The sequence below is a fragment of the Lagenorhynchus albirostris genome, chromosome 18 (genome assembly GCF_949774975.1).
Source record: "Lagenorhynchus albirostris chromosome 18, mLagAlb1.1, whole genome shotgun sequence".
Lineage (NCBI taxonomy): Eukaryota > Metazoa > Chordata > Mammalia > Artiodactyla > Delphinidae > Lagenorhynchus > Lagenorhynchus albirostris.
In genome coordinates, this window is record NC_083112.1 from 7873420 (window position 1) to 8017598 (window position 144179).

At 42.4% G+C, this 144179-nt stretch overlaps 1 protein-coding gene across 6 annotated transcripts; it reads left to right on the forward strand.

The window, feature by feature from the left end:
• Positions 1-10447: 10447 nt before the first annotated feature.
• Positions 10448-121230, forward strand: B3GLCT (beta 3-glucosyltransferase). Of its 6 annotated transcripts, none has more exons than XR_009536694.1 (15): positions 10448-10593; positions 24562-24611; positions 30830-30869; positions 43856-43965; positions 55937-56013; positions 56816-56927; positions 70169-70305; positions 74399-74462; positions 79928-80047; positions 81612-81681; positions 91641-91754; positions 94478-94577; positions 100496-100584; positions 101162-101281; positions 109942-110079. XR_009536694.1 is itself a non-coding variant. In XM_060128897.1 (15 exons), exons 1-15 carry the CDS (start codon positions 10521-10523, stop codon positions 120765-120767), a joined length of 1359 nt encoding a protein of 452 aa, XP_059984880.1. In that variant the 5' UTR covers positions 10448-10520; the 3' UTR covers positions 120768-121230. The 6 variants fall into 6 exon arrangements, 3 of the variants coding, with proteins under 3 accessions (XP_059984880.1, XP_059984881.1, XP_059984879.1); XR_009536696.1 differs by lacking the exon at positions 109942-110079 and adding an exon at positions 98958-99019 and having other exon boundaries at positions 101162-101177; XM_060128897.1 differs by lacking the exon at positions 100496-100584 and adding an exon at positions 120741-121230 and having other exon boundaries at positions 109942-110086.
• Positions 121231-144179: the final 22949 nt, after the last annotated feature.

Sequence of the window (144179 nt, forward strand, 5' to 3'; positions counted from 1 at the left end):
CCAAATTCAGAATCACCCTTGATTCCTTGTGGCTAATCCGCAGTCTTTTCGATTTATCCTTCACGATGACTCCTACATTCCCTTTCTTTTCCTAATTCTGCCGCCACGGATCTAGTTCAGCTCCTGTCCACTTATGCCTGGACCATCACAACAGTCTTCAAACCACCTGACTGTCGTCTGTCTACACTCTGGTGCATCCAGATTCACCCTCCATAGACTTCTTTGGTGAGAGTCAGTCTCTCAGCAACACAAAGGGTCACGACTGACCATCAAAGAAAGCACAGCTTTGTAAGCTCGCCATTCAAGGCCTCAACCATCTTGCCTCAACTTCCTTCCTCTGTGCTAGCTTCATATACTCTGTGATTTAACCTCAAACATTTAAGCAGACTGAGGGATGCTACCTCGAAGGGATTATAGAAAGAATATGTTGATTGCAAACATTGAGATGTCCTTTAAATTCTGTGCCTGCCATGTTCTTTTCTCTTCCAACACCACTGCCCCACTTTAATTTCTCCCTATTCTCAACCAACCCCTGGGTGCTTCAGTGAGTCACGGCAGCTTCCCTGAGCAGAGGCATAAATGGATCTCAAGATTTGGGGTCTCCTTTCTTCTCCTTCCCTTCTGTCCCTCCCAAAGTAGATAGTGTACAAATCAGGGAAACACCAAACCAGGACTTGCCTCCTCTCAAAAGCCGAAGAACATGACAGTTTCATTTAAGCCAGAGATTCCAACATCCACTTGTAAAGCTAGTAAAATGCTATTTCTGAAAATTGTGTTTCAATTGTGGGAGACATTATCATGCCATAACTATTTTATTGTTATTGAAGTCAAGGAATTATAAAGGAAGTATATTTTTAGAAGAAAAGAGACATAAATCACATTTTGGTTCTAGCATTTTCAGTTAAATGATGTCCGTATCGCTAAGCCTAACATTTCTCTCGTGGACTAATGAGGTGTCCTCAGGGCCCCGTGGCCTCCTTCCCTGGGCCTGGTCAGGTGCCCCCTCCCCTCCCAGGGACTTGTGTCCTCACCAGGGCCAGTGCTCACTCCTGGGCTTGCTACTGTCCCCTGCAGACAGCTTTCCTGTCTCCTCACCCTGAAATCATCTGTGTGCTAGAAGATACTTCCTGATGTGATGAACTGTGGTCACACTGTGTATGTGCCTTCCTGCAAGTATTTCTCTTACTTCACTGACTTTATGTCTTTACATCATTTTCCCCCTTTTTCCATTTCTACCAGTTTGGGTCCTTCCCCCATTTCATGACCTCTATTCAAATCCCACCTTCTCCCTGAAACCATCCTTGATTATCCAAGGCAGAGTTTTCTTTCTTCCAAGAACACTCATAACTGCTCAGTTCGTCTAGATTTCTTCTCTAACGGCCTTGTGTGTGATTATTTGTATGGTTACCTGGTACATAGTGAGGAGCCGTACACAGGTAAGGTGACATACTTGTCGTCTCTTCTTTTCTTTCCAGATATTAAAACTGAACCTTTAGATTCCACATATAAGTGATGTCATATGATATTTGTCTTTCTCTGTCTGACTCACTTCATGTAGTATGATAATCTCTAGGTCCATCTATGTTGCTGCAAAGGGTATTATTTCATCCTTTTCTATGGCTGAATAATATATTTTATATATATATATATATATATATATATCTCACCAAGAAAAAGGGATACATAGAGTTCCCTGGTTGCCTAGTGGTTAGGATGCTGGGCTTTCACTGCCGTGGCCCAGGTTTGATTCCCTGGTTGGGGAACTGAGATCCTGCAAGTTGTGCAGTGCAGCCAAAAAAAAAAAAAAAAAAAACCGATACAAATGAACTTACTTAAAAACAGAAATAGACCCACAGACATAGAAAACAAACTATACATAAAATAGATAACCAAAAAGGACCTACTGTATAGCACAGGGAACTATACTCAATATTTCAATATTCTGCAATAGCCTATAAGGGAAAAGAACCTGAAAAAGAATATATATATTCAAATATATATATATATATATACACACACACATACACATATGAATCATTGTGCTGAACATCTAAAACTAACATGACATTGTAAATCAACTATTCGCCAATAAAATTAAAAAAAAGAAAAAGAAAAGAAAACCTTGAACCTTGTTGGTGCCCCCTCACACCACCTGGCATACCATCCTCGGAGCAGATGTTGGGATGTTACAGGACGGAGGTGCAGAGCAAGCCTAGGTGGTGTGTAGCACCGGGCTCAGCAGTACCCAGCTCTCCTCTCATCTGGCTATGAGGACTGCACCTTCCCCAGCCTGCAATGAAACCTGCACAGTGGTGACTGTTGCAGAAGCATTTGTCTGCTGGTGCTCGTGCTCCCGCTGCAATGATGGCCATGAAAGGGAACTTGAGCTGAGATGGCAGCTAGCCCGGAGGTCACCCACGATGCAGAACAGCTGGCCTGGAGGTGCATCAGGGCCAGCAGCAGACCTGGCAGGATCGAGAAAGCCTTGGTAGCTTTAAGCCACTGAAATTTTCAAGTTGTTTGTTACCATAGCATAATGTTGCCCATCTAACTGATATTTGTTATTTTAAGTCCTTAGTGATTAGGGGTATAAATAGGTAATTGAGAGGCTAAGTGGGATTCTGGGAAATTTGGCACCTTAAATGCAACAAATCTAAACCAAAACGGGGAGGAATTCAGGGTAAGAAGGAGCATTTTGGAGTCAGACTGACCAGAGATTGAGTCCTGGCTCCTACAGTTTACAAGTTACATGCCCTGAACTGGCAGTCTGCAAGCTTTTTGGTCTTAGGACCCCTTTATACTCTTAAAAATTATTGAGGACCCCAAAGAACTTTCGCTTATGCGGGTCATGTCTCAATATTTGTTGTACAATATTAGGTATAAGACCAAAGATTTTTAACAGTGATTCATTAAAAATAACTATACTTAAACTATCACGTTAATATATTTTTATGAGAAATAACTATATATTCCTCCCAAATTAGAAGACTGTCATTAATTTACATTCTTGTAAATTCTTTTTTTTTTTTAATTTTTAAAATATTTATTTATTTATTTTTGGCTGCATTGGGTTTTCATTGCTGCGGGCAGGCTTTCTCTAGTTGTGGCGAGCAGGGGCTACTCTTTGTTGTGGCACGCAGGCTTCTCATTGCCATGGCTTCTCGTTGCGGAGCACGGGCTCTAGGCACAGGCTTCAGTAGTTGTGGCATGCGGGCTCAGTAGTTGTGGCTTGCAGGCTCTAGAGCGCATGCTCAGTAGTTGTGGTGCACGGGCTTAGCTGCTCCGCGGCATGTGGGATCTTCCTGGACCAGGGCTCGAACCCGTGTCCCCTGCATTGGCAGGCGGATTCTTAACCACTGCACCACCAGGGAAGCCCCCATTCTTGTAAATTCATTAATATCTTGTTTAATAGAAGATGGATTCTTATATTTGTGTCTTCATTTTATCTGTTGGGATGTATTGTTTTGGATGAAGTAAATGAAGAAAATCCAGGTTCACAGATACACAATTGGAAAATGGAAGGGTTTTCAATAATCCGTCCATAAAATTGTGGGCATTCTTTGATATTACACCAAAATTCGAGACAATCAGGAGTTTATTAAAGGTTAGTTGTAACATGAATCTGAAGCCCTATCAGTGAACTTTTGTACGAGGTTACATTAAAACCCACTGGGGTTCCCCTGGTGGCGCAGTGGTTGAGAGTCCGCCTGCTGATGCAGAGGACACGGGTTCGTGCCCCAGTCCGGGAAGATCCCACATGCCGCGGAGCGGCTGGGCCCGTGAGCCATGGCCGCTGAGCCTGCGCGTCCGGAGCCTGTGCTCCGCAACGGGAGAGGCCACAGCAGTGAGAGGCCCGCGTACCACAAACAAACAAACAAAAAAACACATTGGTCTTTTACTTTGAATGGAACTTTTAAAAAGCCCATTCATGAGTTTGTAACATCTTACATAAGTTGTTTGGAAAATATTGTTTCCCAGAAGTTGCAGGACTTCCAAACGTTGACACATGTTGTTATACAGTATCAAAAAATCACATTTATTAACACTGTCATTGACACTGAAAAGTCTTCACGGATGGGGAGGCTATGAAGCTCACGGGAGCAGAAACAAGTCCAAAATTCAAGTCTCACGTCAAAGCTTGAATCTTATAGTTGTCACAAGTAACATCAGTTGTTCTCCTCGAACTGGCAGGCTCACTTTGTTTATTTTTGAGAACGTGTTTGCCCAGTCCCTAAGGCTGAATAACCATAGTTTACCTGTCAGTCTATCAACTAAAAACCATGTTCTGTGAAAAAAGCAACTAGTTTAGCTTGCAGATTGAGCAATCACACAGGTGCTTTTCCTTGAGACAACATCTTAGTTTGATATACAGCAGGAGTACTTTAATGTTACGCCTCAGCTTGCCCCACAAAATGTTAAAACGTTGTGTGCTCAAGGGTGTAGTTTAATAAAATTATTAATTTATTCCGCTTTAGCAAGCATCCTTTTAAGTGAACTCGGCTTTTTTTGTTGTTGTTGCCACTGCCTTGATTAGCGCTAAGGCAATAATACTTTTTCCCATGAATGCTTTTGCACCACTAGTGGGAATTCAACACAGAAAAAACCCCCAAGTAATGTTGTAATATTTAGTACTGTTATAAAAAGTTTTGACTTGTGAACCTGGGTACCTGAAGGAGTCTTAGGGGTCCCTGAGAGTATCGTCGACCACACGTGAGAATTGCTGTCCTCATGTAAGTCACCTGACCTCTCTAAAATAGAAATAAAGCTGTTTTGAGAACTAAATAAAATATTATTTAAGAAGAAATAATGCATGGAGAGCACTTAGTATCGTGCCTGGTATATAATAAGTGTTTGTTAAATGTTTGCTACTACTATTAGTCTATTGATACTGTGAGGGTATAGCTACCATTTACAATAGTAGTAGTGATCATACTGTATCATTTTTCTCCATAAACTCATTCCTTTGGCAGATCTCCGTTTTAGTTACTGGCTCCATCTGTCTCCCTTTGTGGTCCCTTTCTTCACTCCAGCCAATATCTACTCACTCACAAGTACTGTTGATGTGACCTCTGTCACACCTTCACGACGGTCCCTTTTCTCCCATTCCTGCTGCTACCACCCTGCTTACAGAGCATGATTTGGTGGAAAGAAACTTCCATTAAAGGCAGTTCTGGCTGTTGGTATTTGACCTGCCTGAGACTCAGTTTACTAATCCGTAAAGTGGGAAAACAGTAGTCCTTTTATATATATATATATATATATATATATATTTTTTTTTTTGCTGTATGCGGGCCTCTCACTGTTGTGGCCTCTCCCGTTGCGGAGCACAGGCTCTGGACGCACAGGCTCAGCGGCCATGGCTCATGGGCCCAGCCGCTCAGCAGCATGTGGGATCTTCCCGGACCGGGGCACGAACCCGTGTCCCCTGCATTGGCAGGCGGACTCTCAACCACTGCACCACCAGGGAAGCCCTATATATTTTTTAGTGAGGGTTAAATCAAATAATATATTTGAAAGTAACTGGCAGAGTATCTACCTATGGCAAGTGTTCAGTGCACGTTAGCACATTTTAACAATACAGTATAAATTCTTCCAATCCATGAGCATGGAATATCTTTCCATTTATTTGTCTTTTTCTTTCATTTAAGTCTTGCAGTTTTCAGTGTACAGGCTTTTCACCTCCTTGGTTAATTTATTCTTAGGTATTTTATTCTTTTTGATGCAATTGTAAACGGGATTGTTTTCTTAATTTCTTTCTTTTTTTTTTTAACATCTTTATTGGAGTATAATTGCTTTACAATGGTATGTTAGTTTCAGCTTCACAACAAAATGAATCAGTTATATATATACATATATTCCCATATCTCTTCCCGCTTGCGTCTCCCTCCCTCCTTAATTTCTTTCTGATGTTCATTATTAGTATACAGAAATGCAACAGATTTTTGTGTACTGATTTTTTATTTTTTACTGAATTCCTTTATTAGTTCTAACAGTTTTCTGATGAAATCTTTAGGGTTTTCTGTATATAATATCATGTTATCTGCAAATAGCACAGATCCCACTACTGTTGGTGGGAATGTAAATACGTAAAGCCACTATGGAAAGTAAGAAGGAGTTTCTTCAAAAACTTAAAAATAGAACTACCAGATCCAGCAATTTCAGTTCTGGGTATTTATCTGATGAAAACAAAAACACTAATTTGAAAAGATATGCACCCCATATTCATTGCAGAATTATTTACAATAGCCAAAAGATGGAAATGACCTAAGTGTCCACTGTTGGATGAATAGATAAAGAAATTGTGGTCTATATTTGGTGGGGTATTTTTGAGCCAAAAAAAAGAACAGAATCTTGCCATTTGTGACAACATGGATAAACCTCGAGAGCGTTATGCTAAGTGAACTCAGACAGAGGAAGACAGATGCTGTATGATCTCCCTTATACGTGGGAGTTAATATATACACACACCAAGCTCATTGGTGGTTACCAGAGGTAGGGGGTAGAGGATGAGAGAAATGGATGAATTTTTTTAAGTTTAAATAAATTGAATTTTTAAAATGGATCATAGAGGGGAAATAAAATATACTTAAATTGCAAAAAAAAAAAGTTAGATGCAGACACTTCCTAGTGCTCGTGTTGATAAGCCTATTAGGAGCGATTCCTGATCTTTACTGAGAACGGAGGCTGTGTGATTCTAGAAAGGAGAACAAAAGAGCCAAGTGGCTAATCTATTTCTGATCAGAAGTTTCTAGGAGATAGCCCTTTTTGGTAGAGAAGACTTTACACCTTTTTCTATCTTAAAAAGCCCCCCCAAAAACCAGAATGGCAACAGTGTCAGATTTCTGGGCTTGTCCTGGGGGCTTGTCCTGGGGGCCTGCCGAGATGGTAACTTCTGTTGTGCTTCCTGGATCTTGGCTCAGGGCTGATAGTCTGTAGGAACCCCATGGTTAAGCCTCTTACGGTAAAAATTGTGGTTTCGCTTATAATCTTGGAATAGCTTTGGAAGCTAAGGGAGACAAGCTCCTCCAGGGCGTGGGAGAGGCCCCCATATTAATTGTCATCAGAGTGTTCCTCCCGAGCGCCTGCTGCAGAAGAGGCTGTGGCCAGTGGGTCTACTCCAAGCCATGCAGGTTTTTGCTGTCTCTTCTCCCATAGGGGATAAAGATTCCCTTACTTCCCTAAAGGTTAAAGCCTCAGGTGAAGTGACTGGTTTCTCTCCCATGACCAGGTGTGCACCGACTCCGGGGGTATGAGGCATGGTTAGCCGATGGTTAAATCATGGGTCTGATTATCACAAAAGACCCAGTTTTAGACATTCTAGTCCACTGTCAGACGCCAGGCCGGATTTTAGGTTTGGAAAATAACCCCCAAGGCCACTCATAGTTCCTAAGGCCACTTTTCAGTGTGCAAAGAAGATGGCCTTCCCGACGCCGTGTAAGAGGGCCCTGAGAATGGAGAGTTGGAATCTGTCCCTTTGCTGATACAGGACAGGATGCCCAGTCATGGGACAGAGGCAGCCAGCTGGGCGGGGCTGGGCAAGACGCCTGCGCCCTTATTGCCACTCCCCAGCCCACCAGACAACTTTGAGTTTTGCTTTGCGCGTGTGTGCCTCTGCCTGGGATGCCCTTCCTCTTTTTCTCAGCCTGGGAACCTCCTATTTCCCCTTTAAGACCCTGCTCTAAAGTCACTTCTGCTTTTCTGACCAAATCCCAAGGCGCTGATAGATTCTGTTTTTGCCTCCGTATGTTCCAAAGTGTTTCCACCTGTGCTATAGCATAACGTTGCAGCAGGAACATTACTTCTGAACGTTTCTATCTCCCTCACTGGACTGTGAGTTCTTGTGCCCAGGGCCACGCTTTATGCTTCTTTGTATCTGCCCCAGAGCCTAGCAATGGGTGTACCAGCTAGAAGGCGTTCAGCGCCAGTTGAATGAATGAATGTAGTCCAGTCTTTTGGGCCTAGAGTTATTATGAGATCAGAAACCATCTGTTTGGAACTTATTAGATTATTTGGCTATCTATAGTTTTCTGCATATATCTTTATGTTCTCCTTTAGTATTTAGAAAATTCTTTTAAAAATTACCGGTCTGTTTTCTTTTTTTTGGCTGTGCTGCGAGGCATGTGGGATCTCAGTTCCCTGACCAGGCATCAAACCCGTGCCCCCCCAAAATTACCAGTCTGTTTTAATCATGATGCAATAGGGCTCCCCAAAAGAGGTGACACCCTGTTCTACCCCTGCACAGGGGAAGGGCATACTTTTGAGGGCCAGTGTGGGGATGGCATCTGGAATTCAGCTGAGTGAAACCCAGGAAGGCAGAGCTGTGACCTGCCCTTTTTTCGTATCACAGTCTTACGTGCATGAGATTAACTGTCCTCTATTGAAAGGTGTCCCCTTACAGTTGGTGTTTCAGGTGCCGAGGCAGGCCATGCATCACCAGGAATGTTAGTGTCCCCGCGCACGTTTGGTTCCAGGAAACTCCCAACCCGTGATCGGGAGGGAGTGCTCCCGGCAAGTCCATTTATCATGTGATTAGAGTAAGTGAAAGGTAATCCTTTTAAAATGTGAGTTATGGAGCTTTGTGATGTACCATTTATCTGTGTCTGCTGTGGGAAGGAAGAACACTGGGGCAAGCTTATGACTTAGACAGTGCTCTCGGCTGTATTTAGGGCTGTTTCCCACACCTTTACTCCACATGATGAATTTGGATGAAAATTTTGATTAAGCACCTGGAGTTGCTTGTTACCAAACACGGAGTAGGTATGTGAACACATACCCAGTAAGTAAGCTGCTTAATTTCTAGGCTTCTGTGTCTGTTTAAACACCTTGTTTTAGTGTTTAATATCTAATATACGTGAGGAATATCTTCTTGGAAGAAAGCTAAACAGCTTTGGAAATTGGAAAACTTCTAGAACTCTAAACCAGGCAGGTGGGTTTTAAAGAAGGATAGAAGGGATCCATGTAGTCAACCATAAATTTGCAAACCTTCACTAAAAAAGGCAAGGAAGCAGTCTTACATTTCTTTTCCCTCCCAGATCAATGGTGTTGACATGGAGCCACAAACCTTGGCTGACCGGAACAAATGGCACTATTTGCATTCACATAAAATGGAAAACACAAAATATTCAGTTCCCAGTTTTAAGATGGCAACATAAACCAGAGAGAGAAAACCCTGTCTCCAGACTTCCTTTTAAAATACTTGTAGCAGCTGTTGTAAGGATAGATAACCATACTGGCCTCGTGCGTTCAAGGTTAAACCTCCCAGTGAGCGTTGAAGTTTATTAGTCTCAAGACAGCAAACATTCATTCAGCACCTGCTTCTCTATATTCCCCACATTGTACTGGTATCCCTAGGGCCTGGGACTGGTCTTCATGCAATGTTTAGCAACTGGGTGAACGTTGCATGTCCATGTGGAAGATGCTGGTGTTCATGGGGTGCCTGGTACACTCCCGGGCACAGAGTGGGCATCCAAAAAATATGACGAAGTATGAATGAGAACATTGATGTGACCTTCAGGAGGTCACGGTCTAAACTCAGGTGAGCATTAGCACTTGGTCCCGCCTCCTTCCTGGGAGAAAGAAGTGTGTCAAGGCTTGGGGGAGGCAGAGCGGGTGCAGGACCCTCAGAGGGGGCTGCAGTTCTTCCTCTGTAATTGCTTCCTTTTAGGCCACCATCTTCCCGGCTGGGGAGGGACAGTCACCTGGGGACAAGAGGGACTTTCCAAAGGAGGTTTCTGTGGTCCCTCCACTCTTCTGCATTTTAATGTAATTTATTTTTTATCAGACTTTTGAATAAAAGTCCTTCCCTCTTCCATTATGGTGAACACTTAAAATCACATTTATACAGAATTACGTTTACACAAATTTCTATTAAAAGCCAAATTCCAGGCCTAAGCTATTGGCCAAATTCCATTAAAAAAATATGAAGTAAATTAGTTGAGCTGATTAAAAGCACCTTCATCAAAGTAGAACATTGGTGCCAACGATGTTGAGTTGAATTATTGATTTTTTTAATATAGCAGATGGTACATTAGCAGGGAAGAAAAGTGATTCTCCTTCCCCTCCTCTGCCGCCCATTCCCTCCCCCCGCCGCCCCCCCACAACCGCTTCACTCTGGGGATAAGAAGGGGCACTAGAGACTTACTGGCGACCACGGAAAGGGAGGTGATGGAGTAAGGTGGGAGCGCACGAAGGCAAAGGATGGGGCCTAGGTGAGGGAGAGGAAGGAAAAGGAGGGGTGGAGACCGCAGGGAGCAAAGGTCAGATGCCTGGAAGGAGGGCGCTGTCCCCGCAGAGGAGCGGCCACCTCGACCCGCACCCCGGCCGCGAGCCAGGCGGGCGCTCCCGATACTGGCCGCCAGAGGGCGCGTCCGGAGCCGGCGCGGAGCTGGGGGAGGGAAGAGGGGAGCCGGCGGAGGAGGGTCAGCCGCGGCGGCAGGGGCGGCGGCGGCAGCGGCGCAGCTCCGTTCTCCACGCGTCTCGCGTCCCCGCGTCCGGACAGGGCGCGCAGCCCCGCCGCCGGGATGCGGCCGCCTGCCCGCCGCGGCCGCCGTCTGGCGCTCCCGGCACTGCTCTCGCTGCTCACCTGCTCCCTGGGTAAGTAGCGGGCGGCCCGGGCGCGCACGGGAGAGGCGCGGGCTCCCCAGGAGCAGCCGCCCGCGCCCCGCGTCCGCGCCGAGGGAGACGCCGGGCGGCCCAGCCCTGCCCCGCGGGCGCCCGCGCCCCGCCGCGCCCACGGCAGCGCCCTCTCGCGGCGCCCCGGCCGGACTCGGCTGCCCCGGACCTTGGGACCCAAGGGCGCTCCTTCCCGGCCCCTTTCGGCTCGCGGGGTCCCGCCGCCGCCGCGGCCCGACTCGCGTCTTCCCGCTTCCTTCCGCTGCGAGCCGCCCGGCGGCCGGCCGGCCCGCGAGGGCGCGGCGCCCACCCCCACAGGAAGCGCGGAGTGAACGGAACTGCGAGAAACTTTGGATGGAGGGAAGCGGCGGCCGCGGGTCCGCCCCCTTGCCTTCCGCCCGCGCCCCACCGGCCCCCCCCGGCCCCCAGCGCGCCCGGCGCTGGCGGCAGAGGCTGGAGGCGGGCGAGCTCCGTGGCCCAGGTCCCCGCGCGCTCCGCTGAGCGCCCCGCCCGCCCGGCCCGCGAGGGCGACCGGCGGTGCCCCCGGGGCTTCCTGAGCGGTCTCGCGGACCTGCCCTGGCCCCCTCGGCTGGGATGCCCACCGGGCACCAGCCCCTTCTACGGATTCCTTGACCAGGAAGGGAGGACCGGGTGTCCGGCTGGGCCTCCGTGTATCGGTCGTGCCTCTGGGGAGGCCGTGGGGAAGCCTTCCCGAATCTTGCGTCTTCATGGGGGAAAATTAGAGAACACTTCTGCAAACGGTGCTTGTCTGCTGCTGCTGTAATGCCCCTTCCGTTTTTTTTTTCTTCCATGCTCCTCACAAGAGCGTGCTCCCCCCCTTTATCATAAAATAATGTGATGAAAGTTTTTTTAAAAAATCATTGCAATTGACTTTCACGATGAGATGTGTTCAAGTTTGGAGGAAAAATTATTCCTTTTCAGTGTTCTCAGGGTTGTTGTCTCTTTTATCCCAGACTTTTGTGTTTCCAGCCTGTTAAGAGGCAGTAATTTTCAGATTTTTAGATATGGCAGACTGGTGCAATTTAGAAAAAGACATAGCGTCATTGTACACTGCTGTTTTGGTAGCCCACCGGACAGCCGTTTTGATTTGGACTTAAATTCTCCGAATAAGGACTTTAACCTGTGTACCCCTGGCATGTCTATAGGAGCTCAGTACGTGTGGGAAAATCGAGATTAATTGGTAATTGTTCAGATGCGTGATTAAGTAACAATGTAATTAAAAATGTTTGGGCACCTTGGGCAGAGAAGGCTATAACTGACGGTGGGGAGCAACTGAACTTGGCGGGGATCTGCTTTAGTGGAAGAAAGAGTTGCATTGCTTGGGAGGGGGGCGGGCAGCCCTGGGAGAAGGGGAGGTTGGAGGGGTGGGACGGGGGCTAGGGGACTCCTGGCTGCATCAGTTGGCCTGCTGCCTAGACGTTTTGCAACTCACCAAATGGGGTGGGTGGTAACTGAAATTGGTATTCTATTTATAGCCCTGCACTTTGTAAGATGTACTGGGGATGTAATATACGTATATAATATATTCACTATACAGGCTGAAGTGCACACTTGTGTTGCTATGTGTATGTATTTTTCACTGCACGTAAGGGAATATCCGCACTGTCCACACTTGGTGTAAGGGAGTATCTGCACTTTCCACACTTGGTAACACATTAAAGGACGTAAAGAATGAACTAAAACGTCCACATATTTTTACAGATGTCTGTTAGCCTTGTGAAGTTGTCTTAGGATAAGCACAATAAGTAAAACATAAAAACCTATTAAGAGTTCCCCGGGAGACATTTGGCTTTGTGAGCTAGCTTTCATGGGTTGGTACAGAGAGGAAACTGTATTCTTCTAGGTCTGAAGTAAATCTTAAGTTCCTTTTATTGAGCTCTGCTTTGATGTAGTGGAGGGGCACCAAGAAATAAAAAGCTGTGGTACTCAGTCTTTTTATATCTTGAAATCAGGGTTCTTGGACTCTTGCTGAAATAGAGAACATGATGGGAGTTCCAAGGCATGTGAACAATACGGACAGAGTAAAGATACCTTAAATATTCCCTTATAAGGGCTGGGTGGGGGCTGACTGTATATAGTTTAGTTTTCCCACAAATTGTAGTATATTCATTTGAGCTTTTAGAGAAAAGTCAATATAGAACGTTTATCTTAAACCCATACAGTTATACAGACAAAATCCACTGCAACTTCAGTTCTGAAGTCCAAAGCTAGTACTAGCCTCAGAAGATTTATTCATGCCTCTAGGTCAGCCACTGTGGCTTCTCGTTGCCTTGAGTCTCAGTTTTCTCATATAAAACAGGAGGCATAGACTAGATAAAATACTAGAACTTTGCCATCTCTTACAGTTTTAACTGATTCTATTGTAGCAGAATCTGCTATCTGCCACTCCAAGACCCTTAGTTCCTTCTTTTCCTGGATGAAAAACCTCTTAGATAATCAGCACTGTTACAGACTGAGTTGTGTCCTTCAAATGCCTATGTTGAAGCCTTGATCCCCAATATGACTGTATTTGGAGAGGTGCCTTTAAGGAGGTAATTAAGGTTAAAAGAGGCCATAAGGGTGGGGCCCTAATGCAATAGGACTGGTGTCCTTATAAGAAGAGGAAGAGATGCCAGACAGGCTCAGAGAAAAAAGGCTGTATGAGGACACAGTGAGAAGACATCCATCTAAAAGCCAAGGAGAGAGGTCTCAGCAGAAACCAACCCACCTGGCACCTTGATCTTGGACTTCTAGCCTCTAGAACTGTGAGAAATAAATTTCTGTTGTTTAAGCCCCCCAGTCTATGGTTTCTATTATGGCAGCCCTAGCAAACTAATAATACAGGGTTAAGGGGAAGGGTGTAGGAGTGGTAGTGGTGGTGGTGGTGGCAGTGTGTCTAGTGGACAACATTTTTCATTGGCCCTTGCAAACAGCGGTAGCCAGTGAGCTATCTGTAGAGCTCTTTGGGTGCGTCTCTTGGTAAAGCTTATTAAAGGTGGCTGACCCAGCTGAGATGCAGGTCCTCTGCCATTGTTTCCTCCCCCTTCCCATGGCCTATTATGTGAATCTAATGGCTGGAGCTACAGTGGCCATCTTGTGACCACGAGGTGACCTTGAAGACAGAAGCCAGTAGTAAGGATGGTAGAGCAGAAAGGATGGTACCCCCTGGGTGCAAGGTGGATGTGGGGCACTGTGCTAGGCCAGCATTGCCTATTTCCACACTTGTATTGCATTAACGAAAAAATCTGCCTTGTTGAAGCCTCAGTTGTTGTTGGTGGTGGGGGGGTTATTACGTGCAGCCAAACCTAATTCTAATTGATGCATCTGTGAAGAAGCTTATTTGAACCAGTGGTCAAATAATAGATGTTAACGTTTGTCTTTCGTATCCCTGTTCTACTCTGAGTCAGGATTATATTTCTTAGCACCTGCCAAAATTAGGGATGATTTTTCATTCTGAGCCAGGTCTCGCTCTGATTCTTTTCATTGCAGTAAGCCAGACATTTTAGGACCCCAAGAGTCACACCTGGCTCCAGGTTGGTTTGTGTTTTTTATTTTGGATTTTTAAGCCCTCCGTTTATTTCCTCAGCAGTACTCAGATATTACTGGCACAGATTTTAACCGTCTGGATGGATTCTCTGTTGTCCAGGTAGTCCAGGCCCCCCAAGCTGGCATGGCCGGCTTGCTCATGGACTTGGCCCAAGGGAGTTGGCCGGTGGCCAATAGTCAGGCTCTGGGGGGGTGGGGGGTGGAAGGGGAGGGAGGAAGAGTAGCTGTTTCACGTGGGGGTGGGCGAGGGGAGGAGATGTCCAGACCCTCTTGTTAACTTCTTCTGAGGAAAACACTGTGCGCCCAGTACTTGAGCAGGTCATAATTACCGATCTCATTTGGCCCATTAAGGGCCAGGTGTTTTGCTTTTCATTAGAAACATTATAAAGCAAGCCTCATTTGCAACTGTTACCCGTTTTGCTTCCTTGTAGCATTACAGGTAGTCCATCTTGGTGTTGAGCAGATTCTTGCTGAAGAACAATATACAGGAGTGCTAATTCCATCTTTCCAAATATAAAGGAAAAATGATGGTGGGTATCAGGGGCTTATCAGACCTCTTATTGGTCGAGAGTCTCTCTTAATGTCACATTTCAACCGTCTGATCACTAAGCTCCTCCCAAAGAAAACAGATTCAGTGTAGGTGCTGATTTGAACTACTGGAACGTGTTAATAACTTAAATAGTATTAAAAGGAAGAGCTGTACTCACAGTTTCTTCATCCATTCCGAAAGTGTCGAGTACTGTCTACTATGAGTCAAGCCCTGGGGTTGACAGGGCAGGAAGGAGACCCATCTAGTCTGTCCCTACCCTCGTGGAGCTCGCAGTCTTGAAGGGGACCTTGAACACGAACTGCACCAGGAGTAGAATTGCAGCCTGCCCGGTGCTGCGGTGACGGTGTCCAGGGCTCTGTGCTAAGTGTTGCGGGGACGGTTGTGGCTTTTTACCTGGAGTCTGGAGCAGTGGTTCCCAACAGGGGGCCATCTTGCCCCCCAGGGAGCGCTTGTAGATGGCTTGTAGGGGCTGGTTTGGCAGGAGTGCTGGTGAGTGGCCTGCAGTGCACGGGACAGCTGGTGAGTGGCCTGCAGTGCACGGGACAGCTCCCACCGCAAAAGAGTCGATTATCTGGTCAAATCATCAATAGTGCTGGGCTGAGAAACCTTGGAGTTGCCTGTTTTCTTTCTTTTTTTTTTTTTTTTGCCACATCGTGCGGCTTGTGGGAACTGAGATCCCGGACCAGGGATGGAACCCAGAGGGCCCAACATTGAAAGCCCGGACTTGTAACCACTAGGCCACCAGGGAACTCGAGTTTCTCAGGGAAGGGCATCAGAGCTCAGACCCAAAGGGGAAGCAGAGATCAGGTACCTGGAGGGAGGGAGGAAGGAGGGGAGCACGCCCGCAGGGGCAGAGCTGTGCTGGAGGAAGCTGGTGGAGAAGGACAGGACTGGAGAGGGGAGGGGCTGGACGGTCAGTCGGGGCCGCTTATGCAGGGCTGTGAAGGCGAGGGGAGGAATTCTGGGCTTTGTCCTTAGAGTGGTAGTGGGTACTGCAGGGTTGTCTTAGGAGAGTGACAGTGATTTGACTTCCATTTTAAGAAGCTCACGCTCGTTAGAACAAGGATGGGAGGGGCCAGTGTGGACGTGAGGGACCAGTGAGGAGGCCACGTGAGAGCTGATTAAGAGTCTGAGGCGCGGTGGTTGACTGGTCCAGTGGGCTGAGAGGAGGGTCAAGGATGTCATAGGTTCTTGCTCTGAGCTGTAGGTGGAGAGTGCCTCTGTTTACTGATACAGGCACTGATGGGAGAGGGACCAGATTTAATCAAAAGAAGAAATTTTTTATTGTAGTTAAATATATACAACATAAAATGAATCATTTGAACCATTTTTAAATGTACAGTTCTGTGGCATTAAGTACCCAGATGGTTTTCTAAAATTTACTTTTAGTTTTAAGGGGAGCTGAGGATGATGAGTTCCATTTGGTCAAGTTGAGTTTGGGGGTGCATGTGAGATGCTTAGGTACCACGTCTGGTGGGCGGTTAGTTCTGCGGGTCCAGAACTCAGAGGAGAGGTCAGCTCAAGAGAGATTTGGGGGAAATTTGAGTTTTTTGTTTGTTCTTTTTCTTTTTTTTTTTTTGGCGGTACGCCAGCCTCTTACTGTTGTGGCCTCTCCCGTTGCGGAGCACAGGCTCCGGACGCACAGGCTCAGCGGCCATGGCTCATGGGCCCAGCCGCTCCGCGGCATGTGGGATCTTCCCGGACTGAGGGCACGAACCCGTGTCCCCTGCATCGGCAGGCGGACTCTCAACCACTGCACCACCAGGGAAGCCCTGTTAGTTTTCTTTCTTAAAGAAGAGAGCGTTGATTGACAACATAAATTTATTTAAACGTTTACTCAAAATGTATGTGTACTGAAGATTTGGAAGAAGTTGGGGAAGCAAACAGTCTATCTGTAAAGCTGATATGATGTAAAGCTGTAGGTTTAGACAAAACAAATGAGTTAAAGTATCATCAAATAAGATTTGAATGCATCTCAAGTATAGCAGTGCTGGTCTCTCCAAGGGATACGACTTGCTTCCACTCATAAAGGAATATTTTATGATCTGAAGAGGTGATGTGTTTTGGTTTACATCATTGCTTCCCATAAGAAGCTCAAGGCCCTTTGCACATCACGCTGAATTTATCTTCTCCGGATCCTCGAGGGTGGATATGCAGGAGTTTGCTTTTCATTTATGGAATGAAGGAAGTAAAGGAAGATAAATGGCTAAAGCCTGTCGGGAGAAAAGCCTTGTTCCGTCCCCTTGAGTGCCAGTCTCCCTGTCCATCCCAGTGCCTGTCAGACTCCAGCACATACGGGAACACCTCAGGGTCTTAAAGAGTCCCCTTTGTTAAGGTCTCCTTTGTTAAAATGCAGATTTCTGGGTCCCAGCCTGAGAATTTTCGGATTCAAGAGAGCCAAAATGAGGCCCCATGGTCTGCAGCTTTAATAAGAGGCCAGGTGAGTTGTGTGTGCTGGCAGGTGCAGAACCCTTCTCAGGCCCCCCTGGCCCAGGTGTAAGCTGGGACTGTTACTGGGCGATTTTCCTGCAAGTCTGTAGAATGTAAAGGTGATTGCTGGTTGCTTTGTCTTTAAGCTGAAGTCAGGAGCTGTTATGGAGAAAGCCAAGCGTGGAACTGAGGCCTGATATTCGGCAGTCAGGTGTTCTGTCTCTTTGGAAAGGGAACTAGAAACCCCAGAACTCGAACTCAGAAGTCTTCCTCTGGTTCCGGCCTCGTTTGGCAGATTTATAGATGCTGCTGGAGGGACTGTAGTGCGTGGAGCACGAGTCTCAAAAACAGGAGCAGTACGTTGTTGGAGCAGAGATTTTTGGGTAATAGGTGAGTTCCCAGAGGCGCTAGAACATCTCAGGCTGCGGATGCCGCGGATTCAGTGGCACCAGCAGGGGTGCTTTTTAGGACCGGCTTTTTACGTTATAAAATTAAGATACCAAAAGTCAGGCATAAATGATCCTGACAGTTAACTGCTGAGCGTCCTCTAGCAGTGTACAGGAACTGGACGGAGTGCCGACTCCCTTGGGTTTGTGTATTTGCTCTCCCGGAGCCCTTGTGTGTGTTCTGGAATGGGCCGTGTGATGCCCCTCACCCATGACTCCGCCTGTGGAACGTGCTATACGAATCTCTCCCCAAACTCTGAGTTAGAATTTTCTTGTTTTCAGATCCTGAGCGGCATATGGGTTTTCATATCATCTGTTTAAATGAGATACGAATCAAAGAAGCCAAAGATCTTTTCCTTCCTAAAATATATGGTTATTTCCTTTTTCTTTTTCTCCCTCCCATTTACTGTCCTTCCTGTGCATATGCTTACCCTCTGGCACGTAGAATATGTTGGTCCTGGCAAACGTCGTTTCCAAGTGAGGAAAAATCTGTATTCCAAGCTCCACTTTCCCACTGACTTCTATGAGGAAACGGGGGACGTGTTTCAGACGGAGCGAGCCCAAGCGCGGGCAGCCGTGGGCTGAGTGTCGGGGCTGTGTGCTCCCTGCCACGCCTCTCGTTACTTCTCCCAACTGGCTGCATCCTTTGTAAGTGAACCCATGGAACACCGCAGAGGGGTTCCCGACACGGAATGCCATCCACCTCTCCACCTGCTGTGGTGGCAGAATTGTGCTGGCGTTGTCCCCAGAGCGGCACATCTCTTTCCCTGAGAGTTTGCTGTTGGTACCTGGCACCTGAGCAGACGGCTCAGCTCCAGCTCTTCCCGTAGGCCAGGCATGGCCCTGGACGTGTGCAAGCATTGCCTTAGACCTCCCCGGTTTAAATTCCCCCTGTACAGGGAGGGAGGCAGAAGCTCCCAGAGGCCTCGTTGCTGAGCTGCTCAGCGGCAGGTTGGATGGCGCGTGGTGTGGGAGTTAAGACTCCATGTGTGAACAGGGTGCTGCGCTCGTCCTCGGGGTCACGCGGGACCCCCGCAATGCGGCGTCTTCCCTCGTTCTGTGGAGCTCTCACGAGAGGGCTCCTTCAAAGGACACCTTGAAAACGCCTTACACGCCTGCCTCCTCCTCTCTGCCTGGCCATGCCTTTTTGTCTCCTTTGCAGTTCTGCCCCTGAGATATCGGGGCTCCCCCGCCCCCGTCCTCCCCGTCCAGCCTTGCGCCCTCAGTTCCCTGGCTCGTGGACACACTGAGCGCGGAGGCTCCCCTCACGCCTCTGCGCCGCGCGGCCCCCTGGGGACCAGGCTGCCATGCGGCGTGTCCACTTGAGTGCCCGGCAGCACCTCGGGAGATTGGGAACCAGACTGAGTTTTCCCACAATCCGCTCACCGCTCGTTATACTCCAGCGTGTGACGGGCACCCCAGTCTGCCCGCCCCTCGGATCTGAAACCCGGAATTACCTACACTCGTCTCTCTGCCCGCTCCTTCCCTGCCCTCATCCACCTGTAGGGTCCGTCTCAAGGTCTGGAAATTCTGCCTCTCCAGTATCTCCAGCTCCACTCTCGCTCCCCACGCCGCTCTGTGCAGGCGCTGCCTCGTCTTAATTCAGTCCCTGACCTCTCATTGCCTGGCTCCGTTACCCTCCCAGCTGGCATGCGTGTGTGTCTTTCTTTGTCCCTCCACAGCCCACCCCACATGCTGCCTCTGGAAACTTGTCTAGGGCACATACTTCCACATGGCACTCCCCTCCTTAAAAGCGTCTCAAAGCTTTTAATGGCACTCAGAACAAAACCAGACTCCCTAGCGCTAACCCCTTTCCCGTTGGCCCTGTCATCCCCAGCCTCACCTCTGGCCCCAGTCACACCCTCCCCCCCAGCTGTCCACGCCCGGGTCGCTCCCCTCTCCCCTGCTGTCCACGCAGGGTCGCTCCCCTCCCCCCGGCTGTCCACGCCCGGGTCGCTCCCCTCTCCCCTGATGTCCACGCCCGGGTCGCTCCCCTCCCCCCGGCTGTCCACGCCCGGGTCGCTTCCCTCTCCCCGGCTGTCCATGGTCTGGGCACACTGGGCTGTGTAATGTGCTTGGTGTGCAGAAGCCTGTTTCCAGGCCTCCTCCTCTGTGCTGGAAGTCTCTGCTGTCTGGAGTTTACTTGCTCAAGCCCCGCGTTGAGCTTGCTGCCCTGCTTGGTCCTTTGCCCTCCCTCTTCAGGGGCTCCCTTGGCAGTGCCATTAGAACAGCTGCCATCAGAGGGTGCCCATCTGCACTTGGTCGTTGGTGGAGAGACTCGTCTGTCATGTGAGACCATCAGCTCCTTGGGGAGCTGCTCATTCATCTTCTCCCGGCTGCTGGCATGACACGTGGCTGTGACACATGCAGCCACTCTTTGATTTTCTGTTGAACAAACAATAGCATAGATGAATAATGATAGTGACAGTAGCTGCTAACACCCAGAGCCTCAGCGTGTGCCGGGCCCCGTTCTGGGCCCGCTGCATGGGCTTCACCACCGGATCCTCAGCTGCCGGCAGCTGGTTCTGCCCTCTGTCCTCGGCCCTGCGTAGGGATGGGCCCTCCATCCTGTGGTTGGGTGCCCCCTCCTCCCCCCGACATGTCCACAACCCTGGAGACAGTGGATTTGTCAGAGGAGGATGAGGAAAGCAGGCCCTGCCCCAGTTCCTGGACCAAGCGCGTTTGTTTCTGTTCCCTCTGCTGCCAGGGATTATCTTCGAAGCAGGTAGTTGGAGCAAAGTAAATTGGCTGCAGACCTTGCATCCTGGAGCTTCAGGCCCCTTCAGAGGAGCTGCGATTAAACCTGGAAGCCCTAGGGAGCCCGAGTCGCCAGGGGCAAGGCTGTGCCGCTGAAACCTGTTCAGTGAAGTAGGTCGCAGCGAAGAACGGACCGGGGGAGCGGGGGGGGGGGGGGGGGGGGGGCGCGGGCCTCCAGCCGTGGGCTCCCAGGGGTGTGGTGAGCTCCGATCTGTCCGGCCTGGCTCAGATCCCTCCCTCCCGGCTTGTGTGGAGGACCCACGACCACCCGGCCCCACCGCAGTTGATCGTTTGTTTCCTCTTACAGCAGGGCCACCGCCAGCACCTCCTGAGCCTTTAGTCTATACTGAGCCCTCGCTGGACACTTTCCGCCTCGTCTCACTTCATCCCGGCAGCTCTCCTCCGAGGGGGTCATTTAACGTCTTACTGCTTTCGTATTTTGGTGTTTAATTTGGTTTCTCTGATAAATGTTACCGGGAGAGCTTGGGAGGATAAGTCCGGCACAGGAAGGAAACGGGAGTTAGGAGGCGCAGTGGCCTTCCTGCCTGGGCTGGTCCTGCTCCCTCCCTTCTTCCCTCCCAGGAACAGAAGACCCCGTAGGTTAGTGTTGCTTAAGTCATTGCAATGAATTCCTCTCCCGTTTTCTCGCACTCGAGGGCTGGGCTGGCCTATGAATCCTAGGCCCAGGTGAGCTGTACAGTTTGATTTATCTCTCGGGATAGGTGTGCTAAGGCACATTAGCTGGCTTGAATCATTTAAAGTTCTCCTGAGAAAGGTCTTATTTCTGTTGCCTGCCCTGATTTGCACTTTAGATATAGTTCCCTGCAGCGACTCACAGGAATTCATGTTGAAAATAGAAAAGGGAAAATGACTTTTAAACAGCAGTTTGGCATAGAAGAGCTTGATTTACCTTCGAGTATTACTCCAACTGCGCATCAAGGCCAAGCTTTCAGGAGTAATTTTTTTCCCCACTGAACCTGGAAATTATGAAGCCAGACAGCAAACACGGAGCCTCAGGGCCCCCCCTCCCCGGCCCCCGCCACGCTCTGTGAGATACCTACTCTGTGCTCTTGTTAGCCTTGTTGAAGGTGACAGGTCTTTCTTACCTCACTTGCTAATTTTTCTTACTTTCCTCCTCTGTCAGCACCATTTCTCCTTCATTTCCACGAACTGCAAAAGCTGGCATTCTGTTGGTAGGAATTCTGTGAATGATTCATTATTTTCAATTTGGATTTGTTAATGGTGTAGCATATTCTGTGCCTTCAAAGTGCATTTGGTTCCTTGATGATCTTTTGTTTTATTTAGATTATGGAAATGCAAAGATAAAACCAGCTAGTATTTTTTTTTAATATTCATCTAATGGGGATTATCTTGCCATATTATGATTTGCTCTTCTGCCTGAAAGTAACGGTATTTCTTATGTTACTGCTTTAAATATTGTATAATTTATTTCCATCGTGGGAAAAAGGAGTTCTTAATTTCACAGCAGAGTGATAGGGAGAAATATGTTTTGTTTCCCTTTTTTTAGAAAGATATTTTACCATTAGGCCGGTATATTTTTGGAGAGAACTAAAATCTAGTTTACCCTTCCCTCAGTGCAGCCTTGTCTGAATAAATGTATGGTGTCTTTATTCCATAGAGACAGGGAGGATTTGTGGAATTCACTTGATTTCAGGGAAACATCTTTCCTCTCTGTAATTTCTACTTTAAACAGTAACACTGTCAACTAATATTAGTTGCTTATTTATGAAAGGTTATGTGTTAGTAATATTTAGAACCAACACCAACTAAAGACAGTTTTTCTTCAGTACGGAGTCTGTGTTCTGAAGGGCAGGGGCTTTTGTGTTGACATACTCTTCTTTTTCACATAGCTACCTGGCTTGGCAAACAAGTGAGGTAAGACTAACCCTGGTTATTAGCTGAGGGGTCACTGAACTTGTTAAATTGGGAAGGTTATTTTTCTTGATAAAAGAGGAAATTCTAACCCAGAGAGCTTTGACTGTCCATGTTTGGAATAAGGCATCGATGGGTTTGGGGAAGATGGATTTTTGAGTATCAGGTCCTACATTAGATTGACCTCAGTTTTTATATCCCGCAAGTTGCTACAGTGTTCTGTTTTCTGGAATTCTGTGATGCTGAGTGGTGTTGATGTGTTGCAACCTCCCTGTATGATGTTTATTAATAATTCTATTTTTGGGGCTTCTCTGGTGGCGCAGCGGTTGAGAGTCCGCCTGCCGATGCAGGGGATACGGGTTCATGCCCCGGTCTGGAAAGACCCCACATGCCGTGGAGCGGCTGGGCCCGTGAGCCATGGCCGTTGAGCCTGCATGTCTGGAGCCTGTGCTCCGCAACGGAAGGGGCCACAACAGTGAGAGGCCCGCGTACCGCAAAAAAAAAAAAAAAAAAAAAAATTCTATTTTTGAGACCTTCTTGAGGGTTTTAAATGTGCATGCTAGTTTAGAGATAAACAAAAACAGAATATTAAATACCCAGAAGCAGAATTTAAATGGTGTTTGAGGTTAAATCTCTCCTCTCTTCTTAGAACTTAATGAATGATTTGGGCTCTGCATTTGCCTTGGCGTGTGTGTGTGCGTGTGTGCATAAAAAGTGAGAAAGCAGATCATACCCTAGTGAACATAAATGGGGGCACTAAGCTCTTTTGTTCTGCTGGGTTGGCCATGTTCGCTGTAAGGAGGAGACAGCCCTGAAGTGACGGATTGGGAAGACTTGCATTCATTCGTTCAGTCACTCGTGGGTAAATATTTATTGACCTTCTTCTGTGTGCTGGCTGTGTTCTAGATTTGGGGGCAAACAGCACATAAAACCACATTCCTAAGGAAGAAAACCCCACATTCCTGCCTTCATGGGGCTTACATTAAACTAATATATAAGACAAGCAGTAAACAAATAAGTATATGTTATGTCAGTGGTGGTAAGGGCTCTGGAGGAGAATAAAGCAGAGGCAAGGGCGGAGGCAGTGGTGGGCTTTTCTCTCGGGAGCCACATACAACACCTGCTGGCATCTCAGCTCCCACAGAGAGGTTCATTTGTATTTCACCCTGCCTTCTGAAATGTCATCCTGGAGGTGGGAATGATTAAACCACGTGAGTCGTTTGCCTCTTAGCGTGAATATGTGTTAGATTATCTCCTTTGAGCAAATGTTAGTTGAGAGAGAATTTGAGGTAGTGGATGTCTGGGGATAGGGTGGGAGGGATCAGAGGTATCGGGATGGGTGGCGTTGTCTCCTGCTTCTGAGTAGGACCTCCTGCTACTCAGGGACTACCCCCAACCCCCATGGGGCTTGCACTGCGTTACTGCTCCTTGGAATTGCCTGGCCAGCCCTTCAGTACCTTCCTGCTCCATGGCATTGCTCGTTTTTTTCCTGGGAATGCTAATTGGAGAAAGCAAACTCTACGAAATGCTTTCCTCTTAGCTTTTCAGGAGAAGTGCACTGTAAAATTAAGGCATTATTCTTTGTCTGGTTAACCTTCCTGACCGTTTGGTTTATCATTTTGCTTTCTATTTTCCACATGTTACTGTCAGGTTACTATTATTATGATTTTTAATGTGGAGCCTGGATGTGTCTCTAGGGATATCTTTGTCTATTTACATGCTCCGACTCGAAACATTAAATCATTCTAAATGGGGAATGATTCTAATTCCTCTCGCTCCCCTGGCCCCATGGCTTCAGCAGGGTTCTGGTAATGCTCCCCTGCGTGCCTGGAGCAGTATATGCAGCGCGCTGCTGACCCGAAACCGCTGAGACGGAAAGCTTGCCCCAGATTTAGCTCTGCGGCCCGCCAGGCTCCGGCGGGGATGTGAGAGTAGGAATTTGTACTTCTTCCTGCTCGATTCTCAGCAATTCCCCTTTGCTTCAGAAGGCACCAGAATCCAGGTTTCTAAGAAGTTGTATTCCATATGCATCTATCTTGTGGTTTATAGCTACAGACACGAATGGTATACTCAGATCCTATCTCCTTTGATGTAGTATTTCCTTAGCGGGTAGCCTAAGCATGTTGCCTTCACACCGATGGATAATCTTAAGTCTGGAGAAAGGCAGCCTGCGGTACTAGTTTGTAGCAATTGCAGGTGCTTTTAAAAATGAGCAAAATTGATCATGTTGAACTATGATTTTTTTCCCCATTTGAAGTAAAACTGTTGACTATGAGAATGAACCCTTATTGCTGGTTTTAATGTAAAAATGTTTCTCTCTTTTTCCAGCTTTTGCTTTGGTTTCTAAAGATGTGAAGAAGGAGGTCAAACAGTCTAAGGTACGAATTGTAAAGTCAAATCTATTCCTCCTGAGATTTGTCTGTATTTTCTTTAATAGGAGCTGTAATGATTCATCTTTCAATGAATTAATGAAATGTTGGTTAACACAGATTTTTGAACCCAAGCAGCAACTTACAGATAGGTTTGCTTTAAAAAAAAAAATCCTTTATCGTTAAGGCAGATCCACTTCGTTTTAAATTTCATTTTAAGAAAAAAGGTGCTTGGTTACGAAGCTAGACATTTTAGAAGTCTTGCTTGGATACCATAGTTTTCTCCAGTCTTACTGCGTCTTAACCTTGGCCTTAATTTTCCCAGCCTGTGAAAGGATTCTGCTGTGTCAGGGTCACAAGAGCCTGAGTATCCCTCACCTTGAAGGTGGCACCGTCTGAGAGGGCATCCTGGGGACTGGTCAAGAGACCCCAAAGGTGACTGGCAGGCTCCTTGCACAGTCAGAACCCGAAACCAAGACGTGGGGGACCCATGGAGAGGGGATAGCACGTTTCCAAATCTCAGAGCTGCTCCTTTGCCATCATTGGTCGCATTCAAGAACTGCATCTGAATTTTACCATTTGGGGTTGCGTTAGATCAGTTTAGCATATGAGAGAGAGAATATTTTAAAAATATGAGCTTTTTTTTTTTTTTTTTTTTTTTTTTTTGCGGTACGCGGGCCTCTCACTGTTGTGGCCTCTCTCGTTGTGGAGCACAGGCTCCGGACGCGCAGGCCCAGCGGCCATGGCCCACGGGCCCAGCCGCCACGCGGCCTGTGGGTTCTTCCCGGACCGGGGCATGAACCCACGTCCCCTGCATCAGCAGGCGGACTCTCAACCATTGCGCCACCAGGGAAGCCCATGAGTTGTTTTTGTCACATTAATTAAGGCTCAGTTGACTCTATTTTTTTACCTCGCAATTTAGTATAAAAGCATTTATAAATAGAATGTTTCTTTTACCATCAGAGTATGATTGTGCTACCTATGCCATGGGATCCCTGAATGCGAATAATAATTCCTTACGGTTTTAAGATTCTTTGTGATTAATAAAGCATTTTCAGGCATTTCATTTAATTTGATTTTCTCAGTGATCACGTTATTGCTAAGCAAAGCGGACATTCCCATGGAGAGCAGAGAAAATTTGCCCTTGGAGAAGTTTAGTGATTTGATCGAGGTCACATGACTGTTAAAAGGTGAAGTTAGAATCCAAATTTTCAGACTCCTTGAATTTTTCACACTGCAGTTTTGTATTACATTGTCACGTGCATTGCCACGTGTGTGTTTGGCAATGATGAGGCTCATTTATAATGAACTTAAGGGTTATTAATAGGGAATTAAAATGTTGTGTAATAAATTTAGAAATTATAGCCCATTCTTTCAAATGGAGGTTTTTACTAATCTTTTCAAAAGAGGAAATATATATATATATTTGGCCTTAAATACATATATAAATAGAATAGAGATAAGGTGAGTCCTATATCTTAGTGTCATGTTTCATGCAAAAGTAGTAAAGCCCTTGAAAAAGGCCATCAACCCCATCTGTGCTTAGGCCGCAGAGCCGAAAAGCCATTAATCCCATGAGGAGCGGCAGTGATAAAATGTCCACTGTAGCCCATACCCAAGGCTGGGAGATGGAGGAGAATCAATTTGTCCAAGGTCATCTGTAGATGAACCTGAGATAGGAGTTAAGGCTCTTTCCAATAACCGCAGGAATCCGGGATTATCATTCGTTATCACTCTCAGCAGAGCTGACCGGGATCTGACACTGCTGCCCAGAAGGCCGCCTTCCGTCCTGCTCACCGCACTGCTCGCCTTGGTCAAGGGCTCTGGTTCCCTAGAACTAGGCCAGCCCTGCTCAGGGCTGGGGTCCTTCCCCAGGCGGATCAGATTCGCTGGTTGGCATCTGGTGGCTTCGTACCAGAATCCCGAGGCCGCCAGTGCCCTGTCATCCTGCCCGGGGCTTGCCCTCTGGCCCAGGCTCCCCTCCTGGGCTCCTGGCCCCTGGCTCTTGTCAGATTCTGACCCAGCCCAGCTTTCCGTGGAGCCTGCCCTCCCAGGTTGGGGCTCAGGCTGCTACCTCAGCCAGGCCACCAGCCTGTCTTCCAGTTGCACTTCTGCCCGGCCTGACATTCTGTGCTGGCTTGTGATCCTGGACCCTGTGGGACGTAGGCTTAGAGCCGGGCTCTGGAGCCAAACTGCTGTGGTTCACGGCCCTCCTACAACCCTGAACCCCTGCGGGACTCACCAAACCTCACTGAGCTCAGCGTCCTCGTCTGTAAGACGGGGTAACAGGACTGCCCTCAAAAAGCTGTTTTGAAGATGAAGTGGGTGTGTGTGTCCGTGTGTGTCCACCACTTAGAGCAGTGCCAGTTCCTGTTTAAATGTTGACCTGCTATAACAGCAAGAAACGTCTTATGCAACCTTTCAAGAGGTACCCACACAGATCAAAGTAACGGAGGAGCCATAGGCCTTCCTGCTTTTATCAGTTAAATGTCTTTTATGGTGGTTGTTGACTTCATATGAAGCGGATGATGAGGATGATAAAAAGAGCAGGAGTTAATAATTACTGAGCATTTGCTTTGGGCAGACATTACGTCATCTAACGCAACCCTCACAACAACCCTGGCAAGTAGGTCTTGTAATTGTGATTCCTGTTTCACTGAAACCGAGCCCTGAACTAGTGCATGGTAGAGGCAGAATTAGAGCACGGGCCCAGCTTACAACTGAGTGTAATGATGACCACATCTGATTCATTCATTTTATTCGAGATCTAGGGGGTGGTGATTGTTTGCGACCGAGTAGAAGATGCCAGTTGACGTCTCTTTCTTCTTAAAAGATGTCGTAACAGATTCTTTGAGGTTGTTTTATCTCCTTTTAATGAAGGATTTATAAACTGAGCATCGCATATATGGATTGCAAGTGTTGAAATCTATCGTGCCTTAAAAATAAAACCTGCACGGAAGGGTGACTTGGATTTGTCTTTTCCCGGCCAGGGTAGGAGCTGTCTGGGGGGTAGATGCCCTGGTAGCAAATGTCTTTCCTGTCTGAGTAGCAATCCCGTTGACTTAGAAAACTTTGACAGTGAGCACATTTTGATGGGTATTGATAGTCAGTGTCAGAAACATGGATAATAAAACATGTTTCTTCTTGGGAAGAGCTAAGCCTTTTCACGAGGGAAGCTGGAGACAGAATTGTAAATGTTCTGTCAATTCGTTCATTTAGTCTCATTTTCTTTCTCAAAGGGGAAATTACTGAAGACCATTCTGGTTCCGTTTCAGTTCACCTCATTCAAGTATTTCTTGGATATTTTATTTTTACAGTTTACACGTCCTAGCTATTGTGTCAGGCAGTCGGAGCCGCAGTGCTTAATAACAGATAGAAAGCTGTGGAATTTTGGTTGATTTTCTTTGGTTTTAGCAGGGCATCTGGTAGAAAGTCCAGTTCCTGTTCTAGCTTGTTTAGTCTGGAATCGCTGAGTTCAGGATAGTTTTTGTGTTCTACTTGTGGATAAAGGTGACTTTTATTGTAGGTATTGCTCTTAGTGTACACTCAAAATATATTTCCATCTAATGACACGTATTTTCTGAAGAACGCCTCTGGACGAGGACCGGGCACGCGTTACCGGTGGGTGGAAGGAAAGAACGCCGGAAAGGAGACAGAGACCTGGATTTTAATCCTGGCTCTGTGGCTGGAATGGCTGTTGGAGGTTGGGCAAATCCTGTATCTTTCTGAGCCTCCCTGACTTGCAAAGGGGAGTGTTGGATTGGATCATCTCCCGTGCTATTTTTAAAAAATTGTGGTAAAATACACAACATAAAATTTACCATTTTAACCTTTTTTTTTTTTTTTTTTTTTTTTTTGCGGTACGAGGGCCTCTCACTGCTGTGGCTTCTCCCGTTGCGGAGCACAGGCTCCGGACACGCAGGCTCAGCGGCCATGGCTCACGGGCCCAGCCGCTCCGCGGCATGTGGGATCTTCCCAGACCGGGGCACGAACCTGTGTCCCCTGCATCGGCAGGCGGACTCCCAACCACTGCGCCACCAGGGAAGCCATTTTAACCATTTTTAAGTGTACAGTTCAGTAGTGTTAAGTATATTCGTACTGTTGCACAAGCAATCTCCAGAACGCTTTTCATCCTGCAGAACTGAACCTCTGCACCCAGTAAGCCACAATTCTCCATCCCCCTCCCCCAGCCCCCACCACCCTGCTTTCCATCTCTGTGAATTCAGTGGTCCTAGGTACCTCATGTAAATGGAGTCATACCGTCTCTGTCTCTTTATAACTGGCCTATTTCACTTAGCATAATGTCCTCGAGGTGCGTCCATATCGTAGCAGATGTCAGAATTCCCTTCCTTTCTAAGGCCGTTGTATGGAGGGACCACATTTTCTTCATCCATTCCAGTGCTATTTTTAAATCGAAAATCTCCAATTTTCCGTTATCCTCATCTGGCAGCCAAAGCTGTGGCCTGGCAAGGAGAAGGCAGCCTGGCCCCAGGGGAAGCCGAGGGTTCCCTCCCCGAGTGCAGGCCATGCTCCTGGCCAGAGGGGCAGTGAGTCCACACGCGCTAACCTAGGACAATAGCCTGGCTCTGCTTCAGCACATGTAGGGAAGTGGCTTGAGCTTTCCAGTCTTCTTTTTTTTGTGATACGAGGGCCTCTCACTGTTGTGGCCTCTCCCGTTGCGGAGCACAGGCTCCGGACACGCAGGCTCAGCGGCCATGGCTCACGGGACCAGCCGCTCCGCGGCATGTGGGATCCTCCAGGACCGGGGCACGAACCCGTGTCCCCTGCATCGGCGGGCGGACTCTCAACCACTGCGCCACCAGGGAAGCCCTCCAGTCTTCTTTAGTGGCTCTTCTGAAAAGAGTTTTATCAGGATTAGGTAAAGTGTCACTTGATCCCGAGGTGCAGCAAATCAGTACGTAACTCTGAGGTTCTTCTCGACTCGGTGGTATTTCTGTTCTTGAGACAAAGATAATTTCAGAAAATGCTACCGAAGGTGGCCGCTCCCCTGTGTTCCTCCCCCTGTCCTCATCTGCTGTCACGGTCCCTCCTGCATCCTAAGAGGACACGTCTCTGTGGCAGCGTCTTGGCTTTTAAGCTGTTCCGGTTTTGGTGGTAAAGGCTCACAACTGCACTTCTCGTTGCGGTCTGTGAAGAAGATGGAGGGCTATTTGCCACCGTCCATTTATCATAATTATAGCATGTACCGTTGCGAATGGAAAGGGGCAGTTAGAAAATTCCTTCTTCCAGAGAAGACAATGAAAGTGGCAGATTTAGCTGCTGACACTCTGTGCTTTGTCAGAGAAGTCTTTGAAGAGCTCCTCCCTGATTTAATCAGGATCAGGTACTTCTGTGCTTACGTGCCCACGTCCAGATTTCTGCGTCTGAAGCTCTGCAGCTCTGAGACGTCCCTTCTGTGCTCATGAAATGTCATGAGCCCGAGGCTGACCCCCTCCACGGTCCTACTCAGGCCCTCAGGGCTGCTTCTCAGGTAGGAGAGAACACGGTGGTGTCATTCTTTTTTCTTTTTTTTTAAGATGTACCACGCAAGCACAATATTTATTTATTTATTTTCTGGCTGCGCTGAATCTTCGTTGCGGCGCGTGGGGTTCTCTAGTTGTGACGCACGGGCTCAGTAGTTGAGGTGCGCAGGCTTAGTTGCCCCACGGCATGTGGGATCTTAGTTCCCCGACCAGGGATCGAACCCACGTCCCCTGCATTGGAAGGAGGATTCTTAACCACTGGACCACCAGGGAAGTCCTGGTGGTGTCATTCTTGACGGCAGTATGTCTGAGCCCCCAAAATGTTAAATATGAAAATTAGTAGAGCCCATTTACCTGAGGAACACACAACTAGAATCGGTACTGTCTCTGATATATTTGTAATGCTTAGCATTTACAAGTTTTTAAAATTAACCCTCCCAAGAGCATCATGAACCATCTTACTCGGGAAGAGCGAGCCTCACCTCAATTCAGTGACGTGCTCAGGGTCACATCAGAGAGGAACGGCCCCATAGGAATCTTCTGCTGTGATGCAGAAGTATTGATACTTTGTTGCTGCCCCCCCCCCCGCTTAATTTTGGTCTCTTTCTTTAGGGAAGCATTTCCAAGCTCTCATTTTCAATGTCTACCCCCAAATGTTAATATGTACCATACATATGTATTTGGTGTATTGCTAGTTTTGTTATGTGATGAGATTTATCTTTTTCTCTTTTATTTAAAATACAGAATTTGGAGAAAAGTGGTATATCAGAGAAAAATGACGTAGGTGAGTAATGATTTCTTTTTTAACTTAAGAGTATGTATTCAGGTGTACTTCTTGTAAATTATGTTTCAGTGAAGTGAATTTTCCTTTCTGATTTTATTTATGGGATAAATATTGTTGTCCAAATAGGCCGTCTTTGGCCCAGCCCAGTGTTTACCCTCATGAAGACACGGGGAGAACACTTTTCAGATTGACATACTGGAAGTAACAGCTAATATGTTGGATTGAATTCCCTCGGCCACAGTTTACTGAGTTGCCAATAAGGACAGATTCCCATGCCAGGGGGGCCGCTGTGAGGGTGCAGAGGCGAATGAGACAGAGGCTGTTCTGAGGGTGGCACACTTCGCGGGATGAAGGGTCAGCTGTGGCCTTTGCTCTCGTGCCCTCCTCTGGGAGCCAGGTCGCCACTGCTGACCTGCAGGCAGCATGCCCGTCCCCTTCGGGTCAGCTTGGCAGCGGCGTCTTCTGTTAAAACATGGGGCGAGGCCGCTCCTGGCTGCCTTGCAGACACACTACCCGCCTCACAGCCCATCGGCACTCATGTCTGCACTCCCTTTTACACACATCTTTCTCCCCATTATTGTGAACATCTTCAGGGGTGTGACCACGAGTTCGGATTCGGTTTCCGTGGGCAGCGGGCCCCAGGGTGTTGATGGGAGGGCAGGGCCGCGCCTCTGCGTGTTGGGTCTCTTCCTAGAGGGTGTGAACTTGATCATTGTCAGTCATCCCAGGGTGGGCCATGGAGACCTGGGAGGTGGGCCTTTGGACGGGGGAAAGGGACGCTTTCCTTCCTAGGCCCTCCTTGCCTGGGCCTGGGTTCTGAGGCGTCTAGAAGGCAGGAGAGGCCCCCCTCCGGGTGGCAGGGTAGGATGGACTGTGCTGGGCCTGGGTGTGCGGGGACCACAGGGGGTGGGCTGGAGTCTTTGGATCTGAGAGCAGCAGTGTTTAAGGAGCCACAGGGTTTCATTGCTCTGCCTTCCCTGCATTACAACACCCTGTGTGGCTGAGCCTCTACTCGCGGGAGGAGGCTTAAAATCCTCGGAGATTTTTCCTCTGTGGCCAGCCCTTGTGCATTTGGGCATTTGGCTGTGTGTTGATTTTGTGGGAGCTGGTGGGCCTCCTCGTAGTAAGTGGTTCTTAAATGAACAGTGGCCCTGATCTGGAATGTGGTCTTGAACGTACCTGGGGAGCTGCCTGAGCAAGTGAATCTACAGTCTCCAAGGTGCAAATGGCAAATCCAGTGATAACTGAACTTGGTATCAGTTCATCTGAAAAACGACTCAGGGAGCTTACTTGCTTCAGTCTTGATGTCAGTCTACAGGACCGGGATGGCGGTGGGGCTACTAAAGCAGCCATCCCAGCAGAATCAGTGCCTGGATCCTGGTCTCACGGTGCTCAGGGCTGGGTGACCGACTCCAAGCGTGGGGCAGTCTTTTTTCCTCTTTTGACTCATTGCCTAATCAGTACATTCACTGGGGACCATGGTTCTCACCGAGTACGACATCCCTCCAGTGGCTTTTCCTGTGTGTGTGTGTGTCCATCCCCCAGCCTGAAGTCCCAGGCACTTGTTATGCAGCTTTTGTCAGAAGACCATCACATTGATTTCACATCGGAAAAACACCAGCGTGAGATAATTTTTGACCGGGAGAGATTAGTACTTAGTGGAATGGTTGGTGCATGGTATATACTCAGAAACGGGAGAATTAGAGAACCTTTGATTGCTTTTTCTTTTTGTGAATTTTTGAATTGTATTTTATTTATTTTTTTGTACAGCAGGTTCTTATTAGTTATCCATTTTATACAAATCAGTGTATATATGTCAATCCCAATCTACCAGTTCATCCCACCACCCCCCCCAACTGCTTTCCCCCCTTGGTGTCCATACGTTTCTTCTCTACGTCTGTGTCTCAATTTCTGCCCTGCAAACCGGTTCATCTGTACCATTTTTCTAGGTTCCACATATACGTGTTAATATACGATATTTGTTTTCCTCTTTCTGACTTACTTCACTCTATGACAGTCTCTAGATCCATCTACGTCTCTACAAATGACTCAATTTCGTTCCTTTTTATGGCTGAGTAATATTCCATTGTATATATGTACCACATCTTTATCCATTCATCTGTCGATGGGCATTTAGGTTGCTTCCATGACCTGGCTATTGTAAATAGTGCTGCAATGAACATTGGGGTGCATGTGTCTTGTTTTTTGGTTTTTTTTTAGTGGTACGCGGGCCTCTGACTGCTGTGGCCTCTCCCGCTGCGGAGCACAGGCTCTGGACGGGCAGGCTCAGCGGCCATGGCTCACGGGCCCAGCCACTCTGCGGCATGCGGGATCCTTCCAGACCGGGGCACGAACCCGTGTCCCCTGCATCGGCAGGCGGACTCTCAACCACTGCGCCACCAGGGAAGCCCACACGTGTCATTTTGAATTATGGTTTTCGCAGGGTATATGCCCAGTAGTGAGATTGCTGGGTCATATGGTAGTTCTATTTTTAGTTTTCTAAGGAAGCTCCGTACTGTTCTCCATAGTGGCTGTATCAATTTACATTCCCACCAACAGTGCAAGAGGGTTCCCTTTTCTCCACCCTCTCCAGCATTTGTTGTTTGTAGATTTTCTGATGATGCCCATTCTAACTGGTGTGAGGTGATACCTCATTGTAGTTTTGATCTGCATTTCTCTAATAATTAGTGATGTTGAGCAGCTTGTCATGTGCTTCTAGGTCATCTGTATGTCTTCTTTGGAGAAATGTCTATTTAAGTCTTCTGCCCATTTTTGGATTGGATTATTAGTTTTTTTAATATTGAGCTGCATGAGCTGTTTATATATTTTGGAGATTAATCCTTTGTTGATTCGTTTGCAAATATTTTCTTCAATTCTGAGGGTTGTCTTTTTGTCTTGTTTGTAGTTTCCTTTGCTGTGCAAAAGCTTTTAAGTTTCATTAGGTCCCATTTGTTTATTTTTGTTTTTATTTCCATTACTCTAGGAGGTGGATCAAAAAAGATCTTGCTGTGATTTATGTCAAAGAATGTCTTCCTATGTTTTCCTCCTAAGAGTTTTATAGTATCGGTCTTACATTTAGGTCTCTAATTCATTTGGAGTTTATTTTTTGTATATGGTGTTAGGGAGTGTTCTAATTTCATTCTTCTACATGTAGCCCCGCACCACTTATTGAAGAGACTGTCTTTTCTCCATTGTATATCCTTGCCTCCTTTGTCATAGATTAGTTGACCATAGGTGTGTGAGTTTATCTCTGGGCTTTCTATCCTGTGCCATTGATCTATATTTCTGTTTTTGTGCCAGTACCATACTGTCTTGATTACTGTAGCTTTGTAGTATAGTCTGAAGTCAGGGAATCTGATTCCTCCAGCTCCGTTTTTTTCCCTCAAGATCACTTTGACTATTCGGGGTCTTTTGTGTCTCCATACAAATTTTAAGATTTTTTTTTCTAGTTCTGTAAAAATGCCATTGGTAATTTGATAGGTATTGCATTGAACCTGTAGATTGCATTGGGTAGTATAGTCATTTTCACAGTGTTTATTCTTCCAATCCAAGAACATGGTATATCTCTCTGTCTGTTTGTATCATCTTTAATTTCTTTCATCAGTGTCTTATAGTTTTCTGAGTACAGGTCTTTTGTCTCCCTAGGTAGGTTTAGTCCTAGGTATTTTATTCTTTTTGTTGCAGTGGTAAATGGGAGTGTTTCCTTAATTTCTCTTTCAGATTTTTCATCATTAGTGTATAGGAATGCAAGAGATTTCTGTGCATTAATGTTGTATCCTGCAACTTTACCAAATTCATTGATTAGCTCTAGTGGTTTTCTGGTGGCATCTTTAGAATTCTTTATGTATAGTATCATGTCATCTGCAAACACTGACAGCTTTACTTCCTCTTTTCCGATTTGTATTCCTTTTATTTCCTTTTCTTCTCTGATTGCCATGGCTAGGACTTCCAAAACTATGTTGAATAATAGTGGTGAGCGTGGACATCCTTGTCTTGTTCCAGATCTTAGAGGAAATGCTTTCAGTTTTTCACCATTGAGAATGATGTTTGCTGTGAGTTTGTCCTATATGGCCTTTATTATGTTGAGGTAGTTTCCCTCTGTGAGCACTTTATGGAGAGTTTTTATCATAAATACGTGTTGAATTTTGTCAAAAGCTTTTTCTGCATCTATTGTGATGATCATATGGTTTTTCTTCTTCAATTTGTTAATATGGTGTATCACATTGATTTGCATATATTGAAGAATCCTTGCATCCCTGGGATAAATCCCACTTGATCGTGGTGTATGATCCTTTTAATGTGTTGTTGGGTTCAGTTTGCTAGTATTTTGTTGAGGATTTTTGTATCTATATTCATCAGTGATAGTGGTCTGTAATTTTCTTTTTCTGTAGTATCTTTGTCTGGTTTTGGTATCAGGGTGATGGTGGCCTCATAGAATGAGTTTGGGGGTGTTCCTTCCTCTGCAGTTTTTTGGAAGACTTTGAGAAGGTTGGGTGTTAGCTCTTCTCTGAATGATTGATAGAATTCACCTGTGAAGCCCTCTGGTCCTGGACTTTTGTTTGTTGGAAGATTTTAAATCACAGTTTCAATTTCATTACTTGTGATTGGTCTGTTCATATTTTCTGTTTCTTCCTGGTTCAGTCTTGGAAGGTTATACCTTTCTAAGAATTTGTCCATTTCTTCCAGGTTGTCCATTTTATTGGCATAGAGTCACTTGTAGTAGTCTCTTAGGATGCTTTGTATTTCTGAGTGTCTGTTGTAACTTCTCCTTTTTCATTTCTAATTTTATTGATTTGTGTCCTCTCCCTCTTTTTCTTGATGAGTCTGGTTAATGGTTTATCAATTTTGTTTATCTTCTCAAAGAACCAGCTTTTAGTTTTATTGATCTTTGCTATTGTTTTCTTTGTTTCTGTTTCATTTATTTCTGCTCTGATCTTTATGATTTCTTTCCTTCTGCTAACTTTGGGTTTTGTTCTTCTTTCTCTAGTTCCTCTAGGTGTAAGGTTAGATTGTTTATCTGAGATGTTTGTTGTTTCTTGAAGTAGGATTGTATTGCTATAAACTTCCCTCTTAGAACTGCTTTTGCTGCATCCCGTAGGTTTTGGATCGTCGTGTTTTCATTGTCATTTGTCTCTAGGTATGTTTTGATTTCCTCTTTGATTTCTTCAGTGATCTCTTAGTTATTTAGTAACGTATTGTTTAGCCCCCATGTGTTTGTCTTTTTTACATTTTTTTCCCCGTAATTTATTTCTGATCTCATAGTGTTGCGGTCAGAAAAGATGCTTGATATGATTTCAATTTTCTTAAATTTACTGAGGTTTGATTTGTGTCCCCAGATGTGATCTATCCTAGAGAATGTTCCGTGCACCCTGAGAAGAAAGTATAATCTGCTGTTTTTGGATGGAATGTCCTATAAATATCAATTAAATCTATCTGGTCTGTTTTGTCATTTAAATCTTGTGTTTCCTTATTAATTTTCTGTTTGGATGATCTGTCCATTGGTGTGAGGTGTTAAATTCCCCCAGTATTATTGTGTTACTGTCGATTTCCTCTTTTATAGCTGTTAGCAGTTGCCTTATGTATTGAGGTGCTCCTATGTTGGGTGCATATATATTTATAATTGTTATATCTTCTTCTTGGATTGATCCCTTGGTCATTACGTAGTGTCCTTCCTTGTCTCTTGTAACATTCTTTATTTTAAAGTCTATTTTGTCTAATATGAGTATTGCTACTCCAGCTTTCTTTTGATTTCCATTTGCATGGAATATCTTTTTCCATCCCCTCACTTTCAGTCTGTATGTCTCCCTAGGTCTGAAGTGGGTCTCTTGTAGACAGAATATAGATGGATCTTTTTATTGTATCCATTCAGCCAGTCTGTGTCTTTTGGTTGGAGCATTTAATCCATTCACGTTTAAGGTAGTTATCAATATGTATGTTCGTATTTCCATTTTCTTAATTGTTTTGGGTTTGTTTTTGTAGGTCCTTTTCTTCTCTTGTGTTTCCCACTTAGAGAAGTTCCTTTACAATTTGTTGTAGAGCTGGTTTTGCGGTGCTGAATTCTCTTAGCTTTTGCTCATCTGTAAAGCTTTTGATTTCTCCATGGAATCTGAATGAGATCCTTGCTGGGTAGAGTTGGGTAGAGTAATCTTGGTTGGTTCTTCCCTTTCATCACCTTAAGTATATCATGCCACTCCCTTCTGGCTTGTAGAGTTTCTGCTAAGAAATCAGCTGTTAACCTTACTGGAGTTCCCTTGTATGTTATTTGTCATTTTCCCCTTGCTGCTTTCAATAATTTTTCTTTGTCTTTAATTTTTGCCAATTTGATTACCGTGTGTCTCGGTGTGTTTCTCCTTGGCTTTATCCTGCCTGGGATTCTCTTCACTTCCTGGACTTGGGTGGCTATTTCCTTTCCCATGTTAGGGAAGTTTTCAACTATAATCTCTTCAGATATTTTCTTGGGTTCTTTCTCTCTCTCTTCTCCTTCTGGGACACCTATAACCTGAAAGTTGTTGCATTTAATGTTTCCCAGAGGTCTCTTAGGCTGTCTTCATTTCTTTTCATTCTTTTTTCTTTATTCTGTTCTGCAGCAGTAAATTCCACCATTCTGTCTTCCACATCACTTATCTGTTCTTCTGCCTCAGTTATTCTGCTGTTGATTCCTTCTAGTGTAGTTTTCATTTCAGTTATTGTATTGTTCATCTCTGTTTGTTCATTCTTTAATTCTTTTAGGTCTTTGTTAAACATTTCTTGCATCTTCTCGATCTTTGCCTCCATTCATTTCCTGAGGTCCTGGATCATCTTCACTATCATTATTCTGAATTCTTTTTCTGGAAGGTTGCCTATCTCCACTTCATTTAGTTGTTTTTCTGGGGGTTCTTCTTGTTCCTTCATCTGGTACATAGCCCTCTGCCTTTTCATCTTGTCTGTCATCCTGTGAATGTGGTTTTTGTTCCACAGGCTGCAGGGTTGTCGTTCTTCTTGCTTCTGCTGCCTGCCCTCTGGTGGATGAGTCTGTCTAAGGGGCTTGATGGGAGGGACTGGTGGTGGATAGAGCTGGCTGTTGCTCTGGTGGGCAGAGCTCAGTAAAACTTTAATCTCATTGTCTGCTGATGGGTGGGGCTGGGTTCCCTCCCTATTGGTTGTTTGGCCTGAGGCGAACCAACACTGGAGCCTACCCAGGCTCTTTGGTGGGCTAATGGCGGACTCTGGGAGGGCTCATGCCAAGGAGTACTGCCCAGAACTTCTGCTGCCCGTGTCCTTGTCCTCACGGTGAGACACAGCCACCCCTCACCTCTGCAGGAGACCGTCCAACACTAGCAGGTAGGTCTGGTTCAATCTCCTATGGGGTCACTGCTCCTTCCCCTGAGTCCTGATGTGCACAGTACTTTGTGTGTGCCCTCCAAGAGTGGAGTCTCTGTTTCCCCCAGTCCTGTCGAAGTCCTGCAATCAAATCCCACTAGCCTTCAACGTCTCATTCTCTGGAAGTTCCTCCTCCTGTTGCCGGACCCCCAGGTTGAGAAGCCTGACATGGGGCTCAGAACCTTCACTCCAGTGGGTGGACTTCTGTGGTATAAGTGTTCTCCAGTTTGTGAGTCACCCACCCAGCCGTTATGGGATTTGATTTTACTGTGATAGCGCCCCTCCTACCATCTCATTGTGGCTTCTCCTTTGTCTTTGGATGTGGGGTATCTTTTCTGGTGAGTTCCAGTGTCTTCCTGTCGATGATTGTTCAGCAGTTAGTTGTGATTCCGGTGCTCTCACAAGAGGGAGTGAGAGCACGTCCTTCTACTCCAGCATCTTGAACCAATGACTGGTGGCGCAGTGGTTAAGAATCTGCCTGCCAATGCAGGGCACACGGGTTCGAGCCCTGGCCCTGGAAGATCCCACATGCCATGGAGCAACTAAGCCTGTGTGCCACAACTACTGAGCCCATGTGCCACAACTACTGAAGCCTGTGTGCCCAGAGCCCACGCTGCACAACAAAAGCCACCGCAATGAGAAGCCCGCACACGGCAATGAAGAGTAGCCCCCGCTCGCCGCTACCAGAGATAGCCTGTGCACAGCAATGAAGACCCAACACAGCTAAAAATAAATAATTTATAAAAAAGAAAAAAAAAGAAAAGGATAGCTTTATTGCTTTGCTAGCAAAGGGAGACACACTGGGCTTCTGCCTCAAAGAACTGTGTGTCCCCACCTTTGATTGCTTTCCTCTTCACAGAAGAGTTAATCCTCCTACAGGGCTCCTTCTGTAGCCATCTCTGGTCCTGTTTCCTGAAAGTTCTACAGCTACTGTCGGCTTTAACACCGAGTGGGTCCTCCCTGTATCCTTGACTATCTTCCCTTCTCGCCTGTCACACTCATCATTGTTGTCAGGCACTTAGTGTGTGACCCATTTATCACTCATTCCTGGAGGAGGTACAGTGACAGTCTGTCTTGAGTTGTGACTGTGTTTGCTCAAGGCACATTGCAGTGGGTTTAGGGAAGTATCAGCAAAGGGATGGGGAAATAGTGGAATCGTCTTATTTGGTTCCACTGACCAGGCAGTGAGAGCTTAAGAGTCACGTGGTTGAACGGCATGAACAGAGAAGACAGCCCGGAGATCTAGACTCGGCCAGAATGCAATGCAGTCCAGGAGGGCTTAGGGTGTATGTCAGGAAATATTTCCTGGTGCCGATATATAAAGAACAGCAGGAATTTAAGAACCAAACTGTACTATGCTGGTTCTTTTCTGGAATGGGGGTAGGGCTGAACGTGGTCATCGTTCATTGTGTCAGGGTTGTAGGACCTGGGTACACCTTTCCGCTTTTGCCTCATACAGGTAACTCCAGCACACGCATGCCGTTCCTTACCTCACCGTACAGCCTCCCCTAACTGTAATACTTTCAGGGCCCAACACTCCACTTGCTGTCCCGAACCTTCACTGCTCTCTCTGTTGGAAAAGTCGTCCCCGGGTGTCCCCAGGACTTGGTGTCCTCATCACATCCTCTGGGGAGGCTCTGCTATCTGGGGTCCCAGAGCGCTCTGGGGCCCTTCCCCAGTTTGAAAGCTGTTAATCTATAGACCCGGCCTCGTTGCATGGCACATAAATCCTTCCTGATCTGATCTGGCTGACGCAGCCTTCCTCTCTAACTTTATCACTGACTGTTCCCTTCATCCTTTTCTCAGAAATGCCCGATAAACTCCCTGGTCGCCTCTCAGGGCTGCTACCAAGATAAGGTGGCTGTGGGCTCTGCGATAACTCTCTTCTTCCTGCCACTGATCTGCTACCTTGTGCCTGAGTCTGTAGAAAACTGTGTCTTATTTTATTTTTACTTTTTAAATGTTTATTTCATTTTAATTTTTTATGTTAATTTTTAATATTTTATTTTTTTGGCCTCACTGTGCGCGTGTGGGATCTTAGTTCCCGACTAGGGATTGAACCCGTGCCCCCTGCAGTGGAAGTGCGGAGTCTTAACCACTGGACCACCAGGGAAGTCCCACTGCTGCCTTTTAGAGGAAACTCAGGAAGCACCCCTCCCCAGAAGCTCTCCCTGCACTGGCTCTCCTCCTCTGTGCCCCCAGGGTCCCCGCTTGGCTCTGCAGTGACACCCACGGCCTCGTGCTGTGATGGCGTCTTCTGAGCTAGACTCCTGTGCTGGGGTCACGCTTGCTCCTTTGTGTATCCTGGATCCTTGTGCTTAGAAGAGGCTTGGAGACGTTTGCTGAATGAGTGCACACAGCATGCGAGATCCAAGCACTTGATAAAGGAAGGGGATGATCTCTCAGGAGCAGAGGAAATAGCACAGGACCCAGATATGAAACGGGGAAGAATTCGCTTCTTTTCTTCTCCCCAAGCCTCTTCCCCACACCAAAGAGCTGCTTCTGTGCCAACAGTGGGAACTTTGCTGATCTGGTAGAGGAGGTGGTGGGAGTTGATTCCTGCAGGGTTAACCTTTTGACAGATGGAGCTGCTCTTTTTTTTTTCAACTTTAAAAATAATTTTTAAAATTTATTTAATTTATTTTTTGGCTGCACTGGGTCTTCATGACTGCGTGCGGGCTTTCTCTAGTTGTGGCGAGGCGGGGCTACTCTTTGCTGCGGTGCACGGGCTGTAGGTGCGCAGGCTTGAGTAGTTGTGGCTCTCAGGCTCTAGAGTGCAGGCTCAGTAGTTGTGGCACATGGGCTTAGTTGCTCCGTGGCATGTGGGATCTTCCCGGACCGGGGCTTGAACCTGTGTCCCCTGCATTGGCAGGAGGATTCTTAACCACTGCGCCACCAGGGAAGTCCGAGCTGCTCTTTTAAAAAAATTTATTATGAATTATTTTGAACATACAGGAAGCTACAAAGAGTAACATGGTGTATCTACCACTCAGATTAATAAATAAAATATTCCTAACACAGCTGTAGCATTTAAACCATTATCTTGATTTGGTGTCTATCATTCTCCTGTGGTCTTTTATACTTTCACACCATATTTGATATGTATACATGCATATATATGGTATATATCCATTTTTAATATATTTGTGTTTATATTTTTGTAAACCATTAATTTATACTGTATGGTTATTCCCTTGTGCCTTGCTTTTTTCAGCATTCTGTCTGTAGGGTTCATCTCCAGTATCCATCTGGCTTGATCCACGTAGCGTCAGTTAATGTTTATTGCTGTGTAGTAGTCCAATCTGTGTATCCTGTTAGGGGGTACCTGGTTTGCTTCCAATTGTTTCTTTTTACACAGTGCTGCTGTGAGCACTCTTGTTACGCTCCCTCGTACACGCATTGAGAGTTTCTCAAGGATGACTGGTAAGGCTGGAGTTTCTGGGTCATTGCACATGTGCGTCTTCAACTTTATTAAATTTTGCAAAAATTATTCTCTGAGGCTTAATGACTCCAGTCTTAAAAAAAATACTTTTCATTTTGATAAGTCAGTTACGTTAGTGTTTCAGATGTAGTGGATCGAAGGTTCCATTTCAGTTGAAGTAGAAGATGCCCGTTTGAGCCGTATCTGTGTGTCTGATTTATATGATTTAAAACAGAGATCGGTATGTAGAGGGTTCATATTTATATAAACTCCTACAAAGAAAGAATGACGTCATAGTCAGCAGGTTGTTCAGCATTTCCTTTTAAATTTTTTGTTGAGTTTTAACCAGAGAGCATTTTGGATTATTTTTAGGATCTGGACTGCTCACTGTGGAGCTATTTGTTGTATGAATATTTGAGTGAATAAATGAATGGAACTATAGAACTGAACGTGAGAACGATAAAATTTAATGGAATAAATTAAAACCAAGTTAGCGGCCCTGAGTCGAGGGGTTAAAGTGAAAAGCTCCTGGTGGGGGGAGGGTCCTCACATTCATCTACTGTCAGCCTGCTGGAGGCTACAGTTTTTTAAATTTTTAATTTTTAAAAAAATTTTATTTTATATTGGAGTATAGTTGATTAATAGTGTTGTGTTAGTTTCAGGTGTACAGCAAAGTGATTTAGTTTTACGTATACATATGTCTATTCTTTTTCAAATTCTTTTCCCGTTTAAGTTATTGCAGAGTACTGGAACAGAGTTCCCTGTGCTGTACAGTACTCCTTGTTGGGTATCCATTTTAAATATAGCAGCGTGTACATGTCAACCCCAAACTCCTAGTCTATCCCTCCCTCCAACCCTCCCCTCCCTGCCCCCCCACCCGGTAACCAGGGGTTCATTCTCTAAGTCTGCGTCTATTTCTGTTTTGTAAAAAAGTTCAGTTGTATTTTTTTTTTATTAGATTCCACATGTAAGTGATATCATGTATTTGTCTTTCTCTGTCTGACTTACTTCACTTAGTATGATCATCTCCAGGTCCATCCATGTTGCTTGGAGGCTAAAAGTCTGTGACACCTGCCTCCGGCCAGCACCCCTGTCTGGTGGCAGCGTCCTGACACAACGGCAGTTCCTTTTCTTTATCACGAGCTCCGAACCTGGGCAGGCCTGATGTGCTTCCCTGGTGCGGGGCCTGAGCAGCCCCCTCTGCGGCAAGGCGTCTGTGGTCTCCCCTGGTCTGGACCCTGTCAAGACACCGGCTGCCCCGAAGCCAGTCTTAGCTGGCGGCAGATATGGCCAGTGTTGCCGACAGGCTTTTATGCAGCCCTTCCCGCCACAGCCCTGCTGTGTGGAATCGTGGCTGTTTTCCTGGAGGTAACACTGCATCCTGGCCAGGTGCCTTGTGAGGTCATTGCTGAGCGTCACCTTGAAGGGCTGTCCAGAATGTGCTTGAGGTAGAGTGTTAGTTTGCTGGAGCTGCTGAAACTAAGTGCCACAAACCGCGTGGCTTCAGCAGACGTTTGTCTCCCGGTTCTGGAGGCTGGGTTGGTTTCCTCAGAGGCCCCCCTCCTTGGCTTGCAGGTAGCCGTCCTCTCCCTGTGTCTTCACAGCATCCTCCCTCTGTGTGTCTCTTGCCCGGATTTCCTCTTTTTATAAAGACGCCAAGTATATCTGTATATCGGATTAGGACCTATACTAATAACCTCACTTTAACTCGATCACCTCTGTAAAGACCCAATTCCAAATTAGGTCACATTGTGAGGTGCTGGGGGTGAGGACTTCAACACATGAAGTTTGGGGTACACAATGCAGCCCCTAACAGGTAGACACACTGTAGGGTTATGTGGGAATTGTTAAAAGGCTTCTTGCAGACATTGGATTTTCAGTGATGAGGGAAGTGACTGTTCTTTCCCACATTAACATTTGCGTACTTTCTGACAGATGCAGGAGCAACGTCACAGTTTGTTACCACAGACTTGGTTAGTACAGCGGGCTTATTTACTTACTAACTTCTAGGAAGGAAGTTGCAGAGATCAGTTTAAAAAGGGAGATTGTGTTATTAGAATTACATATAAATTGATTTTTTTTCCCCTAAGAGTTTATTGCCTGAAGGCTTGCCTTGTGGTTGTTTTTTTTTTGACTTGTTTTCAAGTTTATTTCAGTTGTTGTTAAAAAAAAATTACCTGAAAACTTTTTGTCGTTGTTGTTTTAGATTTAAAAGGAATTGCATTTGTCATCCAGAGTCAAAGTAATTCTTTTCATGCAAAGAAAGCAGAACAGTTAAAACAAAGCATCTTAAAGCAAGCTGCAGATCTTACCCAGGTATGTAGAGGTGACATGGAATGTCAGTACTTACTTATTTCTTGATGCATTTATGTTTTCCAAAGCTCTTGGTCCATAGATGATCAATTTTATTCAGATAAAATACCTTGTTTTTGTTTTGCTGGCTTAATATGGACTATATTGTTTAAAATGCTCTAGTTAATTTCTAATGCTCAAAGCATCGTATTCTAAATTATTATATATATATTTTTAAGAGAATTATATAAACGTATAGGACTATCACGGTTTCATCATAAAGTATGATAGAAAAAAGTGGAAGAAATAACTTTTTAAAGGCAGAGCTTAAAATAGCAAAGATAATTAATGTTCAAAATTTTGGTAACAAGTTCTATGGGAATTTCTATGTTGAAATAACACTTTCATTAACCTTAGTGCGGTGCTGCTTCTGTGAGTTTCTTAATCTGTTTTTAAATTGGATCTTATTAATTGAACTTTTGATTTGATTTATAATGTAATATCCAAGAAGGATTATGGAGAGAAAGACTGACACGTCCAAGTACACTTTAATGATGTTTGAAATAGGCGTGAGCTGAGTTTAAATCTGTTCTGAATGATGCTGGAGGTTTGGGGCAAACGAAGAGCTACCTTCTTGTGCTGCCATACAGGAGCTTTCTTTTTTAGCCAAGCAAAGAAATTCCTCCCAGCCCGCTCCACTATGTGGCTGTGGCCTTCAAGACAGAAGTGCTGTCTGCAGGTAAAAGCCGTCAAGAGCTCTCTGACAAGAGACCTGTGTGTTTGACAGACAGCTTCTTTCTGTTGGTGGGAGCTGGGAAATAAAGGGTTGGAGATATCAATGGAAAAATGAACAACTGTAAATGGTATTCAAGGTTAAGGCACTGCTGACAGTAAAGCTTACTGTGCTTAGTCTTTAAATGCTTTACGTATGAAATTCATCCACCCTCCCCACTTCCCCGCAAGGACAGACCCTCGGTTCCTCATACCTTCTCAAGGGAGAGGAAGGTGTTGCAGGCTATAGACAGGTGGTTGTTTTTTTTGTTTTTTTGGGGGGGGGTACTTGGAGATAGGAGCAGCTTGATGAGTTTTAAGTTCCCCCTTTGTCTGGAAACCCAACTTTGGAGATTTTCTTCTACTAAACCTTTTCAGATGCCATCAGAGAGGAAGTCCTGCAGCAACCTTGACAGGCTGGGGTTCCTCCGTGGGCTCTGGTAGAGGCCTGTGCGGGGGTCGGGGAGCAGGGCCCCACATAGTCCCTCAGTGGGGTTCAGGTGAGCATTCATGGAATTTAGCTCAGTTGGGCCTTGGGTGTTACCCCAAACTGTGAATCAGTGATGATGTCAGGACAGAGTTATGTATCGTTTGAATTCATATATGAATTAAGGGCACATATATCTCTGTACCTTGTTCCCAGAAGTACCTTCCCTTTTGTAGAGGCAGATTCATGTGTGTTTTATTTATTTTTTTTAAAATAAATTTATTTATTTATTTTTTGGCTGCGTTGGGTCTTCGTTGCTGTGCGCAGGCTTTCTCTAGTTGTGGCAAGAGGGGGCTACTCTTCGTTGCAGTGCGTGGGCTTCTCATCGCGGTGGCTTCTCTTGTTGCGGAGCACAGGCTCCAGGTGCGTGGGCTTCAGTAGTTGTGGCACGAGGGCTCAGTAGTTGTGGCTCGCGGGCTCTAGAGCGCAGGCTCAGTAGTTGTGGTGCGTGGGCTTCGTTGCTCCACGGCATGTGGGATCCTCTCAGACCAGGGCTCGAACCCATGTCCCCTGCATTGGCAGGCAGATTCTTAACCACTGTGCCACCACGGAAGCCCTTGTGTCTCTCTTTTCTAAAGTTCTCTGAGGTCAGTATAAAACATAAGAATGTAACATCCTGGTTACACGCTGTAATATGGTTCAACCATGATCAATGTTCCGCTTGTGGTAACCTTTCCTAGAAAGGTTAGAAAACATTTCTATTTCTCTAAAGTGTTGAACTTTTTCTAGCAGTTTATTCTGCGCTTCTGTTTAGTTTCAGTGTGCTTCTACTTAATTTGTATTGTCCTTTGCATTTACAGTTTGCCATTTAGACCACCTGTTTAGCTGGTGACTTAGATCGCCACTAGGTGGCAATATTGGTTTTACATTTAAAGACACCTAATAAAGCAGTATCACCAAGCAAACCCCTCCCCCAGCATCTAATTTCCGTGATAATAAATGGAGTCTAGACTAAAGCAATTGGAAACCTCCCTTTATTATCAGATAGTCTGTTTTTCTTATTCAGTTCTTTCCTAGCGTGGAAGCCAGCTATGAGTACTGAAGTAGTTATGACAGAATTTCATTTTAGCACTTGGATTTAATTTGCTCACAAGATCCAGGGTGTACTGTTACAACTCAGGTAATTTCATATTTGGGTTAACACGTCTTTTGGTAGTTGAAATGGCTGGAAAGATTTTACAGTTTGCATCTGTACATGATACTGGTTCATTTTTTTTCTCTTTGTAGAGTTCTTTATGTTACGTATGTGATTTAAAGTTGAATTTATTCCATAATAGCATCTTGGAGATCCACAGATTGTCAAAAGCTCGCACCGGGTCTGTAGACAATACCTGGGGCAATGATGAGCTACCCTGACCTAGAACTACGTGAAAACAGAGAAAGAAGATTAACTGCAGAGAATTAAGTGCTGACATGCACAGACTATAGGGCAGCAAAGTCACTTGGAGAGGCAGGTAATGGCTCCCTAGTTGCAACTTGACTGGAACTTGGTTTAAGAAACTGACATATTCTTGAAAAAGAACTGACAGCCTAGTCGTCAGCTGGGGAAGACAAGGTCAGCCGAATCCGGGGCAGAGTTGTCAGGGCATCACCAGGGCTGCAGCGGAAGCAGGCTGGCTCCTCTGAGGGGTCAGCCTCGTGGTTTGCCAGGTATGTGCTGTGCCTCTGACGGGACAGGATGTCACCTGCGACCTGAATCATGAAGTCTTCAGGTTGCAGTTTTGGTTTTCTCCATCGATTTGCCCACCATGAGCATTCACCACAGTTGCTTAGTGAGGGAGGAATCAGCCACAAGTTTTACCATCTGAATATTTATCTGATAGTCCAAAATATCTCCTCCACGCCACCAGATGTCTAGAATTGCTGTTTATTTATTCCTTACTCCTGTCGGGTTGCACTTGACTACGAAATCTGCCAAAGATTAAGGTGCAAAAATTTAATGGTTTCCGCAGTTAGGCATCTGCTTCTCGCTGTTCTCTTTTGCTTTGGCAAGTCATTGCCTACGCCTGTTTCGCCTCAAGGTGCTAAAATGTGGTCTTATTGAAAACACAAACGTTTTTCATTCTTCTCATTTGAGTATAAAAACAGGAGCCTAAGCGAGCTTTCTGTCTGAAACACGACACTGTACTCGGAGTTGTCACCAGAGTGGTGAAGCTGTCTCCCTTGTTTTCTGAAACAATCTGGGTCATTGGGAGTTGTCACTCCCACTTCCAGGTTTGATGCTTATAAGGCAGGTCGTAATGGTTTTGAAGTCTATAATGATATAGTTCTTCTAGTCAGGAAGCTAGCAGACTTCACCAAGTGCTTCCTATGTACAGAGAACCATTCTGGATTGTGGTGGAGCCGAGTTAGAGAGGATTTAGAAAAGATACTCTAGTTCTTTGAATTACTTATAAGGTAGATGGTAACGATCTCATAATAGAAATGACTGTATCATTAAGTAGAAATTAGAAATCTGAAATAAGTCTATTAAAATATCTATTCAGCAATATTCATTGCACATCTGTAGCTACATTAGGTACTTTTGAACGTAACAGGACATCTCTAGACAGTCCATGGGGCCCTTGAGAAAGACGGTGGTCATGAAGTTGTTTAGGAAGTAGAGCGATATGTAAACAGCACATGAAGGAAGACTTCTATCAGATCAGATAGGAGAGACAGGAAATTAGCTGGAGGGATGCTGGTTTGGAACAGGGAACCAGATCTGGAAGACGAAGACATGAGTCATCAGGAAGGTTTGCTTTTGGGATGCCAGGGGACCTAGGATTTGTTCGGGGGGATGAGTAAAGCATGTTTTAGCAGGAATAGTGATCTTTCTAGATCAAAATGGATGGAAAGTAGAGCTGGTAATGTGGTTGACCAGTACAGGGTTCCTAAATGTACATCTACAGATAGAAGAATGCAGATTTGGAAGAAGTGCTACCTTTTTTCCTGAGTGTTTTCTCCCTGCATTACAGATGGAAGGGTAATGTGAACTTATAAAGATTGACTATACAAAGAGGTGCATGAACAAAAGCCAGGTGGAGGTAAGGCTAACAGAAACCCATAAGGAGAGTTTGTGCAACAGTCTCTGAATTAATCAGGCCCTTGAGTGTATTTTGTTTTAAATACCTGTGATGTGCGTGGCATCTGTGTGTCAATTGTGATTTGACTTCTGCTTTTTGAACTTGGAAAAAATTCCTTCCTGAGTCAGTGTTTGTGTGAAAATTCTTGTTATTTCTGTTACGTGAAATGGGCGCAGTCAGCTTGGTCTCTGGCGAAGACTCTGTTGGAGAAGCTTGAGTTTATGTTGTGATGGAGAGGCTGTCAAATGAGAGTATTTTTTCCCTTCTGGGACCTGGGATCCGGTAACCAAGGCTGATCCTAGATTGACATAGTTTTTACTGCATCTTCAGAAATGTATCAACCCTTGCTTAAAATTATAGAAGCCATTAATGTTCGCCAAAGGAATTTCAAAATAAGATTAAATTGGAGGCAATAAAGGAGAGAGGAGAAAGCATCATTGTGCTTTTTTAAAACTAGGTTCTAGTAAAATAAAGACTCATGTACATTTTGAAGACTCTGAAGTATGATCTTAGCACAAGGCACAGGTCATGTGTGGTTGGGGAATCACTTTGAGTGGGAGACAGGGAATAAGCCCCTGTAGGAGTGACTCCTCAGAGAGAGGGGACAGTCTGAATTTGGAATGAATTGGACCTGAGGGAGGGGCAGAACCACGGATAAGTTATGGACCCTTTTTTTTTTTTCAACATCTTTATTGGAGTATAATTGCTTTACAATCGTGTGTTAGCTTCTTCTGTATAACAGAGTGAATCAGCTATACGTATACATTTATCCCCATATCCCTTCCCTCTTGCGTCTCCCTCCCACCCTCCCTATCCCACCCCTCTAGGTGGTCACAAAGCAGGAGCTGATCTCCTGGTGTTATGCGGCTGCTTCCCACTAGCTATCTGTTTTACATTTGGTAGTGTGTATATGTCCATGCCACTCTCTCACTTTGTCCCAGCTTACCCTTCCCCCTTCCTGTGTCCTCAAGTCCATTCTCTGCATCTACATATGGACGCATTTTTAAGGCATCCTCCAAATACAGAAAAGAAAATTCAGAAGTGGGTTAGGCTTATAAGGTTTTCTTTTTAGAGGGGTTATGGTGCCCCTGTAAATTTCATTTTATGGCAATAATGGATTACATTTTCTGTTTTAGGCCCAAAGGGGCCAGACTAGCTGCTTAGAAACCTCCATACTCTCCTTCCCACAGCTAAATAGCTTCTGAAGAGAGCAGACGGTTCCAATTTCGTTGCCTTCTTTTGTGGTACGAACTTTATTTAAAAGCTGGCAGAATCACAACCTTACAAATAAATGATTCTGCTTATTCACAGAAAGGTTTGGAAATCACTGTTTTCTCAAGAAGAGCTAGGTCTTGGCTCATTAGTTTAAAAAACCTCATTTCCATGCGATAAGGCAGGAAAGCTGGAAGCAAAGCCTTTCACAGAGGAGCGTGAAGAAGCTTGAGAAAGTGGCCTTGTGTTTTCTAGTTTTAGACGTTATCATATTGGCAAGGAGACAGCTTGAGGTGCTTCATTAAAAGGTTAGCTGTGAGAATCAAGTCGCTTTCACAACACTTTCCTTTTTAGGTGAGAGCAATCGGATGCTGAATTACTTAGTGAAAGTTTGTTTTCTGTCGTAATTGGTAGGTGTTAAGTAATCACACTGAGTTATTTATTAAAGTGGAGTTCTTACTGCGTTGCTGTTGAGTAAGAATTTATGCATCCGTTTACCAAATCTTTGTGGAGTATTTACTTAGGCAAGGGCCTGGGCGAGATGCTGCAGGAGAAAACAGAGCAGTGAGACCGAGTGCACTTCCTCTGGGGCTTGCTCAGCTGTAATGAATTCTTCACACCATGTCGTGAATGTGGGTCTCTGTCTGGCGCCCAGCATTTGGACACCTTCCCTTACTGGAGATTTCTACCTGGTGTGAATCTGGTGGGAGTGGGCTCGGCCCACTCAGGACCTCAGAGCCCAGACTCGGGGTCTCCCCAGCTCATGGAGGGTGGCCAGCTGGACGTTGCCACGCAGGATTCTGAGTCTGGAGCTAGGGACCCATACAAGTGGTTTATTTATTTATTTACTGACTTTATTTATTTACATTTGGTTGTGCTGGGTCTTAGTTGTGGCAGATGGGCTCCTTAGTTGCAGCTTGCCAGCTCCTTAGTTGTGGCATGCAAACTCTTAGTTGCGGCATGCATGTGGGATCTTAGTTCCGTGACCAGGGATCGAACCCGGGCCCCCTGCATGGGGGGGCGCAGAGTCTTAACCACTGTGCCACCAGGGAAGTCCCGAGTGGTCACTTTAGATCTCACCCTCTTGGTGGTGACATCGGTGCCCAGGGGACCAAGTGAGGTGGCAATGCATGCGTGCACGTGTTGGAGGAGGCCAGTGCTCTGGGGCGGGTGATGCCCTGCAGGGCGACCTTTTCCCGGTGAGTCACTGTGGAGGGGGGCCCTGCCTGTGCCACCCTCTGGGAGGCTCGTGATGGGGGGCGGGGCACTGCATGTCACTTCCTGCAGCCGCATCAGCAGCCACCATGAGAACACAGGCCAGGCAGCAGCCCGCCCGCCCTGCCGGGAGAGGTCAGCGGAGGCTTTGTCATGACATTTGAACTGAGCCTTGAAGAAACAGGAAGAGTTTGCCGGGGCGACTGCGAGGACCCCCACTGATGGAGAGAGGAAATCTTGGGTCTCGCGGGATGTTGGCAAAGGGCTCAGCTACTCTGTGAGCTACTACCATGAGTTCACATTTGGGGAGGTGGGCTTGGAGGGACTAGTGAGACACCTAACACGTGGCGCCGGCGTCTGCAGTAGAGACCCTGGAGGAGGGTTGGAAGCCATAGTAGTGCCCGCAGCGGACGTCCACTGAGTGCTCACCATGGCCGTTACTTTACCTCGCGCTCATGTCAGTACACTATGCCGCCTTCAAGCGTCAGCTCATCTAAGTCTATGAAGTGGGTTCTGTAATTCTCCCCATTTGCAGAGAGGAAGCGGGCTTAGAGGGATTGAGCGACTTGCCCAAGCTCACATCACTAACGAGCAGTGCGGCCAGGCTTGCGTCTCAGTTCTGATCTGCCTGCTGACACACAGGTGGGGCCTTAATCACGGGGCCAGGCGGCAGATCGCTGCCGCTGCTGTGTGCAAGGAATTCCACGCCAGTTCGTAAACAGTGGTCTGTGCCCTCTCTCACCTTACCTGGCTTTTTTTTTTTTTTAATACCATTTATCCTTGGCATTATATTCTAGATATATTTGCTTACTGCCTATATCCTGCATTAGAACCTGAGATCCAAGAGGTCAGATCCAAGACTCTGCCCGGTCTTTTCACAAATGTTTCCTATGTTCCTAGAACAGCGCCTGGCACATAGTAGTTGCTCAACAAATATTGTACAATCATAATAATATTAATAACCATCACATGCAAGCTTGTGCCAAGTGCTTGGCATGTATTAAGTCACTTGACCCCATGACTGTTGTGACCCCCATGTTGGAGATGAGATAACAGACCACAGGCAGGTCTGGGAACTTGCTCAAGGCTGAAGAGCTGGAGCGAGGATTCTGATGCAAGCACTTTGCCTCCAGAAATCAGGTCCCTACATGCTAAGCTTTATTGCCTTTCATGAAGGAGTGAATGATTCGTTAAAATAGAGTTATATGAGCTATAAAAATGTACATAGTAATGCATTTCAAAGTAAATATTTAATAAAGAGAAATTATATCAATGATGAGGTAATATTTTTCTCTTGTTAGGAAATGACAGGTTTCTGGGGAAAAAAATATATTTTAACATAGGCTCAGATTCCTGGAATGTTTGTCATTATAGCATCACTGTAATCTCCTGGTCCACATGTGAATCCTGGGTTTTTAAAGGCTAGTAAATCTGTCTGATGTATATTCCAAACAGGATATTATATCCTCATAAGATAGACCTACTTCTTATGGAAGAAATAACAATAAACAGATGTTAATTTTTGTCATGATTCATTTGTTGGTCTAAAAGTTCAGTGCCTAAGAACTATGTAATAGTTGGAATTTGGAAATACAGTTGAACTGGAATCAGTCTTAAAAGCAGGATTCAGTCCTTTAGAACTTTTGCCTGATACTGAACAAATATCTTGGTTTTTGCTTTCTAATTTAGTGCTTGGTCTGAATAATGAGACCGAATTAGACCATAAACTCATGTACTTAAATTAAGGTATGGACAAGTAACGACTATTGGGAAATAGTCTGTTGACAAGGGAAGAGGCCAGCATCATGGAGTTAAATTAGTTGAACTTTTTCCAGACAGAGGCAGAAAGACTAAAGTGGTTCAAAACCAAATTTGCCTGATAAAGTTATTTATGACATTTAAAATATTAATCTACTTTGATCCATGTTCCAATGTTGGCTTTTTCATTCATACTCATTCTAGATATAAATTTTTAATGATTTCTGCCTCCATATCAAGAATATGGGCTTTCTCCATTCTCAGAGCATTTTCAGAATGTGCAGCTATGCAATCCAAACCCTCTCCCAAATGAAGACGATGAATATGTATGAGAAACAGGTAATGAAGTAGAGTGTGGGTTCTGAATTTGTTGGTTCTCAGTAATTATTAATGGCATTAAATGTGAATATGCCATGATAAAAAATGTTTAAAGGAAGTACTGCCTGAAGGTCCAGTAGGCTTTCTGACTTCAAAATGCTTATTAGGATAGCAGTAGATGCCAGTGATGGAAATAAAGGTAGATTTTGGTTCAACAAGACAAATAGTGTTAACGTAAGATGTTTAAATTACTGTGATCAACTTTTTCTTTTTTCTTTTTTCCTTTTCTGTCATTTACCCATATTTGATTATTTGTATTTTTAGTCCCTTTATGATTGCCTCTGTTATGGTGTTACCTCATTTTTGATAGAATTTTACCTTCAACTTTTAGGTTTGAAATAGAATCATGGTTTGGTGAATAGGCATCATTTAGATTGCTGACAGGCATGACTGCCTTTGTTATAGCTTTTAGCTTTTATTCCAAAGGGCTCTGTTGATAGAACATTTTCTTACTTTTTCCTTGATTTTTCGTTTGAAAACTCTTCCTTATTCATCCCTGCAATTACATACTAAAAAACTCTATTTTCATCTAAAAGTGCTGTCAGGTGGTGATGTGGCATCTTTAAGGAGGTTTAATTCTTGTGGATAGAACAGACAGTAGATATAAAGAACATAAATTATTACAATCCCGAGTGGTAAGAACTGAGATAAGATCATTTGATGGAAAATTTTATTGTGACCTTTTAAATTATTTTATCTTAGAGGTGCTAATACATATGAGTATGTGTGTATCTAAGTCTGGGTCTGTGTGTGCATTCACACACAGAATATATACACACAGACAGACATACATGCATATATATATGCACACATATATATAAAACAAGAATAGAAGCTCTTGGTCCTTTTTGAGGATTAGTAGACGAAAGTTTATAAGTAGAATGGCTTTGGCTTAATCAAGAGTTAAGACCAGGTTTCTGAGTATCAAGGGAGGACCTATTTTATATTTTTAAGACAAAGGTATTCACACATATTTGGAGATAGTTATCAACATAGCATACTAGTTTTTGAAATGTTTCTATTTGGAGATACAGGGGTACAGAAAACTTGATTGCCATTTTTGTGTTCACCAACTGAAGCAAATACAAAATCCAGGCATGTGATTTAGTAAACAGAAAGTAATGGAGATAGGAAAGATTGTAACCCACTAGTAATCCAGAGCGTTTATTTTAGTCTAGAATATAACTCCTCCTTTGCGCTGACTGAACCTTTGCCTCCTGCAGATTGTCGTGACAGAAGGTATTCGTAGGCCTGCCTCTGCACCTCTGCCAGGAAAGCACCCTCACAGCCTTTCTGCAGAGGTTACCCGTCTGGGTGTAATACTTGTGGACATCACTTGTATAGTTCCTAAAACTCGGAAGGGTGGTTCTTGTTTGGTAACCACATTTTCGTATTTATTTTTGCTCAAAACAATGTTTTAGTTAAAATATATTTTAAAGCATATATGTAGTAATTTCATCCTTCTGATTCTGGCTCCTTTCCAGTCTCTATTCATCTGTGATTTTGTTTTACATGGTTGGAATTATGTGTTTTAACATTTGACAGAAAGACATTCCCATTGTCATAATGTCTTCATTATTATAATTTCAGTTGCTATATAATAGCTCATTTGCAACTTATTTTCTTGTAAGACTTCTTTAGTGTTTGCTGTGTTTCTTTTCTAGGTAGTTCATATTAGCATGCTCCCATAATTATTTGAAAGTTTTATGCAAATATTAATGTTACTAGTTTTCTTCACACATGATTTTTGCTCTTATGTAATCCTCATGAATATGTATGTGTGTGATATATATGTATGCCATATGTATGTATAAGCATATAGCTGTATATGCATGTATATGTATAGATATGGCATATATATGTATGTGTATGGCATATACATGTATACAGCATATAGCTAATATATGTGTATATGTATATACACATACATATAGCAGTTTTTGAAGACAATGAAAATTACTTCATTATTCAGAATCAACAGTAGGAAAGCCCAGATTACATTGGGGTGCTGCTAGTTCAACCTTTAGGAGTTTGGTTTTTCTCTCTGACGTGCCGTATTGTTAGTGTGATTTAACCTTTGATTACTGTTTTTACGTTTCATATTTGTCCACGGCAGTTAAAAAAATACTGCATGCGATGAAGAAATGAGGCTTATTTGATTGCCCGAAGAGTTATATTGGAAACCATTCTTTTCTTCTTAAACAATAAACGTATGTGAACTTAAAGAATGGTATGGCATCTACTTTAGTGTGGTAATATTTCATATAGTTAAACATGTATTCTTAAAGTCTTTTGTAACAATTACCGGGCTGCAGGCGCTACAAAACACAGAATATCCTACAGTTTGTTGGGGGGTGTCCAAGCATATTAGGTGTCTGGGTTTTGACTTGTCTCAACTTGAAATAGATTAAATAGTGCTTAACTTCAAAGCTCACATTGATAGCTTTAAAGATACGACTCTCTCTCTCTCTATAGTAGAGCAGGTATGTATATGTAACCGTAGTTGTGTCTACTTCTGGATCTTAGTTCCTCCTAAGTTTATAAATTTTGATATTCCATCATTACGCTATTACTGTTGTTGCCTGAATACTTGAGGATTCTATTTCTAGTGTTTAGACCCAAAGCTCTTCATTATGATGGTGTTTTAGTGTTTTTAGGGCACTCTAAAATTTTTTCTTCACTTGAGGTAAATTGGCTATTATATCCTCTTGTTTAGCCCGAAGTGTTTTATTTTCCACATGCTTCCTCTGTTGTGTACACAGAGAAAGCTGTCTTTATGCCTCTGAGTTTGCCCTGACTTCCCCTGGGCTCTTGCCTTCCAGTCGCCTTTGCACGCCTGCAAATTCCAGGTCTGCTCCGGGTGTCACTGGAGACCCTTCCTGGAGGGCCTCTGCGCCATGCGGAGCCTGGGGGCTGAGGAGGCTGTGTGGCTTCAGCGAAAATCCTTCACTTCTAGTAGCTCCAAAGGGAAGAGAAAAGAGACGAGTAGGAAGAGCAAAGCGTCAGATCTTTAAAAATACCTGGTTTTAAATTTGAGTCTTCTGAAGAAATTGCTGCGGTCATATTGTGTTTTTTATTTGTTTCTCTGCTTTGACGATTGTTTCTTCAGGAAGTCCCCAGAGTCCTCCTCCTTCACCAGCTGGCTCAGCAGGAAGGCGCATGGACCATACTTCCATTGTTACCGCAGTACGTTTCACGTGACACGTGCTCATTATTGGCATCTGTACCTGACGCTCGTAGGCTCCCTAGTTTTCTTACTCAGAGGGTGTTTTTTCCTCAGAGTCAGGAAGTAAAGTCCATTTGGACTCCATGACCACTACTGTAATCGGATTTCTTGATGATTGATTCTTTTTTTTTTCCTGTTTCACTAGGCAGTGGGTTTTATTTGAATTAATCTACAATGACCGTAATTCCCCAGCTCCTTACCGTTTGTCTCGTATCTAAAACAATTCTTCCCAAGCTATACATCATAAGTACTGCTTCAAACTAATTAGTTATTTCTTGGATTTTTTACAAAAATGATTCAGTTCTCTGAGTCTCCTGTTTTTATATCTAGTGTACCATGTGTCTTTAGAACTACTTTAACTTACTATTAGAGAAATTAGATATGTTTATAGTCAAACTGCATTATTCATACAGTTTAAGCATTGATGATTGATTCTTAATCATGAATAGCTTTTATTTTTAAATGTTTCTTTCTTAAAAGATATGATGTCAATATATTTGATATTTGAGAATTATGTCTCTTCTGAATTGGGGTTTGTCATAGAAAGAATTAACTTTAAGAAGTCTAGCTGTTTCATAAACCAATAGTATCTGGCTTTCCTATACGCTTAAACTATACACGGAAGAAAAATATTATGGGAAAAAAAATCCAGATTTCTTGCCATTTTGTATGTCCTTCATCCATTTCCTGTTGATCAGTTTTAAACCTTATTATAAACTCACTTTATAAAGGTGATTACTATAACCTATTTGTTTTTGTCAGCTTTTCTGTAACATATAGCAGAAATTCATCATGGATTTTCTTCTGTGAAGAAGAGACAAGAATACAAATTCCACAACTCTTACAAGCACTCAGAAGATATGACCCATCAAAGGTAAATACAATTTCAATACGAGTATTTTTATTTTGGAGAAAATGCTTAAAAGAAGTTTAATTTTGATTAAGAGGTTTTTCAGTCTAATAAAAACACTTAATTTAAGATTAAGAAGAATGAAATAGGCTGCTCTTGCCTTGTGAAACGGAGCACATTCTGTCTATGCAACGTGTATCTCTCTCAAAAAAACCTGCTTTCACTTGAAGAATGAAATAACAGTTGAATATCTGGAAGCAATGTTAAATACTTCTCTTTGACGTTTGGAGCTTTCAGAAGGATGGAACTTAAAATGAGCCATTTTTAAATGAAAAAAATACATGGGTTATCAATTTTGAAGAATTAAAAAACTATTGATATAACCTAGAGTTAAGAAATAAATTTAAATTGGTTATTTCTCTTTATCAACAATGACCACATTATTTTACACAAGAAATATTTTTTGAGTACCAACTGTGTATCAAGCATTATGATAGCAGAGGCTAGACAGACAGGGGTCCTGACTGCCTGGATGGTACAGAGTAGCAGGGAGAGGAGGGACCATTAAGAAAACAATTACCGAGGGAGAGGACTGGGGTTGGCTGCCTGAACACAGCCTGAAGCGGTTAGTGCACCACGGCTAGCCAGGCTGGGAGGGAGTCCCGGAAAAAGTCTGGAGCTGCCGAAGAGGCAAGAGACTTTTTCTTCCCTCTTTGTTTCCTGGTGCGCGAGGAGAGGGGATTCAGAGCGCTGCTTAAAGGAGCTCCAGAGACGGGCGCGAGCCGCGGCTAAAAGCGCGGACCCCAGAGACGGGCGGGAGACGCTAAGGCTGCTGCCGCCGCCACCAAGGGGCCTGTCTGCGAGCACAGGGCACTATCCACACCCCCTTCCGGGGAGCCTGTGCAGCCCGCCACTGCCAGGGTCCCGGGATCCAGGGACAACTTCCCCGGAAGGACGCACGGCGCGCCTCAGGCTGGTGCAACGTCACGCCGGCGCAACGTCACGCTGGCCTCTGCCGCCGCAGGCGCGCCCCGCCCTCCATGCCCCTCCCTCCCCGCGGCCTGAGTGAGCCAGAGCCCCCAATCAGCTGCTCCTTTAACCCCATCCTGTCTGAGCAAAGAACAGACGCCCTCCGGCGACCTACACGCAGAGGCGGAGCCAAATCCAAAGCTGAGCCCCTGAGAGCTGTGCGAACAAAGAAGAGAAAGGGAAATCTCTCCCAGCAGCTTTGGGAGCAGCGGATTAAAGCTCCACAATCAGCTTGATGTACCCTGCATCTGTGGAATACCTGAATAGACAACGAGTCATCCCAAATTGAGGAGGTGGACTTTGGGAGCAAGATATATTATTTTTTCCCCATTTCCTCTTTTTGTGAGTGTGTATGTGTATGCTTCTGTGTGAGATTTTGTCTGTATAGCTTTGCTTCCACCATTTGTCCTAGGGTTCTGTCTGTCCGTTTTTTTTCACTTAAAAAATTTTTTTTTCTTAATATATTTTATTTTAATAACTTTATTTTATTTTATCTTATTTTATTTTATTTTATCCTCTCCCTCCCTCCCTCCCTCCCTGCCTCCCTCCCTTCTTTCCTTCCTCTTTTTCTCCCTTTTATTCTGAGCCGTGTGGATGGAAAGCTCTTGGTGCTCCAGCCAGGCGTCAGGGCTGTACCTCTGAGGTGGGAGAGCCAAGCTCAGGACACTGGTCCACAAGAGACCTCCCAGCTCCACATAATATCAAATGGTGAAAATCTCCCAGAGATCTCCATCTCAACACCAGCACCCAGCTTCACTCAACGACCAGCAAGCTACAGTGCTGCACACCCTATGCCAAACAACTAGCAAGACAGGAACACAACCCCACCCATTAGCAGAGAGGCTGCCTAAAATCATAATAAGGCCACAGGCACCCCAAAACACACCACCAGACGTGGACCTGCCCACCAGAAAGACAAGATCCAGCCTCATCCACCAGAACACAGGCACTAGTCCCCTCCACCAGGAAACCTACACAACCCACTGAACCAACCTTAGCCACTGGGGACAGACACCAAAAACAAGGGGAACTACGAACCTGCAGCCTGCATAAAGGAGGCCCCAAACACAGTAAGATAAGCAAAATGAGAAGACAGAAAAACACACAGCAGATGAAGGAGCAAGGTAAAAACCCATCAGACCTAACAAATGAAGAGGAAATAGGCAGTCTACCTGAAAAAGAATTCAGAGTAATGATAGTAAAGATGATACAAAATCTTGGAAATAGAATAGAGAAAATGCAAGAAACATTTAACAAGGACCTAGAAGAACTAAAGAGGAAACAGGCAACAATGAACAGCACAATAAATGAAATTAAAAATACTCTAGAAGGGATCAATAGCAGAATAACTGAGGCAGAAGAATGGATAAGTGACCTGGAAGATAAAATAGTGGAAATAACTACTGCAGAGCAGAATAAAGAAAAAAGAATGAAAAGAACTGAGGACAGTCTCAGAGACCTCTGAGACAACATTAAACGCACCAACATTCGAATTATAGGGGTCCCAGAAGAAGAAGAGAAAAAGAAAGGGACTAAGAAAATACTTGAAGAGATTATAGTTGAAAACTTCCCTAATATGGGAAAAGAAATAGTTAATCAAGTCCAGGAAGCACAGAGAGTCCCATACAGGATAAATCCAAGGAGAAACACACCAAGACACATATTAATCACACTATCAAAAATTAAATACAGGGGCTTCCCTAGTGGCGCAGTGGTTGAGTCCGCCTGCTCATGCAGGGGACACGGGTTCGTGTCCCGGTCTGGAAAGATCCCACATATGCCGCGGAGCAGCTGGGCCTGTGAGCCATGGCCACTGAGCCTGCGCGTCGGGAGCCTGTGCTCTGCAACGGGAGAGGCCACAACAGTGAGAGGCCCCCGTACCGCAAAAAAAAAAAAAAAAAAATTAAATACAAAGAAAACATATTAAAAGCAGCAAGGGAAAAACAACAAATAATACACAAGGGAATGCCCATAAGGTTAACAGCTGCGCTTTCAGCAGAAACTCTGCAAGCCAGAAGGGAGTGGCAGGACATATTTAAAGTGATGAAGGAGAAAAACCTACAACCAAGATTACTCTACCCAGCAAGCATCTCATTCAGATTTGATGGAGAAATTAAAACCTTTACAGACAAGCAAAAGCTGAGAGAGTTCAGCACCACCAAACGAGCTTTACAACAAATGCTAAAGGAACTTCTCTAGGCAAGAAACACAAGAGAAGGAAAAGACCTACAGTAACGAACCCAAAACAATTAAGAAAATGGGAATAGGGAACATACATATCGATAATTAACTTAAATGTAAATGGATTAAATGCTCCCACTAAAAGACACAGACTGGCTGAATGGATCCAAAAACAAGACCCATCTATATGCTGTCTACTAGAGACCCACTTCACACCTAAGGACACATACAGACTGAAAGTGAGGGGATGGAAAAAGATATTCCATGCAAATGGAAATCAAAAGAAAGCTGGAGTACCAATTCTTACATCAGACAAAATAGACTTTAAAATAAAGACTATTAGAAAAGACAAAGAAGGCCACTACATAATGATCAAGGGATCAATCCAAGAAGAAGATATAACAATTGTAAATATTTATGCACCCAACATAGGATCACCTCAATACATAAGGCAAGCACTAACATCCATAAAAGGGGAAATTGACAGTAACAATAATAGTAGGGAACGTTAACACCACACTTTCACCAAAAGACATATCATCCAAAATGAAAATAAATAAGGAAACACAAGCTTTAAATGATACATTAAACAAGATGGACTTAATTGATATTTATAGGACATTCCATCCAAAAACAACAGAATACACATTTTTCTCAAGTGCTCATGGAACATTCTCCAGGATAGATCATATCTTGAGTCACAAATCAAGCTTTGGTAAATTTAAGAAAACTGAAATTGTATCAAGTATCTTTTCCAACCACAATGCTATGAGACTAGATATCAATTACAGGAAAAGACCTGTAAAAAATACAAACACATGGAGGCTAAACAATACACTACTTAATAATGAAGTGATCACTGAAGAAATCAAAGAGGAAATCAAAAACCTAGAAACAAATGACAATGGAGACACAAAGACCCAAAATCTATGGGATGCAGCAAAAGCAGTTCTAAGAGGGAAGTTTATAGCAATACAGTCCTACCTTAAGAAACAGGAAACATCACAAATAAACAACCTAACCTTGCACCTAAAGCAATCAGAGAAAGAAGAACAAAAAAACCCCAAAGTTAGTAGAAGGAAAGAAATCATAAAGATCAGATCAGAAATAAATGAAAAAGAAATGAAGGAAACAGTAGCAAAGATCAATAAAATTAAAAGCTGATTCTTTGAGAAGATAAACAAAATTGATAAACCATTAGCCAGACTCATCAACAGAAAAAGGGAGAAGACTCAAATCAATAGAATTTGAAATGAGAAAGGAGAAGTAACAACTGACACTGCAGAAATACAAAGGATCATGAGAGATTACTGCAAGCAACTCTATGCCAATAAAATGGAGAACCTGGAAGAAATGGAAAAATTCTTAGAAATGCACAACCTGCTGAGACTGAACCAGGAAGAAAAAGAAAATATGAACAGATCAGTCACAAGCACTGAAATTGAAACTGTGATTAAAAATCTTCCAACAAACAAAAGCCCAGGACCAGAGGGCTTCACAGGCGAATTCTATCAAACATTTATAGAAGAGCTAACACCTATCCTTCTCAAACTCTTCCAAACTATAGCAGAAGGAGGAACACTCCCAAATTCATTCTACGAGGCCACCATCACCCTGAAACCAAAACCAGACAGAGATGTCACAAAGAAAGAAAACTAGAGGCCAATATCACTGATGAACATAGATGCAAAAATCCTCAACAAAATACTAGCAAGCAGAATCCAACAGCACACTAAAAGGATCATACACCATGATCAAGTGGGGTTTATCCCAGGAATGCAGGATTCTTCAATATATGCAAATCAATCAATGTGATACACCATATTAACAAATTGAAGGAGAAAAACCATATGATCATCACAATAGATGCAGAAAAAGCTTTCGACAAAATTCAACACTCATTTATGATAAAACCCTGCAGAAAGTAGGCATAGAGGGAACTTTCCTTAACATAATAAAGGCCATATATGACAAACCCACAGCCAACGTCATCCTCAATGGTGAAAAACTGAAACCATTTCCAGTAAGATCAGGAAGAAGACAAGGTTGCCCACTCTCACCACAATTATTCAACATAATTTTGGAAATTTTAGCCACAGCAATCAGAGAAGAAAAAGAAATAAAAGGAATCCAAATTGGAAAAGAAGAAGTAAAGCTGTCACTGTTTGCAGATGACATGATACTATACATAGAGAATCCTAAAGATGCTACCAAAAAAGTGCTAGAGCTAATCAATGAATTTGGTAAGGTAGCAGGATACAAAAGTAATTCACAGAAATCTCTGGCATTCCTATACACTAGTGATGAAAAATCTGAAAGTGAAATTAAGGAAACACTCCCATTTACCGTTCCAACAAAAAGAGTAAAATATCTAGGAATAAACTTACCTAAGTAGACAGACCTGTACTCAGAAAACTATAAGACACTGATGAAAGAAATTAAAGATTATACAAATAGATGGAGAGATATACCATGTTCTTGGATTGGAAGAATCAACATTGTGAAAATGACTATACTACCCAAAGCAATCTACAGATTCAATGCAATCCCTATCAAACTACCTCTGGCATTTTTCAGAGAACTAGAAGAAAAAATTTCACAAATTTTATGGAAACACAGAAGACCCCAAATAGCCATAGCAACCTTGAGAACGAAAAACGGAGCTGGAGGAATCAGACTGCTTGACTTCAGACTATACTACAAAGCTACAGTAATCAAGACAGTATGGTACTGGCACAAAAACAGGAATCTAGATCAATGGAACAGGATAGAAAGCCCAGAGATAAACCCACGCACATATGGTCACCTTATCTTTGATAAAGGAGGCAAGAATATACAGTGGAGAAAAGACAGCCTCTTCAATAAGTGGTGCTGGGAAAACTGGACAGGTACATGTAAAAGTATGAGATTAGAACACTCCCTAACATCATACACAAAAGTAAGCTCACAATGGATTAAAGACCTAAATGTAAGGCCAGAAACTATCAAACTCTTAGAGGAAAACATAGGAGAACACTCTATGACATAAATCACAGCAAGATCCTTTTTGACCCACCTCCTAGAGAAATGGAAAATAAAATAAACAAAAATAAACAAATGGGACCTAATGAATCTTCAAAGCTTTTGCACAGCAAAGGAAACCATAAACAAGACCAAAAGACAACCCTCAGAATGGGAGAAAATATTTGCAAATGAAGCAACTGACAAAGGATTAATCTCCAAAATTTACAAGCAGCTCATGCAGCTCAATAACAAAAAAACAAACAACCCAATTCAAAAATGGGCAGAAGACCTACATAGACATTTCTCCAAAGAAGATATACAGATTGCCAACAAGCACATGATAGAATGCTCAACATAATTAATCATTAGAGAAATGCAAATCAGAACTACAATGAGATATCATCTCACACCTGTCAGAATGGCCATCATCAAAAAATCTAGAAACAATGCTGGAGAAGGTGTGGAGAAGAGGGAACCCTCTTGCACTGCTGGTGGGAATATATATTGATACAGCCACTATGGAGAACAGTATGGAGGTTCCTTAACAAACTACAAATAGAATTACCATACGACCTAGCAATCCCACTACTGGGCATATACCCTGAGAAAACCATAATTCAAAAAGAGTCATGTACCAGAATGTTCATTGCAGCTCTATTTACAATAGCCAGGACATGGAAGCAACGTAAGTGTCCATCATTTGATGAATGGATAAAGAAGATGTGGCACATATATACAATGTAATATTACTCAGCCATAAAAAGAAACGAAATTGAGTTATTTGTAGTGAGTTGGATGGACCTAGAGTCTGTCCTACAGAGTGAAGTAAGTCAGAAAGAAAAACAAATACCGTATGCTAACACATATATATGGAATCTAAGGGAAAAAAAAAAGGTCATGAAGAACCTAGGGGCAAGACGGGAATAAAGACACAGACCTACTAGAGAATGGACTTGAGGACATGGGGAGGGGGAAGGGTAAGCTGTGGCAAAGTGAGAGAGTGGCATGGACTTATATATACTACCAAAGGTAAAATAGGTAGCTAGTGGGAAGCAGCCTCATAGCACAGGGAGATCAGCTTGGTGCTTTGTGACCACCTAGAGGGGTGGGATAGGGAGGGTGGGAGGGAGGGAGATGCAAGAGGGAAGAGATATGGGAACATATGTATATGTATAACTGATTCACTTTGTTATAAAGCAGAAACTAACACACGATTGTAAAGCAATTATACTCCAATAAAGATGTTAAGGGAAAAAAAAGCAATTACCTTTAAAAGGGAGACGTTTAAGGCAAACATTGGGCGCTGTTAGAAGCACACAGCAGGGTATCAGACCGAATCTGGGAAGGTCATGACAGGAAGTGACATTTAATCTGAGTCCATGGGATGAGTAGGAGTTAATAGGAGAGAGTGCTCTAAGCAGAGGGAACAATATTTGAGAAGGTCTCGGGGTGAGACAGTATGCATCTTGGGTGAGAAGTTCACCGCTACTTTCATATTTTAACATTTTTATCCTGTGCAGATACGATGTTGCAGCTGGATCTTGTTTACCTCTAAGTTCTGTCTGAGCACTGAGCAGTGTTTAACACTTAGTAGGTGGTCAATAAATATTTGCATACGACTGAATAACTCTGTAAGTCAGCTGTCCTGCTGGACTACATTCAGTGTCTCTGGAGGTTTAGAGGCAGCCCTGGAGTTTGTGGAGAGGAAATCAGGCCGTTCAGTTCTCTTCCAGCAGCCCAGGCTGCACCCTGATCAACTTAACAGAATTCTTTAAACACGGAATAAGCAGAACTGGGTCCTTTCTGGGATCACTGGACACCTGCCCCACCCCTGTTCTGACACCCACTCCAGAAGTGAGTCAGATTTAAGGAGGATGTGGAAAAGGAGCCGTGGCTTCTGGGTGCCCACTTGGTTTGTTGATGGGGACACACAGAGTTGGGCAACAGTGATCATTAGGTTGATTTCTCAAACGCTGGAAAGTTTGTCACTATAATAAAACCACTGGTCTTGATGTTTTTTAAATGCTGGGAGGGCCCATTCTGATTTCTCTTCATGCATTTGATTTCTGGGAAAGTACAGATGTAATTGAATGAGAAGGTTGTTAGGTTAAAAGAATAATTCCTTCAAAGGAGAAAAGAATTATGAACGTGTCTCATCTAGTCTTTTCAGATGACGGCTGAGCAGCAGCTGTGTACTCGGTGCCGTATTTTATGTAAAACATTTGTTAGGCTTTTATGTTTGCCTTTGACTTGAGAAAAACTCCAGATCTTTTTTAGGATGTAGGAGTTTTAATCTCCTCCTAGTGTTCGTTTCACCTGGAGATTATTTTTTCCATTATCCATAGCTCTAATTCTGTACAGAAGATGGTGACTCACTGTACTTTTTAATGAAAATTGGAATGACAAATAAGTTCAAAGCAAGTTCATGCAAAGCAAGTACAGAGCCAGAGGTGAAATGAGATGGTCTCTTCTTCTTTTGTGAGCAGCACCATGTGAAAAAAAAATCTAGGATGCTTTGTTTCTTTTGAAACTAGCATTTGGGAATAAAAATTACATAATGTTGAAGTTAGCTCAAACCAGTGTGTTATTTTTCCCCCCTACCATGTGAAATTTTAGGAAAAACGTATAAGACAAACCTGGCTTTGATACTGACAGAGATAAACGACATTAAACTCATAATAATGTGTTAGAGTATCAGTTACTTTGTTGGATTCTGACATTTTTTCCCTTCAATATCATTTTGTCATTCTTACTAATGCAGATTTATGCTGTTACACAATATTTTAAATGAAAAACTTTAATCTTTATTAAAGTAATTAATCTTTGTTAAATTGCCTTTCTAGGTGATTTCTATAAATTTCTATATCTTATTGAAGTCTTTCTGTTTTTTCCCCACAGTATGCTTTTAACATGTGTATATTTGCTGAAATGTCTTTAATTTTTAATTTTTAATAGAGGTGAGACAGTGCTGGCAAAGAGTAATTCTAACACACTAATAGAACGTTGAGTTATTCTTTTACGGTCTGTCTTGATTGTAATTGTCTTTATTAAGAAGGCATTAAGAAAATTAATAAGAAAGATGGGGCAGTGTCTCTTCACAGAATCTGTATTAATTTCTCCCTTAGAGTAGTTGACAGTATAATCCCCCCCAAAATATTGAAAAACAATCTTATATACTAGATAATAGCTGAACACTGCTATTAGTTGTTGAAACATAAAAACATGTTCTGCATAAATTTATGTTTGGAACAGGAGATTATAATAGTGAAAGATTATTGAGAAAGGTGCTAACATATACTGAAGTGTTTATTTTCTTTAAACAAGCTATATTGACATGGTGTGTTAAATGTGCTGATTTTCATATTGGTTAATGTTTAGTAGTTTGATTTTTTAAAAAGATGTTGAATATTCTATCTCAAGCCAAGGCTGTTTGCCTTATAATCACTTCTCTTGCCCAGTGGTGACTTAATATATCCATAAAATGTCAGGAAGAAATCCTCGGGCGGAACTATGGACCTAGACACACAGTTGTGTTACTGGCTTTCACGTATGTTCATTTATGACTTGTTGCTGAATTGACCCAAACTAAGACTCTGGGAGGTATTTGGAACACAACCATGAGCAGAAGAGGGCCCTGGGAAGACAGCACTGTATCCCTCCTGCTTTTATTTTCTGATAAGGGATAGGGAGTGAGGGGGTTATGGTTGGGTAAGAGAGAAAATATACAAAACTTTTGAACTTAGGGTACTTGACTTAAATTATCTGCTGACATTTCTTTCATAGTTGCCTTTGAAAGCTCTCCCGGGCTGGCTGCATCATTTAACACAGAACTAGGGGCACCTGGGACATTTAGGTATCCTGGGATACAGCAGTGAGCAAAATAGACAACATCCCTGGTCACAAGGAGGGGGATAGTCTTTTGCAGGGGAGACAGGCAAATGTGAAACAATGTGTCAGATGGTAATAAGTGTTATGGAGAAAAATAAAGCAAAATAAGAGGGATGAAGGATAGATTGGGATGGGCTTACTTTTCTGTAGAGGGTGTTCAGGAAAAATCTCACAGATCAGGTCACATTTGAGCCAAGCATGAAGGAACCGAGGGAGGGAGTTATGTGCTCCCTACTACTATGTCCAGCCGCCTACTTGTCTACCAGGAGCCTCAAACTCAACTTGTTCAGAACTGAACTCTTCATGCCCCTTTTTAACCTCTTCCATCTTCAGTCTCCTGCATCTCAGAAATGGCATCCCTGTCTGTTGAGTTGCTCATATGAAGACACCTGGGGCTGGTGATGGATTCCTCTTTCCCCCCAGCCTCATGCTGGTACATTTAGTGGAGTCTCCCTCCAGGATACACTTCTCAGCTACCTTCCCGCTGTGTTGAATACTATTACTGTGGTCCAGGCTACCGTCATCTCTTTCCTGGACCATGATTTAAGCATCCTAGCTGCCCTCCTCGTTTCTGTTCTTGCCATCCCAATAATCCAGTATCTCTGTAATTCAGATCTTCTTGTTCACCTGCTCAAAAACCTCCTGTGGTTTCCCACTGCACCTAAGATAGTTTCATGAGGTGTCGCACTCCAGGTCAGCAGTAATTTTCTATCACTGTGAAGAGGCTCCATTCTTTAACTTCTCTTGTTTTTGTTGAAAAGTTAACTGTTTGTCTTATTTTTGCTCCTTTGAAAGAAATGTGTACACCTCTCCCCCAAAATTACTTTTAAGCTTTTCACTATCTTAGGTTTTTCAACCAGCATTTGCCTATGTGGTTTTCTTTATATGTCTCTTGATTAGAGTTTATAGAGCTTCTTGAATCTATGGCTTGATGACTTGTGTCAGTTTTTAAGAAGATTCTAAGCCTGTGTTTCTTCAAATGTTGATTGAGTTCCATTGTCTGTCTCTTCCTGTTCTGGGTTTTGAACATCATGTAGTTAATTTATTTTTTTATTGAAGTATAGTTGATTTACAATGTTGTACCAATCTCTGCTGTACAGCACCGTGACTCCGTTTTACACATACATACATTCTTTTTTTAAGTTTTCTTTTCCATTATGGTATGCCAGGAGATTGGATATAGTTCCGGTGCTCTACAGTAAGACCTTGTTGTTTATCCATTCCAAATGTAATAGTTTGCATCTACCAACCCCAAATTCCCAGTCCATCCCTCTCCCTCCCCGCCTCCCCCTTGGCAACCACACGTCTGTTCTCTGTGTCTGTTTCTGTTTTGTAGATAGGTTCATTTGTGCCACACTTTAGATTCCACATACAAGTGATATCATATGGTATTTGTCTTTCTCTTTCTGACTTACTTCGCTTAGTTTGAGCATCATGTATTTTAGACCTTGCACTGTGTCCCGTGTTGCCCTTAAGCTCTTTTCTGCATGTTCCTCTTTGTTTTCTTTTTTGTGCATAAATGTGGACATTTTTTACTGACTTACCTTCCAGGTCACTATTCTCTCTTCTGTTATGTCTAATATTCTCTTGAATTCCTAACTTGAGTTATTGCATTATTCGGTTTTAGGATTTCCCTTTGACTCTTGTTTATAGAGTCTAGTTCTTTGGTAAAAATCATCATCTTTTCGTCTGTTTTCATATTAATTATATATTTTTTAAACTGCAAAACCTGGTTTATCTGCGAATCTCTGTTTCTCATTTTCCTCTGTTATTGGTCTGGTCTTGTGCATTTAATATTCTTCTGGGTTGTAGACCTTGTCTGGGTAGGTCTAGCTACAGACTGCCCTTACTTCTAGACCCTTTTCCCTCCAGCCTTGGGCTCCCAGAACTACTGCTGAAGTCTCTGCTCAGATTTTAGCCACTTCACTGCTTGTTTCCCACTTGGTTCTTGTGTTTTCCCTTGGTTTTTGTGCAGCCTAGGAGTTGAGGGAAGCTTGCAGGCAGAATTTGGGGCTCACTCCTCTGGGATCCCCTTGAATCTCTACCATCTCGGCAGCTTGCAGCTCCAGCCTCTGTCTCTGCAGTGCAGCCAGATGGCACGAGTCCCCAGCTGTTGCCCTTGGTGGTGTGCTGTCCTCTGCTCGGGTAATCAGCAGATTCCTTGAGGGTGAAAGGAGGTGACTATGGGGCTCCCATGGGAGCTAACATCTCTCAGATGTTAGCCCTCACATCCTATTTGCCTTCGTTGTTTTTTTTTTTTTTTTTTTCCTTCGTTGTTTTTTGATGCCCTCAGTCATTTGCTCTAAGAATTTCTCCAGCTTTTATACTTGTTCTTGGTGGGAGAGTCGGTCTGATCCAGGCTGTTGTGTTGTGACATCTGAACCCTGGTCTATCTCCTGCTTCTCTTTCATAACATGTTTCCCATACCCAGTATATTCCAGCCACACTACACTCATTTTTTGTCAGAATATATGAAGCTTTTTCCCACCTCAGGGACTTTGTATTAACTGCCTCACCTCTTCTTCCCCAGATGTGTGCTTAGCTGGTTCCTTGATGTTATTTAATCTCCGTTCAACTGTTACTTCCTAAGAGGTTTCTCTCTCTTTCCAGGGTCACCCGTCACTCTTTGATTTTCATCATAGCACTCTCTGAACTTACTTTATTTACTTGCTTACTTTCTGTCTCCCCACTATTGTGTAAGCTCTGTTCCCACCTGGCGTGGGATAAATGTTAACTGATAATAAATGTTAATTGAATGACTGAATAAATGAATAAAATAGGCACTGATTCTGGAAGGAATTTTTCAAATTCTTCTTTGCAAACCTCAGTGGGACATAAAGGAACACTGTTTTCTTCACGTTAATAGTATTTTGATAAGGAATATTCTATAAAATACCACTTTTATGTGTTTATAGTATTATGGTGACTAGCATTTTGTTCATCCTGATGATCTGATCTTAAATTACTTTCTTTATAGACCAAGATTATGCTATATTCATTATCACACGAGTAATAATTATATTTTTGTTAAAATTCTTTAGAAATATATAATCTGTGCTTATGCTCTATCACCCAGGATATTTAACTAAAACTAATGATACCAATTTGTTTTTGGTCGTGCATGAAATGGCTTTTTAAAAAAATTCTATATCTTTATTTAACAGGAATGGTTTTTAGGAAAAGCGTTACATGACGAAGAATCTACAATCATTCACCATTACGCCTTTTCCGAAAATCCTACAGTTTTTAAATACCCAGACTTCGCTGCTGGCTGGGCCCTTAGTATCCCACTGGTAAACAAGTAAGAATTTATGAGACTTGCTTTTCGTTGCGTCTCGTGTATGAATCAACTTTTATTTCGCCGAGTCTTGCCGTTGATGGAGCTGAGTGAACTTTTCAGCAGAGGCAACAGGTGGTGGTGCAGGGAGACCCACGGCAGGAGCCGGACACAGGCTCCATCACTTGCTCATCCCCTCAGACTCACGCTCAGCCGCTCTGCCCTTCCTCTTACTCACCTGCAAAATGAGGCGAATGATCAACTGTGAGGCTGGGGGAGGGCCCACGAGTGCTCAGGACTCTGTACCCGGAGGTGTGGCCACTGTTGTGAGCTCTAGGCGTGACTCTGATTGTCAGTAAGGAAATGAATCAGCAGCACGCCTTGGGTTGGGGTGATGACTGGTTATGTGCGTGGATGTGTAGACACGTTTAAACGTGGGCTGGGCAGGAGGCATACCTAGCTCTTGGTGTGAGAATCACAGTAATGCAGTTTTTGATGTGAAAGGGGAAGATAAGTCGTAATTCAGGAGAAGCGTGGCTGTTGACAGTCCTCTTAACCTAAATAGTTCAGATTAATTGTGAGTTTTTGTTCTTTAGGGAATGGAAAGTTGATAGTGCAGTTGTGGTTTTTATATCTGCAAAGATGAAAATGTTTCTCTTATTTCTTACAGTAAGTGTCCTGTTTCTAGGGTTTGGCGTCCTGAAAAGCTTTTTAGCCCATTGTAGTAATACAAGGTAGTAGATACTTTGTCATTTGTGGTTGCTGAAACTTCTGGACTGCTCCCTTGACATTTGAAAGTTCCTTACAATGTAACGCGCTCCTTCCCAATGTAGATGCAAGCAGCAGCAAAGGATGCAGAGTGGATGAAGGGAACATTGTTGCTGGAACTGGAAGCGGAGGTGGGTGGTGGTTTGGTGCAGGGGCCCAGCAATGTTATTGAGGGGAGGCTGGATCTCTCTGTCTCTCCGGCTTAGTGCACAGCATCGTTTCACCCTAAATCTGGTTTGCTTTGTGCTTTCAAGGCAGTTAAGGGCTACGAACTTCTTATTTATGTACAGCAGGAGACAGCCTCTAACCACGGAATGAAAGTACTTATCCCCAGTCTCTAGGTGGATCCTGTCCAATTAAAGTCAGTTGGGACAACTTCAGGCCTATACCATCCTCTGCACCGTTAACAGCTGCCAGAACTTCAGTGCATCGGTTGGGATCAAACTAACTCTGACCCTGGAGCCCCTTTTTTGGCCTGAATAATTGATCAAAATCAGAATTCTCCTAGAGGAAGGAAGGAGAGGCTCTGTATCATGTGGGTAAGCAACAGTGCCCACTACGGGAACGTCGATTCACTGTGTCTCCTTTCCTTGACTTATGGCTCACTTGGTAGGTAGGGCAACGATTTATAGTTACTCAAGTATTTCTTCTGCTCAAGTCACCAGAAAAACTGGTTACTTAAAGACACTTCATGACACTCACTTTCTTAGACTTTCTCACCGAAAATATTTTTGGGGCTAGCAGTCCCGCATCAGTGAGTGTTGAATTAACACTGCCCGACATTTCCCGGTGCTCTAGCTACGTGATCTCCTCACGATAGCATCAGTAAAAAAAAAAAAAAATACTTGCATCTTTGGAGAAACGCTCATTGATTTTCAGTAAGATGGTTTCTTCAAATAGGTGTTACTACAGAACACTGTTACTGGTTTCCCCTGTTGTTTTTCCATCAGAAAACCTTACCTAGATGTCCTGCAATATCTTGCTCTGTTGACTGTCTCGCACGTGGGACTAGAAGAGTCAGGAAGTTTCCCTGGTATGGAGTTGAAGGAGCCCTATATTTGTTGCAAGTTTCCGGTCTAGCTGGTTGTGTCATTAGAACTGTGTTATCAGGACATAACAGTGCCTTCTAAAAACAGGAAAACTGAATGTCAAATTTTCTTGCCAGGAACTGAATATTTAATGAAGAAATATTTTCGCAAAGTAGTTGGGATTTCTGGCCTTGTTTTTTTTGGCATTGTTGTTTCCTGAAATTAGCGTTTGAAAAGCCCTTGGGTATAGCCCTTGCTTGGTGTATAGAAAAATGAAACCTAGTTCCCACCACTAGGACTGGCCTTTTAAGTCGGGTAAATGCCCCCCTGCACACTTTTAGAACTGGGACTTGTTTGCAAGGTGACTGGGTTAGGCCCCAGGTGTCCCATGAGGCTGACTCATCCACGCCACGTTCGTAATATTGAGGTAACCATCACTGGTTCTGGCAGATTCCACAGGCTGCTAAACGTAGCCACTTACAGATGTCAGTGTACATACTGATTTGTTTTCAGTCAGTCAGTGTTCATCTTAAAGAGATTCTTTCCTCTTAAAGAGATTCTATCAGTGGCTGTCACATTGTTCTCTAGTTTCCCTCAGAGAAAAATGTACAAGAATTGAATGCGAAAGAAACTTAAAAAGTCAGGAAGCGTAGAGAGCATGTTTAGGGTAACAGTTCAGAGGTGTTGATTGTCTCTTAAGAACGGGTGTGGGCAGCGTGGCCACCTGACAGTGGATGTCACGTGCTATTGGATGCTGATCGCAGTTCTGTGTTCCTTGTCCGTGGCGATGAGCCCAGGTATGACTTTTCTTTTTGTGTGTGTGTGTTTGGTGTCTGAATGTGGTTGGCTCAGGTTTTGAAGGTACTTGGCATGAGTCCAAATCCCCAAGTTACCTTAAAAGAGTTTATTCATGAAAACTGGCTCCAGCCAAGCAGAGTTGGAGTTGGACAAGATTCCACACCAGGGCAGAGTTTTCTCTTAATATATGTCAGGAATGTTCTGAGAACGCAGTCTCTCTATGCAGTGTCCTCACCCACTCCTGCCCCTGAGCCGGTGGGCAGGTACTGAGCAGGAGTGTAGCAGAGGTTCCATGGGGCTTCCTTCTGAGCTGTGTACCATCGAGCCACGTTCCCGTCACCCGTGAGGCCGGTGCTTCCTGACTACACGTAAATTATAACCTGTGTCCTCCTTCATCTTTCCTCCGATTAGAGATAAATTTTTAGAGAAATGTCTGTGGCTCAACCAGGCTAAAAACTCGGGGAGGACTTTTGAAACTGATTACTAGTTTTCCTTTTCAGATTACCATTGTTTCTTTGTAGTTAAAATATTTGTTAGGAGGTTCGTCATTGAAACGAGGGTCCCGTCTGTAGCCCTGTAATAAACGTAAAGCCTGTGGCAGTTCCGTGGTCTTGGTAAGCATGTCGTTCTACCTCACTCAGCCTGAAATGGAGGAATGTATTGCGATGTGCCCTCATCCCTTCAGATCGCTCACCGAGTGCTCGTTTGGGCCCGGGCGGTGGGCGCTGTTTGGGGTGCAGAGCAGGAGGGGGGCGCAGGGGGCTCGCCGTGTGTGATGAATGGGGCTGTGCTTCCCACTCTGGGGGCAAAGGAAGTTTCCATTTATTCTCGTGGGCAGGTCTGGACACCCTTGAATTCGGTCTTGGAGAAAAGGCTGCCAGGTAGAGGTTGGGTCGGGGCAAACTGGGCCGCCGTGTGGCCAGGAGCGTGCTTCGGGGGAGGTTGGTGCACGCTGGGGAGCGGGGGGCTCTAGAGCTGGGGCCCAGGGGTCTGGGCCTCTCTTCTGTGTTGAAAAGAGCCATTACGGCTTTTCTGAAGCAAGAAAATGACTTGAAACTGTTATTCTTTCCCGAAACCACATGCTCTCTCCCCCAGGAAACTCCACAAACTGTAATTCATAGGGTCATTAAAAGTAGGAGACTGAAAAGTAGCAACTTCTGTTTCTCTATCAGGCAGGCTTTTTTCTTTTCCTTTTCTTTCTCTGTCATTATTTAGTCAAGGATTATCAGGAGTCAGCACACTCGGTGGCTTTTTAAAAGACATGTCATTGTATCGTATTGTGTTTTATGTTATTTTCCAGATGTTGAATAACGAACACTACGTTTGCAACAAGCCTTGCATTCGGTCCTGGTCCACAAATAATTGTGTTTTCACAGTCCTTTGCCTCAAGGAAATTAAACTCTTATTTTTGTCTTAAAATTTATATTTTTATTTGTTTTCAAACATTAGAAAGTCTCAAGAATGTGTTCTTGTTTGATGCTTTTTTGGTTTTTTTCAAAAAACTCAAATTGTCTCTTTTCTAGGCTTACCAAGAGATTGAAGAGCGAGTCCCTGAAATCCGACTTTACAATAGATTTAAAATATGAGGTAGGTCATGATTTGTTTGGTTCAAAGTCTTCGTAATCAAGAATTCGTGTCTTTTGATACAAAAGGTGTCTTGTGTTCCCTGAAAGGTGCATCCCCTCTGCCATTCACATCCATATTTTCCCAACAAGGAAATTGCACATGCTACCGTCTGTGAGGGCTTTCTTCTTTAAGCCCATTTTGGTCACGTAGGTGGAGAAGGAACGGTGGAGAAAACAGTTGTGTCTGTGATCCTTCATCCTTTGTTTTTAAGCTAGGTGGATGGGTCCAGAGATGGATTTTTAAAAACATGCAAAAATGTCAGTAAAATACCTCTGGTCTTTTTTTGTGCTTTGGTTGCACATATGTCTTCGACATGTCTCTTGTGCTGGACCCTGTGGAGCAGAATTGGGCCAGCTGGTCCCCCAGCACCCTGGCATTTAGTAGACATCTGTGACCAGTCATCCTGGAGGCAGGTGGCGGGCGTCCCGTCCTTAATCCATTAATCTCTCCTGAATCATCATCAAGAAGGTCTCTTCATGCGTACATCTGACTGCCTGAAACAGACTTGCCTTTCCCTCTGTAGGAATCTGTATTTTAGGACATTGGGGCCAATCGTGACTCAGTCCAGCAGTGCTGGTAGCCTGCCAGGAGCGAAAAGGGCACTCACAAGATTTTAATTTGGGGAGTATTTCTAAATGATGAAATAGGTTATTTGAGGGGAAATATTCATGTTAAAAATCATTCTTTTCCACAGAAGGGAAAGAATGACTAGTTGAAAGCCAGGGTCTGTCTAGATTATTTTTTATTTTTTTTTTTTTTGCGGTACGCGGGCCTCTCACTGTTGTGGCCTCCCCCGTTGCGGAGCACAGGCTCTGGATGCGCAGGCTCAGTGGCCGTGGCTCACGGGCCCAGCTGCTCCGCGGCATGCGGGATCCTCCCGCACCGGGGTACGAACCTGCGTACCCTGCATTGGCAGGTGGACTCTCAACCACTGCGCCACCAGGGAAGCCCTGTCTAGATATTTTTAATGAAAAGTCAGCTCAGGTATAGATACCCAGGTTTGGGAGTCTATGAAACATTGAATAACATACCAAAAAACCCTCTAACATACATGAAAGGTATAAAGATCAGTCAGAATATCTATGCTTAAGAGATTGAACTTGATCAGTTGCTTGGAGGCTACCTGTAAGTATCTCCCCAGGAGGGTCCCCCTTCGTTCTAACGAGAGTCAACAACTTTCTTGAATTCTCTCCCTGGCTCCCTTTTCTTCATATTTGATCACATATGAATGTATCTCTGAATAATACATAGTTTTGCATCCTTCTGGCCTTTATATAAACAGAACTGTACCCTGAATAATGTTCTAATTTGAAAGTCATCCGTGTTGATACATGTGGCTTTAATGAACTATCGTCACTTTGTATAACTGTCTCTCCTAGGACCACACACAGTGTATTTGCCCAGTCTGCTGGTAGTGGGCCTCCGGGCTGCGACTGGGTTTTGCTGTTGCGGTCACCAGTTCTACGAATATTTTTGACATGTGTCATGATGATCCTCTACAAGTTTCTCTAGGGCAGAAGCTTTTAAACTGTTTTTTGACGGTGACCGACTTTAAAAAATACATTTTTCATTGTGACTCAGTATATTTGTGTGTTGTTATTGATTTCTAACTTAGTATGATGGGTCTATATAACAGTCATTTGAAATATTTTTAGGTTTGCTTAATGGCCTAGTTCATGTTCACTTTTCATAAATGGAGAAAAGGATGTATGTGCTCTGATTTGGGGGTGGTATAATCTCTTTATGTCTACTAAAGAACAAATAGATTAATCAGTTAATCTATTGTGCTTTTCACATATTTTATTTCTTCCCTCTCTCCCTTTTCCTGCTTTCGTTTTTGTCTGCTTGATCCGTCATTTACTAAGGGAGGAATGTGAAAATCTTCCATGATAGTGGTGACAGTGTCTCTTTGTGGAACTGCCAACTCTTGCTATTTATACTCTGAGGCTATGTTAATTAGATGCATACAAGTTTAGAATTGTTACCTCCTCTCCGTAAATGTATCTTTATCGCTAGTAATGCTCTTTGCCTTAGCGTTTATTTTGTTGACAGGAGGTCAGAATACTGATTCTTAATTAATTGGTGTTTGCTTCATCATTGTTTTTCATTTTTTTCTTTCAATTCTTTTGTGTCCTCTTCTGATGCATCTCTCTTAAAGAGGACGTGTTTGTTTTTTTTCTCCCCGTTTGACAGTCTTTATCTTCAAACCATATAGCAAATTTACATTTACATTTTTCATGCTTACTGACACTTTATTTTATCCTTTGTCTCCCATTTTTTTCTTTTGAAAATTTCCTTGCTTTCTTTTAGATTTTTAAAATTTTTATTCCATTTTTTCCCCTCCTCTGTTATTTTTGAAGTTCATTCTCAATGTCTGTTCCTTAATGGTTGTCTTAAATACAGTAAGTCCCCTACATACGAACCTTCAAGTTGCGAACTCTCAAAGATGCAAACGTATTATAAACCTGTTACAGTGCAGTACTATATGGCCGATTGTGTTAGTTGGGCACCTAGGCTAACTTTGTTGGACTTACGAACAAATTGGACTTACAAACTCGCTCTTGGAACGGAACTTGTTCGTATGCAGGGGACTTACTGTACTTTAACATGTACAGTAAGTGGCTGATTAATCAATAGCCTAAAAATCTAAGGGCCTGAGCATAATAACTCTGATTATCCCTCTCCCAGGTTTTATGCTCTTTTGTCCAGTATTTTTGTTCTTTCTTTTTTTTCAACCCTGCAACTCAGATATTGTCCTTCCTTACTTTATACAGTTAAATGATTTGTATTAGCTTAACCCTGTATTTGCCGTGTCTGTGCTCACTATTCTGTTTTGCTTCTTGGACCTGCCAACGGGGATCATTTTTATTCTTCCTGAAGTACATCCTTCAGAATTTCCTTTTTAGTGAGGTGGCAAATTCTCCGTTTTGTTTTTTTTTTTTGGTTTTTTTTTTTCCTTAAAAATTATCTCAGGGGCTTCCCTGGTGGCACAGTGGTTGAGAATCTGCCTGCCAATGCAGGGGACACTGGTTCGAGCCCTGGTCTGGGAAGATCCCACATGCCACGGAGCAACTGGGCCCGTGAGCCACAACTACTGAGCCTGCGCGTCTGGAGCCTGTGCTCCGCAACAAGAGAGGCCGCGATAGTGAGAGGCCCGCGCACCGCGATGAAGAGCGGCCCCCACTTGCCACAACTAGAGAAAGCCCTTGCACAGAAACGAAGATCCAACACAGCCATAAATAAATAAATAAACATATAGGGACTATAAGTAATTAAAAAAATAATTATTTCAGTTTTGTTCTTGAGACATAGTTGCATTGTGTGTACAATTCTAGGTTGTGAGACATTTTCTCTCATCACAATACTGTTGTTCCCCTGTGCTCTGGCTTCTGTTACTGCTGTTGTGTTAGGAAATCAACCGCCACTCTTACACGGTTCCATTGTCAGTAATCTGCCGTTTCTCTGGCTGCTTTTAAGATTGTTCTTTGTCTTTGGTGTTCTGCAGTTTCACGATGGTATATATATGTCTAGGTGCAGACTCTTCTTTTTCTAATCCTGCTTAGAATTCATTGGGCCTTTTTATAATAGGATTGTTAAGCAATCCTATTTTTTTTTAAATTACATTTAAAAAAAATTCTCAGCCATTGTCTTTTCAGCTGTTTTCTCATCCCCTCTGTTATCTCCTTCTGGAACTTTAGATATATACTAGAGGTTTGAACTTCTCTTCTACATTCCCCATCTCTGTTTCTAGCTGGGCTACATTTCAAATAACTTGGAGGACTTCATCTTTTAGTTCCCTAGATTTTATTCAGCTGTGTCTAATATGCTGTTTATCCCCACCATTAAAATGTTCATTTTAAGCATTGTATTTTTCTTCTTCTTCTTTTTTTTTGCAGTACGCAGGCCTCTCACTGTTGTGGCCTCTCCCGTTGCGGAGCACAGGCTCCGGACGCGCAGGCTCAGCGGCCATGGCTCACGGGCCCAGCGGCTCCGCGGCATGTGGGATCCTCCCGGACCGGGGCAGGAACCCGTGTCCCCTGCATCGGCAGGTGGACTCTCAACCACTTCACCACCAGGGAAGCCCTAAGCATTGTATTTTTCACATCTACAAGTTCTAGACGTTTCTTTTTCAAATTTGCTCTCTTGTACAATCTTTCAGAAATTTTGCTCATGTTTTAAAGTTTTTCTTTTCTTTATAAAAATACATGAAACAGTCATTTTCTATTCTGTGCTTGATCATTCCAATCCCCAAAGTCTTCTGGGCCTGAGCAAGCTGTGTCTGCTGGCTGTTGCCCATCATCTCGTCTCTTTGTACTACTTTTTGTGACTTTTCTGAGTACTTTAGTTCCTTGGGAACTGTGGCCGTCCCCCATCCTATATTAAGGTTGTGGGCTCCTCAGTAAGGATTTGCATTAGTTTTTGCCAGCTGCTAGAGGCTCAGGCTGACTTAGGGCCACTTTAAATTACTCCGAGGTGTTTCTGGAACACGTAGGTGACAAATGAGGGAGGCCTGCCTTTGGTTACCTAATCTCAGGATATCTGGAGATGATTTTTCCCTCCATCTAGTGCCAGTTTTGGGGCTTTGCTGTTAGACACGCCCCACCTTGGGCAGGTCATGGGCTTTATTCTCTTAACGTGCATCAGAACCTTGGCATCCTCAGAGCCCAGCTGATACCTACTGGGGAAAACTACCCTCAGTGGCCTTTTTCCTCAGGTTCTCACTTTCCATTTTTGTCCTCATAAGCTCCACATTTTTGTGCCAAGTTAGCAATACATTTAAAATGCTTTGAAAAATATTTTATCTCGATATTTTTAGATATTTGCAGCCAGTCGGTTTTTCAGGGTATGTAATTAGCATCCTGCAGGAAACCAGAGTCATGATATTTCCTTTTATCTTTCTCTGTGATGTTTTAGAATCCCTGAAATAGCTTCCCTAAAGTTGCTTATGACAATGTGGAATTTTTTGGAGGTCAGAATACTGATTCTTAATTAATTGTTTACGGTTAATAAAAGATTAGATTGCTCCACATGGAATTACTCCTTTTGTAAGTAAGAAAACCCCAAAGGGCTTCCCTGGTGGCGCAGTGGTTGAGAGTTCGCCTGCCGAAGCGGGGGACGCGGGTTCGTGCCCCGGTCTGGGAGGATCCCACATGCCACGGAGCGGCTGGGCCCGTGAGCCATGGCCGCTGGGCCTGCGCGTCTGGAGCCTGTGCTCCGCACGGGAGGGGCCACAACAGTGAGAGGCCCGCGTACCGCAAAAAAAAAACCAAAAACCAAAAAACTGTTGAATGCTGACATGTTGATGTGGTTCAATTTAACATTCTCTAGAGAAGGTCAGGTCTGCTTGCCCTTGAGATGTTTCATACCTTTGTGGACCTGTGGTGCTGGTTAAGAGCTTTCATTCATGCCAGTTTCCTGTGTGACAGATCGCTCTCTACATCTGGGACCGAGGTGATGGACCACCCCTCACTCCTGTGCCTGAGTTTTGTACAGACGGGGTGGACTCTTCCTGTGCCACCACATTTCATTCTTTTCTACCACTTTGCGTAAGTAATAAAAGGACAGCTTCCTCGTGTGTCAAAGGAAAACATACATGCTGTGCACAGTGTTGTCCTAGCGCTTTCCATCCTAAAAAACCCCAACATCTGCCATGTGCCACGTGAGAACTATATATCATGTTTCTGGGGATACTGGCCCTATAAGGTGAGCACTGTCATTACCCTGTTTTGCACAAGAGAAGAGAGCAGAGTGGCACTGAGAACTGTGGAGGTGTAGCCTGGAGTCATTTCTTTTGTTGAAGATGTAGCATGTAGCTGTTGGAATTCCTGTTCTATTTCCTAGCAAGGCAATCTCAGACATTTCCCGTTATTCCTAAGCCTTCTCCTCGAGCCCACCCCCTTTACTTTCTCAGCCAGTGACCTCACTTTGATCTCACCTGAGACTGTGCAGAACTTTTAGATTGAACCTACTTGTTAGGGTAGACCCTTGGACCAGTCCCCAGGATGGGCCTGAAGACCCCGGGACTCAACTGGGTGGGTAACAGTCCTTCCTCATATTGAAAAATATATTCACTACCTCACATGTTGTCTGTTATTTTCAAGTCATTGATACAGAAGTCTGTGTGTTGCATTTTCAAAGAGGAATACACGTACACACAGACACACACACACTGCAACAGTGGGAGAGAATCTGTACTGTTGGTACAGTTCCTGAGGGGGAGATGTCTTTTTAGACATTACGCCTGCTTGTTCTTTAATGTTCTCCTGGACAATCTGGAGGGGTTGACCTCCTAGTGCCTTCAATGACATGACAAAACTGCAGTTACGTGTCGCTATAAACCAGCCCCAAATGATGCAGAATCAGGATTGAGTATCACTGCAGGGCTAAGACAGCGATAAAGGGGCCAGAACACGCCGCCCAACCCAGCTCCCTCCGTGAACTGCCCACGGCCTGGGTGTGGATTGTCCGCAAGCCCCTCCGTGAGCCCCTTCATCTGCGTGATCGGCCTGGGCTGGAACCAGGGCAGGGCTCCGGGCTCCTCCAAAGTGTTGGAAGTTATCCTGCCTTTGGCAGAGGACAGAACATCGCTGTTGCCTAGATTTGGGTAGACGATAAAGGGCCATAAAAATACTTTAACATCAAAGTAAGGCTGGGCCCCCAGAAGGGAGTCGTCTCTTATTTTACACTAAAACATCCCCCTACTTCTCTCTCCCTTTGACAAAAATCTTCACCAGCTGGAAAAAGGAAAGGGAAGGTACTGGGTACCTGTGATGCGCTTAATAAATAGTAGTAATAAAAGCAGCCGTACGGGTGGTTGGTTATCATCCTAATTTCCTAAATGAGCAGATGGAAGTTTAGAGAGCTGAGGACACTCGTCCAGGTGACACAGTGGAAATGCTGACCCGGGATCCTGGGGCCGGTCTGGCTGAGCAAAGGCTTTGTGGTCAGCAGAGCTACAGTTCCTTTTTTCCCCTAAAACTTAATCCTGGAGACAAGTGTGATGTCCCTGACATTGGTGAATTTGAACTTGAGAGCATGTGAGAGCTAATGTGGATGTGCAGTTAAGACACATTGACTCATGTATGCATATATATTTTTTTCTTTTTTTAGGGAAATCCAGTGAAGAAGAAGGATATTTTTGTTGCAGTAAAGACATGCAAGAAATTTCATGGTGACAGAAGTATGTTTTGGGTTATTCATTTTTATTGAACTTTAAAAATGCAAACTGCCTTTCAAACAACAGTACAAACCAGATATAAACTCAACCTAAATAAAAGGGACAATGACAAATATGTCATTGAAGTAAAAGCAGTTATTTAATCAGTATTCTTCATCATACCACTTCAATCACCAAGATCAATTAGAAAAGACAATTTTGTATTGCAACATGAGTGGTCATAGCCCTTCTAAGGACTGATTAGAGCAGTATTTTAAATTGGAAATGGAAAAGCTCAGCTGTGGCAATCTAGGAGACAGTTAGTGAATAACAGTCCATTTTGCAAAACAATGTCCTGTTATGTCCAAGTGCAGTCTCTGAGCTGTATGAGTATGAGAGGGGATTTCAGGGTAACAGAATGCCAAAAAGAATGTTTTTCTAACACCGTTCCTTCTTTTTATATTTATTTCAAATGTACACATCAGAACTTTTAAGTAAGGATATGTATTTGCTCACATGTAGATATATAGAGAAAAGGAAAAATGTGCCTTACGAGCAATGGTTCCTTCTTAAGGAAATCCTGCATGTATTGATAGATGAATGTTGTTTTTACTCAAATTGTTGGTTTCATTTCAGAATTCTACTAAGTTATTATGATACTATTTTTTAAAAAGCCTACCTTAAATATAAATACATAATTTATCTCTTTTTTCACCTTATTTCAAGCAGCACTTTTCTGAAATTGAAGGTTAGACAGTCTTTTGCATTTTCTAATTTTAGCACATATTTTAATTTTTTCCATGAACAGACTCAATTTCACCAAGCGTGTGATATTTATAGAGGAGAGATTTCTAAACCAGCTGTCTTTTTTTGTGGGATTAGAGCTATGTGGGGAGTTTCATTTATATAATTTATGTGATAATATATTTACAAATTATATTTTAAAGGGGATCATATTTTCCAAATAAAAGAAAATTATAATTTGGGATTAAAGTGTTTTAGACACTGACATAAATTCAAATCTTGTTATAGTCAACACTATCTTTAAAGTACATTTACTATAAACCTTCATGGTTACCTAAAATAGTCATGATAAATTCTAAGTCCTATTAAATCAGCCTAAATAAACATATACATTCATTATATGAGTCCTAAAATACTATCAAAAATCAATATAGCACTTAAAAATTTCATTTATCATAAATTTAACCTAGATTTAATATTCTTTTGTCTTTTTCATAATCTGTAAGGGCTCTGAAGGATGTTTTTTTTTTAAGTTTCTTTTATTTATTTATATATATATTTTTGGCTGCATTTTGGGTCTTTGTTGCTGTGTGTGGGCTTTCTCTAGTTGCTGCGAGGGGGGCTACTCTTTGTTGCGGTGTGCGGGCTACTCATTGCAGTGGCTTCTCTTGTGGAGCACGGGCTCTAGTTGTGCGGACTTCAGTAGTTGCAGCATGCGGGCTCAGCAGTTGCAGCACAGGGGCCCTAGAGCACGCAGGCTCCAGCAGTTGTGGCACGTGGGCTCGGTAGTTGCAGCATGCAGGCTGATTAGTTGTGGCTCGTGGGCTCTAGAGCACAGGCTCAGTAATTGTGGTGCATGGGCTTAGTTGCTCCACATTGTGTGGGATCTTCCTGGACCAGGGGTTGAACCCGTGCCCCTGCATTGGCAGTGTAGGATGGTTTTTGACAAATACTTTTCATTAAAAAAGTGTGAAGGCACTGCAGAAATACAAAGGATCATGAGAGATTACTACAAGCAACTATATGCCAAAAATGGACAACCTGGAAGAAATGGACAAATTCTGAGAAAATCACAACCTTCCAAGACTGAACCAGGAAGAAAAAGAAGATAAAAACAGACCAATCATGAGCACTGAAATTGCAACTGTGATTAAAAATCTTCCAACAAACAAAAGCCCAGGACCAGATGGCTTCACAGGCGAATTCTATCAAACATTTAGAGAAGAGCTAACACCTATCCTTCTCAAACTCTTCCAAAATATAGCAGATATAACACTCTCAAACTCATTCTATGAGGTGACCATCAACCTGATACCAAAACCAGACAAAGATGTCACAAAAAAAGAAAACTACAGGCCAGTAGCACTAATGAACATAGATACAAAAATCCTCAACAAAATGCTAGCAAACAGAATCCCAACAGCACATTAAAAGGATCACACACCACGATCAAGTGGGGTTTATCCCAGGAATGCAAGGATTCTTCAATATATGCAAATCAGTCAATGTGATACACCATATTAACAAATTGAAGGAGAAAAACCATATGATCATCTCAGTAGATGCAGAGAAAGCTTTTGACAAAATTCAACACCCATTTATGATAAAAACCCTGCAGAAAGTAGGCATAGAGGGAACTTACCTCAAGGCCATTTATGACAAGCCCACAGCCAACATTGTTCTCAATGGTGGAAAACTGAAAGCATTTCCACTAAGATCAGGAACAAGACAGGTTGCCCCTCTCACCACTATTATTCAACATAGTTTTGGAAGTTTTAGCCACAGCAATCAGAGAAGAAAAAGAAGTTAAAGGAATCCAAATCAGAAAAGAAGAAGTAAAACTGTCACTGTTTGCAGATGACATGATATTATACGTAGAGAATCCTAAAGATGCTAGCAGAAAACTACTAGAGCTAATCAATGAATTTAGTAAAGTTGCAGGATACAAAATTAATGCACAGAAATCTCTTGCATTCCTATACACTAATGATGAAAAATCTGAAAGAGAAATTAAGGAAACACTCCCATTTACCATTGCAACAAAAAGAGTAAAATTCCTAGGAATAAACCTACCTAAGGAGACAAAAGACCTGTATGCAGAAAACTGTAAGACACTGATGAAAGAAATTAAAGACGATACAAACAGATGGAGAGATATACCATGTTCTTGGATTGGAAGAATCAACATTGTGAAAATGACTATACTACCCAAAGCAATCTACAGATTCAATGCAATCCCTATCAAACTACCACTGGCATTTTTCACAGAACTAGAACAAAAAATTTCACAAATTTTATGGAAACACAAGAGACCCCACATAGCCAAAGCAATCTTGAGAAAGAAAAACGGAGCTGCAGGAATCAGGTTCCTGGACTTCAGACTATACTACAAAGCTACAGTAATCAAGACAGTATGGTACTGGCACAGAAACAGAAATATAGATCAATGGAGCAGGATAGAAAGCCCAGGGGTAAACCCATGCACATATGGTCACTGTATCTTTGATAAAGGAGGCAAGCATATACAATGGAGGAAAAACAGCCTCTTCAGTAAGTGGTGTTGGGATAACTGGAGAGCTACATGTAAAAGAATGAAATTACAACACTTCCTAACACCATACACAAAAATAAACTCAAAGTGGATTAAAGACCTAAATGTAAGGCCAGACACTATAAAACTCTTAGAGAAAAACATAAGCAGAACACTCTATGACATAAATCACAGCAAGATCCTTTTTGACCCACCTCCTAGAGAAATGGGAATAAAAACAAAAATAAACAAATGGGACCTAATGAAACTTAAAAGCTTTTGCACAGCAAAAGAAACCATAAACAATACGAAATGACAACCCTCAGAATGGGAGAAAATATTTGCAAATGAAGCAGCTGACAAAGGAGTAATCTCCACAGGCAGCTCATGCAGCTCAATACCAAAAAAACAAACAACCCAAAAACGGGCAGAAGGTCTAAACAGACATTTCTCCAAAGAAGATATACAGACTGCCAACAAACACATGAAAGGATGCTCAACATCACTCATCATTAGAGAAATGCAAATCAAAACTACAATGAGGTATCTCCTCAAACCAGTCAGAATGGGCATCATTAAAAAATCTACGAACAATAAATGCTGGAGCGGGTGTGGAGAAAAGGGAACCCTCTTGCACTGTTGGTGGGAAGGTAATTTGATACCACTATGGAGAACAGTATGAAAGTTCCTTAAAAAACAAAAAATAGAACTACCATACAAACCAGCAATCCCACTACCTGGCATATTCCCAGAGAAAACCATAATTTAAAAAGAGTCATGTACCACAATATTCATTGCAGCACTATTTACAATAGTCAGGACATGGAAGCAATCTAAGTGTCCATCAACAGGTGAATGGATCAAGAAGATGTGGCACATATATACAATGGAATATTACTCAGCCATAAAAAGAAACGAAACTGAGTTATTTGTAGTGAGGTGGATGGACCTATAGACTGTCATACAGAGAGAAGTAAGTCAGAAAGAGAAAAACAAATACCATATGCTAACACATATATATGGAATCTAAAAAAAAAAAAAAACTTCTGAAGAATCTAGGGGCAGGACAGGAATAAGGACTCAGATTGTAGAGAATGGACTTGACATGGGGAGGGGGAAGGGTAAGCTGGGACGAAGTGAGAGAGTGGCATGGACGTATATACACTACCAAACGTAAAATAGATAGCTAGTGGGAAGCAGCCGCATAGCACAGGGAGATCAGCTCGGTGCTTTGTGACCGCCTGGAGGGGTGGGATAGGGAGGGTGGGAGGGAGGGAGACGCAAGAGGGAAGAGGTATGGGAACACATGTATATGTATAACTGATTCACTTTGTTATAAAGCAGAAACTAACACACCACTGTAAAGCAATTATACTTCAATAAAAATGTTAAAAAAAAAGTGTCAAGGGAAATGAACTAGCTGCTTTTTTTTTTTTTTAAAAAAAAACAGCAAGCAGAAGTGCTCAAATTGATCTACTTGATCTTGAAGCTGCACTTGGAGTACAATATCAGTGTTAGGAATGCGGGTGGTAGTATTTTCTCTTTAGAAACACATTTTTCAAGTTGACAGTAAAGCCCTAAAATTAGGGACCATCCCTGTTGTAGTTTTCATGTTCTACAGAAATGAAAAAAAGAAAAGTTTGCTAATTTTAATGTCATTTATAATAATCTAGTTTATTGCTTGCTTAACTTTGCATAAGGTTGTGATAATCCTTTCAGGTATCTATCAAATGCTTTTATATTTGAATTTTGAGTCGAAGTTCTTTAAAAATGATAAAATCTTCGAAGCCTGTTAGGAGCATTAAAACCAAGCCTCCCAAAACCAGCGCTTAATTTGCATCTGGGATCACTGCAGCCCGAGACCTAAGAGGTGTTTTGCGGATGTCACAGCCGAGCTGCTGTGACAAGCCATTTTTAAACTTGGACCTGTTTGTTTGAAAAGATAGTCTAGGCAGCAGGATTTTAGGGGCTCTGAGGTCCATTTTGCTTGATGGAAGTGAAACCTGCCCGGGCCTGTGGGCTCTGCTCCTCGTTTTGGAAATCTAGTCCAGTGACCAGCTGGCCCAGAGAATTACCCAGTAATCGTTTTAGTTTCAGTGAGAACGCCACAGTAGCTGCTTCTGACTGCTAATCTTACATTTTCTCGTGTGTTTTTCACATGCATTCTATCATCTGATTTCATGTGGACAGTCCTTGCGATGTGGTCATTATTTTTATTCGCTTGATATCATAGAGAAAGCTGCCTTTGGGTTGAGACACAAATAGCTTGGCATCTTGTAGACTGAGCAGGGGAGCTGGGGCTCAGGGTTTCTGGCTCCAAATCCCCAATTCTTTCTGCCACAGAGAGCTGTGCTGCACTCTCTGTGGATGTATTATAAATCTAATGCTCGATAAATAGTATTTGATAGCTGTGTTGATGCTCTGCTGTGCTCAGGGTCAGTTTTGACGCGGCCAGAAGCTGTGGCAGGAGGCTTTTTATTTTCAGTAGCAGGAGGGGTCGCCAGGAATTCAAACCCGCAGATGATTTCAAATATACGTTGAGCTGGGAATTCAGATTCCCATCTTGTCCTCGCATATTACTGCTTTATTCAAGCAGAATACACGGACTGGGGGGGGTTGTTTTCTTTTTTCTTTCTGTATGCACTCTGGTAGAAACACTTGTAGTTACAAAAACCAAATGACAGTGAAGGAAAAAAAAAACACAGACAAGACTGTATTTATCTGTGAGGAGTTGAGAGCTGGCTACACAGTCAGTGACTTCTCCGGAGGCAGGCTCTCACTGTGTGTGCGCTGCCCTTGGTTCCGAGCGTAGGTGGACCCTAGCCATGGCCCCTACTCCTGGCTCCTCCAGGGACGAGGGTGAGGGATGAAACATTCTGTTTAAGGCTGTAGTCAAGGCAAGGGGACATATACAGTGAACTCATTTTTCATACTCTTTTGGAAAAATTGATAATAAATCCAAGTTCCAAAATTAGAAAAAATGATTTTACATCTTGTAATTTTTTTTTTGCCCAACAGTGAAACAAGCGTTTTGATAATTGCTTGTGTCTTGATTCTGATTTAGATGAGATAAAGCAACTTAGGACACAGTTAGCAAAAATATACTCTATCTTTTGGCTTAAGAAAGAAATACATATTGACAGCATTGGAACAGCAGTGCTGGCTGACATGCAAGCAGTTGGTAGGGTTTTAAAGAAACTTTGAAGGTATTACATAAAGTGATGAACTGCCACAGCATGTGAAGTTATGTTTAAGCAAGGAAAAGATCTCTGGAGTTTAACGTTCCGCCTGATCAGTTCCTCCTGGGTTATGTGTTTTTCCTTGTGTGACATGAGCTGTCAGTGAATGTTACGGATTTTCTCTGTGTCCTCCTGCCACGCGGTTCCCACGCGGGTCTCAGATACCACGTGGCAGCCACTGTTTCTGTTCGCGGTGGGTTGAGGTGTTTCTCCTCCTGCAGTCTCCCTCTCATTAAAGAGGTTAAATTACCATTTGCTCAGCCTTTAGTTCCTTTTCACAGCTTCCTGAGCTCCTAAAAAGAAACACTTTACTCCTTTCAGAATTAAAAAAATCCCTGTTTGCTATCTTCACTGTAGTGATCTTTCCTCTAGGTCTGAACACACTTACTCTGAAGAGTGTGTGGTAGCCGTGTTCCGTCTGGTAGGTACCATGGCGCAGTCTGCTCATTGAAAACATGAGGGTTTGAATGAAAATGCAGCCGGCTAGCAGGCCACACCCCGTGTTAGATGAAGTGAGTGCATGAATTATTAAGGAGAGTTTGGTTCTCCCCTGGCTGCTGCGCAGATGAAGACGGGCCAGACTGCCCTGAACTGCTGTGTTAGGTCAGCCAGGAGGGGGGGCTCTTCCGTCTTCCAGATGCCTCATCTCTAAACCCGGGAATCAGAGCACACGCTTGGTGCTGTCGCTAAGTCTCTCCCTGAGAAGAGAAGAGAAACCAGGGCTTTACTCTGTGGTCATACTGAGACAAAAGGTGCGTTTGTTAATTGAAAACAGTAGACTCCTTAAATCACAACGATCATGCACAGTTGACTGGGCGGCAGATTTTGTACAGGGTTCAAGCGTCAGTTCATTTTCACTTGTAGTCAGTTTCGCACGTCAGTTCACTGGGAGTAAAAGTGTGTTCTGTGCCTCTTAGGGAGATGCATCTCCTGCTTCCAGGCTTTAAAGCCATGTGGAAGACGTATGCCATCTGGGCAGAGGGTTTTTTAAAATAGTACAGTTTTTACTTTGCCCCAATTTTAAATTATCTTGTGGCAAACATTCTGGAAAGAGGCATTCACTATTGTTTTATTATGTGGGAGACAGTATGCTTCTCTGTATTGAAAATGAGATAGTAGATCACATAACTATATTGAAGTATTTTCTCCAAGTTTAATATCTTTAGGAATCTAGTGCCTCAATACAATATGAAATATAAGTAATAGAATGAATTCAATTTAGGATTCAAACAGTCACAATAAAATAGACCAATATTGTTAAAGTTTTAAGTAGTTTTGAATCAACTCTGGTTGCAAATAGTCTTCACCTGCTGTTGTAGGAGACAGCCTTACTTTACCAATGCACAGGTGTTACAGTGATAAGGGGACAGATGACACACTGCTGGATGCTTTTGGTGGTAGAGTCTCAGAACACGTTACTGTGTTGAAATGGTTTGTCTGTTTTCAAATGATTGGTAATGGTGGTACCAGTCTTGTACCAAAGGATGAATCGTTGATAAGAATAAAACCTTCCTTTAAACTAGTTCCAAAAAGAGCCCTTGGCCTTTTGTTGGAACTCTGACAAAACCCAGTCCTCAGTCTGCTATTTATTGAGCACCTACTATGTCCCCGGCCCTGTGCGGGGTGTTGGGCACTGAGTCTAACAGTAATTCTTACCTTTAGTGACATTTCTGTTTCATCTGTTTCAAACGAAAACTGGAAGCAAGTAGTTAGGTGTAGGGAAGAGCTAACTCACACTTGATTTTGATTTTAACTTCATTCAAATTAGAGAATTGAGAAGAAATGCCTGTCCTGTTTATTAAAGCTCTTAGAGCAAACAGAATCTGAAGGCTAAAGGCTGAGGAAAGTGCAAGCAGAATTTGCAGGACCCCGGTGCTGGGACCCAGGGAAATTCTTGGCCTTTCCTCACAGCTTCTTCCCGTTATGCAGTGGAGGACATTTTACCCAAGAGTGCGACCACTAGCGGCTGCAGGCTGCGGGGAGCCTTGTCTGGGTAAGTCCTGCTTATTATATGCAAAGCAAACTGCCACTGCAGGGCCAAGGTTGGTTTTTGTTGTGCTGGAATTTGGACAGAGTAAGGATTTCTTTTCTTTTCTTTTCCCCCTCAGCGATCTTATCTATTATTTACTGCATCTTTGTCCATTCTGGTATGGAGAAATCTTTATATCTGCCTTTTTATGATTGCAGAAGAATTGCATTTTAATGTATAAAAATAATATTTAGTGGCTTAAAATACGCAATTTGGTGATGACTATAGCAAATGTCCAGAACTCATCGGTCTTTTTCTTTTTTAAAAGCTGGTCAATAATGGCACTATAAAATGGTGCACTTTTGTATTTTCTGTGTAAGGGCTGTCTGAGTTTCTCTCCCAGTTTGCTGACTAACATAGCTAGACACTTAAATTTGGCATTGCATGGGTAGTTTTTGCATATCATTTATTTTTACTTAGATTGGGAAAAAGGGAAAGATAAGTGATCTGATAAAGTCTCAAAATATTAACTGAAGATGTGGTTCATCAGAGTTGAGATTCTTAAATCAACAGAATATAAAATCTAGATATGATGATCTTTTCTATTAAAATAACAGCAGAAACCCCTTCTTAAAATTTAGAGATGCAGATAGTAACTTAAAAAAAGTACAGAAGAAAATAATTACTGGGATAGTTGGTCAAGTGAATTAATATCAAACAGTGATCAAGCAGATTTCTGTGTCAGGTACGGAGACACAGCTACCTTTGAGCATCTCGCCCTAAAATGCAGAAAACCAGGAGAGTTTTCTGCTGTTCGTGTTCACTGTATTAAAATAATTTATCTGTTCATGATAGAGTTTTAGAATCTGCAACGGGTCTCAATCTTATTTTTCCACATTTTCCGAAAGTGCAGCTCAGTAACGTCAGCCGTCATATGCAGTGATTCTCAGGGGTAGGGTCCTGCCCTTTATAGGGTTGGGTGTCCTGTAAGAATCTTCGGGCAGAGATATGTGTAGTTTGAAAAGGTCCCCCCTCCACCGTGAGGGAGGCAAGTTTACATCTCAGCTACAACCACGTACAATATTCCAATCTTTAGGAGTAATTATATTTCCCCCCCCTCAAAAGCATTTAAGAAGTCCAGTTGTGAATTTTAAATGAAGCAGCCTATTGGGAAAAGAGAAAAATTAATTAAAGTTAAAATTAATGTAAACACAACAGTATAATCAGACTAGAAAATTTATCCTTATATGGAGGCAGTGTATTTATCACCAGCAGTGAGAAGTGCTCGGCTCTAGAGTATATGTGAAAATGCCTCAAGAAGGGGATTTTATTCCTGTGCTGTTGGCATTTCTTAGGGTAGAAAGCAAGCTCTTAGTCTTGAGACACCTGAAGAAGAACAAGTAATGCTTCCCTTCCTTTATAGGTGGTTATCCCGCCACTTTGAGATTCCAGGCTTCCTAGATGCCCATGCCAGTGACGGTCCCCTCTCTCATTTTTTCAGTCCGCATCGTAAAGCAGACTTGGGCGGGGCAGGCAGGTCACATCGAATACTACAGCGATTACGCAGACAGTTCTGTTCCGACGGTGGATCTGGGAATTCCTAATACAGAGAGAGGTGAGTCCTTAGTTCTGACGACTCTTATTCAAAATGTCCATTCTGGGGAATTCCCTGGCGGTCCATCAGAGTCCAGGTTTGGACTCTGTGCTTTCACTGCCGTGGCCCGGGTTCAATCCCTAGTTGGGGAACTAAGATCCGGCAAGCCATGTGGCGACCCACCATCCCACCACCAAAAAAAAAAAGAAAAAAAAAAAGAAAAAAAAAAAGAAAAATGTCCACTCTGTAAATATAGTAAATTAAGATAAAAATGAAATATTTTATAAATAGTATAATTTTTGCCACGTGTAAGTTTCTTTCTTTCCTTCCCTCACATCTTTACCCATGGATGTGGACGGATTCTTGCAGTTTAAGTGCTTTTAGTGCTAACAAAGTTTACAAGTTTTCAGTCGGTCATACTGATATGATTGACGCACATGACAATTATGCATATGACAGTTATGATAGAGTTTAATAACAGATTTCTTTGTACCTTCATAGATCACTGTGGCCATAATGGGGTGTCCAGAGTTAATTTATCATCTTCCCATACAAAGCATCTCCTCATTTAATTTTAGCCATTTATCCAGCCAGGACTGTTACCCAACTGCTGCATGCCAGCCATTGGTAGATACTGAGGGAAGCAGGAATGAAGCTGACCGTTTCCATCCTCCTGAAGCTTATGGTCTGTTATGGTCTAGGATGCATTTTGCTTGTACTTCTGAGAGCACTTAACCACATTCTACATGGGCTATATGTAGTATAAGCTCATATATGTATCCATATATATTAATATTTTAATTAGTAAATTGTTGGAAGTATACCTGCTTTTCTCTTCAGATTGCAGGCTAATTCAAAACATTTTTTTATTTCAAAAAAATGGAAGTAGAAATTTGGCCAGCTCACCTTCAGATGCTCTTTGTTCATCTTAATTTTTTTTTTTTTTTTTTGCGGTACGCGGGCCTCTCACTGCTGTGGCCTCTTCCGTTGCGGAGCACAGGCTCCGGACGCGCAGGCTCAGCGGCCATGGCTCACGGGCCCAGCCGCTCCGCGGCACATGGGATCCTCCCGGACCGGGGCACGAACCCGCGTCCCCTGCATCGGCAGGCGGACTCTCAACCACTGTGCCACCAGGGAAGCCCTAGAAACACTTTTTGATAGTTTTCAATTTTGAGAAGTCTCTTTATGCATGTGCAACTGTTTCCCCGTCCACTGGCATCTTCCTTCTCTTCAAGGATATCAATAGCTAAGCCTTTTTTTTTTTTTTTTTGCGGTACGCGGGCCTCTCACTGTTGTGGCCTCTCCCGTTGCGGAGCACAGGCTCCGGACGCGCAGGCTCAGCGGCAATGGCTCTCGGGCCCAGCTGCTCCGCAGTATGTGGGATCTTCCCGGATTGGGGCACGAACCCGTGTCCCCTGCATCGGCAGGCGGACTCTCAACCGCTGCGCCACCAGGGAAGCCCTGTTCATCTTAATTTTTATCCAGTGTTCCTGCCATGTTTTTTCTTTAGTTTTCTGGTTTCTCCAAACCCTTTTATGAAAAAAAAGGGTTTTTCTTTAGTTTTCTGGTTTCTCCAAACCCTGGTTTCTCCAAACCCTTTTATGAAAAAAAAAAAGTGAGTTGATCATCTTGTTCTGTAATTTATCTTGATTATTTTATGGTAGTGTTGCTCATATGCCCTCATTGATAAAAGTACAGTGTAGATCAGATATGTCATTCCTGTAGTTATCAATTATTCTGACAAGGTTAGTAAACATATCACTAAGTCTGTTTTGGAAAAATGATTTTTGTTTGAATTTTTTTGTTTGTTTGTTTCTGTAACCTTGCTGTTTAGACTTTGACTATAATAATCACTTATTTGTTGATGCATTCGTTACTTGATTTCTTAATTTATTTTTAGTCTGACCTTATTATTGCTCACATTTATAGTCTACTTTATCCAAAAGGAATTTGAGGTGGCTTTCAAAAATACATACTATAATGGTTAAAAATACATAAAGAGATCAAGAATAAGGAAAATAAAGGTTAAATCAAGTGGTTTATTCTCTATCGTGTCACCAAATACTTTGTTGAAGAGAGGGGCTTATTCTTTTTTATCGACTTGAGTTCTCTTCCCAAGCATTCCATTGCTACCCTGGCCCCAGCATTTTCCATTAAAGCTTCGATATCCGTTGGCATCTAAGGGACTGTGCCTCTGTCTTACTCAGTACTGTATCTTTAGTGACATCTGAGAACTGGCCACCATGTCTGGCATATTAGAAACTTAATAGCAAATATTTACAAAATAAATAATTGAAGGTGTAATACTGTACTTTTGCACCATTGTTTCCCTAAGGTTGTGATGCTTGAGGTTCTAATATTTCCCTTCAGAATAAGTAGATCTAAGGAAAGATGGCCAGGCTCCTGTAATTTCTTCGAGGCTTACAACTTTCTTGTATGTCTGGCGTGAAGATACTAGTCCTACCTGTACTTGACCTTGTGTAATTCCCCTCATCTCTCTAGGTCTTAAGTCCCTCATGTGTGAAATGAATGCCTTTGATTTCATGATCTCTAATGTTCTTCCTGGTTCGCTATGTCTATGGAAATTGGAAAAGGATAATTTTTAAAATTTCAAATTCTTAAGGTGCATGTCAGTGTTTACACTTTTACTTACAACACTTTAAAACTAAAATAATGTTTCCAAGTGAATTATATATATTTTAAGGAAAATAATGCATTGTAAGTTTTCTTCTCACCTTTCCTAGGTCATTGTGGAAAGACATTTGCCATTTTGGAAAGATTTTTGAACCACAGCTATGACAGAATAGCATGGTTAGTCATTGTGGATGATGACACATTAATAAGGTAAGGAGTCATCCCTGTCCTAGGGTGGCTTTAAATTCTACATATATTCATAGTCAGAAACGGTGACGGGTACTTCTGCCGCTGGCCAAGATGGAGTAACAGGGACTGGATTTACCCTCCCATCTGAAACAACCCCCCAAAAGGACACAATATATGAAATAAGTGTTTTTAAGACACTGATATTAGGCAACAAACGACAGTCATCAATGAGACACATGAAGCAAATGAGGTGAGTCCTATGACTGCCCCAGCTAACTGTCGTAGAGAGTTTCCATGTCCCTGCTCAGGGAGGGGAACCCAGGTGGAATCCAGCTGAGCCCTTGAGTTGAAGTGATGATGCTGAGAGTCTGGGGAGACCAAGGCCGTTAGAGTTTGCAGGACAGAGCACTGGAAAGGAGAGAGCTGCATAGGAAGAGAACACTGCAGACCTGTGGAGGGGCGCCCTAAGTATTCAGTAGAGTTTAGTCAGTGCGTATGCATGAGGAAACTCCTGGAGGCTGGAGAAAGAACCAACCAGAGTGATTAGAGGGAGTGGTGCCCACCACTCTCAGAGGGCTGAGTATGGTACCTCTTCCCACCAGCCAGACTGGAAAACCCTTGATTCACAGGTATTGGGTAGAGTTTGTAGAAGGGTCTTGCTTTAATAGTGGGAAATAGCTAACCCTAGACTAAGCAGTGCTTTGGTCATACTTAACAGATACTAAAGCAAGACCCTCAAAGACCAAACTGTTTCTAAGTAATTGACCTGCGTCCAAGAACAAACCTCAAGAATATTTATAGAAACACAAAACATCTAGCACCCAACAAAGTAAAATTCACAGTGTCTGTGTTTGAAATGGAGGAAGCAATGAAATCTAACACATGTATAATTGGAGTCCCTGATGGACGAAAATCAAAAGAACAGAAATAATACGTAAATTACCAGAAATAAAAGAAGACCTTAATTTATATCTTGAAAGGGCCTAGTAGGTCCCAGGGAAAACTGACCTGGGATCATCAGCTTCTTCACATATCCTAGTAAAACTGTTAGATTTTGATCATAAAGTCCTCTGAGTCTCTAGGCAAAGTGATGAAATACTCTAAAGACCAAGAAGATGAGACTGGTGTCAGACTTCTCAAAATAACATAAGAAATATGGTAACAGTGGAGGAACATTTTCAACAAAGAAATTGTGACTCACGGATTTTATACGCAGTTAAGATGTTCTTCAATACTGAGGCTACAGAAAAGGTTCTCAGTACATAAACTCAGGGAATAGTGTACACACGTGCCCTTCCTAAGGAATATATTGATACTAGGGAAAGAAGTTCATGCAACTAAGATGAAATTTGGGTAAAACGACTGATGGTGAGCATTTCATGTATTTAACTTGTAGAACTAAAAGCACAACAGGGGTAGGGACATGGGTAAATAACAGTATGTAAGTGTTACATGTTCTGACAAAGTATTCAACTTAAAAAAAAAAAAGGAAGGAAAAAGGACAATAGGATAAGATCATGGCCTATTGTACAGGTAATGGATGGAATTCAAAGGATACCGATGTAAAACTGACAGACCAAGTAAGAAAAAAAGCATGGTAAGACATGAAAAGTTAAATAGAACATAAATATCAGGAAAAGAAAACTTTCTAATATCCAGAATGTTAGTAAGGAAACACAGTACATATAGTATAATATGTATAATAATTCAAACCTAAAATTTTAGTGTTGAAATCAAACATCAGTCATATCACAAAATGTGAGTGGGTTTCAATCCCCTAATAAAAGAACAAACTTTTCACATTGGCTCATAAAACAAACCCTAACTCTATGCTTTATATGAAAGATACATAATCATTCAAGCAGTCTAACAATAAAGGGATGGATAAGGTTTGCCAAGCCAATGGGAACAATAAAGATAAAAAAATTCAATTCCCAACTCAACAAGTTAGGAAAAGAATCACAAAGTCAACCCCCCCAAAACAAGAAAATAATAATGAAGATAAATGTAGAAATAATGAGGTAGAGGTCAAAAAAGCAGAGGATCAAACTAATGAACCAAAATTTTGGTTCCTTTAAAAAAAAAAATCAAAGTGTATTGAGTGATTTCCAGAAGATAACCATTACATGGAAAAAGCCAAGTGCACAAGAATGTATTTAGTTTGCTTCCCTGTATGGAAGAAAGAGGGGGAAATAAAACATACCCATGTAGACTTACCTGTACAAAAGACAAATGGACAGGTAAGCCAGAAAACCATGAAGTAGTTTCCAAATGGGTGGACGGGAGGATCGGGTAGATGGAGTGGGGGGTGTGTGTGACCCTTTGCTGAGTTTATCTCTTAGTTTAGTTTTGACTTTGGGAAGCATGCTAATATTTTACCTATTGAAAAATAAAATAAATCTGTAAGGACAAGAAAAATCAACAAGGATGAGGAGAAAGCTGAAACAAGTGAACCCAACTGCATTTCAAATGAAAACGTAATCACACTACAGGGAAAGTATAACTAATGCCAGTACAGCTGAAGACAGGATTTAGAGACACACCTTCAGTCGGGGGTGGGAGGAGGGGGGCATGTCAGACAGCTCCTGAGTTTTCAGTCGCCGTGTGGGTGAAGCAACTCTGAAGGCATTTTAGGTACACTGTAGGGCTGAGTAGGTGAGTAAGTGTTGGGTGGGAACCGTGGTGCTCACTGTGGGAGGATATGGGACGGGCCAGGTCAAGGAAGAGGCCTAAGGTAGGGCTGGAAGATTGGAAGTGGAGAAATCTGCAAGAATTCATAATTTCTGTGAGACTCATGATTGCCAAAGTGTGTGTGTGACACACACACACACACACACACACACACACACACACACACACACACACACACACACACACACACACACACACACACACACACACACACACACACACACACACACACACACACACACACACACACACACACACACACACACACACACACCCCTACCTTCCTAGTCCTTCTCACCAAAGAAGACCAGAAGCAAAGATACCCCCGTAGCCACTAACGACCTACTAAAAGGCACCAGTCTCAGAGAAATCACTGATTTAAAGGCTGAGGCAAGGAAGATACAAGAAGATATTTGGAACATTCTTTTTTATACCAGAGAGTAAGGAAGTGCTTAGAAAAAAAAAAAAGAAAAGTGCATGTCAAGAGGACACAGAAGTGAGCTTGGAAAGGTTCTCTTTGGCGGAATCTGGGACAAGAGCATCAGCCTGATTAAGGACGGTAATGGGTTATCAACCATTAAAATTAGGAATCAGGGGGTCCATGCTTATGATAAAGAAATAGGTAAGTAAGTAAATGAGGCAGATCAGGCACCATAACAAAATATGACAGACTGGGCGGCTTAAACAACACAAATTTATTTCTCACAGTTTTGGAGGCTGGAAAAGTCAAAGATCAAGATGCTGACATGGGAGGTTTCTGAGGCATCTTCTCCTGGTGTGAAGGTGGCCGCCGGCCTGGTGTGTGCTCACGTGACCTCTTCTTTGCATGCCATGGAGAGAGCGCCCTCTGGTGTCTCTTCTTATAAAGACACTAATTCTGTCACAGCAGGGTCCTACCGTTACGACCTCATTTAACCTTAATTACCTCCTTATAGACCCCATCTCAAAATACGGCCACATCCCCGATTAAGCCTTCAATATATGAATATTTTGGTTGCGGACATAATTCAGTCCGTAACAGGCAGGCTCTAGCTAGCAGGTTAACGAGGGGTTCTGACTGATAAATGTGGAGTGATGATGGAGCTGGAAAAGTCATCTGTCACCAGCATAGTAAAGATGGATTCACGCAAGAATCATTAATGGATGCTAAACTCGGGGTGAATTTTGATGAGGACCAGTATATTTGCTGGTTGTTAAAGTGTCTGCCTGGAGCCTGAGAAATGGCAAAGGGAAAACTAAGTGTCCAGGGGAGACACCTGGCAGCACTGTGTGATCAAAATAGATACTCCCACTGGAGGACAGGTGGACACCACATGCCAGGCAACATCACTTATATAATACTGCACCTGGGAATGTGTAACCTTGGCTTTATTATGAGGAGACATCAGACGAACCCAAGATGAAGATCAGTCTATTAAAAAGGGGGGTGTGGGGGCATTTATTATTTTAAAATACCAATGTCATGAAAGACAAAAAGCTGAGGAACTGTTCCAGATTAAAGGAGAATAAAGTGAATCATAAATAAATGCAGTAAAGGATCCTGGGCTCCATCCTGTATTGGAGGGAAAAATTGCTATAAAGAATGTTATTGGGTCAGCCGATAAAATTGGAAAATGGGTGTTAGCTTAGATACAAGCACTGTGTCACTGTTCATAGTTCTGGATTATAATTAAGGCTGCTGTGAACCTTTGTGTACGTGTCTTTGTATAGCCATCTGCTTTCATTTATCTCGGCGAAATACTGAGGAGCAGAATGGTTGGGACATATAACAGGTGTGTTAACTTTTTAAGAAACTTGCGTCAGTGGTAGTTTCTGAGGTGGCTGACTTTCACTGTTCTTAGAATATACACATTGGTGTGTTTGGGGGGAAGGGGCATAATACAGATACGTATGTGTGTGTGTGTATATATATATAGAGAGAGAGAGAGAGAGAGTGAGAATGATAAAGCACTAAAATGTATTAATGCAATTTTGATTGCACTTGAACATTTCCATACTGTTTCTGTTCATTTCTGTGCCTCAGGTTGCCTGAAATGGTAACAGATTGTTCAGTGAAGTTCTTTTCCTGGTTCGGTGGCCAGTTCCCTTGGATTGAACTGGAGATCTGCCTGCTTTGGCCACATTTCCAGTTTTTACCAAATATGAATGAAGTGTGTAATCGTTGTCAGGCTCAGCTTATGCCTCTTCAGCTTTAATATGATCTTGCAAATACGGAAACGGTTAATGTTACCAGGAAAAGAAACCCAGATGAGATGTTAAATCCTAGTTATTTTAACCTCAGAAATTGAGGGTTTATGGTTTAATTGATAATTTTACAATATGCAGGAAGGAGGGAAATACTTCTCATTTCTTCACGCATTTGCTAGAAGGGGCTTTGAGGTTTTCAGGGAGCTTCTTACCAAGCAAAGGCTGCGATTTCCTTAGAGATCTTTGTCTCTCCGTGACCGAATGGTGATTTACTAGGTGTCCACACCCTTCCCTGCTTTCCCCTGCAGAGGTATTTATTAGATGACTTCCTGAATACTGATTCCAAACTAGGAGCCTAGAATGTTTAACTTCTGTGTCAAAAATAGGGTAGTTTTCAAACACTTTCTGGCCGATTAGAAACTGTCACCATTATCAGAGCCCTTGACCTTTAGGGCTCTGATATAAACCTGATCAGTCAACTTGGAGACTCTGAGCACCGCACTTGTAAGAGATTTTTTTTCATACATCAAATTTGTTTTCTTCTCTTTCAGCGTCAGCTTTATTAGCTGGGTGTAAGATGCATAAGCACAGATGGAAAAGACGGCCCTTCCTGTACATCTCAAAGACAGGAAAAATGAGACTCCAGAGCAGCAGTGTTCTAGATGTTAATGTTGCTCTTGAGAAAAGAATTCACGATTAGTAATTGAGAGAAATGCTTGATACATCGAGCTCTTAGAGATGCACGATGCTCATGAGTCACAGGCTTGAGAAACACTGAAATTTCCTTCATGCATAAAAAATATTTCATCCAAGGTCGGCCATGGAAGAACTTTTTTCAAGGCACGCTGATTAATAACATGAGGGAAGCTAGGATTTGGTGTGTATGACCTGAGAAGCTCTAAATTAGAAGAAACAGTAGAAGGACTTTACAGGGCATTTGGAAGTGACAGAAGTTCTTAAAACATGGGAAAACTAGCCTTTCTTAACATCAACCTTTGTCTCCACTTAAAATATTTATAGATTTTATTTTCCTATGAAATCTTTTTTTCTCATCCTTGCAGCAGCCATAGTTGCTGGCATTCTTCTGAGCAGCTCATGGATATTCTCAAGGCCCTTTGCAAGACACGACAAAGAAGCATAGGGGCCAGAGGTATAAACAAATAGACACAAAAGAGCGTAGATTAGGGAAGCTCATTTGAGAGCATAAGCACAGTGGTGCATCATAATCTGAAGGTTTCCTGGAAAGCTTTGCTGCTCACACACCTCTCTTCCCTACCTGCTGGCTCCCTGCCTGACATGGACCTCATCTATACTTCAAAAGTTCCTTTTTTAGCCATGAAGAAGTTTTTTAAAATACCAAGTGCACCTGAAAAGGTGTGATGATTAGTTCATGCTCAGTGGTGAGCAGGACTGGTGGAAGTGAGCCAGGACACCTGCCGCCCTGCCCACCCACACGAGGCAGCCACGCCCGGCAGGGGCTTGGTAACACTGGAGAGGAGGCCCTTGTTTCTCAGTTCCTCTCCTGTTTCCAGTAATGCACAGTGTTCAATTTTTTTTTCTTTTTTAAAAAAAATCTTTCTTCTGTAAATCTCTTGAATTTCATCTCTAAATGACTTCCATATTGTATTGCATAATATAACCAGTGGGCTGTAAGAACCATGAAATATTTACTCTGAAAATGCATTTGAATTAAGTGATTATTGCTTCTATTCCCTTGGGAACCTTAGCATCTCCAGGCTCCAGCACCTACTGAGCTGTTACGATGCCAGTGAACCCGTGTTTCTGGGAGAGCGTTACGGCTACGGCCTGGGCACCGGCGGCTACAGCTACGTCACAGGAGGAGGAGGGTAACTATGAGCATGGCTTTCTGCAGATACTCACGACATTACACTTCCGCTTCCAGGATGCAGAGATGGGTCTGTGGCCATGGGATCTATACTGATACGCAGGTGTTCTGTCAGTGGGAGCTGCTACTATAATAGGAAAGTGAACATTAAAAAGAACCCACAGTGAAGAATATTTTACTCCTTGAAGAGACAGTATATAAATGTATGTCAGGGAACTTGGTAGAAATGTCCCTTTAGTCGTGAGTGCTTCTAGGAAGCCAGTTAGTTTTGATAGTCTAAATGCAAAAAGTTTTGGATATTAATTTTCAGAAAATAAGTCATTAGACTTTTTAATTACCCGGTGCTTGTAAATCACATATAGAAGTTTAGACTTAAGCAATTAAGTGATATTTGTGTGGGATTTATAGGGTTTAAATAACAGTTAAAAATCAGTGCTTTTAAATAAGCATCTGCCTAATCTCTTATGGGGAAAGAGTTTTGATTTATGTAAGTAAATCAATTGAGCAGTCAGTCTATTATTTCTATAGTCTTTGCTATTGGGGTGTTTAGGGAGAGTCTTGTTATCCACTATAGTAATTGAAATTTATTCAGCAGGTTTTTGTTGAATGTCCGCTATGTGCTGAGCAACATTCTGGGCACTGGATTGTAGACTTCTGAAGGCTAGGACTTTATATTCTTACCTTGCGATCTCCTAGATTAGAACCATTCCTGCTGCAGGACTACTACTGCGGGGTCGTATTCCAGGAGTTCTGGTTTGCTCTGGCCCGTTCAGTGGTGACTGCAGCATTGTTACTGAGGTGACCCTTTCCTAGTGATGACCAGGCCTGGGCAGGAGTACTGATCTTTGTTGATCCAGTGCTAAGGTTGATCCTCCATTAGCAATAGAAGACAGAGGTCCACAGAGGCCTTTGAGAAGAGACTAAAGCGTAAAGCCGAGGCGTATTGAGCTCATCCTCGTTAAAAAAAAAAAGGTTCCAGCTCTTTGCAGGCTTATGGTGATGCATTAGTTTCCTGGGTGAGGTGCCGGTGCCCATTAAGCCAGAGCTTTCCCCTTTTGTAAAGGGCCCTGTTCTTTGTACCGGGGGTTGTACGTTTTGTAGCAGGAAGGTGTTAATCCTTTGAACCCGGAAGGAACGGCCACAGCCGTGTGGTCTCCCTGCTCGTCGTCGTCCTCCGCTCCGTGCTGTCCTCCGCGCCGCGGTCACACAGGTTCTCTGAAAGCACCTGGTCCTCTCGCTCCCCTGCTCTGGGGCCTGCGCTGCCTTCCCGTGGATTTGAGTGCGAACTCTTTCCTACTTTTGTCATCTGACTGGGAGATAATCGTTCAGATTTCAACCAGAGTCACGTTGATCTGGGTCAGGGCTCAATTTTAACCGCCTCTTGTTGGCCTAATTCCCAGCGTCCCGGGTGCGCTCCTGAGGCCGTGGAGCTGGAGTCTCTAGCGGGTCTTCCCTTCCGCCTTCCCGCCCCCAGACCCACTTTGCCCGCTTGCGGCTCCCCCGGGAAGGGCTCCTCCCTGGAAGCACCTAGGCTTCATGTCATCCATCTCTTCAACAGTTCCATAGGTTAATATGATTTTTATTTGGATTTTTTGCGTTACCAGGGGAGTGATTTTTATTTGGATTTTTTGCGTTACCAGGGGAGTGAAAGTCTTTCACATCCTTTTATAACCTCTCGTTGCCGTCAGAACGTAAGTCCAAATTCCTCGCTGAGGCTCACCAGGCCTCGTGTGATCTCGGCAGACGCTGTTTTAGCTTCTTAGCCTCATTTATCTGCACCCTCATCTTAAAAGAATTTGTGCTTAACCTGTTTCAGTTCCTCAGAGGCACTATTTTTTTAACTCCTCCGCTCAGATATGGCGTCTGCTGGTCTGTACACCGCACTGTCCCTCACCCCAGCCTTCTGCCTGTCACCTGGCCAATCCTCCTTCATTTGGACTTGATAGCGCAATCAGTTACTTACTCCTGGAAGCCTTCGGCCTAGTCCAGCCCCTGAAATCTGGGTTTGATGCCTTTCTAATATACCTTCATAGCATATTATACAAACCATTATCATCTAATTGCCTATTTACTTTTCTGTTTTCCACCCAGATTATGAATTATTTGAAGGCAGCACCTGAGTCTCCTTTCCCATTCCATTCCCCCTTCCTAGCATGGGGACTCATTTTTTACAGGATACAAGGGATAAATGAATAAATAGATGCGTGAACACTGGTACTAATCTTTACATAACTAACATTGACCAGTGTAATATTCTGTTCTTAGTAGCACTTTACAAAGATGCAAAAACATTCTTCATGAGATTGTCTTATATCTACCATTGATAAAAGCTGCAGACATAAGAGTTTCTCTAATATTACAAGAGACTTTTCTGGTCATCTAGCTTAAGAATCAGCTTTTTTTTTAATCAGCAAGTCAGGATCAACTAATGGATGGTAAAACCAATTAATGGATCATAGCATCATTTAAAAATAATGAAATTCAGAATGGAATAGAATAACAGATATATCGTGTACATCACATGTAGTAAGAGTATTATTGTTATGTGATATTTTTCCAGTTTTTATACACATACACACACATATACAAAACATAAATGGTTGCGTATGAACTGTTTCTTGTTTTCTCACTGTGTTATAGTCAAATAGGTTTTTGAAAACCATTGCCTTAAACCACCCCTCTTCAGCCCCACTCATCAGAGCTAACCCAGGAGTGTGGACTCCAGGGATTTATGTGTAGGTACTCTGTATTATTTGGAAAATGAGACCTTTGTACTATTTGAATCCAAGTGTCTGTTTTCTGCTCTGTTGCTTACTTCTTGAAAGTTTGGGTATTTGGCGGATTAGTTCAATAACTATTAGTTCAATAACAATTAGTTCAATAACTATTTTCTTTTTTGAAAATACTTCCTTACATATATTTGGGTAGGAAGCTGTGGTCAGGATGAAGAGGCCCTGGCAGTGTTGCCCAAAGAGACGGCCGTGACCCGTGTTCATCTGCTAGGAGTCCAGGGGGGCAGGCCCGTTTCTGACGATGCAGTTTATCTTCTGTACGTGGTGTGTGTTTGTGTGTTTGTTGCTACGCTGCATGGCTGTTCTTGATTTGCAGGTATTCCCTTGGGCAAATCCCTGCCTCTCATTTCAGTTTTTCTTATTTTTAAAATTAGTATATTGTATATTAAAGGAAGTCATATTATTAGTCTTACAGCCTTTCAACATGTTTTTTATTAACATTCTTTTAATTTTTTTAAATTGATGTATAGTTGATTTACAGTGTTGTGCTAATTTCTGCTGTACAGCAAAGTGACTCAGCTATACACATATATACATTCTTTTTTTATATTCTTTTCCATTATGGTTTATCCCAGGAGACTGGATATAGTTCCCGTGCTATACAGGAGGACCTTGTTGTTTAGCCATTCTAAATATAAGAGTTTGCATCTGCTAATCCCAAACTCCCAGTCCATCCCTCTCCTTCCCCCCGCCCCCTTGGCAAACACAAGTCTATTCTCTATGTCTGTGAGTCTGTTTCTGTTTTGTAGATAGGTTCATTTGTTCCATATTTTAGATTCCACATATAAGTGATATCATACGGTATTTGTCTTTCTTTTTCTGACTTCACTTAGTATGATAACCTCTAGTTGCATTCATGTTGCTACAAATGGCATTATTTTGTTTTTTTTATGGCTGAGTAGTATTCCATTGTATATATGTACCACCTCTTCTTTATCCATTCCTCTGTCGATGGGCATTTTAGTTGTTTCCCTGTCTTGGCTATTGTGAATAGTACTGCTGTGAACATAGGGGTGCATGTATCTTTTTGAATTATAGTTTTGTCTGGGTATATGCCCAGGAGTAGGACTGCTGGGTCATATGGTAACTCTATTTTTAAGTTTCTGAGGAACCTCCATAACTGTTTTCCACGGTGTGAATTTATATTCACACCAACAGTGTAAGAGGGTTCCCTTTTCTCCACACCCTCTCCAGCATTTGTTATTTGTAGACTTTTTAATGATGGCCATTCCGACCAGTGTGAGGTTTTGATTTGTAGTTTTGTAGTTTTGATTTGCATTTCTCTAATAATTAGTGACGTTGAGCATCTTCTCCTGTGCCTACTGGCCATCTATATGTCTTCTTTGGAGGAATGTCTATTAAGATCTTCTGTCCATTTTTCGATTGGGTTGTTTTTTTGTTGTTGAGTTGTGTGAGCTGTTTGTATATTTTGGAGATTAAGCCCTTATCGGTTGCGTCATTTGCAAATATTTTCTCCCATTCTGTAGGTTGTCTTTTCATTTTTTTTAAGGTTTCCTTTGTTGTGCAAAAGCTTGTAAGTTTGACTAGGTCTCATTTGTTTATTTTTGCTTTTATTTCTATTGCCTTGGGAGACTGACCTAAGAAAACACTGGTGCAATTTATGTTAGAGAATATTTTGCCTATGTTTCCTTCTAGGACTTTTATGGTGTCATGTCTTATGTTTTAAGTCTTTAAGCCATTTTGAGGTTTGTTTTTTGTGTGTGTGCATGGTGTGAGGGTGTGTTCTAATAACTTCAGTGATTTACATGCAGCTGTCCAACTTTCCCAGCATCACTTGCTGAAGAGACTGGGGAACACATTTTCATGTTTTTCCCATTTTATATTCTTGTCTCTTTTGTTGAAGATTAATTGACTGTAGGTGTGTGGGTTTATTTCTGGGCTCGCTTTTCTGTTCCATTGATCCGTATGTCTGTTTTTGTACCAATACCACACTGTTTTGATTACTGTAGCTTTGTAGTATTGTCTGAAGCCTGGGAGAGTTATACCTCCTGGTTTGTTTTTTCCCCCTCAGGATTGCTTTGGCAATTCTGGTTTTTTCTTTTTCTTTTTGGTTTTATGTAAATTTTTGGATTATTTGTTCTAGTTCTGTGAAAAATGTCATGGGTAATTTGATAGGGATTACATTAAATCTGTTGATTGCTTTGAGTAGTATTGCCATTTTAACAATACTAATTCTTCCAATCCAAGAGCATGGGATATCTTTCCATTTCTTTGAATCCTCTTTAATTTCCTTTATTAATGTTTTATAATTCTCAGCATATAAGTCTTTCACCTTCTTGGTCAGGTTTATTCCCAGGTATTTTATTTTTTTGGTGTGATTTTAAAAGGTATTGTTCTTTTTTTTTTTATATTCCCTTCCTGATATTTCATTGTTAGTGTAAAGAAATGCAACCAATTTCTGAATGTTAATCTTGTATCCTGCTACTTTGCTGAATTCATTTATTAGATCTAGCTGTATTTGTGTGGAGTCCTTAGGGTTTTCTATATATGGTATGATGTCCTTTGCATATAGTGACAATTTTACTTCTTCCCTTCCAATATGGATACCTTTTATTTCTTTTTCTTGTCTGATAGCTGTGGCTGGGACTTCCAATACTATGTTGAATAGAAGTGGTGAGAGTGGACATCCTTGTCTTGTTCCAGATTTTAGCAGGAAGGCTTTCAGCTTTTCACTGTTGAGTATTATATTGGCTGTGGGTTTGTCATAAATGGCTTTTATTATGTTGAGATATGTTCCCTTTATACCCACTTTGCTAAGAGCTTTTATCATGAATGGATGTTGAATTCTGTCAAATGCTTTTTCTGCATCTAGTGAGATGATCGTGTGGTTTTTTACTTTTCTTTTGTTTATGTGGTGTATTTTACACTGATTAATTTGCATATGTTGAACCATCCTTGTGAACTTGGGATGAATCCCACTTGGTCATGGTGTATGATCTTTTTTTTTTTTTTTTTTTGTGGTCTGTGGGCCTCTCACTGCTGTGGCCTCTCCCGTTGCGGAGCACAGGCTCTGGATGCACAGGCTCAGCGGCCATGGCTCACGGGCCCAGCCGCTCCGCGGCATGTGGGATCTTCCCAGACCAGGGCGCGAACACGTGTCCCCTGCATCGGCAGGCAGACTCTCAACCACTGTGCCACCAGGGAAGCCCTATGATCTTTTTTATGTGTTGTTGGATTCAGTTTGCTAACATTTTGTTGAGAATTTTTGCATCTATATTCATCAAAGATACTGGCCTGTAATTTTCTTTTCTGGTGGTGTCTGTCTGGTTTTGGTATCAGGGTGATTGTGGCTTCATAGAATGTCTTTGGGAGTGTTCTCGCCTCTGCAATGTTTTGGAAGAGTTTGAGAAGGATCAGTATAAGTTATTTGCGTGTTTGGTATAATCTGCCCATGACGCTATCTTGTCCTGGACTTTTGGTTGTAGGGAGTTTTTTTTTTATTTATTTATTTTTTTTATTACAGATTCTATTTCACTTCTAGTGATAGGTCTGTTCGAATTATCTATTTCTTCTTGATTCAGTTTTGGTGGGCTGTGTGTTTCTAGAAAGTTGTCCATTTCTTCTAGGTTGTCAAATTTGTTGGCATATAATTGTTCATAGTATTCCCTTATGGTTATTTGTATTTCCGTGGTATCGGTTGAGATTTCTCCTTTTTCATTTCTTTTTATTGGGTTTCTGTGTCTTTTCTTCTTGGGAGCCTGACCAGAGGTTTGTCAATTTTGTTTACCCTTTCAAAGAACCAGCTCTTGGTTTTATTGATCAACATCTTTTTAATATTTAAAAGTTGGCAGAACAGACATACTGTGCTGTAAGTGGTAATTTTTCTTTTTGGGGGTGGGGGGGTTGGGTAGAGCAGGCCAAAATGAAAGGCTTTCCTTTTCTTTTTTGTTCTACTGGATGCTGGCAGAAGAGAAGCATTTTTATTCAAATAGGGTTTGAGAGGACAAGATGCCCGCTGTGACTGGGACAATTAGTTACCTATGAAACCTTCCTTGACGGCATTAGGCAGACACTTTAAGGGAAATGTCTGTTTAGGGTGAACACACGTCCCCTCACACAGGCTCTTTCCTGGGATTGGTCAGTAGAGCAGGAATTTGGCTCGGCATGTAGGTGTGAGGCCCTGAGTCACTGATGGACACTAGATTTTTAAGAGAGAGGCATTTTACGGTGAGTTTTCAAACTTGCAGTTTTCCCTGTTGTATAGGTCATAAGCACTTTTTTTTTTTCTTCTTGTACGGTCATATTTCCTTGTATCACCTTAAACGAAGAGCTTCTTTTTCCTCCTGTTTGGTCATATTCCATCCCGTCTTCTGACATCTCAGCACGGGCAGGGAGTGACTTCCGTGTCGCTGCATCACCAGCCGTGGTCGCTGGTGTTAGTTACATGGCACTGAACTGTGAGCCCAGCTGAGCAGGAATCCACATGTGTGCGTCAGGGATCGTGCTCACGTGCTCTGTCCTCTTTCCTTCCTGACTAGACTGATTCATAGAACTCTCCCTCCCTGGGGAAGAGCTCTGCAGAGGCAGCTTTGTTCTCACTTGTTGGATCATTAGACTTTTACTAAGGGCTTACTGTATGTGAGACCCTGTATTTGGCTCTGGGAATATATGGATAAATTCTGGATAGTTTTGCCGTCAAGAAAGTTGTTGCTTATTGGGAATGAACTTGTGAACCGTATCAGCCCTATGAGCTATTGGGTTATTCATGATATGAGGAGATCCATTACTACTCTAGGACCCGAAGGGAAAGCAGAAACCAATCTATATTTTTTAAAAGAGGAGAATTTATTGCAGGAACTTGGTACAAATGTATTGGAAAGGGCCAGAGGAATAAGAGGGAGCAGGTGGCTTTACCCAGAGCTCAGTAACTATAGGAAGCACTGTTGCCTCTGAGGCTGAAGGAGCAAAGGGTGCTGGTTTCTGGGGCCTATTGGTGTGGGTTGCTGTGGCCGCTGCTACTGTCAGGTTAACAGCACTGCATCTGGGGCAGACCTGGGATGGGCTCCAGGTCACGGCTGCTTTGGGACCATCACCGACGCTCTGCCATCCCGTGCCGGCTGTGCTGGAGCCTGTGGCTACCCACGCCCCATGACCTGCCTCTGCCGCAGAGACCACCAGAGCCAGAAGCAGATGGCCTCCCCCAGTACTGGGCCCTTTGTCGTCAGGATGAAGCCAGGACCCATCTGGCCAGGGAGTCTGGAAAATACTGTAGAGTTTCTAGCCTCCTGCAGTGCTGAGGAGAGCACAGAAAGGTGGGGATGGCTGTGAGTTCCACCAGAAAGTACCCAACGTATCTGGTCAAGCAGCGTCTTAGCACTATTTGAGGCAAATCAATCTCTTTCTCCCTCTCTCTCTCTTTTTTCCCCTCTTTCTCGAAATTACCTAAAGGAAGCTTCTGTGGACTGGAATCACTTGGACCATGCATGGTTTTTTTCAATTAGATTTGCTCTCATTGTCAGTCGTCACCTGTATAACTGAGGTACCTAGTATTTCTGGGCCCATCTACCTACTGGGAATGTTAGCGGATTTTGTTACTGATCTCATCGAGAGTGTGTAAACTTAAGAATTATTCTAATTTTCCAGTGACATACTAGAAAAAGAACACTGCCAAGTGTTAGTGTATAGGGTATATATAAAGAAATAAAATTGCCTATTAGATAGGCAGACATATTTAAAAGTGCTTTTCCTTTCATAGAAACACAGAAACATTTTCCTCAGAATAACAAATATAAAACACTGCTGATGTCAACATCTTTATCAGAAATGTGGCTCTGAACTCTGTCTCCTTATTGAGATTACCGGTTGTGAGGAGCTAACCGCCTTCTCTGTCTGCTCTGGCTTCCCCCAGGATGGTCTTCAGCAGAGAGGCAATCAGGAGACTTCTCGCCAGCAAGTGTCGCTGCTACAGCAATGACGCTCCAGATGATATGGTCCTGGGGATGTGCTTCAGTGGGTTAGGAGTCCCTGTGACACACAGCCCTCTCTTCCATCAGGTGAGAAAAATGTTTTTATTCCTACCTCAGAGGGAGAGAGGGGGGTTTTCTTCTCACTTGAAGGTACTGCTACTTTCCCCTCCCCTGTTCTTCTGGAAGCAGTCTTAAGAACTGTGTGGCCAGGCTCCAGGGGGAAATCCTTAACAGACCTCTTCGTGCAGAGGGTTGATGCTGTACCAGGTACAGCATGAAGATGAAACGCAGAAACATCTAAAACATGAAATGGTGTTTGGCCAGCATCCTTGCATGTAGGCTCAGGTAAAAGCTGTTCTTTTTTTTTCTTTGAGTTAAAAAAAAAATGGATGGTATTTAAAAATTATCAGATGCTATTTAAAAATATACAGGACTGACCTAACGTTGTCCCGCTAGCCACCAAGTGTTTGCAGTTCTACACTGTCCTCAGTCCTTACACTGTCTAATGGGCTTTCTCCCCTTTGGTTGCTATTAAACTGACAGACTAAACTTAATTAAATTTCAGTATAATATCTCAATAAGCATATACTCTGGGGGTTATAGAAGAGATGATGTTTACCAGAGGTGGTTGGTGCTAATAGTTTCACCATCCTGCAGTGTGGGGTAAGAAGGGAATCCTTTTGCAATCATTTTAGTAGTTTCTTTTTTGAAGAATTGGGTTAGTGAGTATTCTGATCAGTGACTATCCTGATGCTGTAAGAATAATAGCAGATATATCTGTACTAAAAATAACCAGAGCCCACATTCACTTAATGCTCTCCTTTAAGAAATCAAAGCTTTTTGAAATTTGAATGCATAGGTATTTTAAGTGCCCTCCCTTACATTGAAAATATAGTCTTCATGCTTTACTTAGTAACCAGTAGCAAGTGCTATTATAGCCATATAGAGAATTGGGCATGACAGAAATAGCACTATAGGAGATCACTCGAACGAGGCAAAGAAAGTGCTTGCATTACCAAGAAAGGCAGAATCCATTTCTGCATTCTTGAGGACTGCAAGGAAAGATAAAGATAGACCTTTATAATAAGAAATGTATGAGAAACCTCCCTCCTGGTACTAGTCAGAAGGTACTTTGCCATGTTTTAAAACCTTGAGCCTGTGTGTGGTATTATAGGACTTAGAAAAGCAAGTTATTCTCTCTTACCCTCTCTCTTTCTCTCTCATAATGTTGCACTCACAGAAAGGAAGGGTAATTAAAACTGTTGGTGTATAAGGGAAATAATTTATCATTGTTACTATCATAGTCTTAGGTTTTTATTTATTTTATTATTTATTTATTTATTTCTGGCTGAGTTGGGTCTTCGTTGCTGTGCGCAGGCTTTCTGTAGTTGCGGCGAGCGGGGGCTACTCTTCGTTGTGGTGCGCGGGCTTCTCATCGCAGTGGCTTTTCTTGTTGAGGAGCACAGGCTCTAGGCCTGTGGGCTTCAGCAGTTGCGGCGCATGGGCTTAGTTGCTCCGCGGCATTTGGGATCTTTCCAGGCCAGGGTTGAACCCGTGTACCCTGTGTTGGCAGGTGGATTCTTAACCACTGCGCCACCAGGGAAGACTCGGTCTTAGGTTTTCATAGCAGCCTTTTTCACTTAGGGAGGAATACGTTACTAAATGATAAGGATTATTTTCCTTCTTTCTTTTCTCCTTATGTAAAAGTCCTTTGACGATAATTAAAAAAATTTTTTTAAATTGTTTCCCATACTTTAGAACTCTTGATTTCTCTAATTCACATAATAAATTTTAAACCTTTCCAAAGTCATAAAGTATGCTCAAAATGTATCCTCCCCAACAGACACTGCTTTATCTTCTAATTCTTAAGCCTCTTTTAAGAGAGTCTGCTCTGATTTGGACATTACTTTCCATTTGTAATGTTTGAACACTGGTCCAAACAGTGTATTTGTTCATATTAAAAAGAGATAAAATCTCGGATTCCTGGTAAGTTAGAGCAGGCATTTGGAAACAAGCTCAGATACAAAGTTGCCTGGGCCACATTTCTTCTCCTTTTAGTCAGGGAAGGTTACTGTGAGATCACAGGTTCAGAAGGCAGCCTCAAGGAATGTCTAGTATATCCCTCTGTTAAAACAAAGTATCTAGAGCATGTGGTTTTCTGCTCTTCCAGAATTATATGCTACTAATGGGTATGGCAGTGTGCAATGGTCAGTGAATCCTCTGCACAAAATTGTCAAAATAACTTTCAGGAATCTGGAAGTCAACCAAAAAGCACTGAGAAGCATTAATTCCTGAAAAACTACTGTAGTTCTGGGTAAGAGCAACAGAGTCTGAGGCCTTTCTGCCTGAAACCCCCCCACCCTACCCACCTTCCATCCAAGCTTGGTTGGAGAGAGCAGCAGTAGTTTCACCAGTATGGGCCTGGCTGGAAAAAAACAACAGGTTTGCTGTCAGAAGGGGTGGACTTGATTTGTGGGAGAGATGAAAACCCACAGGTATGTCAGCTAAAATTGTCAAATTTGGGTAGGAAACAAACAAGAAAAACCTGCATCTTCACTGGCCTGAGGTTGCAGTCTCAGTTATGGTGAAGGGATTATTGGTCAGAAGTTTAATACCTAATACCCTGGAAATAAGGGAGCACAGTAGGGCTAGAGAAGCTGGCTACAATTCTCTGGTCCACTGGGAAACTGTGCATGCACATGGGACCGTGGATGAAAGTAATTAACAAGCTAAGGCATGTTTGAAAACCCACTGAAGCTTTGAACGTCCTTTCCAATCCACACACAGATTGAAGCTTTATGGGCTTGAGACGTTTGAGCACGATCTCTGCCTATATTACAAACTAACTACTGAGTTATTCAGGCACAGGAGTGACTTCTAGAAAGTCATCCTAAAGAATAAAGAATAAAAATAAGAGCTAAAACTTGAGAAACTAGCAGCCACACACTCTAGGGAAAAAGATTCCACAGTGTAAGTTCAGGCAAATTAGTTTTTAAAAAAGAGTAGTAAACAGATTTGTGAGTTGCTATAATACATTATTTAAAAATAACCAGTTTCCAATCAATTACTGTGAAACATGCAAAGAAACATTGAACTCAGGGGAAAAATGTAGTCAATGGAAATAGCCTCTGATCAACAGAAACGGACTCTGAATGGGACCAGATGTTGGGTTTGACAGACAAAGACTTCAAAGCAGCTAATAAAAAAAAAACTATTCACAGAATTAAAGGAAACTGTAGTGAAAGAAAAATATGATTACGTTAACTCAACAAATGGCAAGTCTTAATAGAACGATAGAAACTATGATAAAGAACCAAATGAAAATTCTATAGTTGTAAAACCCAATAAGAGAAATGAGAAATTATCTAAATGGACATAACAGTAGATTTGAGATGGCAAAAGAAACAATCAGTAAATTTGAAGGCCAATCAATAGAAATTACCTAATCCAAAGAACAGAAAAAAGACCGGAGAAAAATGAACACAGCCTCAAAGACAAGTGGTAAAACAAAGTATACCAACATACATTTAATGGGGGTCCTTTTTAAAAAGAGAAGGGAGAGAGAAAGGGACAAAAACAATTTTTTTTGAAGAAAAACATTTTCTCAAAAATGTAATGAGAAACAATCTATTGATCTGAGAAACTCAACAAGGCCCAAGTAGGATAATCAGGAAAAGAATCACACATGAACATGTTATAGTCAAATCATTGAAAAACGATGACAAACGGAAAATCGTAAAAGCAACAAAAAACCTAATGAAAATGGAAATTCAAATGTTACTGGCTGATTTCTCATTAGAACTAAGAGGCCTGAAGGCAGAAAGAAAAAGGAAAGTTAACCAGAAATTCTATATTCAGTAAAACTATCCTTTCCAAATGGAAGCGGAAATAAAGACATTCCAAGATAAACAAAAAGTGAGAGAATTCTTTGCTAACAGACCTTCCCTTAAAAAAACTGAAGAAAATTCTCTGGGCTGAAAGAAAATGGCACCATGTGGTACCTGGAATATATAGGAAGGAATTAAGTACACTGGAAAGACTATGTATATACATGTTTGTGTGTATATATACACATATGTGTGTATATAAGGAAAAAATGTGCATATGAACATAAAATATATGGATGTGTATATATACAGATATTTTTCTCTTAATTTCTTTCACAAGATTGTTTAAAACAATATAACTATATTGTTGACTTTATAACATAGATAAATGCAATATTTATGATGACAATGGAACAAAGGCAGGGGAAAGAAGTGGAGCTTTATTGGGGCAAGGTTAATTTTGTTAGAGTTAAGTCAGTATTAACCCGATAAGTTAAAGATACATGTTATCCCTAGAGAAACCTTTAAGAAAGTAACTTTTTTGATGTTTTAGCTATATTTTTAAAGAGACTTAAATGTACACTAAAAGATTTTAATAAAGAAGGGCAATAAAGGAGGAACAGATGGACAAAAAAGATGTATTAAAAAATGGCATATACACTACAGAAAAACTGTAGAGGTTGCTCAAAAAATTAAATATAGGACCATATGCTGCAGCAATACCACATCCTGGTATATAGCAAAAGGAAATAAAAACAAGGTATCAAAAAAACAAAAACAATGGCATATAACATGGCAAATGGCTAATGAAAATACAGCTATATCAAGTGTTACATTAAATATGAATGGACTAAATACCCCAGTCAAAGGGCAGAGATTGTCAGACTGGATAAAAAGCATGATTTGTCTATATGTTGTCTATAAGAGTCAAGTATACTTTAGATTCATAGACACAAACAGGTTGAATATAAAAGGAAAAGATATACCATGCAAACAGTTGATCATAGAGAGGAATGTAAATTGGTGCAACCACTATGGAGGACAATATGGAGGTTCCTTAAAAAACTAAATATAGAGTTACCATATGATCCTGCAGTCCCAACTCCTGGGCATATATCCAGAGAAAACCATGATTTGAAAAGATACATGCACCCGAATGTTCACTGCAGCACTATTTACAATAGCCAAGACAGGGAAGCAACCTAAATGTCCATCAACAGAGGAATGGATAAAGAAGATGTGATATATATACACAATGGAATATTACTCAGCCACAGAAAAGAATGAAATAATGCCATTTTCAGCAACATGGATGGACCTAGAGGTTATCATATTAAGTCCGATAAAGACAAAAATAATATGACACTACTTGTATGTGGAATCTAAAAAAATGATATAAATGAACTTATTTACAAAACAGAAATAGACTCTCAGACATAGTTACTAAAAGAGATAGTGGGGGTTGGGGGATAAATTAGGAGTTTGGTGTTTATTTTATATATAGTAGTGTGTATATGTAAACAACAATGACCTACTGTATGTAGCTCAGGGAACTATATTCAATATCTTGTAATCTATAATGGAAAGAATATATATATAAAATATATATATTTTACATATATATTCAGATTTTATATATATATATATAATCTGAATCACTTTGCTGTTGTACACCTGAAACTAACACAACATTGTAAATTAACTATACTTCAATTTAAAAATTTAAATAAAAAAGATATACTGTGTAAACAGTTGATCACAGAGAGCTTGAGTGGCTATAGTAATATTAAAAACAATAGATTTTAAGAACAGAAATATTACTAGACAGGAAGTGGGCCATTTCATGACAAAGGTCAATACATCAAGAGAATAAAACAATTATAAATGTATATATACAGCTAACAACAGATCTTCAAATTACATGAAACATAAAGGGACAGAATTGAAAAGAGAAATAGACAAGTATTAACTACGTGACCTGTCACATATAAAGTATTTCACCGACAACAACAGAATGAACATTCTTTACAAATGTATATAGAACATTCTCCAGGATAGGCCATATGCTAAGTCATAAAACAAGACTCACCTCCCAGAACAATGGAATGAAATTAGAAATCAAGAAAAAAAATTGGGGAAATTCCCCCAATATTTGGAAATTAAACAACACACTTTAAAATAACCCATGGGTCAAAAAATAAATCATAAGGAAAATTAGAAAATACCTTCAATGGAATGAAAATGAAAACACAACATATCAAAAACTTTGAGTGCAGCTATATAGTGGTTAAAAGGAAATTTACAGTTTTGAACATGTTAGAAAGGAATAAAGATATTAAATCAATAATCTAAGTTTCTACATTGAGAAGCAAAAGAATATCAAATCTGAACTATGTGGAATAAAAGAAATACTAAAGATCAGAGCACAAATCAATGAAATAGAAAACAGAAAAATAGAGAAAATCAATTAAACCAAAAATCAGCTCTAATTTGGTAAACCTTTAGCTAGCTTGACCAAGAGAAAGAGAAGACAAAAATTGCCAAAATCAGAAATGAAGGAGGGGCATCATTATATACCCTACCACAATTATGCCAACAAATTAGACAACTTAAATGAAATGGAGATAGACGTTTCTCCAAAATAGACATACAGATTGCCAACAAACACATGAAAAGAGGCTCAACATCACTAATCATTAGAGAAATGCAAATCAAAACCACAGTGAGGTATCACCTCACACCCGTCAGAATGGCCATCAGCAAAAAATTTACAAACAATAAATGCTGGAGAGGGTGTGGAGAAAAGGGAACCCTCTTGCACAGTTGGTGGGAATGTAAATAGAGACAGCCACTATGGAGGACAGTAGGGGGGGTTCCTTAAAAAACTGAAAATAGCACTACCATATGACCCAGCAATCCCACTACTGGGCATATACCCTGAGAAAACCATAATTCAAAAAGAGATGTGTACCACAATGTTCATTACAGCACTATTTACAATAGCCAGGACGTGGAAGCAACCTAAATGTCCATCAAAAGACGAATGGATAAAGAAGATGTGGCACATATATACAATGGAATATTACTCAGCCATAAAAAGAAACAAAATTGAGTTATTTGTAGTGAGGTGCATGGACCTGGAGTCTGTCATACAGAGTGAAGTCAGTCAGAGAAAACAAATACTGTATGCTAATGCACATATGCGATCTAAGAAAACGGTACTGATGAACCTAGCGGCAGGGCAGGAATAAAGACACAGATGTAGAGAACAGACTTGAGGACACAGGAGGGTAAGGGGAATATGGGACGAAGTGAGAGAGTAGCACTGACATATATACACTACCAAATGTAAAAAGGATGGCTAGTAGGAAGCTGCTGCATAGCACAGGGAGATCAGCTCCGTGCTTTGGGACCACCTAGAGGGGTGGGATAGGGAGGGTGGGAGGGAGGCTCAAAAGGGAGCGGGTATGGGGATATATGTATACATATAGCTGATTCACTTTGTTATACAGCAGAATCTAACACAGCATTGTAAAGCAATTATACTCCAATAAAGCTACTAAAAAATTTTTTTAATGATGAATTAAAAAATAAAAAAATAAATGAAATGGAGAAATTTCTAGATTACACTTTTTAAGCAAGGCTATTTCTCAAGAAGAAATAGAAAATGTATTTAAACTTAATACATTGATGAAGTTGAATTACAGAAGCAAGAATGCTTCCTAACTCAGTTTATGAGGCCAACATTAACCTAAAATGTCAGAGATGTACATTGTTTCCCTAGAGCAAGCACTAAGAAAATCACTAAAAAAAAAAAAAAAATAGCTAAAAAGTTAACGAATTAAAATGGTACATTACAGAAGTAAAGGACAGGCCAGTGTTACTCTTGAACATAGATGCAAAAGTCCATAATAAAATATTAGCAAACTGAGTCCAGCAATATATTAAAATTGTTGCTTGTTTTTCACACTTAAAAATGAACTGTTGGAGATACAAATAGATGTAACACAGGAAAAAATAAATCCATAATATTTCTGCCTTTATTAATGCAGATTCCAGAAGTGATTAATTGCCTCTCAGGAGTCACCTCTGCAAGTGACAAGCTGGATTATTAAGCATTAGAATGTGCTAATCATTTCTGATAAATGAGGTCATGGAAAAGAACAAGACAAAACTAGAAGAGTAAAATGCATACAAAGAGGCATCTGTGATGCTGAGAAGTCTATAATCAACCTCTGTGCCCGAAATGCCAAAAGGAAATCCCAGACAGGCAGGGTCAGTGTGAGGAACGAGGACTTGGGAGCAGAGGCGGAGCAGGGTGGGAAGCTGTACACACGGAAAGAGCGCTGGCTTAAACTGCATGGGAGGGACAGAAACTGGGCAAAATGTAAACCTTCTTATGTGTAAAGATTACAGCACACTGAACAGTGTAACAAATGGAGATTGATTGTATTTTAGACACACTTTTTTTTTTTAACAGCTGTACCTGAGGTATGATTTACATACCATACACAATTCACACACAGTAATGGTGTGAACGGTACGTTGAAAAATTTTAGCAAATTTCCAGAGCTAGGCAACCACAAACCCGGTTTTAAAACACTAGGATCATGCCCCCCAAATTCCCTTGTGTGAATCTGCACTCATTCCCCACCCCCATTCGCAGACCCAGAACACCACCGATTTGCTTTGTCTCCAAAGTGTTTCCTTTTCTAGGCTCTCCCTACTCTGAAAGACACATGCCTAATTCCAAGTTAGAGCAGCGGACAGGCAGTGGGAACGCCCAAAATTCCTTGCCCTGCCTCGCCACACAACCATGTATGGCCAAAGTTTCTTTAGACCTGGGAAATAAGTTTTTCTGCCTCTTTGCAGAAGTCGTAATAGTAACTTAAATGACTTACCAAGGAAAACTTTTCACACTTACTACCACGGTTGAGGAATATCCCAGAGGCATGACTGTGGAACCTAGAAGCAAAAAGCGATGCACTGGGGATACAAAAGTAATTGGAGATGCAGAAACAAAGAGCCTACACTTAGAGGGAAGATTTTAGTGGAAAAGATTTTCCTTCTTGCTTTTAGATTCCCATAACCAAACATCAGATATTGAAGGAGAGCAATCGTTTCACGCATTGAAATGCTATTCTGAAGCACAATTGTTTTCGATGAGTGAGAGAGCGGGATTCTCTGTTCTTCCTGCAGGCTCGGCCTGTGGATTACCCTAAGGACTACCTATCTCACCAAGTTCCCATATCGTTCCACAAGCACTGGAACATCGATCCCGTGAAGGTCTATTTCACATGGTTGGCACCCAGTGAGGAAGACAGAGCCAGGCAGGAGACACGAAAAGGCTTTAAAGAAGAGTTATAAAGCATGGTGGCCTGTGGGCACAGGCAGGACACAGAAGCAGAGACTGGCATTGTCCTGCTGTGCTGGATCACACTGCTTACGTGCGACATGCAGCATCGGAAGCTTCCTGACTTTTGGTGGACGTTATTATACGGTAATTTTTGAGTTGAGGGTGGGGAAGGAGTCATAGGGAAAACAGAGTTTTGTTTTCTGGGGAAGATCACTTGCTTTAGCATTATGCAGTTATTGTGATACACAATGATTACGGTGTATCTTTCAAGCTGTGAAACAGCTTTATTTCTGTCATAGAAAAATAAATGGTACCAGAATTTTCCTTCCTGTCCTGTCTCTTCATTATAATGAAAGTTTCAGCTGGGCATGAGTCTGGAGAGACGTGATTGTGTTACTATATACATAAAATAGAGGGAAGGTCTCTTGATCTGGATATTACAATGGGGTGAACTTTTTAACCGTATTATTTTTTTTGCGGTACGCGGGCCTCTCACTGTTGTGGCCTCTCCCGCTGCGGAGCGCAGGCTCAGCGGCCATGGCTCACGGGCCCAGCCGCTCCGCGGCATGTGGGATCTTCCCAGACCGGGGCACAAACCCGCGTCCCCTGCATCGGCGGGTGGACTCTCAACCACCGCGCCACCAGGGAAGCCCTTAACCGTATTATTGATGATCGAAATTATTTCCTGGTAACTCAGTAGGAAGACTGCTGTGTTAAGGATCATTCATAAAACGTCATAAAAGTCTAGTGATGAAAAATCCCCTGGAGTCTATAATCCGGGTTGTTATGTTTTATCTGGTTTTCTGTTTGTACCTCATAAAAAGAGAATAAGTCTTCTGCGAGAGCTTTCTCCTTCTTTAGAGGTTCCTCTGTGTTCTGTTTCTCCCTGAAACCCTATCTTTATGACCTGCTTGTAACACAAAAGTGTAGTGGCTGCTGCCAGAAGATAATGTTCTCAATATTAAAAAAAAAAAAAAAACACGTCATATTTTATTCAAGTCACTGAGCTCTGAGTCTCAGGAAGTGAATTAAATTAATTGTACCTGGTGTTTTCCTCTTACTTTTATTTGTACGTTATATAATGACTCTCTCCAGACTCAGAAGAGACCCCCGGTGTAAGGGAGGACCGCATGGTGATTTGGCAACTTCCCAGGTTTCCTAAATAATGAAATTTGCAGCCAGTATTTTGGAACAGCTCTAATTTCCAAATCATACCTTTAATAAACAGTAACTTAATACATTATTAATTTTAAAGCATATTCTGTATTTAACATTTTAACTATATAATTCAGTTTTCTAGAGGTATTTGCGTAAAATTTAATATGTCTTAAACTAGTTTTGGTATAGTAAAATACTTTCCTCCTTTTTTTTTTAATAAAAATTGTTATTAATTTTGCCTGTAATGTTTTTATAGCCAAGCACAGGGTTTTAAAGCCATGCCACCAAAAGTATCCATGCGTGTGTTTTTTAACAATACATTTTTCTTGTAGCTTATATGTAACTGATTTCCAAAATGATGCAATAGTATTTACCATTTTTCCAAACTAGCAAATACCAGGACTGTTGTGTTTTCAGTGATAACTGAATACACTGGATTCATTGCTCTGAGGGTGGATTTTGTGGTCCGTCCAAGGAACGGATCCGGGATGATCAGCCGGATAAGAAGCACCCGCAGGACGTGTAGATCTGGCCAAGCTATTGCTGGTGACGTCAGTACTGCTGTCATAGCTGGGATTACTGTCACTGGTAGTCACCTTCATGTCATCTGTAATCATGCTCCTGGAGGGCCTGGCTGCCTAACCCAGTGGAGAAGAGCCTCCAGTTCCTACTCTTGCCTAACACTGTTACACTCAGAAAAAAGTGTACTCGTGATAGGACTGTACTGGCATCTGTACAGGAAGATCCCCGTCATCGCGCTTTCCCTGTGTGACGATGATCAGTGCCTTCTACTGATACCGGAGCACCTTCTCTGGTACTTTTAGGTGTTAGTTATGTTTACTTTTTGGAACGATGTAAGCCTAACCACAAGTAAAAGACCTTTGCCTAAATTTCTGATTTCTCAGATGTATTTGTTAGTCCAAGTGGAGCAGGAGTTGGGAGGGCTGTGAGGAAAAGGAATGAATGAAATCAGAGAAAAAAGTTGGCAGCTCAGTAAACACAGTTTTTAAAAAGAAAAATAAAAACCTATCCTTTTAAGAGAAAACCATCAGACACTGAAGATATATTTATACAAAGTCTACAAAACCATTATCTATTTTATTATATAATGAACTGGAGATATTTTGGAACTGATTCTCATAGAATTCATAACTTAAGAACCAGTTTTGAATCTGTACTTTCCTGGACAGACTCTTTCCTATTCGTATTTTTCTTTGCCTTTTAAATAGAAGTTTGCTTCAATGGCTGTTTTTATACTGGGATATCAACATCAAGGAGGTACAGGTGGAACCACTGGAATGCCGTTTTTGCTTTTAAGCCACTTCTGCTGATATAGCCAAAGCAATTTGTCGGACAGTGTAGGATTTTTACATTTTTCCGCCAAATTGGAAATCCAGACACAAACACGGCCTTTGTAGGCTGTTTGGGAACACAAAACAATAGCATGCTGGGCTGCAAGTGATGCTGTGCATGGGTATTTAAATATCAGTGCTCCTGGGTTTCTTTAGTGCCCCTGAATACCTTCAGTGCTTCCACATCCATATCATTATAATTGTTTATGTATTTTCCTCAAAAATTAATAACAGAGTAGACATTTGTAAGAATGTTTCTGTTGTCTTTCCTTCATAATCAGAGACGGAACTTCGTGGACTAAAATGAATCAATGATTCATCCAGCAACTGTTTATTAACCCCCTACTATGTGTCAGACCTTCCAGGATACCCCTTGTCTCTTCTACTCACCACTCCATCCCTGGCACCTTTGAATGCCTAGCACACAGTAGGTGCTACTGTTTTATGTTCCCAAGTTTTCTATAAGCATGTCACCTGCAAAATGTGCTTTCCCCCTATCTACAGAAAGTGAAGACTTCGTTTCTGGCATCAAGTCTTTGAGCACATGTTTTCACTTTAAAGACACATATTTCTGGAGGGAGTTGGGGTAGGTACAAGGGAAAAGGACATAAACCGGTAACAAATGAACAAGATGATTTCTAATAATACCTAAAGACACTAAGAACAGGGAGGCAGAACTGGATGGGGGCTGGGGACTCGCTTGGATAGAGTGGTCAGAGAGGGCTGCTAAGAAAGTGATGGTCGAGTGAAGACCCCATTGAATAGACAGAGTCAGGAATGCAGAGATATGTGCGCAGTAACAGCAAACGTGAAGGCTCTAAGGCGGGGACAAATCTGGCGTGTCTGAAAAAGCAAGCCTGTGACCGCTTAGCTGTCATCACTGCTATTAGTAAACATCCAGGTGATGTCAAACAGTTGCTACAGAAGTCTGGAGCTCATTGGAGCAGTCGGGCTGGAGTGATAATTCTGGAATTCATCAGCATTTTTAAAGGTTTTGAAAGCCACAAGACTGGACAAGATCGTGCAGGGAGAGAAGGAAAGAGAGTCAGCCTGAGCAGTCAGTGAGGTGGAAGGGACACCGGGGTAGGCAGGGGAGCTGTGTAAGGGAAGCCAAGGAAGGAGTGTTCTGAGAAGCAAATGATCAAGCGTGTCACGTGTTGCCGAGAGGACAGAGAAGTGACAGTGTGACTGAGAGCGTGGAAGTGACCTTGACAAGACTGCTCCCAGTGAGTGGGGCAGGAGGCGGGCAGGATGGGAGCTGCGATTGTGGAGAGCGATTATAAACATTTGGGCAGGGGGGATCTATAGTTAATTCTTTTCATGATTTAAAGACAAGGAAACAGGGGGTCTTGGGAGTTTATATTTTAAGATGGAAGATTCTAGGAAACGTCTGTATGAGATGCGAATGGCCTCGTAGAGAGGGAGGATGACGAGTGACTGCATTGACGGTCCTGGCAACATGGGATGGAACCCAGAGCCCAGTGGGGGAATCTGACAGGAGGGTGTACTGTCAAATGGGGGGACGGTGTAGGCACAGAGAAAGGTTTTTAGATTTGCTGATGTGAGGATATGGGTGTTTACATCTGATCATTTCTATTAAGTGTGAGACAGTGTTATTTGCTGGGAGTGTTTGACTATTTACATGGGTTTGCTTTATGGAAACCGCAACATTAATAATAATAACCACAATGACAACCACTTACATAATGCTTACTATACTTGGCACAATTCCAAGTGTTTCACACATTAAGTTATTTAATCCTCACAATAACCCTCAGAAGTGAGTACTAGTGCTTTCTCCAATTTATATTGGAGGTAACTGATTAAGTAACCAGCTCAAGGTCACAGAGCTAGTAAGTTTTGAACCCAGACATTTTGGCTCTAGAGTTTGTGCATGTAATCTCTGTGCTCCTTCACCTCTATCGGGAACAATGTTGCCTCTTCCCCAACTGAATGTATATCTAGTTCTGAAACACTATCACAGGTAAAGATCACCAAGAATCCAAGAGTTAATCATGAAGTAACCCTATATAAGAGAGATAAAAGGCAAATATGATTATATATCAAATAAATTATAGAAGCAGTATGTGCTGGGAGGTTAAAAAAGGAAGAAACGAATTGAAACTGAATTTTGAACTTTTGTTCTAGAACTTTGGAAAACAATACCTCTGGTAAGGGTTAAGATCCTCATACACTGTTACACTGTGACCCAGAAGTTCTACTCTGAGGCTATACCCTAGTGAGACACTCACATCCTTGCACTAAGAAGCATAAACAAGAATGTTCACAGCAGCATACACAGTTCAGGAGAGCTGAAAGTTGGAAACAGCCTACATGTCCATTGCTTGAAGGATTAATAAGTTCTGGAATGTCTTTACAATATCACATTATGCTGTGGTTAGTACGAATGAAATACAGCTACATGACACATCTCAATGTTAAGCAAATTTTAAAGTCACAGGACAAAACTTACAATAGGATCTCCTTTATATAATTTAAAACCATGCAAAATTTAAAAATAAACATGTAAAGATACACATCTAAAAAATTAAGGAAAGAGAAGGATAAACAAAATTCAAGACAGTAGTTACCTCTGCAGGAAAGACAGAGGAATATGCTCTCAGAGAGAGACACAGGGGACTCAAAGCTAATGGTTATTTCCATTTCTTAAACAGGTTGGTGGGTACATGGGTGTTTGTTTTATAGGTATTCTTTATGCCTGATAAATATGTTATGAATATTCCCTGTTCAACATTTAATTTTGATGTAATTAATGTTAATAATGACTTGCTTTAATTAAAGAAAAATGTCTTGTTTAGCACCGAATGTGTGAGTATTAATTTCCTGTGAGTATTAACAGTTGGTCCTGCAACAACTTATCACAAACTGGCTGGCTTTCAAAAACCAGAAATAATTATCCTGTGTCCTGCTGTAGAATTTGGGGAGTCTATCAGCCTTCTTTCATCTTGTCCTGTTTTTGTCCCTTCTGATTCAATCTGGCAACATTTCTGCTTATATAACAAGCTCAAAAACCTTTTGAATCTCCCGTGTATGTTAAGGGGATTCAGGCTATTAGACAAAGGCTCCTCCACAGATCTTTTCTGATGATGTCATCCCTATTCCCGGCTCCTGCTGAGATGATTGAGGGGCTCCACTGGTCATCAGGGAACCCTCTGTGTGATGGGACACTCTAACCTTTCCATCCTTTCAAGGCACTAGCCAATCACTGTCCAGCTACACCTGTGGCTTTCTTTTCGGAATGTGCTTTTCTAATGGTGAATCTCCTAATTTTAGCATCTCTTACCATGTGGATTTGCTGAAATTTTCCCAAATCATCAAGTCCAGGTTCATTTTTCCTTAACAGTTACCTCAATTCATCTCTTTCCTCTCAAATTTTCCCATAAACTACAAGAAGAAACCAGGTTGCATATCCAGTACGTTGCTTGGAAATCTCAGCAAAACATCCAAGTTCACTGCTTATATGTTCTGCTTTGCGTATAACTATAGGACATAATTCAGACTTCCTGCTAGAAGAATTACTTCCTAGACTTCCTGCTACTGCATAACAAAGGATCCCCTTTCCTCCAGTTTCCAAAAATATTTTCCTCATTTCTTTCTGGGCCCTCACTGGCAGGGCCTTTAAGGTTCAAATACCTACCAGCATTCTGTTTCTAATGATACGTGTGTTTTCTAAGAAAATACAGGCTTTCTCTCCTTGCTCCTTACCTCCTCCTGAGTCCTCACCAGCAGCACCTTTAACATCCACTTCTACCAAAAGTCTGTTTAAGGCAGTGTAGGCTTTTCCTATCATGCATATCAAAAATTCTTCCGGCTTCTCCCCACTACCCAGTTCCAAAGCCACTTCCACATTCCTAGGCACCTGTTACAGAAGCATCTCACTTCCCAGGACCAAAATCTGTCCCTGTGGCTGATGTAACAAGTTACCACAAACTTAGTGGCTTTAAACAACCAGCATTTATTACAGCATCACTGGGCCAAAGCCAGGGTGTTGGCAGGACAGCGTTCCCTCCAGGGGCTCTCGGGGAGAATCCATTCTTTGCCTCCTCCTGCTTCTGGTGGCTGCTGCGCCCCTTGGCTGTGGTCACATAGCTCCAGTTTCCGCCCCCGTGGTCACTCTGACTTCTCACCTCATGCCTGTGTATCAAATACCCCTCTGCCAGCCTCTCGTAAGGATACACGTGACTGCATTAGAGCCCACCTGGCTAAGCTAGGATAACCTCCCCATCTCTAGACCCTTTAGTTAATCACATCTGCAAAATTCTTTTTTTTTTTTTTTCATATAAAATGACATTGACAGGCTCCAGGGATTAGGATGTGGATATCTGGATATCTTTTGGGGAGGGAGCACCGTTCAGCCTACCAGAGTACGAGTGATTCCTCCCGTTGGCAGACAAGTGGGTGAATCAGGGGGGGTCTGAGCATGGCCTGCCTGTTCTTTCTTTCATTCACTCATTCATTCACTTGACATACATGGGTTTTTTTTTTTTTTTTTTTTTTTTTTTTTTGCGGTACGCAGGCCTCTCACTGTTGTGGCCTCTCCCGTTGCGGAGCACAGGCTCCGGACGCGCAGGCTCAGCGGCCATGGCTCACGGGCCTAGCCGCTCCGCGGCATGTGGGATCTTCCCAGACCAGGGCACGAGCCCATGTCCCCTGCATCGGCAGGCGGACTCTCAACCACTGCGCCACCAGGGGAGCCCGACATACATGTTTTGAGCAACCACCTTGTGCCAGGCATTGTGCTAAACACTGGGCACTCAGTGGTGCCACCTAGATCATCTCATCAGCAAACACACACACAAATATCAATTTCTTATTTTAAAAAGCTAGTCATCGTTTAGGCAGAGAAGAAATTAGGCTAAAGACCTGCCTGGTATTATTCTGGGCTTCTCTGCCCACAAGTCTACTGGATATTTTCAGACATTGCTAAATCTAGAATTTCTTTTCACTATTTTACTTTCCTGTTTTATCCCTCCTCCGGGTTTTTACTGATTCCACAACTGGAACTGGGAGTTTATTCTGCTCTTTTACATCGAGGTGTGTGGGATGAGCACTGCGTTAAAAGGTCCTGAGCTGTGGCCTCACTGTGCAACCTTGGGCAGGTCGCGTCATGTCTCTGGGCTTCAGTTTTGTAACGAAATGCAGTTTGAACTTTATATTTAATATAAATATTTATAAATATATATATAAATTATATATATTATATAATAATATAATATAATATAAATTATATAATATATAATAATATAATATATTATATTATATATTTATAAATATTAAATATAAATATTTAATATAAACCTATATTTAGACAGATTTTACTGTCTAAATATAGGACCTGCATCACTAAATATTCCTGGTGGGTGCTATTTCCACATCTGTGCTCCATCCTGAAAAGACCTTAATCTCAACACTTCAAGGTTCTCTCATTACAATGAATTATCTGCTCAATCTGGAAAATTTTGTCATATTGAGTTTAATCAATTTGAAATAAATCTGACTTTCATTCATGTATTCAGAAACATAGGACACCTCTGTAATAAAGGTTTTGAGGTTATATCATTTTATGGATACAGAAGTTAACTTTGGCTCATTCAATAAATATTTATTAAGTTCTCTCTTATGTTTAAGGTTCTGGAGATGCTATGGTGAGTGAAAGCACACCATTCATTGTTCTTGCAGAATTTATCATCTAGGGCACAGACGGTCATCAAAAACAAGTACTACTACTAATAAAGCATATACTCATAAACTTAAATGCTGACAGAGTTGGGCTTTGATTTGAGATACAGAAATAGAAAACAGTTAACCAGGTAAGGGGTCAGGAGGAGAGAATTTTAGGAAGAAGAAACAGCAGATGCAAAGGCTCTGTGGCAGAGGGATTACAGCTGCTTTGAGAAACTGAGAAAAGCTAGTGAGACTGGAATGCTTCAGGATCGCATTTCATGCCCCGCTGAAACTGGCTTTCCCCACTTAATACATCATGGACATCTCACATGCTGTCAATATTCTACAACAACCCCCCCCCCCCAGAGTATTCACTGTATGTTTATACAGTAATTCATCTAAGGATTTCTCTATTATTGGTTATTTTGATCAAATAAAAGCCGTTTCCGTGCTTTTAATTTTTGTAAGAGATTAAATTGAAGCAAGAGAAGTAGGATGACCTGGCTTAGACTTAAGGTGGTGATTTTGAGTTAGATTGGTTATGTTGGTCCTATCAGGTAGGTGGGTTGTGGAACTTTAACTGTTTTTCTTATTAAAGGTGTTTGTTTGAAGAAAGTGAAAGGAAAATAATAAAAACTGTGTCTATTGCAACTCCCAACTCTCTTCCTATCTCTCCCTCCCTTTTCCCTTCATTCTCCTCTCTCTCTCTCTCTCTATACACACACACACACACACACACACACACACACACACACACACACACACATATTTATACATATACATATATATATTGACAGGTTCCAGGGAGAACCTGTCAATATATTTTATATATATAAAATTTTATAGGCTGTAATGCACATCCTAATAGCTAAACCTTGGTACGTGTTCAAGAGTTCAAGATTACTTCTTTAGGCTAAATTCCTACTTACATAAATGTCTGAAGGCGTCTACCGCATGTTATCAAGGAGGAGTGCTCGAGCAAAATGTACCAAGTTAGACTTCCACCAACCCATACGGCTCTTCATATTTCGTAATATTTTTGTTCTTTAGGGGAGCCTTCCTTTTTTGGTATGTTTCTTTTCATTTTGATTTAAATCCACTTATTCCTCTATTACCCTGGAGGAGCCTCAGGTGAAGGACGTCGGCATACTCGTTCTTGTGTCCTTTACAAAAGAGCCCAGCGCAGAGCTCGTGCTCAATAAATACGTGTGGAATAGCATTAACCTGCAGGTCAGTCAGCAATGGTTAATACAGGACTGACCATCCTGGACCTTCTGCTCACATGAAACAGATCCTTCTCCACCATCTTGAGCCCACATTTCTGAGTGTCTTTAAAGCACAAACGTCCTTGTGTGGTCAGGAACCTTCCACAGTTCCCCTACCTAGATTACAAATCTCTGGACGTTCGTTCTCTTGGAGTTTGAGAATTCTCTTTGACAAGGTTTTAATTCTGAGCTTACTTTTAGATAACATGATAATCAATTGAAGCGTTCTGACCACCAGTTATAGCTGTAATCTTTGTTTCTCTGTGTCGACACCAATCACCGATGTCAAAATGACAACAGCACATTCTCTTATCAATTACAGAAGTAAACCTTTCCTTTTTCAGATAATTAATCAATGAAAGTCTTTTTCACAAAGAGCTACTTAATAAAGGCCTTGACTTGATGTGAAAACAACAGTTTGGGGTGAGTAATATGGTACTTTGTCATTGTTTAGTTGGAAAAGAACAGGGGCAAACCCGGTTCACAAATGGTGAGTTTGTATACCGCAAAGGCCAAATGATGTCACGGCACCTACGAAAATAGACTTTGCATGTGTGGATATAATTGGCATCGAAGGCAAAGTGGAAGCAATAGCAACAAACCTTGATTTATTGTTGAAAATGGAGTGAATAAACCATTTCCCTTATTACTGGTTTAAGAGTTTGAATTTTTTTCATTATTCGCATGCAAATGAACTTTAGATAGTTTTCAGATCCCAAGTCCAGCAATAACTGGATTAAATATTCATTTAAATTAGATTTCAATAATGCCACAATAGTAATCTTGTTTTCAAAAGACCAATTTGTTCTAAGAATGTTGCTATTATAACTATTAGCATTGCTTTTGTTACCTGTTTAATTATCATGAACCAGCAAACAAAGCGTCTGTGGACAGACAAATGAGATTGTCTGCAGAATGACCCCAGAGGCTCTCTCCAGGTGGCCGGGTGTGCTGGATACTTTGTTTGCCCCTTGGACCTATCTCCACCCTTCTTCATGTCCCGGGAGGCTCACTGGCCCTCTGGCTTCCAGTCTGGGTTAGCCAGTGGGAGACACCTGCAGGAGGCTGGGAGGCGGTGCAGAGAGACGTCTTTTCCCTCTGGCTCCCTCCAGGCTGGGCACCGTGGGGTGGCGCTGCCCTTCTGTTCCTGTTGGACAGCCTCTCCCACGCAGCTCCTCTGCACGTGGTCCAGTAACAGCCCCTCCCGTTGCCCCTTCGGGCCCCTCCAAGTTGCTAGGGTTGAGGTACTGCAAGATTCCTGCCGGTGTCCCGCACACACTGCCCACGCCTTTGCCAACAGTTCCTTTCTCAAACTCTTCTCAATTACCCAATTGGAGTGTGAGATCTGTTTCCTGCCAGGGCTCTGACACCCCTGGCAGGGTTGCCAGTGAGTTAGCTGGGACCAGGCGCTCCCTCCCCTCCGCAGGAGATGCTGCAAGTGTGCTCAAGCTTTAACAAGATGCTCTGGGTACTGTTTCCAGCGTGCAACTCCCCTGAGCAGCAGGCGCCCCAGCCCAGGCGGCTCCCCGGCTTGTAAGGCAGCTCTCCTGCCTAAAAGCACCTGCTGGGGGAGGAGGGGAGGGGCAGGCTCCCTGTCCTGGAGCACAGCCTCGAGGTGCTGATGTCCCCAGCTGTGTCCCGGGCAAGCCGAGGTCCCACGCATGGGTGTGCGCCAGAAACCAGGGGGAGACTCACGGGCCTGCGACTCCGTGACTCCAGCTAGCATCAGTCATTGGTGTCTGGCTGAGCTCTTCTGATACGTCTTGAGGTTATTAATACTATTTTGCACTATACGGTTATTGAAGTTAGAATGCAGGTAGCGTCATAACAGAACCAGACCCGAGGTTCCATTTTTCTGCTATTAAACATAATACCAGAAATTTACTTTTAGGGAAAAAAGAATTCATCACACTAAATTAATGTGATTATGAAAAGATGTTCGTCACCACTAATTTTTAAGAAATGCAAATCAAAACTACAATGAGGTATCACCTCACACCGGTCGGAATGGCCATCATTAAAAAGTCTACAAATAATAAATGCTGGAGAGGGTGTGGAGAAAAGGGAACTCTCTTACACTGCTGGTAGGAATGTAAACTGGTGCAGCCGTTACGGAGAACAGTATGGAGGTTCCTCAAAAAACTAAAACTAGAGCTGCCATGTGACCCAGCAATCCCACTCCCAGACATATGCCCAGACAAAACTATCAATATAATTCGAAAAGACACATGCACCCTGATGTTCATAGCAGCACTATTCACAATAGCCAAGACATGGAAGCAACCTAAACGTCCATCAACAGATGAATGGATAGAGATGTAGCACGTATACACAATGGACTATTACTCAACCATAAAAAAAAGAATAAAATAATGCCATTTGCAGCAACATGGATGGACCTAGAGATTATCATACTAAGTTAAGTAAGTCAGAAAGACAAATACCATATGATATCATTTATATGTGGAGTCTAAAATACGACACAAATGAACATATCTATAAAACAGAAACGGACCCCACAGACATGGAGAAGAGACTTGTTTCCAAGAGGAAGGGGGGTGGGGGAGGGAAGGATTGGAAGTTTGGGGTTAGCAGATGCAAACTAGTATATATAGGATGGATAAACAACAAGGTCCTACTGTATAAACTCTGTTCAATATCCTGTGATAAACCACAGTGGAAAAGAATATGAAAAAGAATATATATATATATATGTATCATTGAGTCACTTTGCTGTACAGCAGAAATTAATACAACATTGTAAATCAACTATACTTAAAAAAATAATGTGATTAGTTTTATCGGTTTGGGAATGTTGTTTGTATTTACTTTATCAATTAGTTGTCCTTTCATAGTTGTATAAGAGCTATAACATAAGAAACTGTCATGGACTGAACTGTATCCCCACCAAATTCATAGGCTGAAGCCCTAAGCCCTAATATGACTGAATTTGGAGGAAGGATTTCTAGGGAGGTAATGAAGGTTAAATGAGGTCCTAAGGGGCTTCCCTGGTGGTGCAGCGGTTGGGAGTCCGCCTGCCGATGCAGGGGACGCGGGTTCGTGCCCCGGACCAGGAGGATCCCACATGCTGCGGAGCGGCTGGGCCCGTGAGCCATGGCCGCTGGGCCTGCGCGTCCGGAGCCTGTGCTCTGCCACGGAAGAAGCCACAACAGTGAGAGGCCCGCATACCGCAAAAAAAAAAGACTTATGAATACATTTTTCTGGGAGGAAAACCTCAGGGTTCAGAAGAAGAAGATAATGTAATTGTTTTCAAATGATCCCATTTAAGTTCTATTATTCACTTTGAGGGACCAGAGAATCAAATACATCATTGAAGAAACTGATGCATCTGTGGGCAATATGGTATCTAACTCAGATCAAACAGGCCCACAGAGACGTAGGAAGGCCTGATTCATAACAACCAACAGTTAGGGGGGGGAGTACAGATCAGAAAAACATTGTAACAACTCAGAATGGTTCCCTGAAGGTACCACTTCCATATAAAGACTGAGGAGCTGCAATCTCACAATGACTATGCAGAGAGTCAGAGGTGGATCAGGGTGGCCAGAGCACACAAAATCACCCCTGGATGAGAATTCCGTAACAAGTAGGGAAATACTAAGGACAGGCCTGTGGCCTGGTATATCTAAGTACTGAGTGCTGAGGAATAAAAAAAATATGCTGGTATTTTTACTGGGATCATGTTAAGTATTTTCCACCTTTGGAAAGTGTCACCTCTTGGCCTCTGCCACCCTGGGACCCCATAATCCACACTGCACTTAGAGATCCCAGTTGTGTGGTAGTGGTTCCCACTGTAATTTCTGACCTACAGAGAAGAGCAACCACAGACCCTGCAAGGATGCTGGGGGTCCCCTACCAAATCTGTCCACAGTCGTGGTGGGTGAGCAGGGTTTCTATGATAAATCCACTTTAACATTCCAACATCCCTACATCTTGGGTACCTTCCTCTGCAGTACACCAAGCCAGTGCTGGCATTTGCCACCTTCAGTCCATATTTCAGACACTCGACGGAACGGAGCTCTTCCTCCTACTCCTGCTAAAATCCTGAATCCAGAATTGTGCTTAGCGAGCCCATCTCAGCCTCATCCAACTTTATACTCCTCCGCCTTGATCGCCTGCCCTTGAGATCCATCCCCACAAAGATTCTCGTTTCCTAACTACACAAATGGGAAAGATCGCAGAGTTCTTTTGGTACGTATCACACCGCCTCACGTACTGGGCCTCAGATAGGGGAAGACAGCTATAAAGGACTTGATTGGGATAAATGATGACATCTGTGGATTTGTGGATTCACTCCTAGAATCCTATCTATGTTAAATTTTCTGAGTTTGATCCTTGTGCTATTATTTCTGTTCTTGTTCTTAGAAAATACATACAACCCTGGGCAAAAATAGCCTACTTACTAATCCTCTAAATCATAGCTAAGCGTGAACTGCATACTTAAACACTTAGAGCGTTATTGTTCGTGTAGCCCTCAAAAGGATTTTGAAAAATTATGTTACTCTTCTTACCTTTTTGAAGTTAACATTTAAAGTGTTTCATCATAGATTTTACTGAGAATTATCCAAAACTTGTAAATAAGATAAAAAGATGATTCTGTGAACTTCTCATGTTTTGCTAAGAGCATTTTCTAACAAGCCAGTTTTAAAACAATCTGACTCTTTGAGGGAATGGAAGTTTGACTTAGTTTTATACTTGATTGGAGCCCAGACATTTTATAATTTTACATTTCTGTAAAGTTAGAGGTTAGCTTGTAGAAAAATAATGTGTGTTGATCTTTCTTCTGTTTGCTAGAGCAGATGACCTTTAAGGATTATGAGTTTATTGCCCTGTAGGAATTAGCCAGTTTTGCTTCTAATTTAGCAGTCTTGTTTCAGCATTCCTTCTCTCACTAACTACATAAAACCCCAGTTTCTCATATCCTTTTTGAAATGGCTTTGTCTCACACTGGTCCCTTCTTTAGTGGGTTAACTAAAATGTCCATTCATCTATCTGTATGATAATTATGTTTTCAACATTTTGTGAGTTATGCTTTGACAGTTCAAATAGTCATAAAACATGTAATTGTAGTATACTGTAAAAACTTTAAAACCGCTAAATCATCTTTTGATCTAGCCAGATGAAACCAAATACAATGGTGACCTAATACCTACTATCATTCTCTAAAAAATACAGGAATGAGCTCATCTTTAACAAGCAGAAGCTTAAATCATTGTTTTTCCTCCTTAAACTCGTGCCCACAATTCTCAAAAGCCATTTATTAATAATCCTATCATACTTCTTGGCAAAAGATATATATATATATATATATGGAAATTATTGTTTTAAAAAATTTCCTCTGAGGATTTAAATGTTAAAAAATTCTCAGTTGATTTATCATAATTACTATGAAAACACAACTGATTAAAACAACAGTTATGTATTAGATTTTTTTGATAGTTATTAAATATAAGAAAGTATTTTATTGGAAATGCAACTCAGTGAGATTAGTGGAGCTCTATACAATTTTTATATATTCATGGATATTATTTATTGCTATTTTAATTTTTATTGATGTAAGCACATCAATAAGTAGATGGGAAATGGAAATAATATTATTATAGTATTGTCATTTAATTCTTTGAAATCCTGAGTTTTAATGCCAACAATTACAGTGCAATTTAGTCCTCCAAAAGGATGTTTAGTGAGCTACCAGCTAATACCTCCATTACATCATCCTTCAATTTTGTTGACGGCAAAGAATTGGAAACCACCTGATTTACATAAGGATTTTCACCTGGTCATTTCCCATCACTGATTCCAAGGTTTTGAATGGATCGTTTGTTTTGCACCTAGGGGTCCGTCTACCCAGAGCAATATATCATAGTGAGGTTAGGGGTGGAAGACCTGTAGGCCTTTCTTGTACAGAGTGAGAAGGGAGACTGTGAAAGGGGAGGTGGGGAAGGAGAACCCGTACCCGCAGTACACAGTTCACAGCATGGATGCAAGCGTGGGTCTGGAAATGCATTCTGTTAAACATCCAAAACCACTTACAGTTTGAAGGCTGCTACTCTAGAGAATTTAGCCCATGATTTTGTGATGTTGCAAAACAGGATTCCCTTGGCCACCAATGCTGACCTTTCAATGGATTTAAATGACCTTCCAGCACAGGTGCACCGAACGCATCATACCAGCTGCGCAATTAGCCCAGACATACCTGCCAATATAATTCCAAAGAGAAACTCACAAAATGAAGAAAATACAACCTAGAAATTTATATCAGCATTTAACAACAATTTTTTGAGGTAAGCACTTTAAGAAAGATGAGAAATATCCTCTATCATCAGAAGCTAATGGTGATGTTTTATTCTGACATATTAACACGTAAAGTTGTATTGACTCACTTGCCTGGAATTAAGATGCAGAAATATCATATCATGTCCCCAGTGATACGAAGAAAGGCAGTCCACCCAAGAAAGTTAGCAGAACACACCAATGTTTGAAGAGTCTAATCAGAGCTATCATCATTTGCTGGATAATCAGTTCAAACCACACAAAAGGGGAAAGATATGTAGTCCCCTCCATTTCTTCTCTTCCAGCAAACTCTCAAGGAGCTTATACTTAAATTTCAATAAGTGATCTTCAAAATGTGAAAGAAACAGGCTTTTATATTCTCTTGCTGCAATCCACTTCCAAATTATTTCATTCGAGAACCTCACATGGAAGTCAGGGCTAACTTAATTGGGGAAAAAAGCAAACATACAAAAAACATAACAAGCTCTCTAAACTCATCCTAAGGCATGCTATATTAACTTGTAAGCTAGTCCTTGCTAATGAGGTAATATACATATTCCAATAATCCAGATGAGAATATTTATCTGCCCTCTGGCTTTATGAAGGTAATTCTAAGGCCAGAAGATTAAGATGTTTCCCCAGCATAGAACAGGGGTCACTGCCAGTGTCCATCTGTGAGGGTGAGTGGTCAGCACACTCTCACTCATCTCCTCTCTCCCCATGACTCCCTCACCATCACATGGGCCCAGCAGAGAGGAATGAGATTGTTACCCTGCTGCCTCTGGGACGGGACCGGCCAGCAGAGGCCTCACGGTGGCCTCCTGTGCCCTGTGGCAGAGGGGGAGGCAGAGCCGTCGTCCTGGCGGGGAGTCCACAGCCAAACACCCTACTCACCCTCACCGCTGACCCAAGGGGCAAGGGAAGGGGAGGGACACAAGTCTGGGTGACTGGGCCCAGGGGCAGGAGGCAGCTTGTTCCCCTAGTTCTTGGCTCCACAGTTTCCAGATGGAACTATGAAGGGAAGTGATCCATTACATGCAGCTTTTCATCCTCCCAACTAAGCAAATGGCTTTTGGCCTGGGAAGAGGATGGAGGATAAAAAAAGAAAGCCACAACCAAAGAGTTCACCCCAAACATTTTCCCACACGCTTTGGAAATTCAAAATCAAAGTTTAAAATGTTTCTAGTGAGGAAAGGGAAGGTTTCTCTTTTCCTCAAATTAATTTTTTTTTTGTTTTATCTCGTGCTCTGCATTACTCGACTGCAGAATCAAAGCACGCCTTCCTCTATTTAGTTAACAGGTTCATTGTTCATGCTTCTTCAGTTTAGAGCTTTAAGTCCTCAACTCTCAAGGATCACTAGGATTTCCTGAGTGGCTCTGAACAAGTGCAGATGCTCAGGCTCCATCCCTGGAGACTCTAAGACAATAGGTGTGGCGTGGGGGATTATCTGTAGCACAGCAAGGACTGAACTCTAGAACTACATTAAGTCCCTTTGGTACTTTTCCTCACATGACTTGGATGGTAGATGGGGTACCTGTTGTCCACTCCTGGGAAGTTGGGCCCATGGCCTGACATTATATAGCATGTCCAATTTGTTATAAGCATTCTTGTCAAACTTGAATGTAAGAACATCTTTCTCCTCCTCTTCTGGAGTAGCTTCCAGTCATGCTAGGAATAGCAAATTTTGCTCCTAAGTTTATAACTTAGGAAATACTTTGCTTTTTGTTTTATAAATAAGACACATTTTGTATTTTTTTCTGATTAAAAGGCATATGTTCATTATTAAAAATTCGGAGTGCAGAATATATAAAGAAGAAAAAATATCTGAAGAAGATAAAAGTCACATGTAATACCTGTACCTGGAAAAACAACAATTCATATACATTGTACAAGGCATTATTTTATGTCTAATCACAAAATTGGGATCATACAGTACGAACTGGTTTGTTACTTGATGCTTTCACCTAATAAAATGTCAGGAAGATGCTTAAGGTCAACAAATAAATACAAAAACACGTGTGTGTGTGTGTGTGTGTGTGTGTGTGTGTGTGTATTTGCTCTAATGACTGCATAATATTCCACCATAGAGATACACTGTCATTTATTCAAAGAACCACCTTTTGATTTCACTGATTTTCTCTATTTTCTCTTTATTTTCTATTTCTAGCTTCCCCAGACATGATTTCATTTCCCTCTAGACAGTACCTAGACTAGGGGCAAAAAACTGATCCAATCAGGATTTGAGATGATTCAAGGGGAATTTCAGGCTATCTGAGGGCTGGTCTTCCATTCTGTCCTTACATCTAGGGCTTGGCACTTCAGGGATCTCTGCTAAAAACCTGAAATATTCACAGAGGTCCTTCTTCCTTGTCTCATCCTGATCTGCAGTTTGACTTCCTCGGCTCTGTGACTGTGTAAACTCTGTTTCATCAGGTAGCCACTTAGCAACTATTTTCTGCGCCATTTCTTGGCCTCTCAACCCAGAGTAGTTTACCATGCGGCAAATTCCTTGAGGACAGACGCAATACGGAATAATACAGAATGTTCTCTGTAGTTTCCTTGACTTTAGGATCTTGGTACCTCAAGCCCTGGCTGCCTTATTAACCCTGCGTTCACTTCTGCCTCCCAACTGGAAAAAGCTCCAGGCAGCTATTTTCTGCTCAGTCTCAACCTTTTGCACTGAAAATGAGCCATTTATTTCTTGAGGGAAAGGGGGATAAAGAAGGTTCAGCTCACCTCAGTATATTGCCCTTAACTTTGGGCTTAGCTCCTTGTATTAATTTTCTTTTGCTGTGTAACAGATTATCATGAACTTAGAGGCTTAAAACAACACACATTTATTATTTCACAGGTTCTTAGGGTCGGGAATCCAGACCTGGCTTAGCTGGGTCCTCTGCTTCCAGATCTTTCATGAGGTTGCAGTCAAGGTGTCAGCTGGACCTAGGTTCTCATCTCAAGGTTAGCCCAGGGAAGGACCCACTTCCAAGCTCACTCGGGGTTGCTGGAAGGATTCAAATCCTTGTGGGCTGCAGGGCTGAGAGCTCACTCCCCACCATCTTTTGGCTGTAGCCCCTCGGTTCCCTCCACATGGCCTACTCCAACATGGCTGCTGCTTCATCTATACAAATGTCTACATGCTGAGAAGGCTACAGAGAGAGTTTGCTAGCAAGGTGGACGTTACAGTCTCACGTAATGAAATCACAGAAGTGACAGCCTGTCACTTTTGTGATACACTGGTTAGAGGCAAGTTAGAAGTCACACCTACACTCAAGAGGAAGGGATTACACAAAGGCATGGATACCATGAGGCAAGGATCACTGGGGACCATGTGGGAGTCCACTATCCCTCATGTCCTGCCTGCCTTGGCCAATCTTTGATGACCATCCTCAAAACCTTTGTTGTTTTGTTTTTTTTTTTTTCTAAATTTTACTCTGTTTTTAGAGGTCTTGGTGGAAAGTTTGGTCTAATACAAGCTACTCTATCAGTGCTGCAAGCAGAAAAGTATACATGTACTTTTTTGTGGGAAAATACACATAACACAAAATGTACCATTTTAACCATGTTAAAGTGTACAATTTAGTGGCGTTTAGTTTACTCACAGTGTTGTGCAACCATCATCACGACCTAATTCTAGAACATTTTCATCACCCCACACAATAACCCTACACCCATTCATCAGTCACTCCCATTCCTTTCTCCCCCAGGCCCTAGAAACCACAAGTCTGCTTCCTGTCTCTATAAATATGCCTATTCTGAATACTTCATATAAATTGAATCCCACGGTATGCGGCCTTTTGTGTCTGGCTTCTTTCATTCAGCATCACTGAAAACAAGGGTCACCCATGCTGTAGCATGTGTCCATACTTCTTTTCTATTTACGGCTGAAATATTTAATCGTATGGATTATGCTGTGGTTACTTTTAATTTACACAAACATAAATTCTGCTATAGATCTCATTACACCTTTTACTTTGACTCAGGAACTTAAAAAAAAAAGTTATTTTCTTTGAGGTATAATGTACCCCATGGTTAAGTGTTACAAGTGGATGAGCTTTGATAAAAGTATGAATTTATGAAACTACCGCCAAAATCACCATCATGTAGAACATTTTCATCTCTCTAAATGTCCCCTTGGAGACAATCCCATTTGCCCACCAGGGCCCTGGGGCAGCCACTCATCTGCTTTCTGTCATGACAGTTTTGCTTTTCCCAGAATTTCATATAAATGAAACCATCCAGTACAATATCCAATGATTGGGGTTTCCATGGATAATATAGAAACTGCAGAGGAGAAATTATCACAGAAATAATTTTCTAAAATTTCCCAGGGAGGTAGAGAGACTTCAATTTTCCAATTAAGAGGTCCTAGTCTATGTCTAGCACGATAAATAAAAAAACATAAAGCGAAACATAAGCACCTCTGATGCTTAGACAGCAATGTGAAATTTGACAGAACCAAGGATAAAGGGACTATCTAAAATGTCCATGAAGAAAACCACAGGACTCCTACAGAAGGGAGAATAAGATGGGCGTTAAGCAATACTATTAATAGAGAATAAGTGACTTGGAACTCGGAATGCTATACAAGCCATACTGTCGATCAAGTGTGAAGAGCCAGTAAATACATTATTAAATATGCCAAGATGCAGAAATTTTATTTCTCATGCACTGTGCACTGCTTCTTAGGAAGTTGCTCATGTTCCAGCCAAATGAGACAGTAGACAAAGGAAAGGATCCAGAAAACAAAGGCCCAGTTGAACAGTAAGAGTCCAGAGTGACAGAATGCAGCAGGTCTAGAGAAAAATCTGTCCAGCTTGCAGCAGGAAGACGGACAACTCCAGGAGGGAGATCTCCTGGGGAAAAAGAGATCCATAAGGCCTTAGAGTACTATTGAGATGCTGGATGAACTTTAAGAATATGACAAAGGGAGGAAATGTTAGAAAGGCAGTTAGATATTTCAGAAAATAAAAGTTGTAAAGGAATGACACACGATCATCACACACTAGCTCTGCGGTGAACAGTATTTACACAGATATAGTAATGTCAGTACATTATTCATATTTAAAACCTTAAAAATCCACCTACAAAGAACAGAAGAATTAATTATCATTCCAAATAGCATATAAAGATTGTAAAAGTGCATATGACAAAGGGGCAAGGAGTGAGGAAGAGTGGGGAGAGGAGGTGATGGAGGGGTAGGAAGGCTATGTGCTCATATTATCAATACAATCTGAAGTGTTGAAAGATAATATCTAGAGTTGATGCTGTAAGAGATAAAAATTTAACTATATTATTTGAAGTTAAGAAAGGTGATTAGTAGAGAGATAAATAGGTGCTATAACTATATTGGGGGAAGGTGGAGAATGCAGGTAAGGGGGTCCCCTAAATTTGCTAAGTGAATAATGATAGTAAAAGTATATCATGTAGAAATACACTGGTAAACACCAGAAGAGTTAGAAATGAGTGATGAAAAGTGCCTGCCCTGGAGATCTGAACTGGGGAGGAAAGGACTAGAAAAAGAACTTGTGCTTTTCACTACCTTCCCTCTGTATTACTTGATTTTTAAGACTATGTGTATGTATTATTTTTATAAAATGTGAAAAGACAAACACCTCAAAAGCAATGAAATTTAAAAGATGGTGCTGATTTGAAAACTAAGGTCCAGATTTATGAAGAACTTGGTGGTCTGTAAAAAGGAGTAGATTTTGTCCTAGGTTAGGGTAAGATCTTGAAGAATTTTTATCAAGGGAAAGGCTTAGTACAATTTGCGTAGTGCAGAAAGATTTTGAGGGATTGATTTGATGTGGTTTAAGACTAGAGACAGGTCACAGTAAGGAGGCTACTGCACTACAACAAGGAGGAAGAGTTGAGGGCCTGAACAAGCAGCGGGCATCGGACGTGAGGATGGGTGGCTTGGGCAGTGAGGGTGTGTGCAGCCCATCCTACAGGTAAAGAATAAAGGGAGGCGGGTTGACCTAGGGGGGAAGACAAAAGTTTACATTTGGTCACATTGCATTTGAAGTCCCTGACGTGGCCTTTGGAAGGTCCCTGGGCCAGTTGGAAACATGGGTGTATGGCTCTGGAGGGATGTTTGGGGGCAAGCACACACACCTGCCTAGGGTCCACTGAGGCCACGACTGTGGGTTACATCACTCAGAGAGAGGCCACAGGAGGAGCCACGGGCCAGAAGAGCATCTCCAAAAAGATCCCGGAGGAACGGCAGCGTCCTGGGGGCTGGATGCCTCAGAGGACACTTGGCCGCTGATTTGCACACACCTCTCTTTATTTCAGAACTCCTGGCATAGACACTGTTTGAAACTCACTTTATTTTCATATTCTCTATCGCAATTGTCTAGTTACGTGGCATGAAATTAGCAGTTATTTAGTGGGAAACGGAATACATAGGCTGTGAAAAATAACCAGAAAAACCAAATGAATTTTTCACTTTTCACTTAATTGTTAGGTAGTAACAGGTAGAATTTTAGTTGGCTAAGTTAGGGTAGCTGGCTCTCAGTCAGTACATTTACTGGTACTTATTTTCCATGAAGTGCTGGGTCATGCTGTCTTGGTTATCGATTTCAAACCAGCCAAGGTATTCTTACCTCTCACAGAGTAACTTTAGGGGCAACTAGACATTTGGAAAAAGTAACAACAGTGAACATGGAATCCACCCAGGGAAAAGATAATCTGAACAATTTATTAATACACTTAAAGGTGAAAACGAGTGGAATTCAAATGTTCACCATGCAAGGAGTGATAATATCTCCATGGTAACCAATTACTGCTTGACTTTCTTGTGACCACAAAGATAGGGAACACTAGGAACATAAAAACCAAGGGAAACTTTGAGTTGACAGATGGGTCATAAATATCAAGTGCGTTCTCTCAGTGGAGGCAGGAAGTCTCCTGCAAGATAATCTATACCACAAACACCTGGGCACGCGGCTTCCATATGTGAAAAACGTTTTGAGATGGCTTTACTCCCCTCCACGCTAGCCCAGCGTCCAGCCTCATTCCTGCAGACTAACAGTTTGATGAGTGATGTTGCCTTCATTATTTCATAGCACTTGATTTCTGTGTTTTCATCTTAAATGGGTCCACAGAGATAGTGGTTTAAATCATTCTGTTGACCTGAGGTTGAATGGTATGTCATTCCAGCACTACCATCAACAAAGAAAGAAGCCTGGGAGAAGTTCATTTGGCATTATGTAGGCCAAGTTTTCCTAGACAGGAACAACCAGTTTTCAAATCAACATATACAGAAGGAAAGAAACATTCTGACTTTGTGGTTTTAAGGGGCCAAACCAGATGAGAAAGTCCACAGAGGAGGCAATGGGAGGGACAGTCCTGCTGTAGAGCACTGACCTTCTTTAGTGTTCATTCAGGAGTCCCTCTTGGGCTGGCTGGTTTCGCCAATGAATTTGGAAGAATATAGAATTAGGTGGCATGAGGATGCTGCAAGACTGAATTTAAACACTGTAATTTTGCAGTTACGAGGGGCCACTGATCTGTGTCACGGTCTGGAATAATGAGTCACAACTTTGTTTAGATAGTAGATCAACTAGAAATCAAAGAATTCATTTGAGAAACCCACAAATATTGAGTTTATTTCCTCATGAAGCCAGGAACAATTTCATACACATAAAATGATAGATATATATGGAAAAAATGCCATCAGGTTTATGAGGACCATCAACTAGGATTCCCTGTTAATATCTGCTGCTGTCATTAGATTTGGCTGTCTTCTTTTGCTAACAGATAAGCAGCAGTAGCTTGCATGGGTGTGGGCACCACGGCGGGGTGGGGTGGGGAATCTTAAAATCCAGAAAGCATTTCAATTCATCTAGTTTTCCCCAGGCAATTGGGAAAAAACCGTTGTTAAAACCTGAGCACTTGAGCACGATAACCCATCTCCTTGGGAAACTATTCTGTAGGAGTACCTTTCTGAGAATCACTGTTTTAGCCAAAATAGAAAGCAATGCCAAGGTATCAGAAGTGTGGGATTCACATTTGCTCTTCTTTACTGAAGTAAACATTTGCTTAGCTCACTTCAAAAAAGTTACTGAGTCTTCGATTTGCCATGTTGACTCAAAAGCCAGCAAATTCTTCTGTATTAAATGGCTGAATTAATAGAACAATCCATTGCCTTAATCTAGAAATTCAAAACCTTTTGAACTGCTGCTGCCAATTTAAAGTAAATTAGTAAAAGTTGCTGTCATTCTCCCCAAGCCTATTTACAATATCTACGATTCAGGTAAGAAAAGACATATTGAGGGACTTCCCTGGTGGCCCAGTGGTTAAGACTTTGCCTTCCAATGCAGGGGCTGTGGGTTCCATCCCTGGTTGGGAAGCTAAGATCCCACGTGCCTCGTGGCCAAAAAACCAAAACATAAAACAGAAGCAGTATTGTAACAAATTCAATAAAGACTTTAAAAATGGTCCACACCAAAAAAAAAAAAAAAAAATCTTAAAAAAAAAAGACATATTGAAAGTATCAACATATACAGGGTAATGAAGTGGATTTCAGGTGAAATCCCAAAGAGAGCTGGCAATGTGGAGAGCAGAAGGCATAAGAGGAGGGGAAGAATACTAAGAGAGCAGGAGGGACGAAAAATTAACAGGAGATGCTGAGTTAATGGCAAGTTAGAAAAAATTTAAAAAATTTTTTTTACTGAAGTATAGTTGACTTATATTAGTTTTAGTTGTACATCATAGTGATTTGATATCTTTATACATTATGTACCACATGAAGTTATTATAACATTGACTATATTCCCTGGGCCGTACATTACATCCCTGTGACTTACGTATTCCATTATATAACTGGTAGCTTGTACCTCTTAAGCCCCTTCACCTATTTTTCCATTCCCCACCCCCTCCCCCCTGGCAACAACTAGTTTGTTCTCTGTATTTGAGTCTTTAGTTTAATAGCACACTAAACACATGAAAAGACACAATTAGTGAACTAAAAATTGGATCAATAGATATCATCCAAACCTAAGCACCCAGAGACAAAGGAATTTAAAATAAAAACCAATGTATAAAAAATGTGAAGAACACTGTCAAATCATGTAACATATGTGGTTGAAGCCCTAAAGGAGACAGAAAATGGGGCAAAAGCAGGAGATGAATTTTCTAAACCTGATGAAAGATCTCAATCCACAGACTAAGAATCTCAGTGCATCCCAAGCAAGAAAAATACAAGAAGTCAAAATTTAGATACGTCACAGGCCAAGTAATCC

Excerpts from the sequence above, each read along its gene's own strand:
- B3GLCT (XM_060128896.1), top strand. The coding sequence starts at position 10,521 with ATGCGGCCGCCTGCCCGCCGCGGCCGCCGTCTGGCGCTCCCGGCACTG. Across the intron at positions 10,594-24,561 it reads GCTGCTCACCTGCTCCCTGG|CTTTTGCTTTGGTTTCTAAA; the intron begins GTAAGTAGCGGG and ends CTCTTTTTCCAG. Across the intron at positions 24,612-30,829 it reads AGGAGGTCAAACAGTCTAAG|AATTTGGAGAAAAGTGGTAT; the intron begins GTACGAATTGTA and ends TTTAAAATACAG.